At 48.1% G+C, this 141165-nt stretch overlaps 8 protein-coding genes and 1 pseudogene across 13 annotated transcripts; 6 read left to right on the top strand and 3 right to left on the bottom strand.

The window, feature by feature from the left end:
- The window catches only part of LOC117190724, a 2384-nt pseudogene extending 933 nt beyond the window's left edge, over positions 1 to 1451 (bottom strand).
- Positions 1452 to 1874: 423 nt separating this feature from the next.
- LOC108160264 lies at positions 1875 to 3317 on the top strand. 2 transcript variants are annotated; one of them, XR_004473805.1, is made up of 3 exons: positions 1875 to 2277; positions 2343 to 2935; positions 2999 to 3317. XR_004473805.1 is itself a non-coding variant. In XM_033395793.1 (2 exons), exons 1-2 carry the CDS (start codon positions 2059 to 2061, stop codon positions 2616 to 2618), a joined length of 495 nt encoding a protein of 164 aa, XP_033251684.1. In that variant the 5' UTR covers positions 1875 to 2058; the 3' UTR covers positions 2619 to 3317. The 2 variants fall into 2 exon arrangements, 1 of the variants encoding a protein (XP_033251684.1); XM_033395793.1 differs by having other exon boundaries at positions 2343 to 3317.
- A 21238-nt stretch (positions 3318 to 24555) lies between these two features.
- Positions 24556 to 134231, bottom strand: LOC117189874 (heparan sulfate glucosamine 3-O-sulfotransferase 5-like). Of its 3 annotated transcripts, XM_033394951.1 has the most exons (6): positions 133234 to 134231; positions 40043 to 41010; positions 32490 to 32910; positions 26979 to 27376; positions 26390 to 26583; positions 24556 to 26328 (listed from the first exon to the last, which is right to left on the bottom strand). In XM_033394951.1, exons 2-6 carry the CDS (start codon positions 40246 to 40248, stop codon positions 26240 to 26242), a joined length of 1308 nt encoding a protein of 435 aa, XP_033250842.1. In that variant the 5' UTR covers positions 40249 to 41010; positions 133234 to 134231; the 3' UTR covers positions 24556 to 26239. The 3 variants fall into 3 exon arrangements, with proteins under 3 accessions (XP_033250842.1, XP_033250843.1, XP_033250844.1); XM_033394952.1 differs by lacking the exons at positions 32490 to 32910; positions 40043 to 41010; positions 133234 to 134231 and adding an exon at positions 28925 to 29012; XM_033394953.1 differs by lacking the exons at positions 24556 to 26328; positions 26390 to 26583; positions 26979 to 27376 and adding an exon at positions 31911 to 32383.
- Positions 41663 to 42712, top strand: LOC117189876 (elongation of very long chain fatty acids protein F-like). Its single transcript, XM_033394955.1, has 3 exons — positions 41663 to 41764; positions 41842 to 42026; positions 42087 to 42712. Exons 1-3 carry the CDS (start codon positions 41719 to 41721, stop codon positions 42645 to 42647), a joined length of 792 nt encoding a protein of 263 aa, XP_033250846.1. The 5' UTR covers positions 41663 to 41718; the 3' UTR covers positions 42648 to 42712.
- Positions 42861 to 44095, top strand: LOC117189875 (elongation of very long chain fatty acids protein F-like). The gene is made up of 3 exons (XM_033394954.1): positions 42861 to 42956; positions 43038 to 43222; positions 43285 to 44095. Exons 1-3 carry the CDS (start codon positions 42923 to 42925, stop codon positions 43906 to 43908), a joined length of 843 nt encoding a protein of 280 aa, XP_033250845.1. The 5' UTR covers positions 42861 to 42922; the 3' UTR covers positions 43909 to 44095.
- LOC108160222 (probable salivary secreted peptide) lies at positions 52615 to 53317 on the bottom strand. The gene is made up of 2 exons (XM_033394959.1): positions 53128 to 53317; positions 52615 to 53061 (listed from the first exon to the last, which is right to left on the bottom strand). The coding sequence occupies exons 1-2, from the start codon at positions 53314 to 53316 to the stop codon at positions 52888 to 52890; spliced, it is 363 nt and encodes a 120-aa protein (XP_033250850.1). The 5' UTR covers position 53317; the 3' UTR covers positions 52615 to 52887.
- On the top strand, positions 76854 to 77818 carry LOC117189878 (histone-like protein 18C). Its single transcript, XM_033394958.1, has 2 exons — positions 76854 to 77141; positions 77204 to 77818. The coding sequence occupies exons 1-2, from the start codon at positions 77028 to 77030 to the stop codon at positions 77543 to 77545; spliced, it is 456 nt and encodes a 151-aa protein (XP_033250849.1). The 5' UTR covers positions 76854 to 77027; the 3' UTR covers positions 77546 to 77818.
- Positions 99127 to 101009, top strand: LOC117189877 (histone-like protein 18C). The gene is made up of 2 exons (XM_033394956.1): positions 99127 to 99483; positions 99546 to 101009. Exons 1-2 carry the CDS (start codon positions 99187 to 99189, stop codon positions 99864 to 99866), a joined length of 618 nt encoding a protein of 205 aa, XP_033250847.1. The 5' UTR covers positions 99127 to 99186; the 3' UTR covers positions 99867 to 101009.
- On the top strand, positions 101599 to 104054 carry LOC117189873 (sodium-dependent nutrient amino acid transporter 1-like). Of its 3 annotated transcripts, none has more exons than XM_033394947.1 (7): positions 101599 to 102218; positions 102274 to 102648; positions 102715 to 102904; positions 102961 to 103243; positions 103314 to 103502; positions 103609 to 103709; positions 103771 to 104054. In XM_033394947.1, exons 1-7 carry the CDS (start codon positions 101617 to 101619, stop codon positions 103840 to 103842), a joined length of 1812 nt encoding a protein of 603 aa, XP_033250838.1. In that variant the 5' UTR covers positions 101599 to 101616; the 3' UTR covers positions 103843 to 104054. The 3 variants fall into 3 exon arrangements, with proteins under 3 accessions (XP_033250838.1, XP_033250839.1, XP_033250841.1); XM_033394948.1 differs by having other exon boundaries at positions 101615 to 102218; positions 103326 to 103502; positions 103771 to 104053; XM_033394950.1 differs by lacking the exons at positions 103314 to 103502; positions 103609 to 103709; positions 103771 to 104054 and having other exon boundaries at positions 101651 to 102218; positions 103001 to 103183.
- Positions 134232 to 141165: the final 6934 nt, after the last annotated feature.

Below are 141165 nucleotides of genomic sequence, written 5' to 3'. Positions count from 1 at the left end.
TGTCGTCGTAGGTCTTAAGGAACCGGTTGAAGCCCCGCGTCTTGTAGTAGGGCCAGATCGAGGGTTGCACATCGTACTGGAAGCTGTAGTTGAAGAAGTCGCTCATGTGCTTGGCCAGGCGAGTGGCGTTCAGATCCGGCTGATGGCTGAGCAGACCCATGCGTGTGTTTAAGGCCACAAAGCTGATGGACTCAAAGGCCCAATTCTTCAGTTGACCATGGAAGTCAGCCTGGAGCAAGTGGGTTTCCGGATCCCTCTGACTCTCCAGTCTTGAAAGTATATAACCACGTAAGATACTTTATCTTTTTTGGGAGACTCGTCGTACTTATCTATGAACTCCTTCGCTATCTAATCAAGCTGCGGCAGATTCTGTCTGACGTTCTGAACCTTCATGAGCACAGGATTCACCTTGTTGCGGATGTTTGCCCAGTCCTTGCCCTGTCTGGAATTGGGTACTGCGGAGGTAATCTTCCAGTCTACTGGACTTCATTCAGACTCACTCTGATACCAGACCACCAATGCCTCCAAACACATCCGGTCGCTTCACCTTGCGGTAGTAGCTGAAGCTTTCCAGGCCGATGCGTATGGGCCAAACGCCCTCGTTGCGGTAGGTCAACTCAAAGTCCTCTGGATTATATGGGAAGACTACATCTGGTTTGCCCATCAAGCCCGGCAAGCGATAGATATCCCCGTACATCTCTCGTAGGCGACGGTTCATTTGAATGAGGTTTGTGTTGTGCATCGCTCATAGGATAACGGAATAAATGGAATTTTTTCACTTTTACCACCTAAAAGTAGGATAGCATGCGCCAACTATTGGGTCCGGGCAGTTCCCCATAGGACCTCGCCTGCTGCCATCTCTCATCGGTGCGCGGTGGCGACTTATCCAGCAGTTCCAAGTGGGTCTGTTCGTAAGAAAAGTTTCCTTCTGTGTTTGTAAACAATTACCGCTCTCTGAAAGCTCGCCAAATTTTCGCTCTCATTCTGCATCTATCAGCCTATCTCGCTCGCTCACCCACTCACCTGCTGACCAAGCGTCCCACCCAGTGACAGGTCTCTGGCATTAAACAGCTGATGGGCTGCACTTTGGCGCCGCACTGTTTTCATAGTGTTTTTCCACATCACTAGTCAGACACATTAAGCGAATCAAACTAGTTGTTATTATTTATAGTGCAATAATAAAGAGATATGGAAATTGAAATAAAACGAGGAGCAACCGCCGGCCAACAAGCAAAAATTGAAACTGAATCCCAGGCCAAACGACGAGCATGATATTAGACTTAGGTTGAGCTTTCTCTCTGTCGATTTGTTTGCACCAGTGAAAGCTGTTCATACCCAATAATTGTAAAAGCAGGGGGTATATACGTTAAAAGAATGCCAACCGTTGTGTGAGCTTAAAATTAAAATTCTGCTCGTGCCCCTACTTGAGCGTAAAGCGGTGCATACTATGGAATCAACTTTTAAAATGTATAATAGATGTATGTACATTTATGACATGAGAGCTTATACACTGCTTCCTTTGTCAGCTTTGCTGCGAACTAGTGTACGTAGCCGTCTCTGGACACGTCTCCCGTCTATCAGTCGAAGAACTGAGACACAAACTAAATTATATCTGAAAAGTGTTCTTTCAGCATTCTTTTCATATAAGGCTATATCTGTTTTTGCAGTTAGTTAGCTGAATGTCATATAAATACTACTGACATAAATCTCATAGTTGACTGAGATATGAAATTTTATAAAAACTTCCATACAAAATAAAATTGGGAACACGCAAAAATACCCAATCTAGGGAGGCTCTGAGCCTGAACGTGATCCCAAATTTGTTTAGGTCGTTCGCAAAACCCAGAGCTTAGTTCATTCTAGTATTTCTCTCCGTACAATACACACCTATAGCTTAGCGAAATAAAATTGTAAAGTTTTAGTTTTTTTTTTTTTAAATTTTTCGAATCAGTACACAGTTTTTCGAATCAGTACACAGTTTTTTTTTATTTTCAAAATATTTGGCAGTCCTCCGTTTTTTGTGTCGGTTTTTTGTTTCGTAAAATTTGTTTTGTAATAATGTCTGAAACCGAAAATTCATCAATGTCATCGGAAAGCGAGGCACGTGACTCGGCTTTCCCAGCTTCGAATGGGATGCGATCGGCTGCCGCCATTCGAAATAACATGCGTGGATCCAAACAGCGGTTTGGGACCGCACACAAGGGAAAAGCTGTGCTGAACCTGGCAGCGCAGCGGTTGCGCCGGATGTCTCTAGAGCACGGAGCCCGGTCCCGTAAGGTACGTTCTTTGCATCTAAATCAACCCGTCATCTAATGCAACAGCTTCTCTTTTGATCTCTACAGCCAACGTCTATGTTCTTGCCTATGGAAGCGCTTAGTGACTGCCACCTGGAGCCCTCGTATGACGGTGGATGTGGCGTGAAGCCGAAGCGACGTTTAAGCTCTAAGCGCAAGCCCAAAGGCACATGTGGCAAGAACCACAGCAAGCGCTCGAATTCCTCAAGTGGCAAACGCAGGCGCCGGAAGTCTGCGGCTTCTAAGAAGACCAAGCGCGATGCCAAGCATGGCTGCGGCAAGAAGCCCAAGAAAGCCAGGAAACCCAAGAGGCCCGTTTGCTAGACAAAGACTGCAAAAAAAACAAAACAGCAAGAAACGAAACAAAACCATCGCGCGAAAGTTACAACAGAACTTGGAATGCCCCACCCCCAGCCACCTACGAGCAACCCATCCTCAGCGCCTGCGGGTTATGATTCCAGGTGCCCATATATCCATCAAGGGATAACGAGGAGTCGCTAGAGAGCATCGTGCAGCAGGAGCATGCATTTGACTTCCATTCCGATCCGGAGGCCGCGCATGCCGTGCTGCTCAAAACACACTGTCCGATCACCATTATACCTTCGGAGCCCTGTCTTCAAGAGCGTGTCAACATGCACATTGTGAGTAGATGAGACGAAGAAGAGACCCCTCTGGATAGAAGGTGCACAATTAATTTTGTTTAGTTTTCCCGTCGCATTGTCGCCTGAAGGCCGCCGTCCAGCATACGGCCATCACTCTGCTGAACCAATAGCTGCCCATGATCGAAGAGTATTCCTGCAATGCTATTGTGTTGGCAGCTTGTATCTTCCACATTCGGCTGGTGCTGCTACGTGCGCGATCATGTGCGGGAGTGGGAAAAATATCCGGAAAATGTGCGGATCATCGAGCTGGTAGAGGCCGAGTTCCTCAAACGAATTGTCGATTGGGTGGCGGTGTTAAATGGTGGGGATATTTCCGATAAAAAACAAATATTACATCAAATAAATCCATAACGAGGGGGAACGTTGTGAGTTGCTGCGGACACTGCAACTCTACAGTTATACCCGATACTAAGTCAGTATGGCTCTCCTCCGGCAGACGCCGCTAATATTAAACGACATGACAAAGAGTGCGTGCGAGAGAAAATCAGTCTGAGCGTGACGTCGGGCGCTGCGTAGCCACTGCAAATTGATTTCTTGCTTTTGGCTACAAAAATTATCCGATCTGATCCAGATTCAGCAATTTGATAGATATGGTCAATATCTATGATTCTGCGTTTTTAGTTTTCTCGAATCTGCAATATTGTGGATGCAACAGATTTTCGTCTTTTGTGTGGGCGGAAGGGGGTGGGGCGAAATTCTGAGATATACGTTTTATAGTGAAATCTAACAGAAGTGCGAATACCAAATTTGGTTACTCTAGTGTTAATAGTCTCTGAGATTTGTGGATGCCCCAGATTTTCGTCCTTTGCGGGGGCGGAAGGAGGTGTGGCGAAATTTTGACACAAAATGGTGAAGGTCCGATATCACAGGAGTGTGGATACCAGATTTGGTTGCTCTGGCTCTTATAGGTTCTGAGATCCTTGAACTCATATTTTGCAATTGGAAAAACCGACCATGAAACCTGTGTGTTAGAGAGAGACAGAGCGAGAAAGAATGAAATTGTTTTCTTGATTCTTGCTATAATAATTATACGATCTGGTTTAGATTTTGCACTCTAGAAGATATAGTCATTCTCTACGATTCTGCGTTTTTAGTTTTCTCGTATCGTCGAAATTGTGTATGCCACAGATTTTCGCCCTTTGTGGGAGCGGAAGTGGGCGGGGCAAAGTGTTGAAATATTGTTGTAGCAGTGACATATCACAGAAGTCTGGATCCAAAATATCGTTGCTCCAGCTTTTATAGTCTTTGAGCACTAGGCGCTGAAGGGGACGGACGGACGGACGGACAGGTATAAAAATGCATGAATATCGTAGTCTAGATTCTTTGTTTATTAGTGTGCCGTGTTGTGAAATCCTCGATACGAGATTTCAATGTTGAGCAGAAATGCTCTGGGGAATCTTTGCGTTTAATAATGTACTACACGATATAGACAATTCGAGATTTATTCATTTGGACTTCAATCAACTTAAACTTTAATCTTAATCGCGTATAGAGTAAAATGTAATGGGTAATACGGGTTTAAGCGCGGCCGGCTGCAACTGTTAATTGTCGTTGTGATTTCGTCGACACGCAAACCAAGACTCTTCATGGTGATCGGAGACGAGGTTACGCCGCCCTAGCATGAAACGACGCCGTTCTCCGAGTGGGCAATCGCAGTTAGAGCGCTCTCACTCTCTTTGTAGTTTAACCCTTAGAAAACCGTCCATGCCGCCCCCAATACTGGGACCAGTATTAGAAACCAAAGGATGTCACATGTGAATGCTCTGTGAATAAATAAAGTGTTCGTTATGGTACATGTATGGTCGAATGGAGCTAGCAACGGTGGTAGGATTATTCTGAGGTCTGTGGCAACGGTAGCCGACATAGTTTAGAGACCGATCGTTTGCATACGACTGATGCTGTTTTAACAGTTGCGACTCTGACTAAACTGTCAGCTCCAGGGTGAACTTCTATTATCCTTCCCAGTTTCCACTCGTTGGGTGGCAGTCGGTCACCCTTGACAATTACTAGATCGCTGACTTGTAGATTGTCGCCACTTTGGACGGGCTTGAAGATGTGATAGCCAATCCGAACTCCAACGTTTCCAAAATTGCCGGACTATTTTCTGTCCTTCCAGAAATTGGACTGTGAGTGGAACATCCCTTGTCGTTACATCCGGCGGTGCTAATAATGAATCTCCAATAAGAAAATGTGCCGGGGCGAGGACAGCTAGGTCCTCCGGCTCCGCGCTTAGTGGACATAATGGCCTGGAATTTAAACAGGCTTCAATTTGTGTTAGCACGGTAGCAAGTTGTTCGTAGGTCATTTTATATCCTGAAAAGGCTCGATAGAGATGTGTTTTGACAGACTTTACATTTGCCTCCCAAAGGCCTCCAAAATGCCATTGGACGTTTCGGGCCGCTAAAGCAGGTATTACAGTTGTGGGTAGCTCTCGTTTCAAATGTATTTGCCAGGTTTGAAGAGCCCGGTCGGCACCAATGAAGTTCGTGCCGCAGTCGCTATACATGTGTTGACAGTAGCCCCGACGCGCGATGAAACGTTGTAGGGCCATGAGAAAGTGTTCGGTGGTTAAGCCCGTGACCGCTTCAAGATGAATTGCCTTTGTAGCCAAACAGATGAAAACTGCGATATACGCCTTGTAGTTTGTGTGTCCACGGAATCTGGATGCTTGAATTTCGAACGCGCCTGTATAGTCCACTCCGGTGGCGATGAATGCACGAGTTGGCGGATTGACTCTATGTAGGGGAAGATCGGCCATCAATTGTGCTGCTGGTTTCGGTCGGTGACGAAAACATCGGACGCATTGTCGAAGAATGCGTTTGACAGTTTGTTTTCCGTTGACTATCCAGAATTTGTGTCGAATAGTGGCCAGCGTTAATTCGGTGCCGCCGTGGAGTGCGAGACGGTGGGCATTACGCACGACGAGATCGGTAAAATGATGATGATTGGGAATGATCATTGGTTGTCGCTGGCTTATCGGAAGTTGCATTGCATTTCGCAGTAGACCTCTGACTCGTAGAATTTGTTGGTCATCTAGAAATGGGGATAATTGACACAGCTTGTGTGTGCCCGATAGTGCCTTGTTTCCCTTCAACCTCAATATCTCTGTCGCGTAGACCTCCTGTTGAATGCTGCGAACGAGATGAATTAAAGCGTTGTCGAGCTCCTGCACACTCAGTGGTCCAGACAGTTTGTCCCCTTTGGCTTGAATGTTATGTATAAACCGTAGAACATATGCCATGACTGATATTAACCTGTCGTATGAGGACGAGTTTTGGATGAAGGCTTCTGGAGCCTCCGAGACTTGCAGAGCATTTTGGAACAAAACTGATGGTTTATCCTCGATTATAGTCCTGTCGATGTCCTGACTGGGAACTCCGTTTGCCGGCCATTGGCTTTCCGGCTGCTGTAGCCATGATGGTCCAGACCACCATAATGGATGTACTGCTAACTCTTGTGGTGTTAAGCCACGAGTTGCGCAGTCCGCTGGGTTTACCGCAGTAGGTACATGTCTCCACTGAGTTGATGTACTATGCTCCAAAATCTGTCCAACGCGATTTGACACAAAGGTTTGCCATCGGTGGGGATCTCCATTTATCCAAAACAAAACGATAGTAGCATCTGACCAATAGAAGGTTGCCATAGGTGGTCCTGCAGTGCGAAGTTGGTCCCGGATCCATTTTGCCAGTTTAACTGCCAGCAGCGCACCCGAAAGTTCGACTCGTGGAATTGTGATCGGTTTCGTGGGTATGACTCGACTGCGTGCAGCTAGCAAATGAGTTTGAATCATTCCGTTTGGTAGCTCTGCACGAATATATGCACATGCTGCATACGCTAGTGATGATCCATCGCAGAAAACATGTAGCTGTAATGACGCAAGCTCGTGGATGTTGAAGCGCAGCCATCGTGGTACTTGAATTTGCTCGACATATGGCAAGTTCTGTATGAATCCCTGCCATCTATCAAGCAGTTCGGTTGGCAGCGGTTCATCCCAGTCCAGTTGTGCTAGGCTGCCATCGTTGCGTTTGATGCGGGCCATCCATGAGTCCTTGAGTATCGCCTTCGCGGTCATGACACAGGGCGTGATGAAACCTAATGGGTCGTACAGTCGGGCGACTGTGGAAAGTACAGAACGTTTAGTATGTGCATGACTGATTTCAAAATTTATCTTGAACCCAAAATAGTCTTGATGTGGATGCCAATAGAGGCCTAAGGTTTTAACGGGATCTTGGTACTCAAACTCTAATAATGTCTTATGAGATAAATGGTCTGGAGGTATGTCTTGTAGCAGAGAAGCGTCATTCGCAGACCACTTTCGAAGCTCCATTCCTGCTGATCCTAATACGATCAATTTATTTTGAATTTCTAATGCTCCTTCGCGAGTGGAAGCTCCGCTTTGTACGTCATCAACGTATATTTCGTGTCGAAGGACCCTTTCCGCGAGTGGCTATCGGTCGCGTTCATCCTGCGCCAGTTGATGTATGACGCGAATGGCTGTGTAAGGAGCTGAAGCGGTTCCAAGCTACTTGGTTGTGTTCGTCATGCCAAAAGATGCGTTGATATTGCGAATCCTCTGCATTCATGTCAATGCATCTATACATCTTCTGAATGTCGGCAGCAAAAACAAAACGATGGAAACGCCCATTCAGGACCACGCCGGCTAGATCGTTTTGGAGCGCTGGTCCGGTGCATAGGACGTCATTGAGCGATTTTCCGTTTGACGTTTTACAGGAGGCGTCATATACTACTCTTACCTTAGTAGTGACACTTTCCTCTTTGAATACTGCGTGATGAGGCAAGGTGCAACATGTGGACTCGATTCCATTCTCCTTGCTAATGATGCAATGCTGCTGCTCCTTGGTTGTTGCTTTGGTCACCTGGCCTAGTTGAAAGTACTCCTTCATGACTTCCGAATATTTGGCTTGCAGCTCCGGCTGCCTTTGGAATCTTCGTTGAAGCATTTGGAATCGATTAATCGCGATTTGACGTGATTTGCCTAGCACCTGCGAAGGGTCAAACAAACGCTTAAGTGGTAACCGTACCAAATACTTGCCGTTTCGTTGACGGATGTGAGTTCGTTTAAAATGCTCCTCGCACCATCGCTCTTCTGGTGTGAGCTGTTTTGCAGAACCGAGATGCTCCATTTCGAAGAATTTCTGGACGAGATTCTCTAGCCTGTTGTGGTGACATCTAATGGTGACAGCGTGTGAGCGTGTGGAAGTGGCTCGACCAAAGACTATCCAGCCCAGCTGGGTGTGATGTGCAATTGGTTGGTTCTCCTTTCCTCTGCGGATATCTGAAAGCAGGATCTGTGGGATTACGTCCGCTCCCAGCAGAAGATCAATCCGTTGTGATTTGTAGAACCTGGGATCGGCGAGTTCTATTCCGTTCAAATGAGGACATTGCTGCAATTTGATGGATTTTGAAGGTAATTGCGATGTAAGCGTTTTAAGTATAAGCGCAGTATCAACGGTAGTACAAAACTGCGAAGTACAAGAACTTAATGACAATTCTGTAGTGTAGGTACACCTGTTCTTGGAGGTGGTCCCAACTCCAGCTATTTCTGCCGAAATTGGATGCCGCTTGAGGTTGAGAGCCTGCACTGTGTGCTCTGTAATGAGGGTTCCTTCCGAGCCTGAATCCACTAACGCACGTACCACAGCTGATTGGCCAGTGTGGGGGTTGTGGATTGTGACCAGGGCAGTGGCCAGAAGGACAGTGCTGGGTCCGTGATGCGTTGCCGTAGCGGAGACTAGTTGCGCAGAGTGTGTTCTCACAGACGAGTCGGTCGCTGCAGACTGTGGATGACCTCCGGAACTAGTGTTGGGAACAACTGGGAGAGCCTGTGCAGTGCTCTGAGTAGGAAGTTTGGTCCTAGCGTAGAGTTGCGTAGGTGTAGCCCTGCCAGATGAGTCGCTCGTTGTATACTGCCAGGAGTTACCGGAACGAGCGCTATGGGAGGCTGCGTGAGGCTGGGTTGCCACCTGAGCAGGAGTTGGGAAGTGCAGCAGTGTATGGTGTCTTTGACCACACTGCGTGCAGTTCCTTTTACTGGTACATTTTGAAAGTGCATGGGAACGGCTCAGACAGTTGAGGCATGCCTTTGCATGATCGACGATGGCTTTCCTTGCAAAGCAGTCCTTGGACAAAAGGTCCGGGCAATGCCGAAGATTGTGACTGTCGCTACAGTAAGGGCAGCGAGTGTGTTCGGCAACCGCAGTCTTGGCGTGGAAACTGTTGCCCTTGTATGTTACGTTGCCAACTGACTTCTTCGGGTGCCTTTGATTGACAGGCTGCGGCACAGGTGTCCGCGTCGTGGAGTGGCCTCGATTTTCGAACACATCGATGCTGACGAGACGGTCGTTGAGAAATGATCGTAGCTGAGAAAATGTGGCAAGTTCGGCAGAGCTACCGAGATGGAGCTCCCAAGCTTGCAGTGTCGTGCTTGGCAGTCTGGAAGTGAGATGATGAGCCATCCAATGCTGAACATCTAGATTCTTGAAAGCATTGAGACAAACCGTCGCAACATTAAGCATATGTTTTATATCAGCAGACTGCTCCTTTGTCAACTGTGGCAAGTCATACAAACCGTTCATATGGTACATAAACTGCAGCCGTTTGTTGTCGTTTCGCTTGAGGTCGAGACTCCAAGCTGTTGCATAGTTATTTCCCGCAAGCGCCATCTGCTGAATATCCTCGTCGCGATCCGAGGGAAGAGCTTGCTTCAGGAAATGAAACCTTTGGACGTCGGACAGTTTCTGGTTGTTATGGATGAGTTGAACAAATGCATCGTGAAATGCCGGCCAATCCACAAACTTGCCTGTAAATGTCGGTACAGGTAGCTTGGGCAATTGCACTGATGATACAGATGGATTTGCTGGCTCCGGATTCTGCTGTACCGGTGGTGCTCTTGGACATACATTTTCGTAGGCCTCTGATATGATGCTGAATGCCGTTGTATAGTCTTCATCAAAGCGAAAGGCCACTTCGCTGGACACATAACTATGCGTACTTGGACATCGAAGTATTAGTAAACGTTGATGATTTTGCTCAAATTCACCTAAGAACCGTTGCAAAGTTTGTAAGCGCGTTTGAAAATAAGCTTTTGTTTTCCGATCTGCGCCATCCTTTCTGAAATTACGCACCGTTTGATTAACCCTCGCAATGAGATTTGTCTAAATAACACTGAGATTGTCGATCTCCACCTGAGGATCGGCTTCGAGGTCGTGGGACTCGGCTGTTGACATGTTGCTGTTATATGTGTATGTACCTTTCTCACCCTTAGTTGCACTCTCTTTGACCTTGTACAAAATACCCACAACGAAACACTTACTCTGGTACTCGGGAGTGCCTTCTCTTTGCTTAAAGCGTAGCTTAAGAGAACTTGCGAGTCGTTGTTGTTGGTGTTGTCCGAGCGGAGAGCAGAAACTGTGCTACTGTGAGCGTTGAGTTGAGGCCTTGTGTCTAGAGATGATGTGCAGCAACAGAACGCTCGTTGGTCTCTTGGTCTCTGCTTTGCACGAGAGAGAGGCTGCTGTCTAACCGTCGGCTTGTGTTGTTGTTGTGTGCTACTGTCCAGGCGCAGAGCTATCGGCTGGTCTTCTTTGTCCCTGCTTCGTGCGAGAGATAGCGGCTGTTGGATAAACCGTTACAGTTGCAGCCGGTAAAATATGATTTTATTTGTACATTTAACTGAACGCGGAACGAGGTAGAATCATATGCGTATAGTACGAATCAAACGCGGTTCCCCTCATGGGCCACCAAAAATGTTGTGAAATCCTCGATACGAGATTTCAATGTTGAGCAGAAATGCTCTGGGGAATCTTTGCGTTTAATAATGTACTACACGATATAGACAATTCGAGATTTATTCATTTGGACTTCAATCAACTTAAACTTTAATCTTAATCGCGTATAGAGTACAATGTAATGGGTAATACGGGTTTAAGCGCGGGGCCGGCTGCAACTGCTAATTGTCGTTGTGATTTCGTCGAAACGCAAACGAAGACTCTTCATGGTGATCGGAAACGAGGTTACGCCGCCCTAGCATGAAACGACGCCGTTCTCCGAGTGGGCAATCGCAGTTAGAGCGCTCTCACTCTCTTTGTAGTTTAACCCTTAGAAAACCGTCCATGCCGAAATCTATCTCCCGCTCGAAAACTTAGCGGTCGATATCCAAGCGCTCATTATTTCTGTTAAGTGAATAAATGTAATTCGCGTCGATCGATGTGGAGCCAGGGCCGCGGGTTCTCAGGCACCAGATTAGTCTCCGGAATTTCACTTTCATTCTAGAAGGAATTTTGCAGTCGATAAGCTATCGAACTACTGGTTGATTACATTCATTGCATGAAGTGGTTGCGCCTTTGCATATAGAAATTGACTGTGGCTGCCAAAAAAAGGAAATGGAACTCCTTAACTGGATATCCGGTGGAAGTGCGACTATACTCTCCCCGTGAGGGCGTCTGGAAACAGGTCCTAGCACGGTCATGTCTCTGCTAGGATGCTGGCGAATGGTAGTCGGGCGGAGAGAAGAAAACTCTCAGTGAAATTACCCCAATCCAAGGTGACACTGTTATATGCCGAGGGATGCATGGCCGGGGGGGTGCCCGGTCGCTAATATGCGGACTCTGGATACCTGCCGACCTCCAGTTTAAATCAGGCTTCCCGGGGCAAGCGGGCTATGCCTCGGGTGACCATCCCCTTCCCGCCTACTCGTGGGAACTACTATGCCAAATAATAAACATATAAAAACCAACAAAGCCGCAAAGGAGCTCGGTACTCCTCTTAAAGTACCGGAGGGACAAGCCAATCCCTCTGCACCAGCGCCTGAGAAACCGGGTCCAAAGAAGACGGGGAAGGAGACTGAGTCGGTCCACCGTCTTCAGGCAGCAGCCGCAGCGAGGGGGGGCCCGAAAAGCCAATCGGGTCCTTCCAAGTCGGGTGGCTCCAAGGGCGAAGCGGATACCGGGGTGGCTGCCAAGCAGAGCGTAATCGCGGCTGGTAAGCGCACCGGGACCGAAGAACCCATGGGAGCCCCGGCGGGCAGCGTCTCTGCACCACGGGGTGGAAAGCCGTCGTACCAGGACAGGAGACGAGCGGCTTTCATCCTGTCCAACGAAGACCCGAAATTCAAGGCGTCAGCCGAAGGAAAGGAGCAGAGGCTGTGGGCCTGCTCAATCCTTCCACTGTTCCAGCCAGCCAAAGCCGGAAAGGGCGCAGCCAAGGCCGCCAACAAGCGGCAACGCTCAGCGGAGGACCCCGCAAATCAGCCAGGCCAAGCCCAGCAAGCCAAGCGGGTGAAGACCCACCTCACGAACCGGTCGTTCGCTGTGGTGGCGAGGGGCAGGACCCTGATCGGTGTCCTGGACAGGGGCGCCGAGGACGGCCATGTCCCTCGCGATAAGTGGCACCTGGTGGAGAACGAGCTCCAGGACCGGTTCCTACTGGAACTGGAGGAGAACGGCGGACCACCGCCAAAGTGTGAGGACGCAGGGTGGCATCAAGGCAAGGTGAAAGCCATCGCCTGCCAAGACGCTCGCTCTGCGGCCCTCTACATGAAGGCGGTGGCGGCCCTAAAAGAGGTCTATCCAGGGGCGAAACTGGAGGCCGTGAAGTGGGAAGATGTCCCTAGTCGCCCGAGAGCCAGAGCGTGGGTCTCGGCTAAGCCTGCAGAGCCTGAGAAGATCCTCAGGTTACTGCAGGTCTGCAACCCCCACCTTCCTACAGCCGATTGGAAGGTGGCAAGGGTGGAGGATATCCAAGGGCAGAGGCGCCAGATTATCCTCGTCCTAAATGAGGAATCCATTGATCTCCTCGCAAAGTCGGACGGTGTAGTGGATTATGGCTACAAGAAGGTCACCATATCCACTTACAAGTCCGATCGCAAGGGAAGGCAAGCGGAGGTCGAGCCAGACCCGGAGCTGCCGGAGATCCCGAAAGAGGGGGCCTCGTGCGAGGAAGACAACCCGGCGTCGGATGCGGCGTCCATGATGTCGGACGATATCTTGGACGACTACGCGTTCGACGAGAGCGACCTAGCCAGAGGTCTCAGCCACATCGTTGTCGGGGAGGAGCCGGAGTCCCCTGACAGCGATCTAGAAGCAACAATGGTGGAGGCGAGCCTCAGGAATGTCGTTGACGCTCCTGCAGATAAACCTCCACCATTGTAAGGCAGCATGCGCTGCTCTACTGCTCCACCTGGCCAAGGGTGGAGCCGACATAGTCCTCATTCAGGAGCCCTGGATCCTCGGAAACAGGGTCTCCGGTCTGAGGACTTCTGACTACAAGCTATATGTAGCTGAAACCGCAGGTAAAATTCGTACCTGCATTCTTGCAAAAAGAGAGTTGCACCTATTTTTGCTCCCAAATTTCAGCAATGAAGACCACACCGCAGTGAGCCTCGAGCGCTCACTGAGGATCTGCTCCGCATACATGGGGCATGAACAACCAGACCCCCCTCCACACGCGCCTCTCCGGGCTCTAATCGCAGACTGCTCGGCCAAGGACATCGGCCTAATTGTGGGGTGCGATGCCAATGCACATCACCGTCAGTGGGGAAGCACTGACACAAACGAAAGGGGTGAGTACCTTTTCAGTTACTTACTGACCACTCAGATGGTCTTACTAAACCGGGGTAGTGATCCCACCTTTATCATTAAAAACCGCAAGGAGGTCCTGGACCTCACGCTTGCCTCTCATGAGATACAGCGTAACATTGTATCCTGGAGGGTCCTGGAAGAGCACTCCTTCTCGGACCACAGGAACGTGGAAACTGTCTTCTCCTTCTCAGTACCGAAGCCAGTCCGATTCTGAAACATCAGGCGGACAAACTGGACTCGGTACTCTGATTACCTCTGTCGTGTTCTCCCTGAGCCCCCATCTGAGGAGGAGTTCTCCACGGAGGCCACGACTCGTCTTCTTAAGATCTTTACCGACGCCTGCAATAAGGCGCTCGACAAAGCATGCCCCTCTGGCAAGAACAGAGGCCGGAAGAAACCTGAATGGTGGAATCCGAAACTGGGTGAACTCCGGAAAGCCTCCCGGAGCCTCTTCAATAAAGCTAAGGCTGAAAACGTTGAGCAAAACTGGGCCGAATACAAGGCCAGTCTGTCAACCTACAACAAAGAACTTAGAAAAGCCAAACGCGCCTCCTGGCGTAAGTTCTGCAGCGAAATCGAGAGTAACTCAGAAGCCTCACGCTTGCGCAGAGTTCTCTCGAAGACAACACCCACCCTGGGCTACTTGAAGAACACCGACCAGTCGTGGACTACGTCCAGCGAGGAGTCGCTAAATCTTCTCCTAAATACCCACTTCCCTGGCTGCGATGAAAACAGACCCAACTACCTCGCGCCTCCTTCTGTCGCCTCAAATGCCATCTTGGGACTGCTAAGCCAGGAGAACATTTCCTGGGCGATCAGAAGCTTTAAACCCTACAAGTCCGCGGGGCCAGACGGCATTTTCCCTGCCCAACTGATTCACGCGGGACATAAAGCCATTAACTGGCTCAAAATAATTTACGAGGGAATCTTCTCCCACGGGTGCATTCCTGACACCTGGCTTCAGACCAAAGTCGTATTCATACCCAAGGCAGGCAAGCCCTCGCACACTGCCCCAAAAGATTTCAGACCCATAAGTCTATCGTCTTTTCTTCTAAAGGCGATGGAGCGGCTCCTGGGGCTGCATCTAACGGCGTGCATTCCGTCCAGTCTGATCTCAGACTCCCAGCATGCCTATCGGAAGGGAAGATCCACCGAAACGGCCCTACACTCGATCACATCGATCATCGAAGCATCCCTTAATTTTAAGGAGTACACCCTAGTAGCCTTCCTCGACATAGAAGGCGCCTTTAACAACATCCTTCCGACCGCCATCACGGGCGCACTGACGGATCTGGGCGTTGACTCCAGGACGGTGAGCCTGATCGATCAGATGCTACAATGCAGGACGGTTGAGGCATCACTGGGGACGTCAACGTGTACCAGATTTGTCAGCAGAGGCACACCGCAGGGCGGAGTCCTCTCGCCCCTCCTATGGAACGTGGCAGTGAACACACTGCTGCGGGAGATAGAGGGGGGTGGCTGCCGTGTGGTGGCGTAGCATAGGCATAGCATTCTCCGGAAAATTTCCGCAGACATTGTGTGAGTGCATGACAAGTACTCTCACGAAAATGTCGAAATGGGCAGACAAATGCGGGTTAGGCGTCAACCCGTCTAAAACGGAACTGGTGCTTTTCACTAGGAAGTACAAAGTTCCGGTACTGATTCCCCAAGACTATGTGGGGAAACGCTAGTCTTCAGCAACAACGCCAAGTATCTTGGCCTAATCCTCGATAGAAAGCTCGATTGGAAATTGAGCATAGAGGATAGAGTAAAGAAGGCCACAGTGGCCCTCTATACTTGCAGGAAAGCCATCGGACTAAAATGGGGAATGACCCCCTATATAGTTCGGTGGCTCTACACCGCCATCATACGACCAATCATGCTCTATGGAGTGGTGGTATGGTGGCCAGCCTTGGACAGAAGGACATGCCTCAATAAACTCAGCAGAGTTCAACGCATGGCAGAGCTATGCATAACTGGCGGGCTACGCAATACTCCAGGGGAAGCCCTGTGCTGGACCTCCTCCCTGTGGATCTCATGGGAAAGAAGGTGGCAACACTTTCCGCCCTCAGAATGAGAGAAGCCAGACTGTGGAAAGCATCCGCGGTTGGGCACTCGGGAATCCTGATGAGACTCCCGCAATTACCAGAGAGGACAGATTACTGTATCCCCAGTGATCACCTCTCGACGCCCTTCCAGGTATCAATCCCATCTAGGGAGGACTGGGAGATGGGCGAACCAGGACCTGCAAATGCGGTCCACTTCTACACTGATGGCTCAAAGCTAGACGGCCGCGTGGGAGGCGGAGTCTACTCCGCAGCGAGCTGAACATCAGTCATTGCTTCAGGCTCCCGGATCACTGTAGTGTGTTCCAAGCGGAGGTTGAAGCCATCAAGGAGGCCATTTCGATCGTCTCCAAATTACTTCTAGATACGCACTTAGTGTGCGTCTTCTCGGACAGCCAAGCAGCTATCAAAGCTCTAGGCTCAATATCGTCGAACTCAGCGACTGTAAATAACTGCCGCAGGTCTCTGCACGAGATCGCAGAGCAGTTAGATCTCTTCCTTATATGGGTCCCCGGCCACAGGGACATCGAGGGGAATGACGCCGCCGACGAGCTAGCCAGGCAGGGTACTACGATTCCTCTCCTACCGGAGAGGGAGCAAGTAGCGATGCCCTTGGCTACGTGCAGGCTCCTAACGCACGAATTGTTCGAGCAAAATGCCAATAGGAGATGGCAGCAAACCGTTTCCTGTAAAGTCTCAAGATTGATTTGGCCATATCGATCGAAGAAGCGCTCAGCAGAGCTGTATAAACTCAGCAGAGCACAGTGCTCTGCAGTTACTAGAGCCATTACGGGACACTGGCAGATCGGCACTCACGCCTCTAGACTGTCAATCCCTCATAACGACTTCTGCAGGAGTTGTCGCGACGAGGAGGAGGAGGAATCGGTCCCCCACTTCTTCTGCCACTGCCCAGCCCTTGGAAATCGTCGTCTTCGTATTCTCGGGGCCGCTTTCCTCACGGACATTTCGGACCTGTCCGTAATCATACCAGGGACCTTGTCCAAATACATCCAAGCCACCGGATGGGACTGCCCTTAACCTGCAGTAGTATGCTCTCACGGTTCGGGCAACGCGAAGGGGCACATGCCCATGCGGCAACACAACGGACCTTTTATAGGTCCAAGTGAGCTTGGGGGCGGGAGGCTCTTATCCCCCCCCTCCCGGCTACCGCCTTAACCTAACCTAACCCTAACTGGATATCGTGTCCGATAAAATATAGATATAAATATAGATAAAATATTTAAAATATAGAATAACGACATCTACCTTTGCTGTTACATCGTCTTACATGTAATGTAATCTGAGAACTTGTCAAATTGGGCGGCTAAAATGTCAACGGAAGCTGTAACTTGTTCTGATCTTACCATAAGATAAGCCAGACTATCTCTTACGAAATCCTTAAAACTCTTCCGTTTTGTTTGAACTACATTTATTTATTGCATGCGGTAAAATGTTCCATAGCTTAAAATGTGGATTTTTTTTTGGTTTTCTTACAGTTGTTTTGTTGAATTTATTTACGATTTGGGTGTTTCTTTTTTTTTTTTGATTTGTTTTGTTTTGTGAATACTTTTTGTATGTATGTACATTGAAAGTTTGAATAAGTTGCAAAGAGTTGAGTTACAGTTAGAGTTAAAGTTAAAGAAATAGAGTTGATTTTTAAGGTACATTATAGTTTTGTGTTTTGCACGTTCAATTTAAGTAGACAATACATCAATAATATCAATATCAATGGAGGATCTAGAGTTGAGTTAAACGTTTGATACGTATTTGGTATTTGCAATTGGCGTAGTTCAAGTTTAAGTTCGAGGACAAAATGCAACTACAAATCGCTCTTAAGTTATACTCGTATTCACGATATATACTATATATATATATTTAATTTTTATACCCGATACTCAAAATGAGTATTGGGGTATATTAGATTTGTGGTAAAAGTGGATGTGTGTAACGTCCAGAAGGAATCGTTTCCGACCCCATAAAGTATATATATTCTTGATCAGCATCAATAGCCGAGTCGATTGAGCCCTGTCTGTCTGTCCGTCTGTCCGTCCGTCCGTCGGTCCGTCCGTCCGTCCGTCCGTCTGTCCGTCCCCTTCAGCGCCTAGTGCTCAAAGACTATAAGAGCTAGAGCATCAATGTTTTGGATCCAGACTTCTGTGATATGTCACTGCTTCAAAAATATTTCAAAACTTCGCCCCGCCCACTTCCGCCCTCACAAAGGACGAAAATCTGTGGCATCCACATTTTTAAAGATACGATAAAACCTATATATAACCTAGAACTATATGTTCTAGAATGTAAAATCTCAACCAGATCGTATAATTAATATAGCCAGAATCAAGAAAACAATTTCATTCTTTCTCGCTCTGTCTCTCTCTAACACACAGGATTCATGGTCTGTTTTGCCAATTGCAAGATATGAGTTCAAGGATCTCAGAACCTATAAGAGCCAGAGCAACCAAATTTGGTATCCGCACTTCTGTTAGATCTCACTATAAAACGTATATCTCAGAATTTGGCCAACCCCCTTCCGCCCACACAAAGGACGAAAATCTGTTCCATCCACAATATTGCACAATCGAGAAAACTAAAAACGCAGAATCATAGATAATAACCATGTCTATCAGATTGCTGAATCAGGATCAGATCGAATCATTTGTAGCCAAAAGGAACAAATCAATTTGCAGTGGCTAAGCTGCGCCCGACGTCAAGCTCAGATTTTCTGATTTTCTGTCTCTCTCGCACGCACTCTTTGTCGTGACGTTTAATATTAGCGGCGTCTGCCGGAGGAGAGCCATACTGACTTAGTATCGGGTATAACTGTAGAGTTGCGGTGTCCGCAGCAACTCACAACGTTCCCCCTCGTTTTTACTATAACTAATATACTTTGAAAATGGAAATGGTTGTGATTCCCATTCAGTTTCTGGTTAATGATGTCTTCTCTGTATAACAATATAAACAAATTAGAAATGTTCGTTGTCTTTGCTATAATATTGGGGTTTGCTTGGTTTTTCAGAATCGAGTGTAAATAATTCGTAACAAACAAATGAGAGTAAAACATTCTGCGGAGGACCTTCAGTCTTGCTTTGATTTGATATTGCTTGGTTGGTTTCATTCCTTACGTGGTTCCTTTGTCATTGAGAGATCAACATGGGGTACATTTACATATCGTATATAAGAAAATGTCTGTAAAAACAAGGCTTATACATCTCATAGTCTATTTCCTGTTTAGTACTGTTATTAAGCCCTAGTCGAGTTCTGTGCTGAAGATCCCTAAAAACCGGTACACGAACCAAAGGGGGAGGTACCTCTATTCATATGTAGTATATGTATGTGTGTATATCTGGGTTATAAAAGGAAAGTGGATCACCATCGAGAGTGTTATCCTAAGTAGTTCACACTGAGTTTGATATGCACTACGAAATTTTTAGACATTAGCTAAACCGCCGATATGTATGTGTGTAGGAAACGAAGGAAAGAGAGAGACACGAAGCGGTCGTGTTTTCGTCGTGTCGTCGGGATAGAGCAGTAATCGGCAGTGAGAGAGCCGATAGCAAGAGAGAGAGATCAGTCAGTTGTCAGTTCAGCCACGCATCAGACGTACACGCATATAATTAGTTACAAACATACTTGTAAAACTTGGAGCTGTTATAATTTTAAGTCCAACAACTTATCAAATAAATGTTACTCGTTGCCATCAAGCAACTTAAACTACTACAAATTGGGGGCTCGTCCGGGATAAGCCCAAGACAACAACATTTGCAAGTGAGATTTGTGCGTGTATTTGGAAATTTTGGCGAACACGAGACTGGTGACACAAGAGATCGGTCGCGGTGCGACATTGAATTGCAGTCTGGCCTATAAATGCGAGAGAGACACTTGTCGAAGAAGGCGCATTAGTGCGAGCAGACATTCAAGAGAGCTGGAGCGACAAAACGACGGCAGACGGCAGCAAACACAGCAAGAATCAAACCTTCGTTGTTGTTGTTGTGCATTGCGTCTGAGAGGCTAGAGCTACAAGGAAACAAGCGGCACAGAGACGACAATCTGAGCGCGTTCGTTCCAAAGAGAGCAGAAGCGACAAAACTACGGCAGACGGCAGCAAACACAGCAAGAATCAAAACCTTCGTTGTTGTTGTTGTGCATTGCGTCTGAGAGGCTAGAGCTACAAGGAGACAAGCGGCACAGAGACGACAATCTGAGCGCGTTCGTTCCAAAGAGAGCAGAAGCGACAAAACGACGGCAGACGGCAGCAAACACAGCAAGAATCAAAACCTTCGTTGTTGTTGTTGTGCATTGCGTCTGAGAGGCTAGAGCTACAAGGAGACAAGCGGCACAGAGACGACAATCTGAGTGCGTTCGTTCCAAAGGAAGCAGAAGCGACAAAACGACGGCAGCAAACAGCAAGAATCAAAGAACATTGATTGTTGTTGTGTTGCACTGCGTCGGACGGAGACTACAACTACAAGAAGAGACAAGCAGCAAGGAGACGACCATTTTGTAACAGCAGAAGCGAGAGTTAACAAGGGTAAACCCATAGTAAGGTGAGCGTTAACAGAGAAGCGATCGTTAACAGTGACGACTTTAAAGGCGTTTTCGGAGTCGATGTTAATAAGGAGTAATAAGGTTGTTTAAGTTGATTTAATTACATTTTCTTAGATATAAGCTAATATCGATTATTTTGTATTTAAATCGTCACGATGCAAGTTGAAGAGATAATGACACTGAGAGTCGCAGATTTGCGAGAGAAGTTAAGAGAGCTTGCATTGCAGACGACGGGACGAAAGCGCGATTTGCAATATAGACTATTAATACATCACGGCTTTCCAGTTGAGGATGAAGAAGAGTCAGAGAATGAGTCCGTAGTAACAGCAGTGGATGATACCGTAGCAGTTCAACCAGGTACTTGGTTTACGCTAAAAGACGTGGAAGGTAGTGTGTCACAATTTTCTGTTTCTAATAACCCCGACATCAATCAATGGATAGAGGAATTAGTCTAAGACGCAGCTACTGTTCAATGGAGTCAATTACAATTATTCATTTATGCCAAGCAGTTGTTAGTTGGTGCAGCAAAATCTTTCGCTCGTAGTTTACGTGATATTCGTAACTGGAATTCGTTGAAGGCAGCTCTGTTGGATGAGTTTAGTGTTAAACTGTCGTCCGTAGAAGTACATAGAATTTTGCAAAAGCGCCAGCAGAAAAAAGGAGAGTCGTTGCATGAGTTTTTGTATGCGTTAATGGAGATAGCCAAGCCAATTAAACTAGATGATGAGAGTTTAATCGAATATTTTGTGGATGGTATACCAGACGCTAGGGCAAGTAAGGCAATGCTGTACCAAGCTAGAAACTTAAAGGAGCTTAAATTTCAGATCGATGTTTACCAGAAAGCTAGAGGCGGATCCAAGCCGATGAGTAAGAATTGGCCGCTGAGTAATAAAAGTGAGAGTTCGGTGAAAGGGTCGATGGCAGAGAATTTTAGGAAATGTTTTAAGTGTGCTGACAAATCGCATTTGAGGAAAGATTGTCCCAAAAATGATTTTTGTTGTTTCAAATGTGGCCAACCAGGACACCGTGCTGCAAGCTGTAATGTCAAGGTTGATAAGCCGTCAGGTATTTTCACTCCATCAGGTTTGGAATTAAAGGATATTAAGTACGCGAATTTGGTATTCCAAGGTTTGATTGATACTGGAGCAGATTTGTGTTTAATTCGCAGGAGGGTATTTTTGAAATTTGGAAATCTTGAACTGATCGGCCAGGAGAAATGTTTAACAGGTATTGGAGATAGTTGTTACTTTTGGTAGCTTTTCGATACCAGTGAAAATCGATGAGATTGAAATGGAGGTTGAATTTCATGTCATTCCAGACGAGGATATTGGTTTTGAAGCCATTTTAGGAAGGACTATTCTGGATCATGTTGACATGCAAGTTTCTAAGACAGGAACAAGATTTGTTCGTAGAGTTTGTGGCGAGGATAAAGATAAGAAACTTGATCAGGTAGCATCGTCCTCATGCGTGGAATTGTTTAATGAATATAAAGGCATTTGCATGTCAAGTATTGACGAAGTTGAGAAGGAGTTTTCAATTGATGTTGGTCATCTCAATGAAGTACATGCTAGAGAGGTTAGGGGTATGGTAGGAAAGTACCAACCTCAGAGAAATGTAGAAGCGCCGATAAAAATGAAAATTGTATTAGTAGATGAGATACCAGTTTTCCAGCATCCGAGACGATTACCGTTGTGTGAACAGGAAATCGTGGACAAGCAAGTGAAAGAGTGGCTGGCTCAGAAGATTATAAAGCCAAGTACATCGGAGTATGCATCACCAGTAGTGTTGGTACCCAAAAAGAACGGTAGCAAGAGACTATGCAGTGATTACCGAAAGCTGAATGAGAAAATAGTTCGCGATAACTTTCCAATGTCACATATGGATACAGTGTTGGAGAAACTGCAGGGTGCAAAGTATTTCACCACGTTGGATTTAACGAATGGTTTTTTCCATGTGCCTGTAGAAGTCGAGTCTTAAAAATATACGTCTTTTGTGACTCAGAATGGTCAGTTCGAATTTTTATACGTACCATTTGGAATTTCAAATTCTCCAGCGGTGTTTACCAGATTTATAATGGCTGTGTTAAGAGATTTGGTAAAGAATAATGAAGCAGCAGTCTATATGGATGACGTTATTATTTGTAGTCAAGATATAGAAGAGGGTTTGTTAAAGTTGAGAAAAGTACTGAAGATAGCGGAAATGAATGGGCTACGTATAAATTGGAGAAAGTGTCAGCTGTTACGACAAAAGGTTAATTTTCTGGGGTATATAATAGAAAAGAATACGATAAGACCAAGTGATGAGAAGACGAGGGCAGTCGAAAAGTTCCCAGTGCCAGTTGATAAAAAAGTAGTGCAGCGTTTCATAGGATTGACTTCTTATTTCCGAAAGTTTATTGAGGGTTATGCTGTTATTGCAAAACCATTGACAGATCTGCTGCGGAAGGATGTTAAATTTGAATTTAAGGAGATACATCAGGTTGCGTTTGAACAACTAAAGGTAGCATTGATTAGTAGACCTGTTTTAGAAATGAACAGCCCGAAGTTGGAGACAGAAATCCATACTGATGCATCAAAACGGGGGTATGGAGCCGTGTTACTGCAAAAGTGTTTGGAAGACAGCCAATTCCATCCAGTTCAATATATGAGCCGTAGGACTAAGCCATGTGAAGAGAAATATCCTGCTTATGACCTTGAGGTTCTGGCAATTATCGAAGCTTTAGCTAAATGGCGTGTATACGTTTTGGGTATAAAGTTCAAAATTGTCACAGATTGTAATGCATTTACAATGACGATCAAAAAGAAAGACGTTCCTTTGAGAGTAGCACGTTGGGCCATCTACCTACAAGATTTTAATTATGTTATAGAACATCGCTCAGGAACGAAGATGAGGCACGTTGACGCGTTGAGTCGTGTATCTTGTTTTATGGTGACCGAAAGTATAGCTCATCGTTTGAAAGAAGCTCAGCTAACCGACGATTGGGTTAAGGCCGTTAAAAGTATTGTGGAGGATAAGGAATATGAGGATTATTATATTCAGAATCAGATTTTGTTTAAGGATCCGGATAAGGAGCTCATCGTAGTACCAGCTCAGTTGGAAAATGAAATTATATCAATAGCACATAAGCAAGGACATTTTTCAGTTAAAAAGACACAAGATATCATTGAAAAGTCGTATTATATTCCGAAGTTAAAAGACAAAGTATGGCGCGTAATAAATAGTTGTGTCGAGTGTATCATTGTCAATGAAAAGACAGGAAAACGTGAGGGTTATTTGCAACCAATAGATAAGGGTGATAGGCCGTTACAAACGTATCACATTGATCACGTTGGACCAATGGAAATGACTAAAAAACAGTACAATTATATACTGGTTGTCGTTGATGGATTTTCTAACTTTGTTTGGTTATATTTTACACGTAGTACAGGCGTTGAAGAGGTCGTTAAGTGTTTGGAAATTCAGGGGACTAGTTTTGGTAATCCGAACAGAATAGTGACGGAAAGGGGTGCAGCGTTTATGTCCAATTTGTTTTGTGAATATTGTGAGAGAGAGAAAATACAGCATTTAATGATTGCCACAGGCGTTCCACGTGGGAATGGTCAAGTCGAAAGGATGCACAAGATAGTGGTGCCTATGTTGTCGAAATTGTGTCAGGGTAATTCCGGTAGTTGGTATAAGCATCTAGGAAAAGTACAGCAAATGATCAACAGTGTTGAGCCGCGAAGTACCAAGGTAACACCTTTCAAGATATTGACTGGGCTAGACATGCGTATAGGAATGGATCCAAAAATAAAAGAAATATTGGAAGAATCACTTATCGAAGAGTTGAACAAGGACCGCGAAAAAATTAGAAAGGAAGTAGTTGAAAACATTGCACGGTTACAGCAGGAAAACAAGAAGAGTTTTGACTTAAAAAGGAAACTAGATAGACAGTATGAGGTTAATGAGCTAGTAGCTATCAAGCGTACTCAGTATGGTACTGGATTAAAGCTAAAAGGAAAGTATCTAGGGCCGTATAAGGTAAAGGGTAAAGAATCATGGAAGGTACGAAGTCGAGAAGATTGGGGATACTGAGGGTCCCTATAAGACCTCTACAGTTTCAGAATATATGAAACCTTGGCTAGACCCATCCGAGGCGAATGGTCCGTCAGGACAGCCGAATGTAGGAAACGAAGGAAAGAGAGAGACACGAAGCGGTCGTGTTTTCGTCGTGTCGTCGGGATAGAGCAGTAATCAGCTCTGAGAGAGCCGGTAGCAAGAGAGAGAGATAGTCAGTTGTCAGTTCAGCCACGCATCAGACGTACACGCATATAATTAGTCACAAACATACTTGTAAAACTTGGAGCTGTTATAATTTTAAGTCCAACATACTTATCAAATAAATGTTACTCGTTGCCATCAAGCAACTTAAACTACTACATGTGTATATTATAGGATTATCTATAGGCAGAGTTCGCTCGTTAGGAATACAAAATAATCTGGCTAAAAATGCATTAAAAAACTATCTGTAATAAACTTACGCACTATGTGGGTGCAGCTTACTCATCTGTAAAGATATCTCTATACTTTTTTCCTTTGGTTTTTGGTTTAGGCAGTGCATCATTAATCTAGGATAAGGGCATAGGTATGTATTTATTCTGCTAAAAGTTTGTCTAAGATGATTCCAATGACACATCGCACGCTAAGAACTAGGTCAAAATCTAAATAATTTACAATAAAATTGATGCTCAACTTACAGGCTAAGATACAATGTATGTATGTATATAATAATATATCTGTATATATGTATATTTGTTGTGTATATTTGCGCTGACGATTGCAGCTGATATGTTTCGATTTCATGGTTGCTTTAGCTACCGATATGTATCATGACGTAGAAATGGCATTATGTATATGTCTACCTGTCGAGCATACTATATGTATATAGTACTGTACTCTATATACATAGATATATAGATGATATGTTTAGGTTTGTGGTTGTTTCCATATGCACACTTTTAATTCAGCCGACTGTTAGTCTAAATACATTTTTAATTTCCTCAAAGTGGGGCCTTCCTACCTCCACTGTCTGACTGTCTCACCTCATCTCTCTAATTGCCTCACCCTCTCTCTCTCTCTCTCTTTCTCGTTCTCTTTCGGTTGCAATCATTTTCAATTTGTCTATGCTTATATGCTATAAAATCACATTCAGTTGCTTAATTAATTTTTATGCTCTCAGACACTCGTACACACAAACACTCGCATGTGGCAGAGAGAGAGGTGCTGGCACACATCCACACATAAACAGACGTACAAAACGTGTAACCTTCGAACATCATGTATAGTATGTAGATATTGCTTTTATTTCGCTATATAGACGCTGTGTATATGGGCTTCAGATATGTGATTCTGAGGGACTATATACGAGTAGTTGCATCATTCACATTTTCATGGCCTGCTGCACATCGAAATGCGTACAGTACACTATATTTCCAGTGTTTTTTCCCTTCTTGTTCTTTTTCTCATTTCCTTTCTCTAGTGCGAAGGCAAATTTGCATGCGTGGGGCCGATGGGGAGGCAGGGCGGGAAATGGGAATGCAATTTTTCAATACGCGCGCATAATTAAACTGTCAGGGCACTTGGATGGGTGTGTGGCTGGGTGGCTGGGTCGCTTGATGGCTGCATGCTAGGCTCCGCAAGTGCGGACCCGGCCAGGCAGAAATGTTTCGCGAAACTCCGCAAAATATACAACGGGTAAACTTTGCCTTCTTTTTTTTCTGATGCCGCTGCCTCTTCTGCTCCCCGGTAATTAAAATTGCTGCACCAGAGGTCCAAAGGATTGACCGCTGGCTGGCAGATTTATTTGCTGGGATCGGATGGGATGGTGATGATGCACTTCGCACTGCACTCAAAGGTGGAGTCCCTCAGTCCATGTTTCTCAGTTATGAATTCTTCAGCGCCTACTCCTCGGGCCAGCCGAGATCCTCGCCCACCAGCTCGTAGAAGCGTTGGTTGTATTCGGCAAAGAATCTACGCAGCCTGGAGACCAACGCCGGGTCCACATGCGGATGCTTTCGGCCCTTGGTCTCGCGCAGTCAGCGATCTCCATTGTCGTAGCGCAGGCAGTAGAATCCCTTGGTCTCGTTAAAGTAGAAGTGCTCGCTCTTCACACGATGCTCAATGCCTGGGTAAGATAAAAGCATTCAAAAAGAATCCCAGGGAATACATATGTGAGGACTACTCACCCAAGAACACCTCGATGCGCCTCAGCTGGGAGACCGGGTCCTCGATGAGGCGATCCCCGTTGACCACCAGCAGCTGTTCGCGCGGAAAGACCTCCAGCCAGCGGTGCAGATGGACATGGTACATTGATATGCTGAGCGGTCGATAAGCCTCGATAACGGTGCCATTGGGAAATATGGCCAGCTCCTCAAAGGACCTGAAAAGTGGTGGGAAAGGGGGTGTGATTTAAATTTTTCTCTCAGGCAAACCAAAAGAGAAATTGAGCAAATTGAATCGCCAACAGCTGCAAATGAGCAGTCATGCCTCGGTCTACACTCCATTTTCCCCAGTTAAACAGAGTCCTGCCCCACCCCAGCCCCTGCCCCTGCCCCTGTCTCTTTATCTCCGCCAAAAAGTGAGGCCGCAAGAAGCAACTTTCCACTGCAGAGCGACAGGGATGGAGTGAGCCAAGGACAAGAGTCGTCGCATTTTGGGCAACTTTCATTTGCAGTTTGCATTTCATTTGCATGCCAAGCAGCCCCGAGAATGGTGCGAAGATGGGACTGGGTGAGGGACTGCGTCTGAGCCTGAGACTGGGTTCACTTCACTTACTTGGCTGCCAGTTGGGCGGCACTTGCCATCGGCGATGGTGTTGTCGTGGTTGTCGTTCCGCCAGCTCCAACTCCAGCTCCTGCCGGACGCCTGCCGGCAACGCTTAACTTTGCCTTTGTCTCCTTGGCGCCCGCCCCACTGCCACCGACCAGGGCATTGTCATAGCCATGGGCCGCCTGCAGCTTAGCATACAGCAGCGACTGTGATGGCATCTTGGGAGGCTGGGCGGCTGCCGCGGAGGCGCCACTGCCTGAGCTCTCCCGCTCGGCCAGCGGCAGGATGGCAGTGGCCGCATGGCTGCGGAGCTGGGTGTAGTCCGAGATGGCCCTGGTCACTGGCTCGCGGACAATCAGCAGCAGCTTGATGCTCGCGTTCATGGCCCGCACTCGTTCCGGCACCTGCAATGGAAATTTAACATAATGAATTTAGAGGCAATGCTCAATAGAGGGAACTAATTAAAACAGAGCGGCTTTTTTCCTAAGCAGAGCGGTAGGTTCTGCCTCTGGCCCAATCAGGGCATATACTCTGCCTGTCCTTCGGTCTATCTCTTGCCCAACTATTTTCACAATTTAAAAGTCGCAATCTAAATGAAGCTCTTCTCAGGCTTTTTTCAACGTTTGCAGTGTAGTACGAGTACTAGAAGGCCTTTAATATGCTGCATAGTGTAGCAAGCTGCCGTCCTGGGCGCCCCCCTGCTGCTGCACTTTCGCAACCAGTGTACTGTGAACAATTTAATTAAGCCGGAAAATATTGCCGTACAATAAAAGGCGGGCAGGCAAGGCGGCATGGCCCAGCCCCAGGAGCAGGCCGTCACCCTCCCTTGAAGTCCTTGAATCTGCCACGATGAACGTTGAGTATAAATAGCCTCCCAAATGGGCGAAACGAGCCGAGTAAATAAACTTAATCAATTTCAATAAAAACCCACTGCCACCAGCACGGGCCGTGCAACAAGTTCCGAACTTGCTGTCGTTCTTTCAGAATAATTCACGCTGATGAACCATTTACAGATTTCTCTGGTGGGAATTTTGTATTCCCTTTAAACTTTAATGTGGGGAAAATGCATTTGGAGCGACCCACAAACGAAAAGCGCACGGAAAATGTCATATGGCAATGCGTGCCCTGCTGCTCCTGGGGAGGAAGTTCTGGCAGGTTCTGGCTGAGGCTAAAGCACGCCCCGGAGAAATATATTATTTATGGAGTGGGACGACGGAGGATAATTTGATATATTCCGCAGAGTTTTCAAGGGAGTTTTCAAAAGAGCATTAGCTGACGGGCCCCAGATGCAGATGTAAATGCATCCGCTCTCAGTCAATATTAATAACAGCATTAATGAAGATTTATCCAACGCACCGTACTCTTTAGCACTTGCCACGTGCAACCTGTTGCTGCTGCATAAAAAATTGAAATGGTGCATCAACCGACGGACGCGCACGGCAGTAAAAAGGAAAATTGAAACGGAACTCGGGATAAAATATTGCCCTGCCCGGGCCCTGTCCCCCCACTTTCCATTACCACCGTTGGAGTGCTCTCTGCAAGTGACACATGCAACTTCCGGCTCGTAGCGAAATTGCATCAGACAAACCCAATTTTGTGACACTCTGTGACAACAAAAACTATAATAAAAGTTGGCCAAAGAGACGAAGCCGTTTGCCAAATGAATTTCCGCACTGGGGCCCCGACATGGGCACGGAAATTGGCTGGGACATGGTCGAGCGTTTCATTTTAATTTGATAGATGGATGGACGGACAGACACATCCATCGGGGCGGTGAGGGAGCACCAGGAAAAGGTGAGTGTAAAGCGACAGCGCTGGCAGGCAGTTAATTAATAATTACGGTTGGACGACTGTTAGGCCCGGATCCAATGCAACACACACCTAATTGGCAATTAGAGATCAAAGGGACTCCGCTTCGAAAGAGGAACCCCAGAGAATGGGAGGGCACTCACCTCTGGCGAGACAAAGTAGCTGGGACTCTTCTCGATGGTTATCTGTCCTCGGAAAGAGTGCGGCATCTTCTTGCGATACCACTCCAGGCCCTTCAGATAGTTCTCGCCCCGATCGAAGACGTGCACCTCGCCGCCGGCCTTCTGGATGCGCGGATGCAGATACAGCATCTCCAGCAAAGCCCTCGTCCCGCACTTTCGCACGCACTCACACGTAGCTGGTAGCCACAGGTGCCCCATGGCACCCAAAGAGAAGGCAAGTCAAAACGCTGGACATGGTTAGGTTTTACCAAATAAACCTAAACCATTGCGAGGCTGCCACAGATCTGCTCTCTCAGTCGGTGCGTGAAATGAGATCGGACGTTGCAATAATTAGCGAACCATACATTTCCCCTGAGGATGGATTCTGGGTCCAAAGCTCCTCAGGAAAAGCAGCAATATGGGCTTGTGGTAAGCCTCCTCTGCGGCCCTCAGTGTGCGCTGAGTTCCGACATTTCGTCAGGGCAAAACTGGGGAACTTATGGATTTACAGCTGCTATCTCCCCCCAAGCTTGAGCCGTCATAGCTTCGCTGCGGCGATGGACGAATTGGCCGACGACGCCAGGCACCACAAACCAAATGTGATTGCTGGCGACTTCAATGCTTGGGCCCAGGAGTGGGGCAGTGACATCTCCAGAAGCAGCAGCTCGGACGCCATATACAAGGGACACGTACTGCTTGAGGCCTTCGCTGCGTTGGACGTAGCATTGCTGAACCAGGGGACCGCGAATACCTTCAATAGGGGTGGCTCTGGGTCAGTCATCGACCTTACATTCGCCTCTAGCAGCCTTTCCCCTCTGTCCACCTGGCGCCTGGGGAACCACTATACGGCCAGCGACCACGAGGCAGTGGTGTTCTCGATAGGCGGAGAAGGTGGTTGCAGACTGACCAGGGCAACGCAGACAAACCGGAGAGCAGCCTACAATCCCGAATCAATGCGGATTCCAAGGTTCTTGGAGGCGCTGAGGAATATGGAGGTCGGAGGCTCAGCTCAACAGATGGTCAACCAGCTTCTGGAGTCCCTACTGCTCGCATGCGATGCCAGTATGAGTCGCAAGAGGCCATTCAAGGGTAAGCAATCGCCGACCTATTGGTGGAATGACGAGATCCAGGAGGCCAGACGCACTTGCCTGTCAGCTAGAAGGCGATATCAACGGGCTCGCAGAAGGAGTGGCACTAGCTGGCCAAGGCTACAGGCGGAGTACTGCGGAGCTAGAAAAGCCCTAAAGAACGCCATCAAGGAGAGCAAGAGGGAGTGCTTCCTGCAGCTTTGCGACTCAGCCGAGAAGGATCCGTGGGGACGTGCCTACAAGACGGTAATGAAGCGAATTCATGGCAGCAACGCGGGGTCGCCGTCTGACCCAGACCAGTTGCGGACGATTGTTGAGGCATTGTTCCCATCCGGGGCTCACGGTCTTGCCAGCAGTGCCGTCGCACACCAGCCTGCATACTCGGTCGAACCGGTCACGGAGGACGAAATCGTCGCCCTGGCCCAAAGCTTAAAGGCCAAGAAGGCTCCAGGCCCTGATGGAATCCCCAACCGTGCGGTAAAACTGGCGATGGCATACAACCCGCACGAGTTTGCTAAGGCATTCACGCAGTGCCTGCGGGAAGGACTATTTCCGCCGCAGTGGAAGTTGCAACACCTGGTGCTCTTGCCAAAGCCAGGAAAGCCGCCGGACGATCCCTCCTCGTTTCGACCGATTTGTTTAATCGACTCGCTGGGGAAGACTCTGGAACAGATAATCCGTAGAAGACTAGACAACGCCGTCGAGGATGCTGGGGGACTTTCACCAAACCAATACGGCTTCAGGAGTGGGAGGTCAACGGTGGACGCCATAGGCAGGGTAGTTGACATAGCCTCCAAGGCAGTGGAGGGAACTCGATGGAAGGGCGGCAAGAAGGAATACTGCCTGATTGTCACCCTAGACATCAGGAACGCCTTCAATACGGTGAAGTGGGAGTGCATCCTGGACTCACTTAACCGGCGCGGTGTACCCCAATACCTTCAGGCAATCGTAAGGAGCTACTTCGCGGGAAGACTGCTGGAGTATAATACGGAGGCCGGCGCGCAGACTCACGGCATAACGGCAGGAGTTCCCCAAGGATCAGTGATGGGTCCCCTATTATGGAACATTGCCTACGATGGAGTCATGAGATTAGCTCTTCCAGGCGGATGTCAGCTAACCTGCTACGCAGATGATGTCGCCCTGACGGTGGTGGCCAAGCACCTGGACGTCGTCGAAGCAAATTGTGACACCGCAATCCAGCTGATTGCAGACTGGCTCCGCTCTGCGGGACTAGAGATAGCCGCTCATAAAACCGAGGCAGTATTGGTGAGCACCCGTTCGACTGTGGAGACCGCTCACATCAGGGTTGGCGACCAGAGACTATCGTCGAAACGAGCCATTCGGTATCTGGGCGTGATGATCGACACCAGGCTCAGTTTCCGTGAACACCTAAGCTACGTCCAGGAGAAAGCGGCAAACACGAGTCGGGCGCTGTTCCGAATACTGCTGAACACCCGTGGCCCGAAGCAGGAGAGGAGGATTCTGCTGACCAGTGTAGTCCGCTCAGCCATGACCTATGCAGCAGACGTATGGGCGGATGGAATTAAAGTTGCCAGCTACGCTAGGGGCGTAAAAGCCACTCATCGCCTCTGCGCGCTCCGGATCTGCTGCGGCTTTCGGACCATATCCGACGACGCTGCCCTAGTCCTGGCGGGTGTCCTTCCAATTGACCTTCTGGTGCTTGAGGGGAGGGCCGTGGCCGAGGCCATCCGGGCCGGCGCGGCAAGGAGAGACGCGCGCAAGCAGGCCCGTGAAGGAAGCCTCAGAGCATGGCAAAGCCGCTGGGACGGCTCTGATAAAGGACGGTGGACACACCGCCTGATTCCGGATGTCCGATATTGGATCGGCAGGCGACACGGTGTGGTCAATTTCCATTCCACACAGCTTCTGAGCGGACACGGCTGCTTCAGCCATTACCTTTGGAGGTTCGGCCACGAGAACTCGCCGAACTGCTCGTGGTGCGGCGACGCCACTGAAGACGCTGAGCACATCATTTTTCAATGCGGGCGCTTCTCACTTATTAGGGAGGAGTTGTGGCGAGCCGCCGGCGGGCAGCTCACGCCGAACAACCTGATCGAGAAGATTGTGGAAGACCCCATGGTATGGTCGGCCTGGAGCAACTTTGCAGCCGGCGCCATGAAGGAGCTGCGTAGGTGCGAGCGCCGTAGGAACGAGAGTGGCTAGGAGGAACCATGGTCCCTGCGAAGCAATGCTTTGCGGCCGTCCCGCAGAGACCCGGAACTTCCTGCCGGTCTCTCCAACTCAATACAGCTCCCTGTCTAGCTTTAGTTAAGTCCCAGGCTTATAAAATTTAATAAAATTAAGAGCACTTTCGCACGCCAATTATGAGGGCCTGGGTCCATCCGGAAGCGGAAATCGAATGAAATGTACATGAGCATACAAATGCCATTGGCAGAAATTAGTAAGAGACACACAGAGGCAAGAGATTTGGTACTCACCTGCGGCAGACGCCGACTCGTTTTGGGAAAGTGCACCCGACTGGAGGGAAAGACCATGGGATGGCTAAGCTGATTCGCGTTGGGCACTGGCTTCACAAAAGCAGGCAAATGATTGGATGACGATGAGAAGGAGGAGAAGGACGAGGATGAAGAGGAACCACTTGCAGCTGAAGATCCGGACAGGGCTGATGCGGAGGCGGAGGCTGCCAGCGAGAGGCGATGCCTTTCGTGCACTGCCTGAGCGGCTTGGAAGTTGTACACGGCACTGTCGTAGAGCACGTGGAAGGTTAGGAACAGCGAGATCAGCATGACCGTGAGGAACACGACGGCCAGCTTTGGACGGGAGACGCCCACCACCAGGATGCAGTCCGTGTGCGAGGCATCAGGTCCCGCCGGTCGCATCGCCGATTTCGGTAGCCATCTGTAAGCGAAACGAAAGTGATTTTTGATTTAGTTTTCCGAAACCCATCCGTCTCTCTCTACCTGTCCCTTACCCCTCGGGCGTTGCGAAATTAGCAAGACGACACTTTGCCGTGTTCTGGCACTCGTCCTCAGCCCCAGCCCAATTCACGTTCTCGTCCTCGTCCACGTCCGGCAGCGCTTAAGCGAATTCCATTATAAACGTTTCCGCTTAGCCCGCAACAAACACTGGCAGCATTATTATGAGCAGCATACTGCCGACGCATCAGGCGGAAGGAGCCAGCAGAAGGAGTAGGCGAGAGGCCACGCAGCAGGAGCACTAGGTGCAGCCGGTGCAAGAGAGCCAGAATGCAGGGTGCACGGGCATTAGCAGGTGACAGAAGGAGCTGCTGCTATTGCTGCTGGGGCTGCTGGTGCCGTCAGTCTGCAGCTAAGTGCATTTTCATAGACAAGAGGTGTGCAGGGCTGGTGGAGGGAAAGGGCATGGAAAGGAAAGGCTAGGCAGTGTATGGCAACAGGCAGGACCCCACCACACGCCCCTCTATCACCACTTGTTCGAGTTTCGCATGCGACACCTCGTTAAAAGTAACGACACACTGTGCCACAGGCCCGCAAGGAGTCGAGTCGATTCGAGTCACTTCACTCGACGGCACCGTTTGTGGCGCACACTGCAACCTCAGAGCGACCAACTGACTTCTTCCACAGCTCTCCTCTCCACACTCTCTGCCAGCAGTTTTTTCCTCCCGGCGTCTTGTCGACATGCTTTAAGTCCGCCATTTCTTCATGCCCTGTTGTTTTTTCCCAGTAGCAGCAGAAAGTGGGGCGACAGTGGCAGCAGTCATCGGGACTGCGACTGGCCTCGTTTCACGCCCCATAGGGCTTGGGCCGCCTGCCACTTGACTGCGATCTGCATAAACGCAGCTGCCCCCCTCCCCGTCCCTTTCTGCTGCAGCTGATGCCACTGCTGTCACACGCTTTGTGGGGCTGTGGCGGGCTTTAAGCTTAAGCGTTGAGCTTTAAAGGCAACGCCGGCAACGCCAGATGTCCCACTAATCCTGACAAAACTGGCAAAAGACTGCTTTCTTTTTGCCTTTCTCCTATGCGTTAAGCGCTCTTCCGGCGCTCCATTTGTCCCTCTTTTGCTGGGCATTTGGTCTTCTTTTCGTTCCCTCCCTGTTGGGTCAAATATTTATAATATGTATGTAGTAGTTTAAGTTGCTTGATGGCAACGAGTAACATTTATTTGATAAGTATGTTGGACTTAAAATTATAACAGCTCCAAGTTTTACAAGTATGTTTGTGACTAATTATATGCGTGTACGTCTGATGCGTGGCTGAACTGACAACTGACTATCTCTCTCTCTTGCTACCGGCTCTCTCAGAGCTGATTACTGCTCTATCCCGACGACACGACGAAAACACGACCGCTTCGTGTCTCTCTCTTTCCTTCGTTTCCTACATTCGGCTGTCCTGACGGACCATTCGCCTCGGATGGGTCTTGGCAAGGTTTCATATATTCTGAAACTGTAGAGGTCTTATAGGGACCCTCAGTATCCCCAATCTTCTCGACTTCGTACCTTCCATGATTCTTTACCCTTTACCTTATACGGCCCTAGATACTTTCCTTTTAGCTTTAATCCAGTACCATACTGAGTACGCTTGATAGCTACTAGCTCATTAACCTCATACTGTCTATCTAGTTTCCTTTTTAAGTCAAAACTCTTCTTGTTTTCCTGCTGTAACCGTGCAATGTTTTCAACTACTTCCTTTCTAATTTTTTCGCGGTCCTTGTTCAACTCTTCGATAAGTGATTCTTCCAATATTTCTTTTATTTTTGGATCCATTCCTATACGCATGTCTAGCCCAGTCAATATCTTGAAAGGTGTTACCTTGGTACTTCGCGGCTCAACACTGTTGATCATTTGCTGTACTTTTCCTAGATGCTTATACCAACTACCGGAATTACCCTGACACAATTTCGACAACATAGGCACCACTATCTTGTGCATCCTTTCGACTTGACCATTCCCACGTGGAACGCCTGTGGCAATCATTAAATGCTGTATTTTCTCTCTCTCACAATATTCACAAAACAAATTGGACATAAACGCTGCACCCCTTTCCGTCACTATTCTGTTCGGATTACCAAAACTAGTCCCCTGAATTTCCAAACACTTAACGACCTCTTCAACGCCTGTACTACGTGTAAAATATAACCAAACAAAGTTAGAAAATCCATCAACGACAACCAGTATATAATTGTACTGTTTTTTAGTCATTTCCATTGGTCCAACGTGATCAATGTGATACGTTTGTAACGGCCTATCACCCTTATCTATTGGTTGCAAATAACCCTCACGTTTTCCTGTCTTTTCATTGACAATGATACACTCGACACAACTATTTATTACGCGCCATACTTTGTCTTTTAACTTCGGAATATAATACGACTTTTCAATGATATCTTGTGTCTTTTTAACTGAAAAATGTCCTTGCTTATGTGCTATTGATATAATTTCATTTTCCAACTGAGCTGGTACTACGATGAGCTGCTTATCCGGATCCTTAAACAAAATCTGATTCTGAATATAATAATCCTCATATTCCTTATCCTCCACAATACTTTTAACGGCCTTAACCCAATCGTCGGTTAGCTGAGCTTCTTTCAAACGATGAGCTATACTTTCGGTCACCATAAAACAAGATACACGACTCAACGCGTCAACGTGCCTCATCTTCGTTCCTGAGCGATGTTCTATAACATAATTAAAATCTTGTAGGTAGATGGCCCAACGTGCTACTCTCAAAGGAACGTCTTTCTTTTTGATCGTCATTGTAAATGCATTACAATCTGTGACAATTTTGAACTTTATACCCAAAACGTATACACGCCATTTAGCTAAAGCTTCGATAATTGCCAGAACCTCAAGGTCATAAGCAGGATATTTCTCTTCACATGGCTTAGTCCTACGGCTCATATATTGAACTGGATGGAATTGGCTGGCTTCCAAACTCTTTTGCAGTAACACGGCTCTATACCCCCGTTTTGATGCATCAGTATGGATTTCTGTCTCCAACTTCGGGCTGTACATTTCTAAAACAGGTCTACTAATCAATGCTACCTTTAGTTGTTCAAACGCAACCTGATGTTTCTCCTTAAATTCAAATTTAACATCCTTCCGCAGCAGATCTGTCAATGGTTTTGCAATAACAGCATAACCCTCAATAAACTTTCGGAAATAAGAAGTCAATCCTATGAAACGCTGCATTACTTTTTTATCAACTGGCACTGGGAACTTTTCGACTGCCCTCGTCTTCTCATCACTTGGTCTTATCGTATTCTTTTCTATTATATACCCCAGAAAATTAACCTTTGGTCGTATCAGCTGACACTTTCTCCAATTTATACGTAGCCCATTCATTTCCGCTATCTTCAGTACTTTTCTCAACTTTAACAAACCCTCTTCTATATCTTGACTACAAATAATAACGTCATCCATATAGACTGCTGCTTCATTATTCTTTACCAAATCTCTCAACACAGCCATTATAAATCTGGTAAACACCGCTGGAGAATTTGAAATTCCAAATGGTACATATAAAAATTCGAACTGACCATTCTGAGTCACAAAAGACGTATATTTTTGAAACTCGACTTCTACAGGCACATGGAAAAAACCATTCGTTAAATCCAACGTGGTGAAATTCTTTGCACCCTGCAGTTTCTCCAACACTGTATCCATATGTGACATTGGAAAGTTATCGCGAACTATTTTCTCATTCAGCTTTCGGTAATCACAGCATAGTCTCTTGCTACCGTTCTTTTTGGGTACCAACACTACTGGTGATGCATACTCCGATGTACTTGGCTTTATAATCTTCTGAGCCAGCCACTCTTTCACTTGCTTGTCCACGATTTCCTGTTCACACAACGGTAATCGTCTCGGATGCTGGAAAACTGGTATCTCATCCACTAACACAATTTTCATTTTTATCGGCGCATCTACATTTCTCTGAGGTTGGTACTTTCCTACCATACCCCTAACCTCTCTAGCATGTGCTTCACTGAGATGACCAACATCAATTGAAAACTCCTTCTCAACTTCGTCAATACTTGACATGCAAATGCCTTTATATTCATTAAACAATTCCACGCATGAGGACGATGCTACCTGATCAAGTTTCTTATCTTTATCCTCGCCACAAACTCTACGAACAAATCTTGTTCCTGTCTTAGAAACTTGCATGTCCACATGATCCAGAATAGTCCTTCCTAAAATGGCTTCAAAACCAATATCCTCGTCTGGAATGACATGAAATTCTACCTCCATTTCAATCTCATCGATTTTCACTGGTATCGAAAAGCTACCAAAAGTAACAACTTGACTATCTCCAATACCTGTTAAACATTTCTCCTGGCTGATCAGTTCAAGATTTCCAAATTTCAAAAATACCCTCCTGCGAATTAAACACAAATCTGCTCCAGTATCAATCAAACCTTGGAATACCAAATTCGCGTACTTAATATCCTTTAATTCCAAACCTGATGGAGTGAAAATACCTGACGGCTTATCAACGACTTCCTTATCTCGATTAATGTTCGTATTCGATCTCTTTTCTTGTCTGGTTTCGACCTTGACATTACAGTTTGCAGCACGGTGTCCTGGTTGGCCACATTTGAAACAACAAAAATCATTTTTGGGACTATCTTTCCTCAAATGCGATTTGTCAGCACACTTAAAACATTTCCTAAAATTCTCTGCCATCGACCCTTTCACCGAACTCTCACTTTTATTACTCAGCGGCCAATTCTTACTCATCGACTTGGATCCGCCTCTAGCTTTCTGGTAAACATCGATCTGAAATTTAAGCTCCTTTAAGTTTCTAGCTTGGTACAGCATTGCCTTACTTGCCCTAGGGTCTGGTATACCATCCACAAAATATTCGATTAAACTCTCATCATCTAGTTTAATTGGCTTGGCTATCTCCATTAACGCATACAAAAACTCATGCAACGACTCTCCTTTTTTCTGCTGGCGCTTTTGCAACATTCTATGTACTTCTACGGACGACAGTTTAACACTAAACTCATCCAACAGAGTTGCCTTCAACGAATTCCAGTTACGAATATCACGAAAACTACGAACGAAAGATTTTGCTGCACCAACTAACAACTGCTTGGCATAAATGAATAATTGTAATTGACTCCATTGAACAGTAGCTGCGCATTCTTCTAATTCCTCTATCCATTGATTGATGTCGGGGTTATTAGAACCAGAAAATTGTGACACACTACCTTCCACGTCTTTTAGCGTAAACCAAGATTTATACTCTGCCTGTCGCGTACCTGGTTGAACTGCTACGGTATCATCCACTGCTGTTACTACGGACTCATTCTCTGACTCTTCTTCATCCTCAACTGGAAAGCCGTGATGTATTAATAGTCTATCTTGCAAATCGCGCTTTCGTCCCGTCGTCTGCAACGCAAGCTCTCTTAACTTCTCTCGCAAATGTGCGACTCTCAGTGTCATTATCTCTTCAACTTGCATCGTGACGATTTAAATACAAAATTATTGATATTAGCTTATATCTAAGAAAATGTAATTAAATCAACTTAAACAACCTTATTATTGCTGGCCTGTTAACAATTTTCCAGTTAACATCGACTCCGAAAACGCCTTTAAAGTCGTCACTGTTAACGATCGCTTCTCTGCTAACGCTCACCTTACTATGGGTTTACCCTTGTTAACTCTCTCTTCTGCGCAGAACTTTCCAGACTCCAAATTTGACGCACACACACCACCACATCCAGATCTCGCTTGCCTGTCGATGTCGCTGTTGCCGTCCTCTCTTTGTTGCCTTGCCTTGCTCTCGCTGTTCGCCGTTAACTCGTTGTCGCTTCCCGAATCGTCGCTGCTTCTGCTGTTACAAAATGGTCGTCTCCTTGCTGCTTGTCTCTTCTTGTAGTTGTAGTCTCCGTCCGACGCAGTGCAACACAACAACAATCAATGTTCTTTGATTCTTGCTGTTTGCTGCCGTCGTTTTGTCGCTTCTGCTTCCTTTGGAACGAACGCACTCAGATTGTCGTCTCTGTGCCGCTTGTCTCCTTGTAGCTCTAGCCTCTCAGACGCAATGCACAACAACAACAACGAAGGTTTTGATTCTTGCTGTGTTTGCTGCCGTCTGCCGTCGTTTTGTCGCTTCTGCTCTCTTTGGAACGAACGCGCTCAGATTGTCGTCTCTGTGCCGCTTGTCTCCTTGTAGCTCAAGCCTCTCAGACGCAATGCACAACAACAACAACGAAGGTTTTGATTCTTGCTGTGTTTGCTGCCGTCTGCCGTCGTTTTGTCGCTCCAGCTCTCTTGAATGTCTGCTCACACTAATGCGCCTTCTTCGACAAGTGTCTCTCTCGCACTTATAGGCCAGACTGCAATTCAATTTCGCACCGCGACCGATCTCTTATGTCACCAGTCTCGTGTTCGCCAAAATTTCCAAATACACGCACAAATCTCACTTGCAAATGTTGTTGTCTTGGGCTTATTTTCGGACGAGCCCCCAATTTGTAGTAGTTTAAGTTGCTTGATGGCAACGGGTAACATTTATTTGATAAGTATGTTGGACTTAAAATTATAACAGCTCCAAGCTTTACAAGTATGTTTGTGACTAATTATATGCGTGTACGTCTGATGCGTGGCTGAACTGACAACTGACTATCTCTCTCTCTTGCTATCGGCTCTCTCAGAGCCGATTACTGCTCTATCCCGACGACACCACCAAAACACGACCGCTTCGTGTCTCTCTCTTTCCTTCGTTTCCTACATGTATTCTGATTCATTTTTCCTTGGGAAAGCGTCGGAAGCATGAACATCGAATCGAGCAAATGTTGAGCCCCCAATTTTCATTTGGCGCTCTTAAAATGTAAATTTTATTAAACCATCCAGACGTGACACGCTGTACACTCTGCCCCCTTTCCGCCACACCGCAATACCCCAAGGGAGGGGGACAGTTTGACCTTTTTTTGATGTTCTTTGTGTTTTCCACTCCTTATCGGAAAAAACTGAATCGAACCCCAGCCCACGCCTCCGCCCCAAAAGGGAGACCCTAAATGATTTGTTGGCTCTACTCGTACTCACAGGATGTCACAGGTGAGGATTCGTGTTCTGATGAGGATGCTGTGGATGCGAGCTCTGCTGCTGCTGCTGCTGGTGCTGCTGCGGATGCTGTCTCTGGTGGTATTGCTGTGGGTGGTTGCCACCCCCGACGCCGTAGTGCTGATGGTGGTGGGGATGGTGCAGCAACTGCTGGTACTCGTGGTGGCCCTGCCCCTGCTGATGCCCATCTTGCCGTGGCAGATGCTGTGGCTGCTGCTGCTGCTGAAGGGATTGCTGCTCGTTGCTGCTGCTGCCCGCACGTCTTTTGGCCGCAGTCATCAGTGAGGCAGCGGTGTACCGGGAGTACGTTCAATGGAACCCAAATGATAGCCGCTCTTGGCTGTAACTGCAGCAACTAATTGGCCAGTGCCGGCGCTCCACTCAATTGCAGCTGACAAGCAGCATGCAGCAAGGATGCGGGCATGGATTTATGGCCCACCCGCCGCTACGACTCTTTGGCTATCGCCCTACTTGGACTGTTTTCCTCTCGGACTCTCTCGCTAGCTCGTGTTCTGGCTTGTTTTGCTCTTTAATTATATTCCAGATTGCCGGAGAATTTGTAATCGGAGTTTCGCCTGTTATTCGCTCACTCGGTCACCGAAGCGGGCATTGACTGGGCGACACATAAGGCCTCATTTCCGTCAGGACGCACAAAGGGGAGCGGGCCCATCACCACCATCATCAACTTTAACATCCCTTGGACAACATCCATGTTTGACCTTATCGTTGTTCCGTAATTAGATTTGTTGTTGTTGCTGTTGTCCTTGGTTCGATCCGGCGTCGGTTCTGGCAACTTCTTCGCCCACTTTTGTGTTTCTGCTTCTAAGGCAGCTGCAGCCGAAGTTTCTCCCGGCTGTGCTTTTGTATCTTTTGTTGCTTTTGTTGCTGGACGCCATTGTCTGTTCTCCAAAAAAAAAGCGTATTCCACGAGCTTCAAGTCAACTGCAAAGCTAAACAAGAGAGAGATACAGGAGAAATTGATTACAAAAGTCAAGGTAGTACGAGGTAGCGAAATCAATTTGATTTGCATAAAATTCTAATTACGATCGATTTGGTTCAACAAATTAGGGGATTTTTCTTTCAAACGCTGCGGATCATGGATCAGGGGCCTTGGAGAAGCGAAAAACAAATCGTATGGAGAGTGAAAGTGAAACTTCCTTTTGGCAAACAAATTGTCTTATATTTGATCATTGATTGTATAGATTACGTACACTAAAGATATCAAAAGGTACAGTAAAGGTAGATAGAAACAAATGAGAATCCTTGAGGTCATAAAATACTTTGATCTTTTTCCGGCAAGAAGCTCTCTCAAAAGTCGAATTGTCTCTTCGATAATTTAGTTGAATTCCCAAAATGAATCCGACCTGACCTAGGGATAGACTACGGCTGCTACTCCCTTCCATCCAATGGGCGATTACCATTTCCAAATTAGAAAGTCAAATCGGGAGAATGTATGTCTGTTCTGTTCTGTGTCTGTGTCTGAGAGTTGGATTCGGTTCAGGCCTAGTTGACAGGCTTGGGGGGAATATTTAATAAGTTCTCTGTAGTTTAGTGTAGCGGTTCCGGCGCCCCATTCCAGTTTCGGACGTACGGGGTATAAAAAGCAGTGTTCGGTGGATAGAGCTGGATAGTGTTTCGATTTGGTTAACGGCTCTACCATGAACTCCAGCACAATTTTGGATATTTTCCGGACATTGCCAGCGGGTAAAAAACCGAGGATTTTGTCGAGTGTGGCAGTGGCAGCAGCCCTTTCATCTCATACGCCCCCCCATACTCCGCAGATCCGGTGAAGCTGACACTGTTCAGCAGCCCGCTCCCAGTTCTGCTGATCGTCGTGGGATATCTGATCTTTGTGCTCAAGCTGGGCCGTGACTTCATGGCCCAGAGGAAGCCGTTCAATGTACGGCGAGTGATGCTGGTGTACAACCTCTGCCAGATCCTGATGAACGCCGTGATGTTCGGCTGTGTAGGTTAGTCCAGGGCCAGTGCTTAGACACATCTAACCCGTCTCCATGCCCGCCCTCAGGGTTTCTACTTCATCTTAGTGCGGCGAGTGTACGATCTGCGCTGCATGGAAATGCTTCCACTGGACCACCCGGAGAAGCACTTCGAGCGCCTGGTCGTCTACGCGTACTGGCTGAACAAGTTGCTCGACCTGGCGGACACCGTGTTCTTTGTGCTGCGCAAGAGCTACAAGCAGATCACCGTACTCCATGTCTACCACCACGCTCTGATGGTCCTGGGTGGGCCCGTCGTCTTCTACCTCTTCGGGGCCGGGGGCCAGCTCTGCATGATGGGCTTCCTCAATACCCTCGTCCATGTGGTGATGTACGCCTACTACTATGTGGCGGCCCAGTACCCGCAGATCAAGGGCAAGCTGTGGTGGAAGCAGTACATCACCAAGCTGCAGATGCTGCAGCTCGCCATTCTGTTCGTGCAGGCCACGCTGGTGCTGTGCCTCAATCCGGGCTGCAACTTCCCCCTCAGCCTGCAGTACCTCCAGCTGGCGGTCTCCACCTCGATGATGATCATGTTCGGGAACTTCTACTATCAGACCTACATCAGGGCAAAGAGCAAACAGCATTAATTACCAATAAAGTACAGCCTGTTCTGTTGGGTTCGCCCTTCCCCGTTGAGTCTGAAACTTAAAGTCTTGATCCAGCTCTAGTTCTAGCGCTAGTTCTGTTCTAGGTTCTCTCTATGTTTTCTTCTCTCTCCCTGAAATGTAGGACAGAGAGCGCAGTTCATAGATTTGAATAATACATTATTTGATTCGATTAATTCCACAAATGCAGGTCCGAATACATTTCAGTGACTTCGAACAGTCAATAGCTGCCGTTCGGCCGACAATCAACACTAGCGATGACGCTCGGTATTTTCGATATACCTCAAGGAGGTGTGAGACCCTTTATGTGCTAGTCCGATAGTGCTTTTGTGGGCCAGATTCTCTAATCTCCGCTTGAAAACCAATCCACAGACCCAAATCCCATCCTCCTGGCCGGTTCGCCATGGCCGATGATCATCATTCTGGCGGCCTATCTGCTCTTTGTCCTCAAGCTGGGAAGGATATACATGAGAAACCGCAAGCCATACGACCTGAGGCGGGTGCTGATGATCTATAATCTCGGCCAGGTGATCTACAATGGCCTCTACTTCGGAATTGTGAGTACCGACTGATAGGTGCCGCGGATCAGTGGATTGATTGTACTTTCCTTTCGCCTTAGGTCTTCTACTACCTGTTCATCGAGGGAATCTGCAATCTGCGCTGCATGGAGAGCTTCCCGCCCGGCCATAGGTACCGGCAGCTGGAGCGGGTGGTGCACACCGCATACCTCGTGAACAAGGTGGTGGATCTGATGGACACCGTGTTCTTTGTGCTGCGAAAGAGCTACAAGCAGGTCACCTTCCTGCACATCTACCACCACGTGTTCATGGCCTTCGGGGGCTATGTGGTGACCCGAATCTACGGCACCGGGGGACACTTCAACTCCGTCGGTCTGCTCAACACGGTCGTGCACACGGTCATGTACTTCTACTACTTCCTGTCCTCGCAGTATCCCGGCGTGAAGGCCAACATCTGGTGGAAGAAGTACATCACGTTGACGCAGCTTGTCCAGTTTGTGCTGCTTTTCAGTTACTCCTTCTACGTGCGATTCCTATCGCCCAACTGCCCCATTCCGCACAGCCTGATCTACCTGAACATGTTCCAGGGCATCGTCTTCATGTATCTGTTCGGCAAGTTCTACATCCAGGCGTATGTCCGGCCTCCTCCTGTCCAGCCCGAGTCCCAATCCCAGTTCCAGTCCCAGTCCCTGCCCCAGTCCATGCAGAAGCACAAGCTGTCGTAACCAGCTCAATATGGCCGCGATATACCCTGTTCATTACATCAATATATGCGCATATCGATCAGCCAATCCCATGCGCATGCAACTAGCAACGACCCCATATGGATAGATTTCTGGACTTTCGAACATTTTGCGGAATAAATAAAACTATGCTAATGGCAAATGCCATATGCTATTATCCCAACATGTATTCATTATTTTCTTTGGAATAGGCTCACCTACAGGACATCTTATTATCTGATCCAATAGGATCGTGTTCCTATGCCCGTTAAAGCCATCTAGACACTAGATAGTTGTGCTACAATATTTACCATTTAGAAAGAGAATAAAACGCACGTGTTTCACTCTCTTGCGGTTTTCGAATGTCTCGTAGTTGTGCTACAATATTTACCATTTAGAAAGAGAATAAAACGCACGTGTTTCACTCTCTTGCGGTTTTCGAATGTCTCGTAGTTTCTGGCATATAGTACAATGAAGAGATCCAATAAATGTATCGATGTAGACGCAGAAACACCATGGGTCTAGACGTTTTACCGTCCTCATTCTTGGCAAATAATCTAAACTGAATCAGAAAAGGGTTCTACAATTGCATGGAGATGTCCTACATTCCATTCTTTTCTGATACCCATTGAGATCTCCGTATCTACCGGTCTTCCCCAATGGGTTCTTGGTAAGTGAATATTTCTTTATAGAACTGAATATCTTTGCCGAGCATAAGCTCAAAGTATCTGTAGATATTTGTACATATACTCGTACGACACACAAAATATCCCCCATTGCTCATCAACTTTGTGAAAGGCAAAGATGCGAACGGTTATCCGGTGAGTGCGCCGTAAAGCAAAGCCGTTTAAGCATCCACAGAGTGGAAAACTGGATGCCGGAAAAACAACTTGAGGCAATCAGCCATACTCCTGCCTTTGCACGCATCTCCACGGCTCCCTCTCCACCTCCGATGACCCGGTGTATGTGTGTTGTTTTTGCTCGTTTGTTAGCACGTTGAAAAAGCTTCCCTTGATAAGCATAAAAAATGGAGGCAAGGAAAGGAAACTAGCTAGCTGCAACAGTGTGTCTCTGTCTGTATCCGTATCTGTATCTGTGTGTTTTGTGCAACGAGTGAATGCACATAACAAGCTTCTATCGTATCGTATCCCAAGCCATCCTCCTCCCTCCACCGAAAGATGGAGGCGGCATAACTGTAGCTAAACTCCGTGCCATACGTACGTACAGATCTGTTGGGGGTGTATCCCCCCACATAAGACCCTTTGTGTGGCAACCAAGATTCACTTGAAGCGACTGCATTTACTGCCTGGGAAAAACGAAAACAATTGCCGCAAATATGGCAAATGGCAATTGAAAAACAAAAGTCTCTCACTGGATCCACACTTGCAACGATGCCGCATGCCAGAGACAGCAGAAACAGCAGAGAGACCCTAGGACTAAAGGCCACTGAAGACAAGGACATGACAGGAAAAACACTGTAAAAGAAAGCGCAGAAGGTCGGAGAAAATGCAGCAGCATGAAAAAGAAAAGAGGGGGAACGTTGTGAGTTGCTGCGGACACCGCAACTTTACAGTTATACTTGATACTTAGTCAGTATGGCTCTCCTCCGACAGACGCCGCTAATATTAAACGACACGACAAAGAGTGCGTGCGAGAGAGACAGAAAATCAGTCTGAGCGTGACGTCGGGCGCTGCGTAGCCACTGCAAATTGATTTTTTCCTTTTGGGTATAAAAATGATCCGATCTGATCCAGATTCAGCAATCTGATAGATATGGTCATTATCTATGATTCTGCGTTTTTAGTTTTCTCGAATCTGCAATATTGTGGATGCAACAGATTTTCGTCCTTTGCGTGGGCGGAAGGGGGTGTGGCGACATTTGGACACGAAACGGTCAAGGTCCGATATCACAGAAGTGTGGATATCAAATTTGGTTGCTCTGGCTCTTATAGGTTCTGAGATCCTTGAACTCATATCTTGCAATTGGCAAAACCGACCATGAAACCTGTGTGTTTTAGAGAGAGACAGAGCGAGAAAGAATGAAATTGTTTTCTTGATTCTGGCTATAATAGTTATACGATCTGGTTGAGATTTTACACTCTAGAACATATAGTCATCCTCTACGATTCTGCGTTTTTGGTTTTATCGTATCTTTAAAAATGTGGATGCCACAGATTTTCGTCTTTTGTGGGGGCGGAAGTGGGCGGGGCGATGTTTTGAAATATTTTTGTAGCAGTGACATATCACAGAAGTCTGGATCCAAAACAACGTTGCTCTAGCTTTTATAGTCTTTGAGCACCAGGCGCTGAAGAGGACGGACAGACGGACGGACGGACAGACAGACAGGGCTCAATCAACTCGGCTATTGATGCTGATCAAGAATATATATACTTTATGGGGTCGGAAACGATTCCTTCTGGACGTTACACACATCCACTTTTACCACAAATCTAATATACCCCAATACTCATTTTGAGTATCGGGTATAAAAATAACGCTTTGTGCTTTTGTTGAAAGGGAAAAATTAAGGGCGGTGTTGTGAATTCCTCGATACGAGATTTCAATGTTGAGCAGAAATGCTCTGGGGAATCTTTGCGTTTAATAATGTACTACACGATATAGACAATTCGAGATTTATTCATTTGGACTTCAATCAACTTAAACTTTAATCTTAATCGCGTATAGAGTAAAATGTAATGGGTAATACGGGTTTAAGCGCGGCCGGCTGCAACTGTTAATTGTCGTTGTGATTTCGTCGACACGCAAACGAAGACTCTTCATGGTGATCGGAGACGAGGTTACGCCGCCCTAGCATGAAACGACGCCGTTCTCCGAGTGGGCAATCGCAGTTAGAGTGCTCTCACTCTCTTTGTAGTTTAACCCTTAGAAAACCGTCCATGCCGCCCCCAATACTGGGACCAGTATTCGAAACCAAAGGATGTCACATGTGAATGCTCTGTGAATAAATAAAGTGTTCGTTATGGTACATGTATGGTCGAATGGAGCTAGCAACGGTGGTAGGATTATTCTGAGGTCTGTGGCAACGGTAGCCGACATAGTTTAGAGACCGATCGTTTGCATACGACTGATGCTGTTTTAACAGTTGCGACTCTGACTAAACTGTCAGCTCCAGGGTGAACTTCTATTATCCTTCCCAGTTTCCACTCGTTGGGTGGCAGTCGATCATCCTTGACAATTACTAGATCGCTGACTTGTAGATTGTCGGTTTCATGTCGCCACTTTGGACGGGCTTGAAGATGTGATAGCCAATCCGAACTCCAACGCTTCCAAAATTGCCGGATCATTTTCTGTCCTTCCAGAAATTGGACTGTGAGTGGAACATCCCTTGTCGTTACATCCGGCGGAGCTAATAATGAATCTCCAATAAGAAAATGTGCCGGGGTGAGGACAGCTAGGTCCTCCGGCTCCGCGCTTAGTGGACATAATGGCCTGGAATTTAAACAGGCTTCAATTTGTGTTAGCACGGTAGCAAGTTGTTCGTAGGTCATTTTATATCCTGAAAAGGCTCGATAGAGATGTGTTTTGACAGACTTTACATTTGCCTCCCAAAGACCTCCGAAATTAGGACTATGCGGTGGATTAAAATGCCAAAAAGGCCGCTAAAGCAGGTATTACAGTTGTGGGTAGCTCTCGTTTCAAATGTATTTGCCAGGTTTGAAGAGCCCGGTCGGCACCAATGAAGTTCGTGCCGCAGTCGCTATACATGTGTTGACAGTAGCCCCGACGCGCGATGAAACGTTGTAGGGCCATGATAAAGTGTTCGGTGGTTAAGCCCGTGACCGCTTCAAGAAGAATTGCCTTTGTAGCCAAACGGGTGAAAACTGCGATATACGCCTTGTAGTTTGTGTTTCCACGGAATCTGGATGCTTGAATTTCGAACGCGCCTGTATAGTCCACTCCGGTGGCGATTGACTCTATGTAGGGGAAGATCGGCCATCAATTGTGCTGCTGGTTTCGGTCGGTGACGAAAACATCGGACGCATTGTCGAAGAATGCGTTTGACAGTTTGTTTTCCGTTGACTATCCAGAATTTGTGTCGAATAGTGGCCAGCGTTAATTCGGTGCCGCCGTGGAGTGCGAGACGGTGGGCATTACGCACGACGAGATCGGTAAAATGATGATGATTGGGAATGATCATTGGTTGTCGCTGGCTTATCGGAAGTTGCATTGCATTTCGCAGTAGACCTCTGACTCGTAGAATTTGTTGGTCATCTAGAAATGGGGATAATTGACACAGCTTGTGTGTGCCCGATAGTGCCTTGTTTCCCTTCAACCTCAATATCTCTGTCGCGTAGACCTCCTGTTGAATGCTGCGAACGAGATGAATTAAAGCGTTGTCGAGCTCCTGCACACTCAGTGGTCCAGAAAGTTTGTCCCTTTGGCTTGAATGTTATGTATAAACCGTAGAACATATGCCATGACTGATATTAACCTGTCGTATGAGGACGAGTTTTGGATGAAGGCTTCTGGAGCCTCCGAGACTTGCAGAGCATTTTGGAACAAAACTGATGGTTTATCCTCGATTATAGTCCTGTCGATGTCCTGACTGGGAACTCCGTTTGCCGGCCATTGGCTTTCCGGCTGCTGTAGCCATGATGGTCCAGACCACCATAATGGATGTACTGCTAACTCTTGTGGTGTTAAGCCACGAGTTGCGCAGTCCGCTGGGTTTACCGCAGTAGGTACATGTCTCCACTGAGTTGATGTACTATGCTCCAAAATCTGTCCAACGCGATTTGACACAAAGGTTTGCCATCGGTGGGGATCTCCATTTATCCAAAACAAAACGATAGTAGCATCTGACCAATAGAAGGTTGCCATAGGTGGTCCTGCAGTGCGAAGTTGGTCCCGGATCCATTTTGCCAGTTTAACTGCCAGCAGCGCACCCGAAAGTTCGACTCGTGGAATTGTGATCGGTTTCGTGGGTGTGACTCGACTGCGTGCAGCTAGCAAATGAGTTTGAATCATTCCGTTTGGTAGCTCTGCACGAATATATGCACATGCTGCATACGCCAGTGATGATCAATCGCAGAAAACATGTAGCTGTAATGACGCAAGCTCGTGGATGTTGAAGCGCAGCCATCGTGGTACTTGAATTTGCTGGACATATGGCAAGTTCTGTATGAATCCCTGCCATCTAACAAGCAGTTCGGTTGGCAGCGGTTCATCCCAGTCCAGTTGTGCTAGGCTGCCATCGTTGCGTTTGATGCGCGCCATCCATGAGTCCTTGAGTATCGCCTTCGCGGTCATGACACAGGGCGTGATGAAACCTAATGGGTCGTACAGTCGGGCGACTGTGGAAAGTACAGAACGTTTAGTATGTGCGTGACTGATTTCAAAATTTATCTTGAACCCAAAATAGTCTTGATGTGGATGCCAATAGAGGCCTAAGGTTTTAACGGGATCTTGGTACTCAAACTCTAATAATGTCTTATGAGATAAATGGTCTGGAGGTATGTCTTGTAGCAGAGAAGCGTCATTCGCAGACCACTTTCGAAGTTCCATTCCTGCTGATCCTAATACGATCAATTTATTTTGAATTTCTAATGCTCCTTCGCGAGTGGAAGCTCCGCTTTGTACGTCATCAACGTATATTTCGTGTCGAAGGCCCCTTTCCGCGAGTGGCTATCGGTCGCGTTCATCCTGCGCCAGTTGATGTATGACGCGAATGGCTGTGTAAGGAGCTGAAGCGGTTCCAAGCTACTTGGTTGTGTTCGTCATGCCAAAAGATGCGTTGATATTGCGAATCCTCTGCATTCATGTCAATGCATCTATACATCTTCTGAATGTCGGCAGCAAAAACAAAACGATGGAAACGCCCATTCAGGACCACGCCGGCTAGATCGTTTTGGAGCGCTGGTCCGGTGCATAGGACGTCATTGAGCGATTTTCCGTTTGACGTTTTACAGGAGGCGTCATATACTACTCTTACCTTAGTAGTGACACTTTCCTCTTTGAATACTGCGTGATGAGGCAAGGTGCAACATGTGGACTCGATTCCATTCTCCTTGCTAATGATGCAATGCTGCTGCTCCTTGGTTGTTACTTTGGTCACCTGGCCTAGTTGAAAGTACTCCTTCATGACTTCCGAATATTTGGCTTGCAGCTCCGGCTGCCTTTGGAATCTTCGTTGAAGCATTTGGAATCGATTAATCGCGATTTGACGTGATTTGCCTAGCACCTGCGAAGGGTCAAACAAACGCTTAAGTGGTAACCGTACCAAATACTTGCCGTTTCGTTGACGGATGTGAGTTCGTTTAAAATGCTCCTCGCACCATCGCTCTTCTGGTGTGAGCTGTTTTGCAGAACCGAGATGCTCCATTTCGAAGAATTTCTGGACGAGATTCTCTAGCCTGTTGTGGTGACATCTAATGGTGACAGCGTGTGAGCGTGTGGAAGTGGCTCGACCAAAGACTATCCAGCCAAGCTGGGTGTGCTGTGCAATTGGTTGGTTCTCCTTTCCTCTGCGGATATCTGAAAGCAGGATCTGTGGGATTACGTCCGCTCCCAGCAGAAGATCAATCGGTTGTGATTTGTAGAACTTGGGATCGGCGAGTTCTATTCCGTTCAAATGAGGACATTGCTGCAATTTGATGGATTTTGAAGGTAATTGCGATGTAAGCGTTTTAAGTATAAACGCAGTATCAATGGTAGTACAAAACTGCGAAGTACAAGAACTTAATGACAATTCTGTAGTGTAGGTACACCTGTTCTTGGAGGTGGTCCCAACTCCAGCAATTTCTGCCGAAATTGGATGCCGCTTGAGGTTGAGAGCCTGCACTGTGTGCTCTGTAATGAGGGTTCCTTCCGAGCCTGAATCCACTAACGCACGTACCACAGCTGATTGGCCAGTGTGGGGGTTGTGGATTGTGACCAGGGCAGTGGCCAGAAGGACAGTGCTGGGTCCGTGATGCGTTGCCGTAGCGGAGACTAGTTGCGCAGAGTGTGTTCTCACAGATGAGTCGGTCGCTGCAGACTGTGGATGACCACCGGAACTAGTGATGGGAACAACTGGGAGAGGCTGTGCAGTGCTCTGAGTAGGAAGTGGGGTCCTAGCGTAGAGTTGCGTAGGTGTAGCCCTGCCAGATGAGTCGCTCGTTGTATACTGCCAGGAGTTACCGGAACGAGCGCTATGTCTGTATGGTGTCTTTGACCACACTGCGTGCAGTTCCTTTTACTGGTACATTTTGAAAGTGCATGGGAACGGCTCAGACAGTTGAGGCATGCCTTTGCATGCTCGACGATGGCTTTCCTTGCAAAGCAGTCCTTGGACAAAAGGTCCGGGCAATGCCGAAGATTGTGACTGTCGCTACAGTGAGGGCAGCGAGTGTGTTCGGCAACCGCAGTCTTGGCGTGGAAACTGTTTCCCTTGTATGTTACGTTGCCAACTGACTTCTTCGGATGCCTTTGATTGACAGGCTGCAGTGGCTGCACCAGGCTGCACCAGCAACCGTAACATCCTGTAAGTTCCCTCTTTCTCACTCTCTCTCTTGTATGCAAAGCGAACGTCAATCAGAGCTGCCACAACTGCATTCTACATGATGTCGCACGTCGAAGCCAGAAGGGAATGTCAAATCCTGAGCACCTGTTAACCCACATATTTGTTGTTTGATCCGTGCGAACCCGGCAAGCAATTTACATTTTGGATTCCACCTCAAAAGCCTTACCATCCATAAAAGAAACGGGCAAATGGCGCATCTATGGGATGTGTGGCATCTCCGCTTCGTTTCGGTCGGTCGTTTGGGGAATATGGCACAATAAAATTTTAATTCCTAACGATTGATGGTTGCCCCGGAACCTCCCATACGGACAGTACTCTGTGTATTGCAGCACGCATCAATGGATTCCCAGGGATGCTCCAGGTCCTGCGCAGGGATCCATTCAACGCATTAAATTTTATAACCCAGATAATTTGCATATGTAAGAGTGTATACACAGACGGGGATACGATATGTGTATGTGTGTGTTGATTGGATTTATTTGACTTTCACGGAGGACAGCCATAGAGCACAGGACGGGCGTGTGTGAGGGTGCGAGGCGACTCTAAGTGCCTGACATTTGCTAAATGGCAAAAGCACACCGCTTCCCTGCCACCTGCCGCCTGCCACCTGCAACCCCATGGCACTGTGTGTTGTTGGGGCTACTCGTAACATTTTCCCCCCATTTAGGGCAAACCGAAAATTGCAGTCGCCTCGTTAGTACCTGAATGGGAAGTGTAATTACGAGCAATAACCATACCCACAGCCACCCTCACCACCACCACCACACATCAAGCCATAACCTAAGTCTTTCCAATTGAATCGAGCGGCTATAACCTTTAAAGTTCGGCCTATACCGACCGACCTTGGCCACAAACACACATTTTGATGTAGCCTTTATAATGGCTGTAAGTGCATTAATGATTTACGGCTCAACAGTTCTGTATTGTTGTTATTTCTGTGCTGAATCAAGTTTCTGTTAAATATTTACAGCAATCAGAAATTCCCACAACTAGCTTTGTGTGGGGATTTTTTCGGCATTATCCCGGACAGGAGGAACAGTCTATTTCCCCTTTTAAGACCCTATTTTCACCTTGTGCCAGTTTTTTCTCCCAATTTTAAGTTGTAGTTTCATGTTTAACAGTCATTAAATAACCGAAACTCCTTAAACATATATATTACGCTTAAAATGCTTTACTTTTTACACAATTTACCAAATTTATCTCTATCTATATCGCTCTCCAACTGCAAATTACTGCAGTTCATTTGACTCTGGCAAATTGTATATTTAAATGTTGAGTACACATGGTAAATGTACGATTGCCCGACATGAAATGTGGGTCATACTCATACAAAAAGAATGTGCATCCACTGACTAAACAAACCCGTTGGATAAATATTCACAGGCCATAAACAAACAATCAGAACTGTCAGAAAGGGGCTACAGTGCGTGTATAATTAAAAGTATCCGTTGAATGGCGGTTTAAAGTCCGTAGATATCCACGATGAAGCTGAAGCCCTTGTTCCGCTGGCTCTTGAAGTGGATCTTCGCGTAGGTGGACTGGGGGCCGCCTGCCTGCAGATAGGCATAGCCGCCCTGCCCGTCGCGGACCTGGTCGGTGATCACGATTTGGGTTATGGTTCGGGCCAGTTTGGGCTTTTGACAACAAGTTGCAATTAATCTCTGGGCAGATCCCAAGGGGATAGTCGTGGTACAACTCACATTTTGATTGAAGATGTAATCCCTTGTGACAACTCTCAAAAATGAGGACTTCTCGGTGATGATATCGCGCCGCAGATGCATGTCCCGGAAGGAGCGTGATCCCCATGTGACACTATGGCTGGGACCCCGTCCCGCCGCTTGGCAGGGGGCTGTCACGGATATTAGCACCAGAAATATGTAAGCCCTCATATCGGAATGGAGTATGGGGAACAGATCAGCAGATTCGGGTATTTTATAGGTAGTAACGTGGTTCTAAAAATATCCCACTATTGTCTCCGAGCAGCTGTACAGGCGGTGCAAAGAAAAGACCCCGATTCAACCTTTTTCCCATTCAAAAGAATTGTATGAACCTTCCCTGCATTCCACCTCGATGACTTCTCCCTCTAGAAATACTTTCTCAAAGACCTCTCCATTCGAGAGAAGGCTTGAGACATTTGTTTCGCCTCGGGTTTCGGTTTCAGCCGCCATTCCGGCCGGGTCTCTTCTTGCGGTTGGCTGCTTTCAATACCGCTGGGTGCTGCGCCGTGTGGGTGTCTGGTTACGCTCCTCTCGCAGGCAGCGTAAAGCTTTAAGGCAAATACTTATTTAATTTTAACATCCCACGGCCCTGTTTCGGCCCTGTGCACAGATCCAATTTACTCAAGTACAAAGAGCCGACTCGAGCAGACCCTGTCGCGTATATTGTTGAAAATTTTATTGTTCAAACATGAGTACGCCAGTGCGATTGTCTCTCTCTCTCTCTCTATGTGTGTGCGTGTATCTACGATATGTATGTGGGTGTGTGTATGTTTTATGGTTTCCACGTTGGTTTTTCTCATTTGTGTGTCCAAGCAAACGCACAGAGTAACAGCAACAGCACAATCAAAATGGCCAAGCAACCGTTCCGTTGTTAAGTGCCTCTCTCTCTCCCTTTCTCACTCTGTCTAGCTGGCTGTGTGTTGGTGTTTACCACAAAAAAATATACAAATAAAAAGGCGATTCATTGGCAAACAAATCAGCAAAAGGTGAATTCGGGCGAACAATAACCTACAGCTGTAGGCGGCAATAAATATTTTCTGCTTTTTTTGGAGGGGTGGGGGGTATAGGCTTTTTATACCCGATACTCAAAATGAGTATTGGGGTATATTAGATTTGTGGTAAAAGTGGATGTGTGTAACGTCCAGAAGGAATCGTTTCCGACCCCATAAAGTATATATATTCTTGATCAGCATCAATAGCCGAGTCGATTGAGCCCTGACTGTCTGTCTGTCTGTCCGTCTGTCCGTCTGTCCGTCCGTCCGTCTGTCCGTTCCCTTCAGCGCCTAGTGCTCAAAGACTATAAGAGCTAGAGCAACGATGTTTTGGATACAGACTTCTGTGATATGTCACTGCTACAAAAATATTTCAAAACTTCGCCCCGCCCAACGATGTTTTGGATCCAGACTTCTATGATATGTCACTGCTACAAAAATATTTCAAAACTTCGCCCCGCCCACTTCCGCCCCCACAAAGGATGAAAATCTGTGGAATCCGCATTTTTAAAGATACGATAAAACCAAAAACGCAGAATCGTAGAGGATGACTATATGTTCTAGAGTGTAAAATCTCCATCAGATCGTATAATTAATATAGCCAGAATCCAGAAAACAATTTCATTCTTTCTCGCTCTGTCTCTCTCTAACACACAGGTTTCATGGTCGGTTTTGCCAATTGCAAAATATGAGTTCAAGGATCTCAGAACCTATAAGAGCCAGAGCAACCAAATTTGGTATCCACACTCCTGTGATATCGGACCTTGACCGTTTCGTGTCCAAATATCGCCACACCCCCTTCCGCCCCCGCAAAGGACGAAAATCTGGGGCATCCACAAATCTCAGAGACTATTAAGGCTAGAGTAACCAAATTTGGTATCCGCACTTCTGTTAGATCTCACTATAAAAAGTTTATCTCAGAATTTCGCCCCCCCCCCTTCCGCCCCCACAAAGGGCGAAAATCTGTTGCATCCACAATATTGCACATTCGAGAAAACTAAAAACGCAGAATCATAGATATTAATCATATCTATCAGATTGCTGAATCTGGATCAGATCGGATCATTTTTGTAGCCAAAAGCAAGAAATCAATTTGCACTGGCTACGCAGCGCCCGACGTCACGCTCAGACTGATTTTCTGTCTCTCTCGCACGCACTCTTTGTCGTGTCGTTTAATATTCGCGGCGTTTGCCGGAGGAGAGCCATACTGACTAAGTATCGGGTATAAATGTAGAGTTGCGGTCTCCGCAGCAACTCACAACGTTCCCCCTCGTCTTAAATGTGTAAATATTCATTCCACATAAGGGTTTCCTTAGCTTTCTTTGCTGAAAAGACCCTGATAGAACCCCCCTGTATGTACTAGTGGATAAGCTCTACGCTCTAGCCATATTTACTATTCATCATCATATATTTGTATTAAGCTTTTATGTTTTTTTAAGCTATTTCACTTTTCATACGAAAATATCATTAAACTCTTTTGTGTATATTGTTTTTGGTGGAAATTGAATGCCTGGAATGGATGCGCACTAATTTAATTAAAACCGATCCAATACATCATGTAAATGGCGAAAAACATTGTGTTTACTGTCTTTCCCGTCTAACATATTGTTTTTATCATTTTTCAAGATCCCTGAAAGTTGCTGAATTGTCGCGTTGTGGGGCAGCACTTGAAGCTGAAAGCGCTTTAAATAATTTTAATTAAAACAAATGGCACTCGAAATAAAACACGCACATCAAACAGCCAGAGGGGGCGGTTCATGGGAGGTTCCTGGTGGGTGGATTGGTGCCTGAATGGAACAGACATAGCGTGTAATTACGTCCGACGTATAGCAAAGCGAGGCACAGCGAGGGAGGGAGGGTCCTTGTTTGTGTTGGAATCAAGTGGTGGTGGTGGTGCTGCTGCTGCTGTTGACAGTGCACGGCAGCAACATCAGAGGCCACGGCAGCGACATTCGCACTACGCCACTACGCACAGCCCTCATTGTGGTGGCAGCCAACAGGGCGGGGAAGAGCAAAGCAGAGCAGAGCAGAGTGACACATAGATCCCTGGCACCGTGCTCTTCATTCGTGACAAGTTGGAGAGAAAGCAAACATGAAGGGCGACGGACGCAGAAGCGAACAGCAGACAAACTTCCCAACAACTTCATTTTCGGTGTTTTGGAGTGTTCTTACATGCCTTGTTCCTAGAGTTCAAAGGGTATATGGGCGCAGAAACTATTTACAACAAGCAGGACGAAGCATTCGCGAGCGTATCTTTGTGTCTGCATAGGCACCGTGATCTAAGAGGCAATGAATGCTAAAGGATCCACCAATATCCGACGCCATGGAGTCTTTGAGAATTATAGATAATTTTCAAATTATAGGGTATAGGGCCGTCAGCCATCGGGTGCTACAGGGGGACAAACGGATGACGGGTCGGCTCGCACAACTGTGACCTCGGACCTGAGGCGCAGCCGCTCCGGTTAGTAATACCCGGTGCGGTCTGCGTCTCACACCCCCCCTAGGACACAGAGGGTTGCGAGCGAACCGTCACCCGCCGTAACTGTGCACACCGGTGGAAGTGCGACTATACTCTCCCCGTGAGGGCGGCTGGAAACAGGTCCTAGCACGGTCATGTCTCTGCTAGGATGCTGGCGAATGATAGTCGGGCGGAGAGAAGAAAACTCTCAGTGAAATTACCCCAATCCAAGGTGACACTGTTATATGCCGAGGGATGCATGGCCGGGGGGGTGCCCGGTCGCTAATATGCGGACTCTGGATACCTGCCGACCTCCAGTTTAAATCAGGCTTCCCGGGGCAAGCGGGCTATGCCTCGGGTGACCAGCCCCTTCCCGCCTACTCGTGGGAACAAAAATGCCAAACACATCAAAAATACCAAATAAAAACACCGCAAAGGAGCTCGGTACTCCTCTTAAAGTACCGGAGGGACAAGCCAATCCCTCTGCTCCAGCGCCTGGGAAACCGGGTCCAAAGAAGACGGGGAAGGAGAAAGAGTCGGTCCACCGTCTTCAGGCAGCAGCCGCAGCGAGGGGGGGCCCGAAAAGCCAATCGGGTCCTTCCAAGTCGGGTGGCTCCAAGGGCGAAGCGGATACCGGGGCGGCTGCCAAGCAGAGCGTAATCGCGGCTGGTAAGCGCACCGGGACCGAAGAACCCATGGGAGCCCCGGCGGGCAGCGTCTCTGCACCACGGGGTGGAAAGCCGTCGTACCAGGACAGGAGACGAGCGGCTTTCATCCTGTCCAACGAAGACCCGAACTTCAAGGCGTCAGCCGAAGGAAAGGAGCAGAGGCTGTGGGCCTGCTCAATCCTTCCACTGTTCCAGCCAGCCAAAGCCGGAAAGGGCGCAGCCAAGGCCGCCAACAAGCGGCAACGCTCAGCGGAGGACCCCGCAAATCAGCCAGGCCAAGCCCAGCAAGCCAAGCGGGTGAAGACCCACCTCACGAACCGGTCGTTCGCTGAGGTGGCGAGGGGCAGGACCCTGATCGGTGTCCTGGAGAGGGGCGCCGAGGACGGCCATGTCCCTCGCGATAAGTGGCACCTGGTGGAGAACGAGCTCCAGGACCGGTTCCTACTGGAACTGGAGGAGAACGGCGGACCACCGCCAAAGTGTGAGGACGCAGGGTGGCATCAAGGCAAGGTGAAAGCCATCGCCTGCCAAGACGCTCGCTCTGCGGCTCTTTACATGAAGCCGGTGGCGGCCCTAAAAGAGGTCTATCCAGGGGCGAAACTGGAGGCCGTGAAGTGGGAAGATGTCCCTAGTCGCCCGAGAGCCAGAGCGTGGGTCTCGGCTAAGCCTGCAGAGCCTGAGAAGATCCTCAGGTTACTGCAGGTCTGCAACCCCCACCTTCCTACAGCCGATTGGAAGGTGGCAAAGGTGGAGGATATCCAAGGGCAGAGGCGCCAGATTATCCTCGTCCTAAATGAGGAATCCATTGATCTCCTCGCAAAGTCGGACGGTGTAGGGGATTATGGCTACAAGAAGGTCACCATATCCACTTACAAGTCCGATCGCAAGGGCAGGCAAGCGGAGGTCGAGCCAGACCCGGAGCTGCCGGAGATCCAAAAAGAGGGGGCCTCGTGCGAGGAAGACAACCCGGCGTCGGATGCGGCGTCCATGATGTCGGACGATATCTTGGACGACTACGCGTTCGACGAGAGCGACCTAGCCAGAGGTCTCAGCCACATCGTTGTCGGGGAGGAGCCGGAGTCCCCTGACAGCGATCTAGAAGTAACAATGGTGGAGGCGAGCCTCAGGAATGTCGTTGACGCTCCTGCAGATAAACCTCCACCATTGTAAGGCAGCATGCGCTGCTCTACTGCTCCACCTGGCCAAGGGTGGAGCCGACATAGTCCTCATTCAGGAGCCCTGGATCCTCGGAAACAGGGTCTCCGGTCTGAGGACTTCTGACTACAAGCTATATGTAGCTGAAACCGCAGGTAAAATTCGTACCTGCATTCTTGCAAAAAGAGAGTTGCACCTATTTTTGCTCCCAAATTTCAGCAATGAAGACCACACCGCAGTGAGCCTCGAAGGCCAGGAGCGCTCACTGAGGATCTGCTCCGCATACATGGGGCATGAACAACCAGACCCCCCTCCACACGCGCCTCTCCGGGCTCTAATCGCAGACTGCTCGGCCAAGGACATCGGCCTAATTGTGGGGTGCGATGCCAATGCACATCACTGTCAGTGGGGAAGCACTGACACAAACGAAAGGGGTGAGTACCTTTTCAGTTACTTACTGACCACTCAGATGGTCTTACTAAACCGGGGTAGTGATCCCACCTTTATCATTAAAAACCGCAAGGAGGTCCTGGACCTCACGCTTGCCTCTCATGAGATACAGCGTAACATTGTATCCTGGAGGGTCCTGGAAGAGCACTCCTTCTCGGCCCACAGGTACGTGGAAACTGTCTTCTCCTTCTCAGTACCGAAACATCAGGCGGACAAACTGGACTCGGTACTCTGATTACCTCTGTCGTGTTCTCCCTGAGCCCCCATCTGAGGAGGAGTTCTCCACGGAGGCCACGACTCGTCTTCTTAAGATCTTTACCGACGCCTGCAATAAGGCGCTCGACAAAGCATGCCCCTCTGGCAAGAACAGAGGCCGGAAGAAACCTGAATGGTGGAATCCGAAACTGGGTGAACTCCGGAAAGCCTCCCGGAGACTCTTCAATAAAGCTAAGGCTGAAAACGTTGAGCAAAACTGGGCCGAATACAAGGCCAGTCTGTCAACCTACAACAAAGAACTTAGAAAAGCCAAACGCGCCTCCTGGCGTAAGTTCTGCAGCGAAATCGAGAGTAACTCAGAAGCCTCACGCTTGCGCAGAGTTCTCTCGAAGACAACACCCACCCTGGGCTACTTGAAGAACACCGACCAGTCGTGGACTACGTCCAGCGAGGAGTCGCTAAATCTTCTCCTAAATACCCACTTCCCTGGCTGCGATGAAAACAGACCCAACTACCTCGCGCCTCCTTCTGTCGCCTCAAATGCCATCTTGGGACTGCTAAGCCAGGAGAACATTTCCTGGGCGATCAGAAGCTTTAAACCCTACAAGTCCGCGGGGCCAGACGGCATTTTCCCTGCCCAACTGATTCACGCGGGACATAAAGCCATTAACTGGCTCAAAATAATTTACGAGGGAATCTTCTCCCACGGGTGCATTCCTGACACCTGGCTTCAGACCAAAGTCGTATTCATACCCAAGGCAGGCAAGCCCTCGCACACTGCCCCAAAAGATTTCAGACCCATAAGTCTATCGTCTTTTCTTCTAAAGGCGATGGAGCGGCTCCTGGGGCTGCATCTAACGGCGTGCATTCCGTCCAGTCTGATCTCAGACTCCCAGCATGCCTATCGGAAGGGAAGATCCACCGAAACGGCCCTACACTCGATCACATCGATCATCGAAGCATCCCTTAATTTTAAGGAGTACACCCTAGTAGCCTTCCTCGACATAGAAGGCGCCTTTAACAACATCCTTCCGACCGCCATCACGGGCGCACTGACGGATCTGGGCGTTGACTCCAGGACGGTGAGCCTGATCGATCAGATGCTACAATGCAGGACGGTTGAGGCATCACTGGGGACGTCAACGTGTACCAGATTTGTCAGCAGAGGCACACCGCAGGGCGGAGTCCTCTCGCCCCTCCTATGGAACGTGGCAGTGAACACACTGCTGCGGGAGATAGAGGGGGGTGGCTGCCGTGTGGTGGCGTACGCGGACGATGTTGCCATAGCATTCTCCGGAAAATTTCCGCAGACATTGTGTGAGTGCATGACAAGTACTCTCACGAAAATGTCGAAATGGGCAGACAAATGCGGGTTAGGCGTCAACCCGTTTAAAACGGAACTGGTGCTTTTCACTAGGAAGTACAAAGTTCCGGTACTGATTCCCCCAAGACTATGTGGGGAAGCGCTAGTCTTCAGCAACAACGCCAAGTATCTTGGCCTAATCCTCGATAGAAAGCTCGATTGGAAATTGAGCATAGAGGATAGAGTAAAGAAGGCCACAGTGGCCCTCTATACTTGCAGGAAAGCCATCGGACTAAGATGGGGAATGACCCCCTATATAGTTCGGTGGCTCTACACCGCCATCATACGACCAATCATGCTCTATGGAGTGGTGGTATGGTGGCCAGCCTTGGACAGAAGGACATGCCTCAATAAACTCAGCAGAGTTCAACGCATGGCAGAGCTATGCATAACTGGCGGGCTACGCACTACTCCAGGGGAAGCCCTGGATACTGTGCTGGACCTCCTCCCTGTGGATCTCATGGGAAAGAAGGTGGCAACACTTTCCGCCCTCAGAATGAGAGAAGCCAGACTGTGGAAAGCATCCGCGGTTGGGCACTCGGGAATCCTGATGAGACTCCCGCAATTACCAGAGAGGACAGTTTACTGTATCCCCAGTGATCACCTCTCGACGCCCTTCCAGGTATCAATCCCATCTAGGGAGGACTGGGAGATGGGCGAACCAGGACCTGCAAATGCGGTCCACTTCTACACTGATGGCTCAAAGCTAGACGGCCGCGTGGGAGGCGGAGTCTACTGCAGCGAGCTGAACATCAGTCATTGCTTCAGGCTCCCGGATCACTGTAGTGTGTTCCAAGCGGAGGTTGAAGCCATCAAGGAGGCCATTTCGATCGTCTCCAAATTACTTCTAGATACGCACTTAGTGTGCGTCTTCTCGGACAGCCAAGCAGCTATCAAAGCTCTAGGCTCAATATCGTCGAACTCAGCGACTGTAAATGACTGCCGCAGGTCTCTGCACGAGATCACAGAGCAGTTAGATCTCTTCCTTATATGGGTCCCCGGCCACAGGGACATCGAGGGGAATGACGCCGCCGACGAGCTAGCCAGGCAGGGTACTACGATTCCCCTCCTACCGGAGAGGGAGCAAGTAGCGATGCCCTTGGCTACGTGCAGGCTCCTAACGCACGAATTGTTCGAGCAAAATGCCAATAGGAGATGGCAGCAAACCGTTTCCTGTAAAGTCTCAAGATTGATATGGCCATACCGATCGAAGAAGCGCTCAGCAGAGCTGTATAAACTCAGCAGAGCACAGTGCTCTGCAGTTACTAGAGCCATTACGGGACACTGGCAGATCGGCACTCACGCCTCTAGACTGTCAATCCCTCATAACGACTCCTGCAGGAGTTGTCGCGACGAGGAGGAGGAGGAATCGGTCCCCCACTTCTTCTGCCACTGCCCAGCCCTTGGAAATCGTCGTCTTCGAATTCTCGGGGCCGCTTTCCTCACGGACATTTCGGACCTGTCCGTAATCAAACCAGGGACCTTGTCCAAATACATCCAAGCCACCGGATGGGACTGCCCTTAACCTGCAGTAGTATGCTCTCACGGTTCGGGCAACGCGAAGGGGCACATGCCCATGCGGCAACACAACGGACCTTTTATAGGTCCAAGTGAGCTTGGGGGCGGGAGGCTCTTATCCCCCCTCCCGGCTACCGCCTTAACCTAACCTAGGGTATCCCATAGTCGCACTACGCAGCTTTAGGCTTCTTCCAATGGCTGCTGTTGAAAGTGTTGGAGGTTTCTCGCTGGTATTGGTGCTGTTGATATTGTCAGAGTGGGTGTCACTGTTCTCGTGGCACGGTTCATGCTTGAATCATGCCTCCAGCTTACAACACAAAGGACCCAGACCCAGAACCAGACATTAACCATACCGCTTAACCCTTATTCCTTCTACGGCAGAAAGCAGAAACCCCATTGCAATTAGACTATAGAGGCTTCCAGGGGCCAAAAGGGGGGATGGAAGGTTGTGAGGAACCGCGGTTCCCACAGGCCGAATTCGACCAAAGCATAGCCGGATAAAGGCGGTGGGACGGTCGGATAAAAGCTGATGGCTGGCTGGATAAGGCGAAGGTCAGCCCAGATACCCACGGATAGGTAAGTTAAATTGTAGCATCTAGCCCTAAGTCCTAATATAATTACGAATAAAGAGAAATTCGATTAAAGAAAAGGAAGGTCTTATCATTTGTCGTTGGGGGCAACAATAAAAATACGTTGCGACGAATCGGCCGACCGCTGAGCGAGCCCAGCAAACTCAAGCGAACCAAAAAGCTGGTTCGTTACAACTGGCGCCCAACGTGGGGCCTACAACGACAAATAGTAGGACAAAGGGAGGAGAAATATAGACGAGAGAATGGGGAAGGGACAATGGATCCACCGGTTGAGAAAGGAGGAGCTTGTCCAATGTGGCCACGCCTTCGGCGTGCGGCTGGAGGGCCCAGTGGACGAAATGAGAAGAACATTTAAGGAGTGGATGAGGGAACACGAGGATGAGTCGGAGTGGGCCGATCTGATTGAGGTATGGGAGTGTCGGGCGGACAGGTCCTCGCCGACACCCCGGGCGGACGACAAACAATCCGCGTACGAGCACCTGGCACCCCCACCCGGCGCAGCCGAGACGGCGCTGTGGAGGTCCCCAGTCGACATACAGAGAGAATTGATCGCGAGTCTCTCAGTGCCAATACCGGAACGCTCGCACACAGGGGCGCCTAGCAGGCCCCGCCACCAAGGAAGGGATCGAAGCCGAGAGACCGAAAGAGGGAGAACCGAACCAGCCACCATACGGACAGCACACCTGGACTACGCTAGAGTGGCGAAACAGGTGAGAGAGTGGTCGTTCTGGTTCGACGGGACGACGAAGCCTCTCGAGTTCTTGGAGCAGGTCGAGTGGTCCGCCGAGACGTACGGTCTGGATCCGGATCTGATCCCAAGGGCGATGCCGGAGCTGCTAAAAGGGCGGGCGCTGATGTGGTTCGTGGCGAACACCCGACAGTGGAGAACGTGGAAAGAGTTCTCGTCCAGCTTCCAGGCTTACTTTCTGCCGCGGGGATATTTTGAGAAGTTGCTGCAGGAAGTGAGGATGCGGAAACAGAAATGGGGCGAGCCATTCAAAGAGTATATGGTAGAGATGCAGACACTTATGCGACCCCTGAAATGTCCCCAAGAGGAGCAAACGGAGCTGATTCGTGAGAATAGCATGCCCGATCTGAGAGCTTATATGAGGCCGCACTTGTGCAAGGACCTCGACACCATGATGGAACTGGCAGACGAGTTCGAGGCGTTGGAGAGGGACCGCCTACAGTTCCAACGGGAGAATCCAACCGTGAAAGCCCGGGCAGCGAATCCCTTCCACAAGCCAGCCGAGACGACGGCATGTCGGCGATGCAAAGACGGCCCGCTGGACGGAGCAGCACGGGAGGAAAGGGGAGTGCGTGTCCTTATGCCGACACCGACCAACGGCAATATCGAGAACGGATATGTCAAGAATCCGGCCCAGGCGTGCCGAAGGTGTGGGTCGCAAGAAACGGTCCCTCAAGCCTAGTCGGCAGGCTGACCAGCGAGGAGGAACAGTTATCCGCAGTAGTGGAGATCGCGGGCATGGAGCTGCAAGCCACGGTGGATACAAGAGCTACCAGCAGTTTCGTGAGCCGCGAGCTCGCGGACCGACTAAAGGGTGAAGGCCGGGAGGCGGCGGCAAGGAAAAGGGTGAGGTTGGCGGATGGCCATAGCCAGGAGGTCACGTGCCAGATTGAAACGAAGGTATGCTGTGGGAACAAGGAGATCCCAATGGTGCTACTCGTATTGCCGGGTGTGATTGATGAGTTAGTGTTGGGATGGGATTTTCTCCGCGCGGTCGGGGCAGTGGTGACCTGTGCAGGGCACAGGGTGGTGATCCCTGCCCAAGATCGGGAACGAGGAGACCAGGAGGAAAGACTGTCCGTGGCGAAGGCCGAAGCTGGAGACACGGCTCCGGAGTCCGACAACAAAACGGACACGACCCTAAGAGTGGCCGCCAGAGAGGTGTCAGTGGGCATGAGGCAGAATGAGGGACCATGAGTGACCCGCAACCGATTAAGCAAAGATATTACCCGAAGAACCCCAAAATGCAGGCCGAGATTAGAAATGGGATGCATAGAGCCGTCAAAGAGCCCCTACAGTTCGCCAATAGTGATGGTAAAGAAGAAAAATGGCAAATGGAGATTGTGCGTGGACTTTCGTCAAGTTAACGCGAGATCAGTAAAGGACGCGTACCCAATGCCCAGGATCGATTACATACTCGATCAACTGCGGGAAGCGAAATTCATAAGTAGCCTAGATCTGAAGGATGGATATTGGCAGATCCCCCTGGCCGAGAGCAGCCGGCCGATCACGGCGTTCACGGTGCCCGGAAAGGGGTTATACCAATGGAAGGTGATGCCGTTTGGGTTACACTCCGCGTCGGCCACCTTTCAACGGGCGTTAGACCAAGTGATTGGGCCAGAAATGATGCCGCACGCGTTCGCGTACCAGGATGACATAGTGGTCATCGGGCGAACAGAGGAAGAACACCGAAGAAACCTGAAAGAGGTGTTTCGACGGCTGCGCTTGGCTAACCTGCGGCTGAACGCAGACAAGTGCGAGTTCTTTAGGAAAGAGCTGCGTTATCTGGGCCACAAGGTGACCGGCGAGGGGATATGTACAGCCCCCGAGAAAGTCGCAGCCATAGCCGAACTGAAACCGCCGAAAAATGTCAAGGAGCTGAGACAGTACTTGGGAGTGGCCTCATGGTACCGGAGGTTCGTGCCCGACTTCGCCACCCTCGTGCAGCCCCTGACCGGGCTGCTCAAGAAGAAGACGGAATGGGTCTGGACACAAGAACGGCAAGAAGCGTTCGAGGAGGTGAAAAGACGACTAGTGGCGGACCCCGTGCTGGCGTGCCCCGACTTCTCCAAGAAGTTCATTCTGCAGACAGACGCCAGTGATTACGGGCTGGGGGCGATTCTCACGCAGGAGACGGAAAGGGGCGAACGGGTAATATCATATGCTAGCAGGACGCTAAATGGACCCGAAAGAAACTATTCGGCGACCGAGAAAGAATGTCTGGCCATTGTATGGGCCATCCGCCGGTTGAGGCCATACTTGGAAGGATATCGCTTCAAGGTGGTCACGGACCACATGGCTCTGAAATGGCTAAATAGCATAGAAAGTCCGTCGGGAGAGTGGCGAGATGGGCATTAGAGCTACAGCAGTACGACTTTGAAGTCGCGTACAGGAAAGGACAGCTCAACGTGGTAGCCGACGCACTCTCCCCACAACCGGTGGAGGAGCGAGGCCGTCGGATAAGAAATGAGGAGGGAACACAACCAGTAGGCGAGCCGCCCTGCAAGTGGTTAGAGGGCATGGTAGAAAAGCTCAGAAAAGAATCCCCGAAGTACCCCGACTATGTGGAGAAGGGGGGAAACTTGTACCGACACATTCCTCACCGGGCAGGGAGCGAAGAAGTCGCCTCGTGGAAGTTATGTGTGCCGAAATATGCCCGAGAAAGGGTTTTAAAGGAAAGCCACGATATCCCGGAAGCAGGCCACGCCGGCGGAAGGAGAACCGCGGCACGGGAGGCGGCAAGATATTACTGGCCAGGGATGTATAGGGACGTTAGGGCCTACGTGCGGAAGTGTGAACTATGTCTTCGTTTTAAGCCAAGTCAGCTACAAGCAGCAGGGGAAATGTTGACACAGGTGCCGGAAGAACCGTGGGCAACGGTATGCTGACTTTGTGGGTCCTCTGCCGAGGTCGAAGCATGGGAACTCGATGCTCTTGGTGCTAGTGGATCGATTCTGAAAGTGGACCGAGTTGGTGCCGCTGAGGAAGGCCACAGCAGAGGCACTTATAAAGGCCTGTCGAGAGCGCATAATAGCCCGCTTTGGGGCGCCCAAAGTCTTCATTACGGACAATGGGGTGCAGTTTGCAAGCAGGGCATTTACCAGATTCCTGGAGCAGCTAGGAGTTCGCCACCAGTTTACGGCGCCATACACGCCGCAAGAGAATCCGACAGAACGAACGAACAGAACGGTAAAGACCATGATAGCTCAGTTCACCGAGGGTGATCAAAGGTGTTGGGACGAAAAATGGCCGGAGCTAATGCTGGCCATGAATTCGGGAGTGTCGGATACAACGGGATATTCACCGGCGTTCGTGGTGATGCTAATATTAAACGACACGACAAAGAGTGCGTGCGAGAGAGACAGAAAATCAGTTTGAGCGTGACGTCGGGCGCTGTGTAGCCAGTGCAAATTGATTTGTTCCTTTTGGGTATAAAAATGATCCGATCTGATCCAGATTCAGCAGTCTGATAGATATGGTCATTATCTATGATTCTGCGTTTTTAGTTTTCAAGAATCTGCAATATTGTTGATGCAACAGATTTTCGTCCTTTGTGGGGGCGGAAGAGGGTGGGGCGAAATTCTGAGATATACGTTTTATAGTGAGATCTAACAGAAGTGCGGATACCAAATTTGGTTACTCTAGCCTTAATAGTCTCTGAGATTGAGTATACCCCAATACTCATTTTAAGTATCGGGTATAAAAAGGGATAAGGCGAAATCGGACAGAGAGCGGAGAGCGCGACGGCACTCACACAACCAGGGGAAAGATGCCGTTAGAGAGCGCGGCCGGCAGAGAGACGAGGCTGAGGGCCATGAGTACAAACGCAACAACCGTTAGAACCAGGCAAGAGAGACCGAAACACGGAGCACCGGCACCGTTAGAGGGAACGATTGGCAATGCAACGCGTGAATATAGGCGGGTGGAAAACGGAACACCGAACACTTGAAGGTAATTCTCACCAGAGAGAACGCAAGAAAAAGTAGTAAGGAAAAAAAGATGGAGATGAAACGCGGGCTCAACCACGAGGATGGCAGGAAGAAGATGGAGGATCTTAGGGCCTTCCTGGAGGAGCAACAAGCGATCGTAGGAGAAGGGGGCTATCGCGCCGATGCTTCTCGTCAGCGACGGGCGTCTTTGCTCTCGCGTAGCGACGAGGAGGATTGGTGCGATGGCTCCCAGTTCCTTCAGCTGCTGGCCTCGCAGCAGCGGTGTCACCGGCGCCATCGGGGCACGACTCAGTGTCGCCGACGGTGTCATCGGATGAGGGCGCCGAGGAGAGCGACGACGAGGTCCTATGCACCGACGGCCCGCGCGCACCAACCGCTCAAGAGAAGGCCAGGTGGAGACGGCAGCACGAGGAATAGAAGGCCGCTGACCCTGCGCGACAAAATCGAGGCGGTGAGGCGGAGATTTCAGGAAGCGACGCCGGAGGAGAAGCGCCGGATGCACCGAGTGCTGGAGGCGGCGCGGGCGATCAGGCGGCGGAGGGACGAGCGGATGGAGGCGCGGCGGCGACAGGCGGAAAGAGCCGCCAGTACGGAGGAGCACGGCCAAGAGAGCGACGAGGCGCCGCCACCCCCACCATTCCAGGTGGTGCTGCCGCCGATGCAGCCCCGGACCGACGAGGCGGAGACCGAGGGGGCGCAGCCCCAGGCCAAGGGCAAGCGGGCTACGAACCCCGAGGCTGAGTGGCAGCGGCGGCTGCAGCAGGCCGAGGAGGAGGAGGGCGAGCTGTGGCAGCCTACGCCACCGGCCGAGGATGACGAGGGCCCCGAGAGGCGGCAGCCGCAGGCCGAGGAGGAGTAGCACCAGCAGCACCAGCAGCAGCAGCACCAGCAGCCCCAGCAGCAGCAGCACCAGCAGCAGCAGCACCAGCAGCAGTAGCACCAGCAGCCGCATCACCAGCAGCAGGGGCAGGAGCAGTGGCAGCAGCAACTACAGTGGAGGGGACCGGAGGCGGCCGTAATGGGACCGTACGTGTCGCAGGAGGTGCGGACCGCCGTGCGCCAGGGGATGGTGTGGCACCACCAGACCCTGCACATCACGTGGGCCTCGGGGCCCGCCCCGAGCGAAGCCCAGCCAGAGGCCGGCGCCCGGGTGTGGGAGGAGAGTCCACGCGGCAGCCACAACAGGGACCCGCGGAGGAGGGACCCCGGACCCGCCCCCACGACCTCAGCGGCAGCAATGGCGACGGCGGAGGCAGCGACGCGGACTGCAGAGGCGGCGAAGGTGACAGCAGAGACGCAGGCCGCGGAAATGGCTCTGAAGCGGCAGGCCTCCTGCCCGGGGCCCCTTGCAGGACCGAAGCGGCCGGCCCTGCAACGGCAGAGCTCGGCACCGGCAGCCACGGTCCACTGGACGTCGATCCCGCGGGAGGAGTGGCCGGCGGCGGTGGTCCGCGCGCAGACCCAGATTCGCCTCGTGGGTAGGAGGGTGAAAAAGCTGGTGAGCGAGCGGGGTACCTGGTACCGCATTGCGATGTCGGCCACACGCACGGAGGTGTTCCGCGAACAAAAGTAGGAAAAAAAGGAGGGGGAACGTTGTGAGTTGCTGCGGACACCGCAACTCTACAGTTATACCCGATACTAAGTCAGTATGGCTCTCCTCCGGCAGACGCTGCTAATATTAAACAACACGACAAAGAGTGCGTGCGAGAGAGACAGAAAATCAGTCTGAGCGTGACGTCGGGCGCTGCGTAGCCAGTGCAAATTGATTTGTTCCTTTTGGCTATAAAAATTATCTGATCTAGTCCAGATTCAGCAATCTGATAGATATGGTCGTTATCTATGATTCTGCGTTTTTAGTTTTCTCAAATGTGCAATATTGTGGATGCAACAGATTTTCGTCTTTTGTGGGGGCGGAAGGGGGTGGGGCGAAATTCTGAGATATACGTTTTATAGTGAGATCTAACAGAAGTGCGGATACCAGATTTGGTTACTCTAGCCTTAATAGTCGCTGAGATTTGTGGATGCCCCAGATTTTCGTCCTTTGCGGGGGCGAAAGGGGGTGTGGCGAAATTTAGACACGAAACGGTCAAGGTCCGATATCACAGGAGTGTGGATACCAAATTTGGTTGCTCTGGCTCTTATAGGTTCTAAGATCCTTGAACTCATATTTTGCAATTGGCAAAACCGACCATGAATCCTGTGTGTTAGAGAGAGACAGAGCGAGAAAGAATGAAATTGTTTTCTTGATTCTGCCTATAATAATTATACGATCTGGTTGAGATTTTACACTCTAGAACATATAGTCATCCTCTACGATTCTGCGTTTTTGGTTTTATCGTATCTTTAAAATTGTGGATGCCACAGATTTTCGTCTTTTGTGGGGGCGGAAGTGGGCGGGGCGAAGTTTTGAAATATTTTTGTAGCGGTGACATATCACAGAAGTCTGGATACAAAACATCGTTGCTCTAGCTCTTATAGTCTTTGAGCACTAGGCGCTGAAGGGGACGGACAGACGGACTGACGGACAGACGGACAGACAGACATGGCTCAGTCGACTCGGCTATTGATGCTGATCAAGAACATATATATACTTTATGGGGTCGGAAACGATTCCTTCTGGACGTTACACACATCCACTTTTACCACAAATCTAATATACCCTAATACTCATTTTGAGTATCGGGTATAAAAACGAGGGGGAACGTTGTGAGTTGCTGCGGACACCGCAACTCTACGGTTATACCCGATACTAAGTCAGTATAACTCTCCTCCGGCAGACGCCGCTAATATTAACCGACACGACAAAGAGTGCGTGCGACTGAGACAGAAAATCAGTCTGAGCGTCACGTCGGGCGCTGCGTAGCCACTGCAAATTGTTTTGTTCCTATTGGCTATAAAAATGATCTGATCTGATGCAGATTCAGCAATCTGATAGATATGGTCATTATCTATGATTCTGCGTTTTTAGTTTTCTCGAATGTGCAATATTGTGGATGCAACAGATTTTCGTTTTTTGTGTGGGCGGAAGGGGGTGGGGCGAAATTTTGAGATACACGTTTTATAGTAAGATCTAACTGGAGTGCGAATACCAAATTTGGTTCCTCTAGCCTTAATAGTCTCTGAGATTTTTGAATATCCCCAGATTTTCGTCCTTTGCGGGGGCGGAAGGGGGTGTGGCGAAATTTTGAAACAAACTCGTCTCGGTTCGATATATTAGGAGTGTGGATACCAAATTTGGTTGCTCTAGCTTTTGTAGTCTCTGAGATCTAGGCGCTAATGTTTTACTCTAAGCAAAGCCGCCTATGCTACGTGTGTGTTAGAGAGAGACAGGGCGAGAAAAAATGAAATTGTTTTCTTGATGCTGGCTATAATAATAATACGATCCAATTCAGATTCCGCAGTCTTAAAGATATGGTCATTCTCTACAATTCTACGTTTTTGGTTTTCTCATATCTTTAAAATTGTGGATGCCACAGATTTTCGTCTTTTGTGGGGGCGGAAGTGGGCGGGGCGAAGTTTTGAAATATTTTTGTAGCGGTGACATATCACAGAAGTCTGGATACAAAACATCGTTGCTCTAGCTCTTATAGTCTTTGAGCACTAGGCGCTGAAGGGGACGGACAGACGGACAGACGGACGGACGGACAGACAGACAGGGCTCAATCGACTCGGCTATTGATGCTGATCAAGAATATATATACTTTATGGGGTCGGAAACGATTCCTTCTGGACGTTACACACATCCGCTTTTACCACAAATCTAATATACCCCAATACTCATTTTGAGTATCGGGTATAAAAATACGTTGCGACGAATCGGCCGACCGCTGAGCGAGCCCAGCAAACTCAAGCGAACAAAAAAGATGGTTCGTTACAAGGTCCCCAAAATTACATTTAATCATTGTTATTTAAGGCGCTCTGATCCCGTCCACTCGGGCTGAGTGTTTCGCTGGCCTTTTACCCGCCCTGCCTCATCCCCGGCTGACACAAAAGACAAACAACAAATCCACGTTTATATATACACAATATATCCTGGGTGGCATGCTCGTAAGTACATTTGATAAAAAGCCACTTAGTGTGGCATTCTGGACTTAGCCAAAGCCCAACGAAATCTCCACCAAAATATCTTCCACACTCTCATCCATAACCCATTTTGGAGCTGGTTCTGTGGGATGGATTGGTGGTGCTGCTGCTGCTGTTGCTGCTGCCAGAGCGTTTAGCACTTTGGGCTTGCCACACTTTTTGACAATATCAAACTTGAGTGGCACACAGCTGACAGCTGAAGAGGGGGACAGTGGTGGCAGTGACTCGGGCGGCAAATAAATAACGTTTAAAGCGTAAATATGGTAAACGACATTGCCACATGGCCACAAGAGGCCATGGACACCCACCCACACACACACACAAACACACACTCTCTTTCACCCCTCGTTCCCACCACAGTTTGCCAAATTTTGAGAACATTTACATTATGATTTTCCTGCATTACAAAATAATTCTGCCAACATTTTTAAATATATTTCTAGAAGTTTCTAGCTTTTATTTATAATATTAACAGCAGAATAGCACAAAAGATTTCTCAAAGAATGGCTGGTTTACTCCTATTGAAGTCATAAATTCAGTGGAAAATATTTACTCATTATACCCGATACTCAAAATGAGTATTGGGGTATATTAGATTTGTGGTAAAAGTGAATGTGTGTAACGTCCAGAAGGAATCGTTTTCGACCCCGTAAAGTATATATATTCTTGATCAGCATCAATAGCCGAGTCGATTGAGCCATGTCTGTCTGTCCGTCTGTCCGTCCCCTTCAGCGCCTAGTGCTCAAAGACTATAAGAGCTAGAGCAACGATGTTTTGTATCCAGACTTCTGTGATATGTCACTGCTACAAAAATATTTCAAAACTTCGCCCCGCCCACTTCCGCCCCCACAAAGAACGAAAATCTGTGGCATCCACATTTTTAAAGATACGATAAAGACAAAAACGCAGAATCGTAGAGGATGACTATATGTTCTAGAGTGTAAAATCTCAACCAGATCGTATAATTATTATAGGCAGAATCAAGAAAACAATTTCATTCTTTCTCGCTCTGTCTCTCTCTAACACACAGGTATCATGGTCGGCTTTGCGAATTGCAAAATATGAGTTCAAGGATCTCAGAACCTATAAGAGCCAAGATACCAACCAAATTTGGTATCCACACTCCTGTGATATCGGACCTTGACCGTTTCGTGTCCAAATTTCGCCACACCCCCTTTCGCCCCCGCAAAGGACGAAAATCTGGGGCATCCACAAATCTCAGAGACTATTAAGGCTAGAGTAACCAAATTTGGTATCTGCCCTTCTGTTAGATCTCACTATAAAACGTATATCTCAGAATTTCGCCCCACCCCCTTCCGAACCAACAAAGAACGAAAATCTGTTTCATCCACAATATTGAAGATTCGAGAAAACTAAAAACGCAGAATCATAGATAATGTCCATATCTATCAGACTGCTGAATCTGGATCAGATCGGATCATTTTTATACCCAAAAGGAACAAATCAATTTGCACTGGCTACGCAGCGCCCGACGTCACGCTCAGACTGATTTTCTGTCACTCTCGCACGCACTCTTTGTCGTGTCGTTTAATATTAGCGGCGTCTGCCGGAGGAGAGCCATACTGACTAAGTATCGGGTATAACTGCAGAGTTGTGTCCGCAGCAACTCACTGGTTTTACTGCGGTTACTGGTTCTATTCAGGTTTTCCTGGACGTCTGGCAACAAAAAAGGGAAGATATCCAGATCTCCCAATTTGACGACTCCGAACTTCTTTTTGTGGGGTTATTTGAAAAGCAAAGTTAACGCCAGCAATCCATAGAAGAGCTCAAGGAAAACATTGGTGCCATACCTCCCGAGGATCTCCAAAATGTATTGGAAGAATCTGCCAAAAGGGCATGTTTTATTTTGTCCATGAAAGTTGACTACTTGATTGATATTTTGTTTAAAAATCATTTTGAATAAATTCTAAATGACCAAATTATATAAAAATACCTCTTGTTGTAAGTCGGTTGTTCTATATTTTCACAGCGCACTAAAAGATGGCGCATCCTTCATATATTTATTTGTACAGATATCTTATGTGTTTATTGCATCTCCACTTTTAAGTAAGAGACTCACCAGAAGGTATCAAATCGTATTCTAATTTATTGTTATTTATTTCATCTTTTCTCTGCAGTAGGCTTTGTCTGCAATGTTGGGAGTACCGGTGGCAGGCGAGTGTGCTTGATTTTTTGGTTATTGTCCTAGTATCTCATCCTTGACGAGTTTGATTTTCAAGTCTCTGCGGAGAGACCTTGGTGCCTGAGTGATGGTTCAGGCTCAGGATTCTGGACTGTGCTCGCTGGACAGTGTCGTCTGGACAGTCTTTATAGGAAGACTTTATAGTCCCAGCTTAGGGGAAAGTGACGGTTTATTAGCCAGTGGAAGTGACTTGCTTTAACTGTGAGAAGCGTCTTCTTGGCTTCTTTGGGCTGGCGCCAGGTGAACGTCTGTCCAGATGGACGCCCAGGTATATTTAGCACGACGCATGCCTTGTTTAGTACCAAAGGAGGACAGCTGCGTTTGTTAAGAGTAAAAGCAACATGCTTTAATTTATGTTCGTTGTCGCCATCTCTCAGCAGTTAGTAGATGGAGAACTAGTTGTGCCGGTGTCTTCACTGGGCATCTGGTGTCATCAGCAAACGTTTAGGTTGTTATAGGCATATCCGTCATGCACAAGACGTAGAGGATTGGTCAGGGAACACTGCTTGGTGGCACTCCAGCTTCGATTATGTTACATCTGACGCTCAAGAATTGACTCGAGCAGCTTATGGGTGTTTTGTGGCAGCAGCTTTGTGATTCCTAAGTTTTCGAATAGTGCCGTGCAGTAATCCCGCTGTTCAAATGCAGTACGCACCTCTGACGTAATGCGGTTGACCTGCTCAATCGTTAAGTGCTTTTCTCGAAAGCCGCATTGATGCGATGGTACTAGGTTGGTACAATGCGCTTATGTGCATTTTTCAAATAGCTTTGAAAGACATGTGAACAGGTTTATTAGTCTGTACGACGATGGCTGCCTTTTAGCTTTTACTTCTACCAGCTAAAATGTGCATACATTTTCCACAAAAATACCCAATCAATGGAGTCTCTGAGTTTTCACTTGAACCAAATTTGTTGGGTAGAAAGCAAGGCCAGGCGTCAGTTCAGTGTAAGTAAGGTTGTTATTCATACGAGAAACATCTAGCTACAAATCCAAATTGTTAAGTTTTTTGTGAGCTTCCACTTATAACATCTAGATTTTTCCCAAATTTATTGTTAATTCTTTTGAGATACAATGTCAGTGTCCAGTGTAAATTCGAGCAATGAATCCGTTTTACGCAATTAATTCGCTTCCTCAATCGAATCCTCAAAGGGAACCTTTCAATAATAGATTTCTATAACGAGGTTAACAAGAAAATGACCTTGTTAATAAATAAGACAATAATGACTCACGGAAAGGACAGTGAAATCACGAAAGAATCAAATAAGAAAATTAGAGACAATGCCTTACGCATTTTTGTCACTGGCCTAAACGGCGGCATTGCAGAAATCCTATTTTCATTGAATCCCCCAGATTTACCGAATGCCTTGGCAAAGGTACAGGAATTGCAATCAAATAACATTCGGGCCCAATTTGCCTACCAATTCAGTGGCCCCAGAAATTCAGGGAATAATAATTCCAATACATTAAGATTCAACCAACGACAACCAAGGACTAGTAGTTCACCATTCGACCAAAAAAGGGATTTTTAGAGGAATAACATGTCATGGGGACAACCCTATTTCTTGGGTAATAGACAACAAAATCAGGCCCCAGAACCAATGGATGTTGACGAATCATTACAAATCCAGAACCGACAGAACAGCAATCAATTCAGGGGAAATAATAATAATAATAATAATAGATATTATCGGGAGAATACTAATGGTTATTATAGGAGAAATAATAACAATTATAACCAAGCTCAGCATTTTAGGGCAAACGTAGTACCGAATAATCAATCTAACGCAAATCAAGCGCAGAAACGTAAACCAAATGAAACGTCGGAACAACCGGCTAATAAAGCAATGCGGATAAAAAACATTGAGGAGGACCATTTTTTAGATCAGCCCCCGAAGTAGGTCTGCTCTACTTAAAAAGAGTAGATAAAAAAATAAACAGAGAATTAAAAGTTTTGATAGATACGGGAGCATTTTCCTGTTATATAAAAAAGGAAATTTACGAAAATAAAAAAGAATTATCAATTTATAAGAAAGTTGCTACAGTAAATGGGTTTTCAATAATTAAATATTTCCATAATATAACTATTTTCAACACAAAACAAGTGTTTTACGAAATAGATCGAATGGAGGCATATTTACTAATAGGATTTAACCTATTAAAGAAAATCGGAGCTGTTATTGATACAGGAAAGGGGACTTTAAGTTATAAAGACAATGAAGAGAAACTAATATATGACGAGGTCCTTTCTTTAAACAAATTAACCTTTATAGAAGGAAAAACCATCCTTCCATTGAAGGAATATATAATAAAAAAATATTTTGAAGAAGAAAAAGAAATGAAAAGTGATTCAGTAAAGGTAGAAGGGAAGGTAAAGGAAGTTTATATAGCTTGGGATCAAAAAATCCTGAGCACGCCGACGAAGAATTATCCGTCAATAGTTTGGGATTCAAATATCCTGAATCCGCCGTCGTTGAATTATCCGACACTAAAAGTTTGAATAGTTTGGGATTAAAGAATCCCGAACACGCCGTCGTTGAATTATACGACAATGAACAATTTAAAAGTTTGGGATGCAAAAATCCTGAACGCGCCGTCGTAGAAATATCCGACATACAAAGTTATGCAAATTCTGAATTGAAAAAAATGAAATTGTATAACACAATAACCTACAAAGAGGACAATTTAGAAAATCTCAGAGAGAAAATGGTATCTATCATCGAAGAAGACCATGCCAATATAGATTTACAGTTACCGTTCAGAACGGATATAAAAGGAGAGATTAACACTGAACATGATAGACCGGTATATGGCAAACAGTATCCATACGCTTATTCGGTTAACGATTTCGTTAATAACGAAATAAGTAAAATGTTAGATGAAGGTATAATCAGACCTAGTAAAAGCCCATATAATTCACCGGTAATAGTAGTACCAAAGAAGGGAGTAAATGAGGACGGAACTCCTAAACATAGATTAGTAATAGACTTTAAGAAACAATGAAAACACCATACCGGATAGATACCCTATGCAAGATCCTTCAGTAATCCTTGCCAATTTAGGTAAGGCAAAGTATTTCTCGGCCATTGCCTTAGAGTCAGGTTTCTATCAGATTTTAATGAGGGAATCAGATATTGAAAAAACATCTTTTTCCATAAATAACGGCAAATATGAATTTCTAAGAATGCCATGGGATTGACGAACGCTCCCAGAATTTTCCAAAGGGAAATGGACGATATACTTAGAGAACAAGTTGGGAAAACTTGTCACGTCTATATGGACGATATAATAATATTTTCAAAAACTATAGAACAACATTATAAAGATCTAATTCATATAATACAGATATTGCAAAACGCTAACATGAAAATTTCCCTAAGAAGTCGACAATGCAAAGCCCTCATCGGAAACCGAATTGTGGAGCAGCGACGTCGATGTCGCCCTCCCAGATTCGTCCAGAAGGAGCTCCGCTGTCGCGTTTTTAAATTTCATGTGGGAATGTAAGCGCCGGTTTGGATCCAAGCACCTTGGGCAAGGGTTTGCAAATGCCGCGACGCAGCGTTGGAGGACGATGTCCCCAGAGCACCGAGCCCGGTACCGACAGGTGAGTTCCTTGTGCATCTAAGTCCACCAGTGAGTGCAGCAACTACTTTGTGGTCCCAACAGTCCGGATATCGATCTGCCAGCTCCATTAAGCCAAGCAAGAGCAGCCTGCTCTGCTGGGAAGATAATGACTTAGACAGCACGGCAGCTCTTTCAGTGGTTCCTTCGGGTTTCTCCCTGGACGAGGTGGACTGTGACATGAAACGCAAAAGTAAGCGCAGCTGCGGCAAGTCTAAGCGAAAGAAGTCGGCTTGTGGCAAGCGCAGACGCAGGAAGTCCGCTTGCAAGAAACTCAAGAGCCGCAAGTCTAAGAAAAGCTGCTCAAAGCCACGCCGCCGCAAGTCCCGCAAGGGTGCAAGAAGGGGGGTGATCCCCACTAATGTCGTATTGGACCAGAGAGAATAAACCTGTGATGTACCTATTTCAGGCTGAGGTAAGCTCAGTCCCGTCCAGGGGTCAATCCACAAGAAATTTGTAGAAATGTGATGGAACCTTAAGGGCGTCGTCAGGGGGCGGCCTGTCGTAGAGAGGTGGATCGGGGCTAGAATGGGCGTCGCTCGTCGTGTATACGAAACGACCGTGTGGACTCGGGGCGGGGCGACGTCGGTGCCTCGGCTAATTGGGGTGAACTTACGCAATCGGGTGTTTTTACTTTGATAATTTGACACTTTATTGTATTTCTTAGCGGTTTAAATGAACTTATTTTTAATTGGGCGCCGATGTCTTCTGGTGAGTTCCGGGTACCGCGTCTGTACTCCGGGCCGGGTCTCTGCGTAAGTTTTGGTACCACGACCGTGCTGTGAGCCGGATCTCTGCGTAAGTCTTGGTACCACGACCGTACTGTGAGCCGGGTTTCTGCGTAAGTTTTTCTTTGGTTCTCGTCGCCGTCTTTTTATAGGCCCGTATTGCTGGGTCGGCGGGTTTGACAAATGCACTTCCGCGTCGGGGCGCACTTTGCCGTTCTTGGTGATCGTTGCAGATTTTGGCGGCGCCGACTTTCCTCCGTCGATGAACCCGGAAAACCGCACTCGGCCGATGGCCTGGCTTGGAGTGGGGGAAAGCTCGTGTAACCTGATGTCTTTGGTCATCGTTCTAGAATTGGCGCGTATTGATCGTTGGTTCCTTGCGGAGGGGGCGCTGGTTGTGGGGTGCGGTGCAATGCGCTCATTATAGGTCGGTGGACGGATTGTATCGAAACCTTTTAGGTTCGTTACACCCTCTCCTTTCTTCCCGACGAGAGTTACGAAGACTCGCGCGTCGGGCTCTTGTGGTTTCTTCTGTGGTCTGCGTTCGGGTTTCCTCGTTCTCTTCGCTTCGTCAGCGGATTTGTGGGGCGCGCGGTCGTGATCGTGTAGTGGCCAGTGAAGCAAACCCAGATTAAATTCCCTAATAATTTCCCAGATATAAAGCAGATTCAAATCACGCGCCAACTTGATTAGTTCGAACACCAAGGCTTTAAAAACAGCTACTTCGAATATGGAGCTTTAATTGCTCGAATGTTCTTTTTCGTCTCTCGAGACCGAATTCCATGGAAGGGTCCCGTTAAAGCTCGTCTATGCCGCTTAAGCCGACAGCGACGGTGAACACGCGGATCAATTCCATTTTTCTCCCAAAACACTTCGGTTGTGCCTGTGCCAATAGTGCCAAACTCTAGTGGAAGTTCACGTGTCCCTGTATTACATAATACATACCAAATTACATAACTGCAAGTCGGCGGAGAATCGATTAAAAAGCAAGATCAACCTATATTGTGTGGTGAAAGTGCTACGTAGAGAAAAAAGAAGGTGATTATAGAGGAAAGCAGGTCTGGTACATTCACTGAATTCCGAATCTATTACAGAATCTCTTGGTCACTGGAGGTCTGCCGTGCTTTGGCGCTCTCACGCCTAACCCCCCACGCAACCTCCAGTGTCTTATTTTTGGCCGCTTCGAATTACCAGCGTTTCCGTTGTACGGACGATCTGTATCGACTTTTGAATGCCCTCTAAGCGTATCTTGCGAGATGCAACTCAACATCCTTGATGCGGAATCGACAACGCCTAGGAATTAAAGTGGAAATTTATGTCAGCTAAAATTGTGCAGAAGATGTGAATATAAGATCAGGAATCGGAATCTAGGGTGACCTGTGTCGTGGACAACATGTGATCATCGATTCGTGAGTACGAACATACCCGCGAAATAGCAGGGTATAGCAGCGGTGCAGCGTAATGAAAGGGAGAGCGTGATAACTCACACGCCAAGAGCGAGCTTTCGTTCGAAGAGAATTCGGACATATGCGTGCGTATGCACACACATATAAACGTGCATTAATTTGGTCATCGACATTCTCTTTGCTTTGTCCTGTTCTTTTCTTTTGCTTGCATTCTTGTGTTTGCACTTCAATTAAGTTTGACTTTAAATGTAAAATCATATAAACATACACAGTTATATTAAGGAATATCTTTCCTATAGAATTAATTTCTTTATCATATGTCTTAAGTCCTTTCCTAATCCACTCAATGTTAAGCCTTGATACACTCTGGCAATGTCGGCCAAAATGTCATTCTTTAATTCTTTACTATTTTTATATAATTAATATTGTTCCACAGCTACCGAAGCAGTTCATTGGGCCCAACGAGCTCGTCAAGGAAAGTGTTTGATTTGGTAATGATCATTAATTTCGTATTGAATGGAAATGTTGACCTTCGTGAGTAAAAAGGCTCAGTTTTGCTATGAATTGTATTTTAATGAACCTTTTGTTATATATGAATCTTTTGAATCTTGATTAATAGAACTATTCTGAATTAACATGAATTTGGAATAAATAACAACCATTCTGTCTAAGTACATAATGCCAATGATGCATCGAGTGTAATAATGCAGCGGTAGTTACGTTAGGGGCCATGCCAACATTGTTCCACGCATTGCCGAAGGTAGGGAGGGTATAGAGGAACTAGTGATCTCCTACACCTAGGATCACTAAATTAAATACGCGACTACCTGATTCCTTCTTGCCATCTATGCCGACCGGGGATTGATTACATTTGTTTTTTTTGTTTTGATCAAAGTAGATTCTGTGTCAGTGCACTTAAATTTTTATAATATGGCGAGAACAAGGAAGTATAGGGATAGGAAAGACCCCGACCCCATCCGGCGAGCTGAGCCCAGAGCGCAGTATAGTGCACTAACCCCGATTCCCTTTCCTGCTGAGGCTGCATTGCCAACAAGATTTAACCAGCCCGTAGCCGTAATATTATAAAATGGCGCCCAACGTGGGGCCCGAAGACGAAACGACGTGTTATAATCGTAAAAGTGTAGAAAAGATACGATTATTTCCAGATGAGGATAATTCCGAACGGTTGGAGTAACCTTCGTGCTTCACGGTTAAGCTCTGTTAATACATCCATTAGCCTGTTAATTAGAAAATTCGATATATATCGTGTAGACGTGTAGTCAGCTTTTGGAATGGAGATTTCAATTCGACTGAGTAGGGATTGGTCTACCAAGAAATGACGGCGTGAACTGTATAGATGTTTGAAGAAAATATTTTAGTATAATAAAGATGTTAGTGCCGTGTATCTGAGCTGTGGCATTTGCGATTGCAATTCAGGATTTTGTATTGATCGACCCAACCAGACGCACGACCACTTTCAACTTTATAGGAACCTGACTTGTTCGGTACTTGGAATGGCGGGTCTTAGAGAAACTTTGAGTTCCCGACGAGTATCAGACATAGTCTAATAGGAACCTTTAATATCCCTTTAATTCAATAATCATAGAGGCAGAAGAGAGGAGTTACACATCGATGTAGAATTGGCATTTGTGGAAAAGACAGAAAATATTTTGCTGATTGGAAAAAAAAAAATTAAGAGGAAATATGGCCAGTAAAGATAATAGCTTTGAAACTGCATTAAATCAGCATGGCTATTGTCGCATTTGCCACGATAAACTTGAGAAAGATCAATTGTTTGCCACGACACCGTGTCAACATCAATTTCACCATTCCTGTTTGACCGATTGGCTTAAGAGTTCACCGAGTTGTCCAACCTGTCGCGGACTATGCACTACAGAATTGTTTGTTCGGGGAAATGTTGATTTGGCGACGGAATTAAATAACGTGGACCTTGCAGAGGTAGGAGATTCGAACACTGAAGAAATTCCCCTCGATGCGCCAGGGCCAAGTGGAAGTAGATTTCGAGGTAGAGGCAGAGGCGCTATTCCCAAGTCAAATATAGTAACGAGATCTAAGCAAAGGGAGGGAAATCCTACCCCTACAGACCCAACTAGCCAATCGCTGAATTCATCTAACGCCATGGATAAAAGTGAAATTGTTAATTTGGTAAGGTCAATGATGGGCACCCAACAAAAGACGTTGTTGGAGAAGCTAACCGCCCATATAGAGACAGCATTAAGCCATCAGCTGAGTTCGTTTCAATTGAGATCGGGACTTGCGGAGCAGGCTTCGAATTATCAGCATGTACCAGCAGACGTTGATTGTTAAGCTGTTGATTGACAATTCGAAAAGTACACTTCATCACGAGTTAATACATTTGAATATCACTTCGATAAAGAAATTACTTTTAGAGGTTAAAAAGCACGAACAATTTTATTCGGAACTTCGAAACCCTTCTTACAACACGCCTTTTGTAAACCGGCGCAACATCACCGATATCTCTCCGGAGAGGGAACACCTTGAGGAGCCTGAACCAATAATATCAGCGATCATGCGTAATAAGATGTCCTGCTGGAATTGTGATAAGATAGGGCATAGATGGGATGATTGTGTGGAACCTAGAAGCATATTCTGTTACGGTTGTGGAACCAAGAATGTTTACAAGCCACGTTGCTCTAAGTGCCATCCTTCGGAAAACCGGCTGCGGGATGTGTCAACGAACCCCCTGTAGGCACATCCGTACCAAAACATAGCGAAAGCATCAGTCAGCCTATAGATGAGGGTTTAGCTAAAACCGCTATGGACTCAGGATTTTTATCGGATAAACGACCAACTAGATATTTACCCTTACATGTAAGACTGTCAAATTACAAGAAAGCTAGAAATAGGATATTTGGCGATCTTTGTACCATATCAACTACGACAAAATCTAAAAGATCTACCCTTCGATTACGAAAATTTTGGACAACAGTTGTTAGCACTCGACAATGCTTAATTGCTTCCATATTCAGTACGGGAGATAACCGTCTGTACACCCCCATCACGATTGAAGACAAGGTTTACAACGCCTTGTTAGATTCTGGAGCGTCGGTTAGTTGCGTTGGCAACAATGCCGCCCGTGCTCTCCTTAACCATCCGAAATCACGTAAGTGTTCGGGAAGGGTTAAAACAGCCAGCGGAACCAAAGGCTCGGTTGAGGGCATTTTCACAGCGACTATTACATATCGTAGTCTCACGGAAAGTATAGATTTTTTTATCATACCAAACTTAACCCAAGAGGTTTACTTAGGAATTGACTTTTTTAGGAAATTTAAACTTGCTGATCGACTCATGAGCGAAAGTGTCTCTGAGTTAGATATAGGTCCCACGGAGGATGAGGAAAGCTCACCCAAGTTACACAAACTTTCTAGTAAAGAGCAGGAGAGACTGCAAGGTGTCGTCGAAATTTTTCCTTCGTACGAACGAGACGGATTGGGCAGAACCAGCATTATTTCGCACTCGATCGACGTAGGTGATGCTAAGGCGATTAAACAAAGACACTGGCCAATCTCCCCTGCGCGCGAAAAACTTATGTTTGCTGAGGTAGATAACATGTTAGCTCTCGATATCATAGAACCTTCTTGCAGTCCTTGGAGTAGTAATTGTGTTCTTGTTCAAAAAGGTGATAAGGTTCGGTTGTGTTTAGACTCTCGCGAGATCAATAAATACACGAGGAAGGATGCTTACCCCTTACCACATATTGACGGGATCTTAAGCCGCTTACCTCCAGCGCGGTATATAACTGGTCTTGATATGAAACATGCTTTCTGGCAAATACCATTGGACGAGCCATCACGACCGTATACTGCGTTTACCGTTCCGAATCGTCCACTGTACCAATATAAGGTCATGCCATTTGGTCTGACAAATGCACCTCAGACCTTATGCCGCTAAATGGACCATGTCATACCCCCCCAGTTACGGAATCGAGTTTTTGTATATCTCGATGACTTGCTTGTTCTATCGGATGACTTTGATTCGCACTTGATTCTTTTGCAAGAAATCGCACTATGCTTAAGAAAAGCGAATATCACTATCAACGTTCGAAAATCTAAGTTCTGCATGAGAGAGATTAAATATCTCGGTTTCATAATCTCGGATGGTCAGATCAAGACTGATTCATTTAAGATTCAGGCAATCAACGACTTCCCAATTCCAACAACGGTGTTCGGAGCAGAACCCAGCCGATTAGCTGCTTGCCAAATAGCACCTAATTCTTGGCCCTCAGCCGCTTATTTTGTTTGTTACTTATGTCTATGTCACTCATTTGTTTGTTAAAGCTTTGCGCTTGCTTGCCCTGCTAAACGCTCTCTGCCAGCTCGCTCTTCGCTATCTCCGCTTTGCGTCTGCCTACCGACGCCGGCCGAGCGAAGCTGCGCTTAGCGATCGGAGCGGCAATGTAAAGGGCAGGCAAGCCACACTTGCAATTTGGATGTCACGCATTAAAGAACATATCGTAATTTTATTTCTGCGCCGAGTTTTATTTAATTCGAAATAATTAGTCGGCCGACTGGGGATAAAAAACATTATCTCCACATAAAATTTGGTGACCCCGACGTGATCTCTGAGTTGCAGTGTCAATTAATAATCATTCGCGATCGACAATCGTTAGCCCTAGCAAATTTTCGGCGGTTAAGCACAATTCGGTGCTAAAACACACTTACATACACCTACATACACGCATTGCTGGCTATTAATTTCTCTGTCGCGACAATTCGGTCAGTGCAGTGCGGTAGGCAGTGCAGCGAACTCACTAATACACACAAGCGGAATACAAAGCGGAATCGGACAGCTCGCACAGCCGCACAGCTAAAGGCATTAGCTGTAATCCCTTTGCTTTCGGTTCCCACGTTTATACGTATACAGGGTGTCTTTTTCGGTCGTGCTGAGTGACTCTTTTAAAACCTCAACATGGCAGCACCTGAGCCTACCAATGTCGCGAACGCAGCAATGCCGAGTGATGTAGATTTCTACAAGCACAAGGCCGAGTCCATCGCGCGCCAACTAAAGGCCATGGATCGCTTTCTCACCAAGGAAGAGCTTGCCGAGTTAGATGAGGCAGAACTTCAAGCTCGCTTAGAGCAAATCGAGCGAATGAATGCGGATTTCGATGCCGCTCAAACGAGCCTTGAAAGGCTGGATTTCCTGCAGTTAGCCCATGATGCCCGGCTGGACTTTTCGAATGTTTATGTCAAGGTTAGGTCCAGGCTGTCGCGGGAGTTGATGGCTGCTCGCACGGTAAATGTTGCCAATTCAACGGCTCGGCATACTCTCGAGGGGAATTCGTCGTTGTTCGCCTATAATAGTATAGGCCGTTCTCGAATGCCCGAGTTGCAGCTTCCGCGATTCGGGGGAACTACATGGATTGGCCAGAATTCCACTCAATGTTCTCGACAATGGTGCACAAAGACCATCGTATACCAATCATTGAAAAATTCCAATATCTTCGTGGATGTCTAGATGGTGCTGCGCTGGATACGATTCGTTCCTTGGAACTTTCTGAGGAGAATTACGACAAGGCGTTGAATTTGCTAATGTTGCGATTCGATAATAAACTGTTACATTTTCAGGCACACGTCAAGGCTATTTTCGGGCTGCAAGGGGTGGAGAAGGGCTCAGCTATCGGCTTGCGCGCGCTCAGCGACAAAATCAATTCGCACTTGCGTGCACTTCAGACCTTGGCGACCCCGCAGGAGATTTCGGATGGGTTGCTGATATTCATCATAGGCACGTAACTGGACCACAAAACAAAGGAGAAATGGGAAGAGAACTTGCCGACGTCAGGATTGCCTCGGTGGTCAAGCATGGCCTCATTTTCGGAAGCGAGATGTCGGATGCTGGAGAATTTGGGATCAGCCATGGCAACAAGTCCTAGTCAACAGGTGGGAGAAGACAAACCTGTCACCCTTATCACCTCCAGTAACGACCATCCTAACCCCATATGTAACCATTGCAATTCCTCCGAGCATTACATATCTAGATGTCAGGAATTCCTGAATCTCTCTACGTTTGAACGATACAAAGAAGCAAAGAAGAGCCGCTTGTGTTTGAACTGCCTCAACAAAGGCCATGAATTGCAGAGGTGCAGGTCAGGACTTTGCAGGCATTGCCAGGCCAAACATCACACGCTACTCCACATTCCATCGGGAACTGGTGCTTCATCTTCCTCTTCACCGGCCGAGGAATCGATCCAGCAAGAGGCCGCGACTGTGCTTCTAGCAAGCGGGTGTTCTAGCCCTCCCCCTCGATCCAGAAATCTCAGCCTAGCCAGAACGTGTTGCTACCTACTGCTCTCGTCCATGTAACAGATCGTTATGGAGCACTTATCCCATGTCGTGCCATTTTGGATTCTGCATCACAGGCAAACTTTGTAACATCTAGCCTTGCTGATCAGTTGCAGTTGGATCATTGCTCGTCTTATGTTCACATCTCTGGAATCGGAGATTCCATTCTACCTTCGAGCAAGTCTGTACATATAGTTGTACAATCCCAGGACGCAAGCTATCGAGCTTCCTTCTCTGCAATTGTCACCAACTCAATTACGGAAATGCAGCCTAACTTCGGCGTAGACGCAAAGGATTGGCCAATGCCGAATAATCTCAAACTAGCTGATCCTAATTTCTCCAAGCCCCAATGTATCGATCTGTTGATAGGTTCTGGTTTGTTCTTCGATTTAATGTGCGTCGGACAGATTCGACTATCAGCCCAATTGCCAACATTGCAGGAGACAAAACTTGGTTGGATAGTATCAGGAAGCATTGATAGCTCGGAGAATAAGCGTGCAGCTTTAGCCGCTTTTGAAAATTCCTCGTGCATCTCTATTGACGATTTTCGACCCACAACGCTGGAGTACCAAAACTTAGAGCAGCAATGCAGGAAGCAGCTGCTCGAGTGCCAGGTGCAAGTGGAAAAACTGCGATCGGAGAATCAGGAACTGCAGCGCGAACTTTTCCATATATTAAAAACCTACATATCCACGCTAAATGAAATTCAACTTTCAACAATTTCTACATTGCCAAATTTCCTGCCATTCTATACAATTACAGAGGTTCCCGATGATCAAGACGTAATCACGACAAGCCGCCTTCGTAAAGAAGCGCCGATTGCTGCGTTCGACGATCATCCCAGCGTAGCCGCCAGCTGCGCCCAAGCAAGCATCTTCAAGAGGGCCGTTGGAAAAATAGCGGTTCTGCCCCTTCAGGATGGATCTGTTGAAAGCCTTTGCCTTCCAACGGGGGGTGAATGTTCGGAGCAGAACCCAGCCGATTAGCTGCTTGCCAAATAGCACCTAATTCTTGGCCCTCAGCCGCTTATTTTGTTTGTTACTTATGTCTATGTCACTCATTTGTTTGTTAAAGCTTTGCGCTTGCTTGCCCTGCTAAACGCTCTCTGCCAGCTCGCTCTTCGCTATCTCCGCTTTGCGTCTGCCTACCGACGTCGGCCGAGCGAAGCTGCGCTTAGCAATCGGAGCGGCAATGTAAAGGGCAGGCAAGCCACACTTGCAATTTGGATGTCACGCATTAAAGAACATATCGTAATTTTATTTCTGCGCCGAGTTTTATTTAATTCGAAATAATTAGTCGGCCGACTGGGGATAAAAAACATTATCTCCACAAACGGTAAAGCAGTTACGACGGTTTCTCGGTTTATCCGGATGGTATCGACGTTTCGTCGAGAATTATGCCTCCGTGAGCTATCCATTGACCAAGATGCTTAAGAAACAGAATACTTCCTTAATATGGAATGAAACCGCAACCAATGCTTTTGAAGAATTGAAACGAAGATTAACATCAGCTCCAATCCTCAGAACTCCTGATTTTTCTAAGAAATTCATTTTATTGTGTGCTGCTGTTTCTTTTGGCCTCGGGTGCGTCCTAGCTCAAGAGAATGAAGAAGGCTTCGAAATGCCACTTGGATACATGTCGGTTAAGTTATCCAAAGCTCAACGGAATTATTCCGTTACAGAACTAGAATGTCTAGCAGTTATTAAGGGAATTAAGAAATTTCGAGCTTACATAGAAGGCCAGGAATTCTTAGTAATAACCGACCATGCAGCACTGCAGTGGTTGATGCGACAAAAGGATTTGTCTGGAAGGCTCGCGCGACGGGCTATACAGTTACAGGGTTTTGATTTTCGCATTGAACACCGGAAGAGTTCACAAAATGTTATTGCTGACACTCTGTCAAGGCAAAATGAATCGTCAGTAGATGAGTTTATAGATCTAGGGCCGATCATCGATTTAGAGTCCGAGCATTTCACTTCGTTGGAATATTTTGATTTAATTGAACGCATTCAGCAGAACCAAGAGAAACTTCCAGATTTAAAAATAACAGATGGCTATGTATACAAACGCACCGAAGCTTCGATTGGAGATTCTGAATCTGACCACCAGTCGTGGAAATTATGGGTACCCTCTGGCCTAGTCAGTAGTGTTATCAAACAAGCCCATGATTCTCCTAGCGCATCACATGGCGGGATGGGTAAAACCGTTGAAAAACTTAAGAGATACCTGTTCTGGCCCAAGATGTTGGTTCAAATCCGAGAGTATGTGAATAATTGTGTCATTTGTAAACAGACCAAAAGTCCCAATATAGTATTACGACCACCATTGGGAAAGCCAATGCAATCAGAGAGACCGTTTCAACGACTCTACATGGATCTGTTAGGTCCATACCCTCGTTCAAAGGCAGGGAATATCGGATTATTAATAATCGTGGATCATTGTACAAAATTCCATTTCCTCTGTCCATTGAAACGATTCACTTCCGGAAAGATTTGCGAGTACTTAGAAAATTCCATTTTCTTTACGTTTGGAGTGCCGGAATCCATCTTAACGGACAATGGTTCTCAATTTCGATCAGGATTCTTTGAGGCTTTTCTAACTCGATTTTCAATTAAACATATTTGTACCGCTTTTTATTCGCCTCAAGCGAATGCAAGCGAGCGCTTAAACCGATCGGTTTTGGCGGCGATCCGTGCGTACGTGGGGAAAGATCACACTACCTGGGATCAACGACTGAATGAGATTAACGGTGCTATTCGATCCAGTCTACATACAACCACCGGATATTCTCCTTACTTCCTTACGTTTGGGCAAAACATGATTTTGAATGGCAAGGATTACGAATTGCTCAGGAAACTTAACTTGCTATCAGATGATTCTAGAGTTAATTACCCCGATGCTCTGCAGTTGGCAAGGTATGCAGCAAAGGTTCACAATGCAAAGGCTCATGCAACCAACGCGAGGGTATACAATTTGAGGAGTAGAAACATTCGATTCAACGTCGGAGATCAGGTTTACGTTCGCAATTTCTCCCAAAGCAACGCGTCTAAACAATTCAGCCATAAATAAGCGCAGGTGTTTGTGACAGCAACAGTAACGAAAAAGCTAAGTCCTGTTTATTACGAATTATCGAACGAGAAAGGAAAGAAAATGGGAGTATACCACGTAAAGGATATTCAAACCCGCTAATTCACTGTCCTTCTTTTCTTTTCGATTACGATCCCTGTCGATCACTCCGGGACATAATCTGGTGGTGGAGAGTGTAGTGCCCAGTGAAGCAAACCCAGATTAAATTCCCTAATAATTTCCCAGATATAAAGCAGATTCAAATCACGCGCCAACTTGATTAGTTCGAACACCAAGGCTTTAAAAACAGCTACTTCGAATATGGAGCTTTAATTGCTCGAATGTTCTTTTTCGTCTCTCGAGACCGAATTCCATGGAAGGGTCCCGTTAAAGCTCGTCTATGCCGCTTAAGCCGACAGCGACGGTGAACACGCGGATCAATTCCATTTTTCTCCCAAAACACTTCGGTTGTGCCTGTGCCAATAGTGCCAAACTCTAGTGGAAGTTCACGTGTTCTTGTATTACATAATACATACCAAATTACATAACTGCAAGACGGCGGAGAATCGATTAAAAAGCAAGATCAAGCTGTATTGTGTGGTGAAAGTGCAAAGTGCTACGTAGAGAAAAAAGAAGGTGATTATAGAAGAAAGCAGGTCTGCTACATTCACTGAATTCCGAATCTATTACAGAATCTCTTGGTCACTGGAGGTCTGCCGTGCTTTGGCGCTCTCACGCCTAACCACGCAACCTCCAGTGTTATTTTTGGCCGCTTCGAATTACCAGCGTTTCCGTTGTACGGACGATCTGTATCGACTTTTGAATGCCCTCTAAGCGTATCTTGCGAGATGCAACTCAACATCCTTGATGCGGAATCGACAACGCCTAGGAATTAAAGTGGAAATTTATGTCAGCTAAAATTGTGCAGAAGATGTGAATATAAGATCAGGGATCAGAATCTATGGTGACCTGTGTAGTGGGCAACATGTGATCATCGATTCGTGAGTACGAACATACCCGCGAAATAGCAGGGTATAGCAGCGGTGCAGCGTAATGAAAGGGAGAGCGTGATAACTCACACGCCAAGAGCGAGCTTTCGTTCGAAGAGAATTCGGACATATGCGTGCGTATGCACACACATATAAACGTGCATTAATTTGATCATCGACATTCTCTTTGCTTTGTCTTGTTCTTTTCTTTTGCTTGCATTCTTGTGTTTGCACTTCAATTAAATTTGACTTTAAATGTAAAATCATATAAAGATATACAGTTATATTAAGGAATATCTTTCCTATTGAATTAATTTCTTTATCATATGTCTTAAGTCCTTTCCTAATCCACTCAATGTTAAGCCTTGATTCACTCTGGCAATGTCGGCCAAAATGTCATTCTTTAATTCTTTACTATTTTTATATAATTAATATTGTTCCACAGCTACCGAAGCAGTTCATTGGGCCCAACGAGCTCGTCAAGGAAAGTGTTTGAATTTGGTAATGATGATTAATTTCGTATTGAATGGAAATGTTGACCTTCGTGAGTAAAAAGGCTCAGTTTTGCTATGAATTGTATTTTAATGAACCTTTTGTTATATATGAATCTTTTGAATCTTGATTAATAGAACTATTTTGAATTAACATGAATTTGGAATAAATAACAACCATTCTGTCTAAGTACATAATGCCAATGATGCATCGAGTGTAATAATGCAGCGTGAGTTACGTTAGGGGCCATGCCAACATCGTTCCACGCATTGCCGAAGGTAGGGAGGGTATAGAGGAACTAGTGATCTCCTACACCTAGGATCACTAAATTAAATACGCGACTACCGGATTCCTTCTTGCCATCTATGCCGATTGATTGCCGGGGATTGATTACATTTGTTTTTTTTGTTTTGATCAAAGTAGATTCTGTGTCAGTGCACTTAAATTTTTATAATATGGCGAGAACAAGGAAGTATAGGGATAGGAAAGACCCCGACCCCATCCGGCGAGCTGAGCCCAGAGCGCAGTATAGTGCACTAACCCCGATTCCCTTTCCTGCTGAGGCTGCATTGCCAACAAGATTTAACCAGCCCGTAGCCGTAACATTATAAGCGTTACGTTACTTCTCTCGCTGGCGTCAGCGCTGTTCGATTAATTGGTGGTTCGCTGCGCTTGCATTCTCGGCGGTATTATGCCATCGGGCTCGTTTTTTTTTTTTTTTGCCGGTACTGTCTTTGGCCGGCTGTCCCGGGTTTTGCTGACTCCGTGGTGCCGTGGTTGGGGCGCCGGGTTGAGGTCTCGTTGCTTTCTTCGTCGATGTCAGCATTCTCGAGTAGGTCGGTGGGTTCTTCGGACTCGTGGTCGTGGAACTCTCTCAGGTCGTTGATATTTGCGGTTTTGTGTTTCCGGCTTTCGCAGTGTTGTAATTTGGCAATGTTTAGTGATGGAAAACTCTTGACCCGGTAGGGGCCGTCGAACTTCGGGGCTAGCTTTGCCGCAAAGCCCTCGGCGGCGTTCGAGAGGTGGTGTTAGCGTAGTAATACCAGTGATCCGACGGCGGGACGCCATAGTCGCCGGCGGAGGTTGTAATGTCTCCCTTGTTCTTGACTGGCTCTCGGGATGTTGTTCCGGACGATGGCGAATACTTCTTTCAGCCTCGTCGCTTTGCTGGTGGCCGTCTCTGGCGTACTTCCTGTCCCGGGCGTGACTTCGTCGTAGAGGGCGCCGGGGAGTCGGGGCTCTCTTCCTTGCAGGAGGAAGGCGGGGCTGAATCCGGTCGTCTCGGAGACGCTGGAGTTGATCGCCAATGTCATCTCGGGTAGGAGCTCGTCCCATGTGTTCTGGTGGTCGTCGACGAACTGGGCGATCATCGTTTTCACAGTCCGATTGGCTCTCTCCGTCGGGTTTTCCTGGGGGCAATATGGGGCTGTGTGTTGCAGCTCCACGCCTGCGCTTCGCATGAATGATCTAAACGATCGGCTGGTGAACTGGGTTCCGTTGTCGCAGACGAATAGTTTCGGTACGCCGAAGCTGCTCAGTATTCGTTCTCTGAAGGCTCGTTCGAGGTGCGCTGTTGTCGCTTTCTTGAGGGGTACCAGTTCGACCCACTTGGAGAAAGCGTCGAAGAATACCAGTAATATGGTGTTCCCGTGCTTGGACCGTGGTAATGGTCCGACGAAGTCGGCACACAGGGTGGCGAAGGGTTCTTCGGCTTTACGTGTGAGCATCCTGCCCACGGCCTTGCGCTGCGTGGCTTTGAACTTCTGACAGCTTACGCAGCCCTGCACGTACCGTCGCACGTCCCTGTGTAGTCCTGGCCAGTAGTATCGTTGTGTTGCCCTCAGGATGGTTTTCCGGACGCCAAGGTGTCCTGCCGTTGGTTCGTCATGGCATTCGCGGAGTACTCTCGTCCGGCCGTTTTTGGGCACGCATAGTTTCCACGGTACGTGGTCGTCGTCGTCGGCTCCGTGTCCTAGATAGCGGTATAGCTGCCCGTTTTCGTACGTGTAGTCTGGGTACTTCTGGGGTTCGTCTTGGACTTGTTGGATCCTTTGTTTAAGCTAGGCGCATGCTGTGTCGTCTTCCTCGACGCGGGAGAGGGTCTCCAATGGTTGTCTTGAGAGTGCGTCTGCGACTACGTTCTGGTTGCCGGCCCGATAGTGCACGTCGTATTGGTATTGCTGTAGTTCGAGCGCCCATCTTGCTCCTCTACCGTAAGGGCTCTCGAGGGTATTCAGCCACTTTAGTGCGAGATGATCGGTTATGACGTCGAATCGGTAGCCTTCGAGATAGCATCGCAGTTTTCGGATCGCCCAGATGACGGCGAGGCATTCCTTGTCGGTGGCCGAGTAGTTTCCTTCTGCCTTGTTGAGGCGTCGACTGACGTATGCGATGACCCGCTCTTTCCCTTCGATCTCTTGGGTGGGGACCGCGCCTACTCCAAGGTTGCTTGCGTCCGTCTGCAGGGAAAATTTGACATTAAAGTCTGGGCAGGCGAGTACCGGTGCGGTGGTGAGCAGTGTTTTCAGCTCGTCGAAGGCGTCTTGTTGTTCTTGGCCCCATGTCCATGCTTTCCCTTTCTTCAGCAGCTGTGACATTGGTTGGACTACGGTGGCAAAGTTTGGGACAAATCTGCGGCACCACCCGGCCATGCCTACGCATTGTCGTAGCTCCTTCAGGTTGGTCGGCGGCCTCAGATCTTTTACGACTGCGATTTTGTCGGGGTCCGTGTGGATACCTTCTTCGCTGATCACGTGGCCCAGGTATTTTATCCGGCGCTGGACGAAGGCACACTTGTCCGTGTTGACCCGTAGGTTTGCCTTTCGCAGTCGTGCGAAAACTTCTTTTACGTTGTTCAGGTGTTCCTGGAAGCTTTTCCCGACGATGACGATGTCGTCGAGATATGCGAACGCGAATGGTTCCATGTCTGCGCCGATAACGGCGTCGAGGGTCCGTTGAAACGTGGCTCCCGCGGAGTGTAAACCGAAAGGCATTACTTTCCATTGGTATAATCCTGCCAATATCCGTTTTTCAGGTCGAGGGTCGTGATGAAGTGGGCATTTCGGAGTCGCTCTAGTATGTAGCTGATCCTGGGTAGCGGGTACGCGTCCGGGATGGAACGCTCGTTTAGCTGCCGATAATCTACACACATGCGCCATCTCCCGTCCTTTTTGCGGACCAGGACGATTGGCGCGCTGTGGGGGCTCCGGGATGGTTCGATTAGGTCCTCAGCTATCAGTTGGTCGACCTGTTCATCGATGATCCGCCGCATGACTGGATTTTTCGGGTAGTACCGTTGTTTTATGGGTCGGTTGTCCCTAATGACGATAGTGTGTTCCGTTAGGCCCGTCGTCCCTCGGATGCCTGCGAGTGTTGCCAGTTCCTCGTCTAGGAATTTCCGTATTTTCGGCGCGATGTCGGGAGGCCATGGGTCGGAGATTCGTTCCGACTCGTCCTCGGGTGGGTCGTCGATTCCTGGGTCGCAAGTGTGGTCGGGGTTCTCGGGGAGGATTGTTGTGTCGAATGCGCTTGGTGGTTCGACTTCGCGAGTGTATTCGCTTATGCTGGCGACGATGGTGGGTGCTTGCGCGACGTTGTACTCTGCGTGACGTACGAACGTGCGGGTCCCGATGGCGGTCGTAGCGTTTGACCGACGGCTAGTTTGGGCGGTGAGGTTCACCGACATGGCTGCAGGCGTGGTGCTCGGCCGCATGCCGGCGCCGTACGAGGTGTTGCCCGGGAGGCGTTCCATAATGTCGGGGACGATCGATGGTGCGTCGGCTCCAGGTGCGTCGTGGTTCCGATGGGTTCCTCGCGTGGCAGTGATCGCCTTTCCCGGTTCCTGCCTGAGAGGACGCGGGAGTAGCGGGTCGGTCGGTGTCGTAGGGGTCGTTTTCGCGTCGAGGGCGGTGTCGACGCGTTCGTGGGCCAGGGTGGCGGTTGGAGGTGGTACCTCGAGCGCCTGGCTGCTGCGTGGCGGCTGCCGTTGCTGGGGCCGGGTTGTCTTCTGGAGGGGCGTCCTGGGTTCTTTTCCCTTCGTTGGTGGAACCGCGTCGGTGCCCTCGGGAGACCGGCTCGCTTTCTTCGTGGCTTTGATTAGTTTTGGTTTTCTCGGAGTGGGCCTGGGGCTAGTGTGCTTCGTCGTGGCCGTGGGTTCTGTGTTCCTTGTTCCTTGTGCTCTTGTCTCGTGTCGTGGCGGGGAATTCATTGGCGGCGGAGGTCTCGAGTTTGTGGGTCCGGGGGCGTGTACTTGGCTAGCGGTGATCGTCGGCGTGTTTGGGGTGGGGCGTCGGGAGCCTTGGAGATGGAGGCGTGTGGCGCCACATTGTATTGTGGTTTCAATGGCGCACAGGAAATCCATCCCTATGATGGCTTGCTCTACCATGTTGGGTAGTACCAAGAGTGGCATCTGTACCTCTTGTTCGTCTAGTTTGACGCGCGCTAGCAAGATCTGAGTTATCTCGCGAGCCGAGCCGTCTGCTAGGCGTATCGGGACGCATGCGGCTCGCAGGTCGTTGTCTCGGCCGAGTTTGCGGGCGAGGTCGGCGTTGATGAAGCTTCGGGACGCCCCGGTGTCGACCGTGGCTTCCGCGCGCCGTCCTCCGATGGTCACTCTCGCCATTATCCGGCCGTCGTGTACTTGTAGCGGGTTTCTTAGTTGGTTGTCTGAGGAAGCGTCGTGCCCGGCAGTTCCCGTGTCAGCTGGGGACGCGAGTCGTTTCCCGACGGGTCCCGGCGGCAACAGCCCACGGTGCGCGTTCCGCGCCTGCCGCATTCCCAACAGAAGAGGATCGATGGGTTGGTGCAGTCGCGAGAAACATGTCCAGCTTCTCCGCAGCGTCGACAGGCTGCGCGTGGGTTGGCGACGGGTGTGGTTATCATTCGATGTGCCGTTTCCTGTGCTGGAGCGCCGGCCTGGTGCGGCTTCCTTGCGGGTTCCGAGCTGTTCCGCTTTCGTTTTGTTGTGCCGTTGGCCGCGTGTACCTGGGTGGTTGTCGAGGGGGGATGAGGGTCGCTGGTACGTTTCGTTCCTGGATACTCTCGAACTCTGTGGCCAACATTGTTAATTGCGTCAGACTTCTCAGTTCGTGCCTTCGCACGTACAGCTGGTACGCCGGGAGGGTGTTGTCATAGATCCGGCTAAGTTCCTTGGCTTCGTCGTACCCGGCGTGGTGCATGAGCAACCGGAGCTCGATGACGAAGTCCTTGAACGGTTCGCCCACCGCTTGTTTGCGGTCCCTGATCTGGTCTTCCAATTGATCGAAGTACCGGGGAGGCAGGAAAAAGGCTAGGAATTCCTGGCGGAAATCGGCCCAAGAGGCGCTCTGGAGTCGGCTGGTGAGGAACCAACGGTTGGCTCGGTCGGTGAGGAGCTCTGCCATGGCTCGCGGCCCGTACGAGAGGGCACGCTCTTCCAGTAGTTCGACGAACGATAGTGGGTCGTCCTGCCCGTCGAACTGGATTCCCCACTTTCGGATCCGTTCCGCCATCTGTGCGGCGTGACTGTAGTAATGACCGTCCGTGGGGCCACTTCCTCCAGCTGTCGGCAAGATCCTTCTCATGGGCGAAGGCCATGGCTCCGGGGGCGGGGGCTTCGGTAGATCTTCTACGGTTATCGATGTCGGTGAGGTGCTGGCTTTGCCCTCCATGACTCCTGGAACTTGTGGGCTGAGTTTGGGGTCCGTCTTTTGCTTCTCTGTTAGTGCTGAGATGTCGGGCTGGGGCGATCTGGCTCGTCCTGGCGATCTGGCGTACTGCCGCTCGAGCTCTGCCAACCTGACCCAGGCATCGTGTTCGAGAGGCCCGGCGACTAGTTCGGCGAAACTTCTCCGCAAATCTTCCACGTTACCCTCGCGGCTGAATCCGAATTCCTCCGCGAAGGACTCCAGCTCCTCTCGGCGGCGTTTGTGTATCCAGCCGGTACTCACCCCTGGGTTAGCGACGAATTCTCCAGGGTAATACCCACTGGGCTGTTCCTCTGTATGGGATTCCATCGCTTCGATCGTTACTCGAGTTGGCCGTTTCGCTGGGCCTGTGCTTTTCCTTCACTAGGGCACTATGTCGGGCTTCGCGGTCGACTCTTCGAATTTCTTCTCGGGGTGACGGCACTGTTCCCGTTTCTCTGTCGCTGTGTTGCGCTTTCGTCTGCTCGTTGCGCAACTCTTGCCGTTGGTATTGTGCGAGGTCGGGGTTTTCTTTGAGTCGTTTTCTTTTGATCTTCTCTAGTGGCCGTGGGGTTTTATTCCACGAACCCTCGCTGACGTTCCCTTGGGTCCCTGCTCGGGCGCCACATGTGATGTACCTATTTCAGGCTGAGGTAAGCTCAGTCCCGTCCAGGGGTCAATCCACAAGAAATTTGTAGAAATGTGATGGAACCTTAAAGGCGGCGTCAGGGGGCGGCCTGTCGTAGAGAGGTGGATCGGGGCTAGAATGGGCGTCGCTCGTCGTGTATACGAAACGACCGTGTAGACTCGGGGCGGGGCGACGTCGGTGCCTCGGCTACTTGGGGTGAACTTACGCAATCGGGTGTTTTTACTTTGATAATTTGACACTTAATTGTATTTCTTAGCGGTTTAAATGAACTTATTTTTAATTGGGCGCCGATGTCTTCTGGTGAGTTCCGGGTACCGCGTCTGTACTCCGGGCCGGGTCTCTGCGTAATTTTTGGTACCACGACCGTACTGTGAGCCGGATCTCTGCGTAAGTCTTGGTACCACGACCGTACTGTGAGCCGGGTTTCTGCGTAAGTTGCTCTTTGGTTCTCGTCGCCGTCTTTTTATAGGCCCGTATTGCTGGGTCGGCGGGTTTGACAATTGCACTTCCGCGTCGGGGCGCACTTTGCCGTTCTTGGTGATCGTTGCAGATTTTGGCGGCGCCGACTTTCCTCCGTCGATGAACCCGGAAAACCGCACTCGGCCGATGGCCTGGCTTGGAGTGGGGGAAAGCTCGTGTAACCTGATGTCTTTGGTCATCGTTCTAGAGTCGGCGCGTGTTGATCGTTGGTTGCTTGCGGAGGGGGCGCTGGTTGTGGGGTGCGGTGCGATGCGCTCATTATAGGTCGGTGGACGGATTGTATCGAAACCTTTTAGGTTCGTTACAAACCAAACAAAATTACTGTAAACTCGAACAACGGGCGGGGAAACCTCCAACCTGTCTCAATTTGGAACTGAAGAAGCGGTACCTGGGACAAAGTCGCGAGCGATGATCCGCGATTCTGAACCTCTGCCGCTGCCCAGCCAAGAAAAGGAGCTTCAAAGCATGGGAGGCCCCCAACCACCTATAAGGGACACATCGACGTCTTACCACCCACCAATAAATGTGTGTTTTCTTAACCTGCTCTAATTTCTGTTTCAATTTAGTCCGATACGGGAATTTGTCCAAGAAGGATCGCAGGGGCCCTAGAGGATGAACTGTCTCGGAGAACTAGGCTTCAAACAAGAGGCATGAACGGACTGTTGATGCTGATCAATACTATATATACTTTATGGGGTCGGAAACCCTTCATTCTGGCTGTAACATGCACGTCCACAAATCCAATATATATCCCTAAACTCTTCGAGTACCGGCTACAAAAAGAAAACATTGTCCAAACGGATTTTAAATATTAATTTATTAGAGGAACGTATTCCATCGGCCAAATCACTTTTTGAAGCATGCAGAATCTGCAAGCGGAATGGAATGGGAAATGCATGAAACCCGAATGCAGATTGCAATCTGGTAATCAATGGGAATTTAGAAAACTGAAATCGATTTAGCTTGCAGCCGACTAAAGCCCCTCCGTCAAAGCGTATCGGGAATGCAGAAAAAAGAGGAATCCATAGCCTGCCGCATCTAAACCCACGAATAGGCCGCCACAGTGCTGGCAATCAGCACTATCAAAGGCATTTAATTGCCATAAATCTGGAAAAGTTGTTAAAAACCCATTTAAAATTGTCACCAAAATGTAACGCTCAACTGCTGGCTCACTGGCATTTATCCAACTATCTGCCAGCCGCCATCCGCTTCTCTCCGCTTCTCTCCACTGTACATCACTCATCCTCTGGCGGATTCCACTCCTCCATCCAATCTACGTCTTGGTTGAGCTAAGGAGCTTGGCCTGTAACTGGCAGCATGTTTCCTACTTCCTGCTCCTTGCTTCTGTTCTCCTGTTGTGCTTTAGTTTCAGGCAGCACTCGCAATTGCAGTGGCTTTCGTGCTGGCATGTTAATTAGAAAACTCTTGAAAATTATTAAAAACTTTCCGAGCTGTCAGACAGACAGGAACAAAGACAGAGAGGTGGATACAGTGAGAGAGTAATAGCCCAAAGAGCTGCCAACTTAGTGGGAAATTTCGTGAGAGAGCTTTGCTAGTAGATGTTTGTTGATGACTTTATGAAATATATTGGTGGCGTGTACGTGGTGGCGGAGAAACTCTATAAGAGCTTTGGGGTTAAAATTCATTTATTAACTTTGCTTAAATGCTGAAATTCGAAGAAAATCTAGAGGAAGATAGTCGAACCAGAGGGGACGATTGTGGACGATTAATTGCGACGACAGGTTTATGCATCTGTGGTTTCGTTAAACTATCTGTGGCTTATTTTAATCTTAAGTCGCAACGTAAGAGGCTTCCGCATTTCACAACTCGCTAATCCCTCCAGCCCTTGCAATGAGAAATGTCCCATTCAACGCGACCAATGAACATGATATCTCTAATAGATCCCATCTCAAGTGTCTCAGTCTCATTCTCGGTCTGGCTGAAAGACATGTGAGCAGGTTTATTAGTCTGTACGACGATGGCTGCCTTTTAGCTTTTACTTCTACCAGCTAAAATGTGCATACATTTTCCACAAAAATACCCAATCAATGGAGTCTCTGAGCTTTCACTTGAACCAAATTTGTTGGGTCGAAAGCAAGGCCAGGCCTCAGTTCAGTGTAAGGTTGTTATTCATACGAGAAACATCTAGCTACAAATCCAAATTGTTAAGTTTTTTGTGAGCTTCCACTTCTAGATTTTTCCCAAATTTATTGTTAATTCTTTTGAGATACAATGTCAGTGTCCAGTGTAAATTCGAGCAATGAATCCGTTTTACGCAATCAATTCGCTTCCTCAATCGAATTGGAAGTCGACAATGCAAAGCCCTCATCGGAAACCGAATTGGGGAGCAGCGACGTCGATGTCGCCCTCCCAGATTCGTCCAGAAGGAGCTCCGCTGTCGCGTTTTTAAATTACATGCGGGAATGTAAGCGCCGGTTTGGATCCAAGCACCTTGGGCAAGGGTTTGCAAATGCCGCGACGCAGCGTTGGAGGACGATGTCCCCAGAGCACCGAGCCCGGTACCGACGGGTGAGTTCCTTGTGCATCTAAGTCCACCAGTGAGTGCAGCAACTACTTTGTGGTCCCAACAGTCCGGATATCAATCTGCCAGCTCCATTAAGCCAAGCAAGAGCAGCCTGCTCTGCTGGGAAGATAATGACTTAGACAGCACGGCAGCTCTTTCAGTGGTTCCTTCGGGTTTCTCCCTGGACGAGGTGGACAGTGACATGAAACGCAAAAGTAAGCGCAGCTGCGGCAAGTCTAAGCGAAAGAAGTCGGCTTGTGGCAAGCGCAGACGCAGGAAGTCCGCTTGCAAGAAACGCAAGAGCCGCAAGTCTAAGAAAAGCTGCTCGAAGCCACGCCGCCGCAAGTCCCGCAAGGCGAAGTGCAAGAAGGGTGGGGATCCCCACTAAGGTGGTATTGGACCAGAGAGAAATTACTGTACATTCGCACAACGGGCGGGGAAACCTCCAACCTGTCTCGATTTGGACCTGAAGAAGCGGCACCTGGGACAAAGTCGCGAGCGATGATCCGCGATTCTAAACCTCTGCCGCTGCCCAGCTAAGAAAAGGAGCTTCAAAGCATGGGAGGCCCCCAACCACCTATAAGGGACACATCGACGTCTTACCACCCACCAATAAATGTGTGTTTTCTTAACCTGCTCTAATTTCTGTTTCAATTTAGTCCGATACGGGAATTTGTCCAAGAAGGATCGCAGGGGCCCTAGAGGATGAACTGTCTCGGAGAACTAGGCTTCAAACAAGAGGCATGAACGGACTGTTGATGCTGATCAATACTATATATACTTTATGGGGTCGGAAACCCTTCATTCTGGCTGTAACATGCACGTCCACAAATCCAATATATATCCCTAAACTCTTCGAGTACCGGCTACAAAAGGAAAACATTGTCCAAACGGATTTTAAATATTAATTTATTAGAGGAACGTATTCCTTCGGCCAAATCACTTTTTGAAGCATGCGGAATCTGCAAGCGGAATGGAATGGGAAATGCATGAAATCCGAATGCAGATTGCAATCTGGTAATCAATGGGAATTTAGAAAACTGAAATCGATTTAGCTTGCAGCCGACTAAAGCCCCTCCGTCAAAGCGTATCGGGAATGCAGAAAAAAGAGGAATCAATTTGCATTCGACTTAATTACTAGTGAGTGCTGGTGCGGTAGCCTGCCGCATCTAAACCCACGAATAGGCCGCCGCAGTGCATGCAATCAGCACTATCAAAGGCATTTAATTGCCATAAATCTGGAAAAGTTGTTAAAACCCATTTAAAATTGTCACCAAAATGTAACGTTCAACTGCTGGCTCACTGGCATTTATCCAACTATCTGCCAGCCGCCATCCGCTTCTCTCCGCTTCTCTCCACTGTACATCACTCATCCTCTGGCGGATTCCACTCCTCCATCCAATCTACGTCTTGGTTGAGCTAAGGAGCTTGGCCTGTAACTGGCAGCATGTTTCCTGCTTCCTGCTCCTTGCTTCTGTTCTCCTGTTGAGCTTCAGTTTTAGGCTGCACTCTCAATTGCAGTGGCTTTCGTGCTGGGATGTTAATTAGAAAACTCTTGAAAATTATTAAAAACTTTCCGAGCTGTCAGACAGACAGGAACAAAGACAGGGAGGTGGATACAGTGAGAGAGTAATAGCCCAAAGAGCTGCCAACTTAGTGGGAAATTTCGTGAGAGAGCTTTGCTAGTAGATGTTTGTTGATGACTTTATGAAATATATTTTGCTTTGAGAAGAAATTGGTGGCGTGTACGTGGTGGCGGAGAAACTCTATAAGAACTCTGGGGTTAAAATTCATTTATTAACTTTGCTTAAATGCTGAAATTCGAAGAAAATCTAGAGGAAGATAGTCAAACCAGAGGGGACGATTGTGGACGATTAATTGCGACAACAGGTTTATGCATCTGTGGTTTCGTTATGCTATCTGTGGCTTATTTTAATCTTAAGTCGCAACGTAAGAGGCTTCCGCATTTCACAACTCGCTAATCCCTCCAGCCCTTGCTATGAGAAATGTCCCATTCAACGCGACCAATGAACATGATATCTCTAATAGATCCCATCTCAAGTGTCTCAGTCTCAGTCTCGGTCTGGCTGGCATCTGTGCCTCGCTCACTTAGCGCCTTTTATTAGTGCCAATTAAGAATGATTCCGAGCTGTTTTCGAGATGAGATTACAGCCCCGGTCCGCCACGAACCAGATAAGCGATCAGCGACTGTGATTAGTAGGTCGCGCCAACTCAAGGCGCACAGTTCTCGCAAAACGAATCTGAAGATGGAGGTCACGAAGGCAACGAAACCAACGGAGCAGTGGGACAATGGCCTGGAGTTCCTCTTCTCGTGCATCTCCCTGTCCGTGGGCTTGGGCAACATCTGGCGGTTCCCGTACATTGCCTTCCAGAACGGCGGCGGCACCTTCGTCATTCCGTATCTGATTGCCCTGCTGGTGATTGGCCGTCCCGTGTATTATCTGGAGATAGCCTTGGGCCAGTTCACTGACCGCGGAGTGGTCAAGGCCTTCGATATGGCACCCCTGCTCAAGGGCGTGGCGGTGGGACAGGTGCTGGCCACGGGGGCCTCGATTACCTACTACTCGAGCATCATGGCCCTGACCCTGAGGTTTCTGGTGGCCTCCTTGGGCTCGGAGCTGCCCTGGAGTCGGTGCAGGGAGAAGTGGGGCAGTGATTGCCATGATGGAAGCATCGTCAATGCCACGGGAAAGATGTCCCCCGCCCAGCTGTACTTTGAGTGAGTCTTAGGAGGATTCTTCTACTATGGGAGGAAACCCTTTCTTCTTCTTCAGACGTGAGATACTCCACGAGGTCCCTAACATTGACAATGGCCTGGGCATGCCGAACTTGGATCTGGTCGGATGTCTGGCCATGTCCTGGCTCATCATTGAAGCAGTGCTGATACGCGGCATCAAGAGCAGTGGCAAGTCCGCCTACTTCCTGGGCGTCTTTCCCTATGTGGTGCTCCTTGTCCTTCTGTTCAGAGCTGTAACCCTCCCCGGGGCCATGGATGGCATCATTTACTTCTTCAAGCCGCAGTGGCGGCAGCTGCTCGATCTACTGGTGTGGTATGCGGCCGTCACACAGGTCTTCTTCTCGCTGGCCATCTGCTTCGGGACCGTGATCACCTACGCCAGCTACAACAACTTTAACAGAAATGTCTACAAGTGAGTTGTCTCATAGAACAGTCCCCGATTCATGGCCTAACCCAGGCTCTATCATCACTCCCCCAGGGACATCGTGATCATCACCACCATGGACTCTTGCTCCTCGATCATCGCCGGCTGCATTACCTTTGGTATTTTGGGGAATCTGGCCAAGGAGACGGGAATCACAGATATTGGCAGCGTTGTGAAGGGCGGAGCCGGTCTGGCTTTCATCTCGTATCCGGAGGCTATTGCCCGGTTCGAGTATGTGCCACAGGTAAGGTATCGCGAGATGCCTGCCCTTTGGGCGCCCTAAAGCACAACTACCTAAAGATGTTCGCGGTCCTCTTCTTCCTCATGCTCTTTGTCCTAGGCATTGGCAGCACCGTGGGCATGGGCACCTGCATCCTGCGCGTCGTCCGGGATCACTTTGGGCCACGTACGACGCCCACATGGGCTCTGGCCAGCTGTCTGACTGTCGTGGGTTTCGGCGTGAGCATCGTTTACATGACGCCGGGCGGGCAATTCATTCTCAATCTGGTGGACTTCTATGTCGTGTCCTTTACAGCCCTGATCCTGGCCATTGGCGAACTGGTGGCCGTTGCCTGGGTCTATGGTGAGTCCCCTTCCTCCGCCTCTCTTCTCAAGCGAGTCCTTTGAGTGGCTGCTGGTATCTTTCTAAGCAGGTATCCTCTTAGGCGTCCATCGCTTCTGTGCGGACATCAAGTTCATGATGGGCATCGAGACGGGCTGGTACTGGCGCCTCTGCTGGCTGTTCATCACGCCGGGCCTGATGGCCGCTGTCCTCGTCTACATGCTGCTCGACATGTCGCCCCTCACATATAAGGGCGTGGCCTATCCCGCTTTAGCTCATGGTAAGGAAGGAGACCCAGCTCCTTCTCCTCCTCTCTCTCTCTCTCTCTCTCTCTCTCTCTCTCTCTCTCTCTCTCTCTGACTCACTGCTCCCTTTTTCCCCCTCAGTTTTCGGCTGGTTCTTGGCCGCATTAGGCCTGGTCCAGTTACCAGGCTGTGCATGCTATGCCCTCTACAGGCAACGCCACCGCCCCGGCAGCTTCTTGCAGGTAGGTTGCGGTCTCGTCCGCTCGTGCAGCCCACCTCATAACCCAAATATTTGCTCTGTAGAAGCTACGTGCCGCCTGTGAGCCAACGGACACTTGGGGACCAGCCAAAGCACAGATGGATGTCAGCTGCTAGAAAATGGGGTTTCTCCATTGCCTCACGCTGCGTATTTGTAGTGCCATAAAGTATGGTATAAATAAAAAAAATTTTAAACAAAAAACAATGAGAGCTTAGGAGTTTTAGGAATCCAGGCAGGATGCAGCTGCTAATCCTGCTGCTGGTGCTGCAAGCACTTTTAATTACCTCAGGGCATGGCTCCAGTGGGGCTGCAAATGGGGCGTGGCTGTTGCAATACGTACTACAAATATGTAGTTGTGTGTGTGCTTAATATTTGTGTTTGTCTGTTTTGGAATGCCAGACATGTCAGCAATGCAGAACTGCGCAAATACTAAACGGAAACAACAGAAATAAAGTTGAAAGATGCGGGTCGAAGCTCTCAATACCCTGGCAAATGAAAACATGCAAAAATAGAGATCGTTTTCGGGTGCAATTGTCGCTCAGACAATGAATACGCAAAAACTGGAATAAGGGAATCGGATCTATTGGATCCTCGATACCCAAAGTCAATAGCCGCCTGGACGGAAGGCGGAAAAGATGAAATGGTGATGGAGTAAGCTGAAGAGCGTGCTTAAATAAAACATTCTGTCAACTGTTGTTCCACATTTTCATTCGGCGTGGTCCACACATGAGAGTCGGGAGGTGGGGAGTTGGGGAGGTCGGGCTGCATAGAGTGGTAAGGGGAGCAGCTCGGTGGAGTGGCAAAGGGGTCGCAAATCGAAATGGCTGGCATGTGACAAAGTTTAAAAGTAATTATGCAGCGGAATGGAAAAAAAACACGGAGAGTGCTACACTGTTTCCACTTCCTTCCTATAGTTTCCTCTCTACTCTGCTCTCCTCTGGTCTTTCGTTTTCATTTTATTACTCTTGTTCGGAGCAGAACCCAGCCGATTAGCTGCTTGCCAAATAGCACCTAATTCTTGGCCCTCAGCCGCTTATTTTGTTTGTTACTTATGTCTATGTCACTCATTTGTTTGTTAAAGCTTTGCGCTTGCTTGCCCTGCTAAACGCTCTCTGCCAGCTCGCTCTTCGCTATCTCCGCTTTGCGTCTGCCTACCGACGTCGGCCGAGCGAAGCCGAGTGTGGCAGGCAAGCCACACTTGCAATTTGGATGTCACGCATTAAAGAACATATCGTAATTTTATTTCTGCGCCGAGTTTTATTTAATTCAAAATAATTAGTCGGCCGATTGGGGATAAAAAACATTATCTCCACATACAATTTGGTGACCCCGACGTGATCTCTGAGTTGCAGTGTCAATTAATAATCATTCGCGATCGTCATTCGTTAGCCCTAGCAAATTTTCGGCGGCTAAGCACAATTCGGTGGTAAAACACACTTACATACACCTACATACACGCATTGCTGGCTATTAATTTCTCTGTCGCGACAATTCGGTCAGTGCAGTGCGGTAGGCAGTGCAGCGAACTCACTAATACACACAAGCGGAGTACAAAGCGGAATCGGACAGCTCGCACAGCCGCACAGCTAAATGCATTAGCTGTAATCCCTTTGCTTTCGGTTCCCACGTTTATACGTATACAGGGTGTCTTTTTCGGTCGTGCTGAGTGACTCTTTTAAAACCTCAACATGGCAGCACCTGAGCCTACCAATGTCGCGAACGCAGCAATGCCGAGTGATGTAGATTTCTACAAGCACAAGGCCGAGTCCATCGCGCGCCAACTAAAGTCCATGGATCGCTTTCTCACCAAGGAAGAGCTTGCCGAGTTAGATGAGGCAGAACTTCAAGCTCGCTTAGAGCAGATCGAGCGAATGAATGCGGATTTCGATGCCGCTCAAACGAGCCTTGAAAGGCTGGATTTCCTGCAGTTAGCCCATGATGCCCGGCTGGACTTTTCGAATGTTTATGTCAAGGTTAGGTCCAGGCTGTCGCGGGGGTTGATGGCTGCTCGCACGGTAAATGTTGCCAATTCAACGGCACGGCATACTCTCGAGGGTAATTCGTCCTTTTCGCCTATAATAGTATAGGCCGTTCTCGAATGCCCGAGTTGCAGCTTCCGCGATTCGGGGGGAACTACATGGATTGGCCAGAATTCGACTCGATGTTCTCGACAATGGTGCACAAAGACCATCGTATACCAATCATCGAAAAATTCCAATATCTTTGTGGATGTCTAGATGGTGCTGCGCTGGATACGATTCGTTCCTTGGAACTTTCTGAGGAGAATTACGACAAGGCGTTGAATTTACTAATGTTGCGATTCGATAATAAACTGTTACATTTTCAGGCACACGTCAAGGCTATTTTCGGGCTGCAAGGGTGGAGAAGGGCTCGGCTATCGGCTTGCGCGCGCTCAGCGATAAAATCAATTCGCACTTGCGTGCACTTCAGACCTTGGCGACCCCGCAGGAGATTTCCGATGGGTTGCTGATCTTCATCATAGGCACGAAATTGGACCACAAGACCAAGGAGAAATGGGAAGAGAACTTGCCGACGTCAGGATTGGTGGTCAAGCATGGCCTCATTCTTGGAAGCAAGATGTCGGATGCTGGAAAATTTGGGATCGGCTATGGTAACAATTCCTAGCCAGCAGGTGGGAGAAAGTAAACCTAGCACCCTAATCACCTCCATTAACGATCATAATAGCTCAACATGCAAGTATTGCAAATCCTCCGATCACTACATATCCCGATGCCAGGCATTTATAGATCTCCCTGTTTTTTCTCGATACAAGGAGGTGAAGAAGCGCCATTTATGTCTAAACTGCCTCAACAAAGGCCATTCATTGCAACGCTGCAAGTCAGGGGCATGTAGAAATTGCCAAGCCAAGCATCACACACTGCTCCACATGCAGTCGGCCGCTGACGCTGAGGTGCCGTCGCCGAGCACGGAATCGACCCAGCATGATCCTGCAAGTGCCCTAGTAGCAAGCAAATATATTAGCCCTCCCCCCTCGAGTCAAAAATCTCTGCCTAGCCAAAACGTGCTGCTAGCTACTGCAATCGTATATGTCAGGGGCCGTTTTGGATCGCTTATTCCATGTCGTGCCATTTTAGATTCCGCTTCTCAGATTAACTTTATAACATTGAGACTCGCCAATCAGCTGCAGTTAGATCCTCACCCGTCTCACGTTCAAATCGCCGGTATTGGAGAGTCAATTCTACCATCCAGCAAGGCTGTGGACATCGTCCTGCAATCTCAAGACGAAAGCTATCGCGGTTTCCTCTCTGCAATTATCACTGCCTCAATCACAGGAATGCAGCCTAACTTCGGCCTAGACGCAAAGGATTGGCCAATGCCAAATAATCTAAAACTGGCTGATCCTAATTTCGCCAAGCCCCAGCGTGTCGATCTGTTGATAGGTGCTGGTTTGTTCTTCGAATTAATGTGCGTTGGACAGATTCGACTGTCAGACCAATTGCCAACATTGCAGAAGACGAAACTTGGCTGGATAGTGTCAGGAAGTATTAAAAACTCTGAGAAAGCCCATGCGGCGCTAGCAGCCGTCGAAGATCCCCCTGTCATCTCCGCTTGCGAGACTAATTTGTGCGATATTGTAAGGCGGTTTTGGGAAGTCGATGGAGATTATTCGCCCTCATCAATTTCTGAGGAAGATGTTCATTGCGAACAGCATTTCGTCACAAACTGCATTCGCCTAGAGTCCGGAGCTTACTCCGTGCGTTTTCCAACCAAATTCAGTCTAGAGGAATTAGGAGAATCGTATCAGCAGGCGCTACGTAGATTTCTCAATTTGGAGAGGAAGCTAGCAAAAAATGCACAGCTTAAAGAAAAAATATATGGAGTTTCTCCAGGAGTATCGTGATTTAGGACACATGTCGCCAGCTTCGCGGCAGTCAGACCTCCCGCAGTACTTCTTGCCTCACCATTGCGTCCACAAGCAGGATAGTACAACCACCAAATTACGCGTAGTGTTCGATGGATCTGCCAAAACAGCGTCTGGAGTATCACTGAATGATGCGCTAATGGCTGGACCCACCATCCAACCTAAAATTCTGATAACTCTGCTTCGTTTCCGCTTTTTTAAAGTCGCCTTGTGTGGCGATATCTGCAAAATGTACCGCTGTGTACGCGTTTCCCATCCCGATACGCACGTGCAGTGCATCCTATGGCGCAATGACCCGAAGGAGGAGATTCAGGTGTTCAAGTTGGAGACTGTTACTTACGGAACCAAACCTGCCGCTTTCTTAGTAATTCGTGCTATGCATCAATTGGCAAATGATGAAGAGTTGCGTTTTCCGCTTGGCGCTGATGTTGTTCGAAGAGATTTCTATGTCGATGATCTCATATCTGGAGGGGACAGCATTGATTCTGTCATCAAGATTCGTCAGCAGGTAAAGGAGCTACTTTCGAAAGGATGTTTTCCCATACGTAAATGGTGTTCCAATGAACCCGCTGCTTTGGAAGGCGTATCGGAGGCGGATCGCGAAAAGTTCCTTACCTTTCATGACGGGACTGAAGTAACCAAGGCGCTTGGTCTAGTTTGGGATCCCACGGACAATCTTCTGTTTAGCTTCGCTCACGTCGGAACCGCTGCAGGCCCAATATCGAAGCGTTCGGTCCTGTCTACACTAGCTAGGTTCTACGATCCTCTAGGGCTCATCTCTCCCATCATCACAAAAGCTAAAATATTTATGCAGTCGCTATGGAACGAAAGCCTAAAATTGAATTGGGACGAAAGCCTGCCCCAGGATCTACATACGACTTGGATTGAGCTGACTTCGCAGTTGTCGATGGTTAAAAACTTTAAGTTTCCACGTTACGTGCTTCGGCAGCAAGCCAGATTAGAAATGCACGCGTTTTGTGATGCGAGCCAAGCAGCATATGGCGCCTGTGTATACATGCGTTCGGAAGCTCTTGGCATTGTGCAAAGTCATCTCTTATGCTCTAAATCCAGAGTAGCGCCCTTGAAAAGTATGACTATCCCCAAGCTTGAGCTGTCCGCTGCCCTCGTATTAGCCGAACTAGTGTCCACCATAGTTAAGGGATTATCAGCTCCATGCCAAATACATTGCTGGTCGGATTCGTCCATAGCCCTTGCCTGGATTCGAGAATCACCATTGAATTTTAATATATTTGTTTCTAATCGAGTTCAGCAGATTCAGGAGCTCACCGCTGGAATGACTTGGCATCACGTGCCCACAAAGTTGAATCCTGCCGACATCATATCACGTGGATCCACGCCCGCTGAACTAATGGATAGCAGCCTTTGGATCTCTGGACCACCATTCTTGCGTCTTGAGAGCTCAGAGTGGCCTGCAGGCTTGCAATTGCCGACCGATGTACCAGAACGTCGTCATGCAGCATTGGTTGTTTCAAACGAAAGGGATGTATCGTACGATTGCAAATTTCAAAACTCATTCGGATCCATGCAGCGCGTCTTTGCTTACATATATCGATTCTACATTCTCAAGGACAAAGGCATAGCGCGGTCGAAGGGTCAACTTACCGTAATCGACATCAAAAATGGTACGCATTTGCTCATAAGGGCAATACAGCAGCAACAATTTTCGGAAGAGATAAGGGCCCTCGCCAGCAAACAGGCCCTACCCCCAAAAAGCACGATGGCCTCACTGAATCCATTTCTGGATAGCTTTGGATTGCTGCGTGTTGGAGGCCGCCTCCAAAATGCCGAATTGGACTACGACGCGAAGCACCCGATCCTGCTTCCTAAGGGACATCCTGTCACTGTCTCTATTATTATCTTCTTTCACGAAAGGTTTCTCCACGCAGGAGCTCAAGGATTGCTCGGACTGCTTCGGCAAAAATTCTGGCCTATTGGTGGACGCAAATATGTTGCGGGAATCATTCGCAAATGTGTTAGATGCTTCCGTTTGAAGCCAGTGCTGAGGGAACATATCATGGGAAACTTGCCTGCGGATCGCGTAAGGACTAATCCAGCATTCCACACAACGGGCGTTGATTTTTGCGGACCCTTTTATCACAAGTCGGAAGTCAGAAGCAGGCCTCCTATCAAATGTTACATCGCTGTCTTCGTATGCTTTAGCACCAAAGCAACTCATTTGGAAGTCGTTCGGGATCTATCTACAGAATCCTTTCTGGCAGCATTAAGGCGTTTTATAAGTCTACGTCCCAAACCTCGAATCATCTGGTCAGACAACGCTACAAATTTTGTAGGAGCAAAAAATGAGCTTTTGGAGCTTCGGCAAATGTTCCTCAGTGATCCTCATACGTCGGCTGTGTCACATCTCTGCGTTTCTAGTGGAATCGATTGGAAATTCATCCCCCTCGCTCACCTCATTTTGGGGGTTTGTGGGAGGCGGCTGTTAAAGCAGCTAAATATCATTTTCATCGCATCGTCGGGACCTACATTTTTACTCTTGATGAAATTCAGACCTTGGCTTGTGAAATCTCTGCTTTGTTAAATTCCCGTCCGCTTTATGCAATTACAGAAAGTCCCGATGATCTAGATGTGCTCACGCCAAACCACTTTCTCAATGGAGCCCCGAAAGCTGCATTCGACGAGCCAGATGTGGCGCATCTCCGGGTCAACCTACTTAGTCGATGGCAGCGGCTGTGTCAAATGAAGCAGGCGTTTTGGAGAAAATGGAGCACGGGGTATCTTTCGATTCTTCAGGAGCGGAGCAAGTGGCGGTCATCGTCTCCAAACATCAAGCTAGGAGCGCTCGTCATGATCAAGGAGGAAACGCTGCCACCATTAAGGTGGCCGCTTGGCCGCATTGAGAGCGTCATCCCAGGAAAAGATGGAACCATCAGAGTAGCCGTCATCCGCACTCAAAAGGGCCTTTTCAAGAGGGCCGTTGGAAAAATAGCGGTTCTGCCCCTTCAGGATGGATCTGTTGAAAGCCTTTGCCTTCCAACGGGGGGTGAATGTTCGGAGCAGAACCCAGCCGATTAGCTGCTTGCCAAATAGCACCTAATTCTTTGGCCCTCAGCCGCTTATTTTGTTTGTTACTTATGTCTATGTCACTCATTTGTTTGTTAAAGCTCTGCGCTTGCTTGCCCTGCTAAACGCTCTCTGCCAGCTCGCTCTTCGCTATCTCCGCTTTGCGTCTGCCTACCGACGTCGGCCGAGCGAAGCTGCGCTTAGCGATCGGAGCGGCAATGTAAAGGGCAGGCAAGCCACACTTGCAATTTGGATGTCACGCATTAAAGAACATATCGTAATTTTATTTCTGCGCCGAGTTTTATTTAATTCGAAATAATTAGTCGGCCGATTGGGGATAAAAAGCATTATCTCCACATAAAATTGGGTGCCCCCGACGTGATCTCTGAGTTGCAGTGTCAATTAATAATCATTCGCGATCGACATTCGTTAGCCCTAGCAAATTTTCGGCGGTTAAGCACAATTCGGTGCTAAAACACACTTACATACACCTACATACACGCATTGCTGGCTATTAATTTCTCTGTCGCGACAATTCGGTCAGTGCAGTGCGGTAGGCAGTGCAGCGAACTCACTAATACACACAAGCGGAGTACAAAGCGGAATCGGACAGCTCGCACAGCCGCACAGCTAAAGGCATTAGCTGTAATCCCTTTGCTTTCGGTTCCCACGTTTATACGTATACAGGGTGTCTTTTTCGGTCGTGCTGAGTGACTCTTTTAAAACCTCAACATGGCAGCACCTGAGCCTACCAATGTCGCGAACGCAGCAATGCCGAGTGATGTAGATTTCTACAAGCACAAGGCCGAGTCCATCGCGCGCCAACTAAAGTCCATGGATCGCTTTCTCACCAAGGAAGAGCTTGCCGAGTTAGATGAGGCAGAACTTCAAGCTCGCTTAGAGCAGATCGAGCGAATGAATGCGGATTTCGATGCCGCTCAAACGAGCCTTGAAAGGCTGGATTTCCTGCAGTTAGCCCATGATGCCCGGCTGGACTTTTCGAATGTTTATGTCAAGGTTAGGTCTAGGCTGTCGCGGGAGTTGATGGCTGCTCGCACGGTAAATGTTGCCAATTCAACGGCTCGGCATACTCTCGAGGGGAATTCGTCTCGAATGCCCGAGTTGCAGCTTCCGCGATTCGGTGGGAGCTACATGGATTGGCCAGAATTCCACGCGATGTTTTCGACAATGGTGCACAAAGACCATCGTATACCAATCATCGAAAAATTCCAATATCTTCGTGGATGTCTAGATGGTGCTGCGCTGGATACGATTCGTTCCTTGGAACTTTCTGAGGAGAATTACGACAAGGCGTTGAATTTACTAATGTTGCGATTCGATAATAAACTGTTACATTTTCAGGCACACGTCAAGGCTATTTTCGGGCTGCAAGGGGTGGAGAAGGGCTCGGCTATCGGCTTGCGCGCGCTCAGCGATAAAATCAATTCGCACTTGCGTGCACTTCAGACCTTGGCGACCCCGCAGGAGATTTCGGATGGGTTGCTGATCTTCATCATAGGCACGAAACTGGACCACAAAACAAAGGAGAAATGGGAAGAGAACTTGCCGACGTCAGGATTGCCTCGGTGGTCAGGCATGGCCTCATTTTTGGAAGCGAGATGTCGGATGCTGGGAATTTGTGATCAGCCATGGCAACAAGTCCTAGTCAACAGGTGGGAGAAGACAATCCTGTCACCCTTATCACCTCCAGTAACGACCATCCTAACCCCATATGTAACCATTGCAATTCCTCCGAGCATTACATATCTAGATGTCAGGCATTCCTGAATCTCTCTGCGTTTGAACGATACAAAGAAGCAAAGAAGAGCCGCTTGTGTTTGAACTGCCTCAACAAAGGCCATGAATTGCAGAGGTGCAGGTCAGGACTTTGCAGGCATTGCCAGGCCAAACATCACACGCTACTCCACATTCCATCGGGAACTGGTGCTTCATCTTCCTCTTCACCGGCCGAGGAATCGATCCAGCAAGAGGCCGCGACTGTGCTTCTAGCAAGCGGGTGTTCTAGCCCTCCCTCCTCGATCCAGAAATCTCAGCCTAGCCAGAACGTGTTGCTACCTACTGCCCTCGTCCATGTAACAGATCGTTATGGAGCACTTATCCCATGTCGTGCCATTTTGGATTCTGCATCACAGGCAAACTTTGTAACATCTAGACTTGCTGATCAGTTGCAGTTGGATCATCGCTCGTCTTATGTTCACATCTCTGGAATCGAAGATTCCATTCTACCTTCGAGCAAGTCTGTACATATAGTTGTACAATCCCAGGACGCAAGCTATCGAGCTTCCTTCGCTGCAATTGTCACCAACTCAATTACGGAAATGCAGCCTAACTTCGGCGTAGACGCAAAGGATTGGCCAATGCCGAATAATCTAAAACTAGCTGATCCTAATTTCTCCAAGCCCCAACGTATCGATCTGTTGATAGGTTCTGGTTTGTTCTTCGATTTAATGTGCGTCGGACAGATTCGACTATCAGCCCAATTGCCAACATTGCAACAGACTAAACTTGGTTGGATAGTATCAGGAAGCATTGATAGCTCAGAGAATAAGCGTGCAGCTTTAGCCGCTTTTGAAAATTCCTCGTGCATCTCTATTGACGATTTTCGACCCACAACGCTGGAGTACCAAAACTTAGAGCAGCAATGCAGGAAGCAGCTGCTCGAGTGCCAGGTGCAAGTGGAAAAACTGCGATCGGAGAATCAGGAACTGCAGCGCGAACTTTTCCATATATTAAAAACCTACATATCCACGCTAAATGAAATTCAACTTTCAACAATTTCTACATTGCCAAATTTCCTGCCATTCTATGCAATTACAGAGGTTCCCGATGATCAAGACGTAATCACGACAAGCCGCCTTCGTAAAGAAGCGCCGATTGCTGCGTTCGACGATCATCCCAGCGTAGCCGCCAGCTGCGCCCAAGCAAGCATCTTCAAGCGGTTCTGCCCCTTCAGGATGGATCTGTTGAAAGCCTTTGCCTTCCAACGGGGGGTGAATGTTCGGAGCAGAACCCAGCCGATTAGCTGCTTGCTCTTGCTTGCCCTGCTAAACGCTCTCTGCCAGCTCGCTCTTCGCTATCTCCGCTTTGCGTCTGCCTACCGACGTCGGCCGAGCGAAGCTGCGCTTAGCGATCGGAGCGGCAATGTAAAGGGCAGGCAAGCCACACTTGCAATTTGGATGTCACGCATTAAAGAACATATCGTAATTTTATTTCTGCGCCGAGTTTTATTGAATTCGAAATAATTAGTCGGCCGATTGGGGATAAAAAACATTATCTCCACAACTCTATTTTACACTCTCTGCTCCTCGCAGGGCAGCCTTCCTCTCGTCTCTTAGGTTGTCTGTTGCACTGCTTTTTTCCCCATCCTATGACAGCGCATTTATTTACATGTACACGAATTTATGTGTTTTTTTTTTTTTTTTTTGTATTCTATTACTTTTATTATGCTTTAATACTAGTTCTTATATAAGGTTAAGGCATCCCACGCCTTGGGATTCGCTACCATGAGCGGCACGATCCCTCCGACGCTAATGCTGGTGGCTAGCTCATCCTCTAGCTGGCGCCTCTCGTACTCGAAACGGTGGCATTCAAAGAAGACGTGGTGAACGTCCTCCACGATACCTCGACCACATGATGGGCACCAGTCCTCCGTTTCGTGTCCAAACCGCTTCAGGTACGATCTGGAGCATCCGTGGCCGCTCAGCATCTGAGTGAGGTGGAAGTCCACCTGTCCGTGCTTCCTCTCCAACCACAGCTTGATATCCGGAATCAGCTGGTGGGTCCAGCGCCCTTTAGTCGAGGAATCCCACTTCATCTGCCACCTCCTGACGGTCTCGTGCCTGGGTGATTCTCTCTCGACTCCGGTGGGAGGATTGTGGGTGTCCCTGCGAGATAGCTCGTACACCTCGGCCCTTTCCCTCGCTTGCTCTGCTATTGGGACTAGTCCCGCGATGACCAGTGCTGCGTCGTCAGATATGGTTATAAATGCGCAGGCGATCCTGATGGCACATAAGCGGTGCGTTGCTTCGACTCCTCGCATATAGCTTTCGAATTTATGTGTGTGTGTGTCTGTGTGCGTGTGAGTTGTCAAAAAAAAGTGACAGTGTTAAATTTCGGTTCATCCCCTAACCAAATAGGCCCTCCCCTGCCCCACCGAACAGAAATTGAAGTGTATGTTGACTTTGACTGAAGCGCTGAAGAGCTTTTTTTTTGTATTTAAGGGCGCGGGACAACACTGCGTGTGTGTGGCATACAGACATACAGACATGTCACAGAGACAAACAACTTTCTTTCACGTCCTTTCGTTGTTCGTTCTTTTAACGATGCGCGTAAATCTTGACATACTTTCGCCGCTAGATGAGCAGCAGCTGCGAAGGTGGAAAGGGGGTGGTAGGGCGTATGGTGAGTGATGGGCCAAGGTCCTATCCCACACTGTGGTACCCACGAACAGCCGTCAGTCACGATTGTGAACACTGCAAAGTAGACTACACTGTTGGTGCAGCTGCAACCACACACACACACACACACGCACGCACACAGAGGACCGTTTGAGCGTTTTCCAAGTGCGGTTGTGTTTATCACGAGCTCCAAGTTTTCCGGCAAAAAAAAATCCGCGCCACGCCTGGCAACTGAAAGGAACGCTGTTAAGAGCAGGTCACTGAAGCACCGGTACGTACTGCGTATGAAATCCGCCCTCGCCGACAACCCGTTCTGTTGCAGGGCATATCCAGTGCACTCCGTGCAGGAGGGGGAGAGGGGTGAACTCTTGTTTGGCGCCTTCCGCTATACACATTGTTGGTGGAGTTGTAGCAAAACAATTTTCTCACTCAAATTTTTCTTTCTTTTTCTGTTTACGGTTCTCGCCGGGAGCCTCCCACTCAGCAGCTGATCACTGAGCTGCCAGTCAGGTGATCGCGCAGGGTGGCAGCTCGGACGGTGCTGCCGGACAGCCTCGTACGGAACAGGGCTGCCGGAGTGCCGGAGCAGAGTTACGCGCCAAACGAAATTTGAAATTTTAAATTAAAATCGACCCCAGAATTAACTGAAACATCGAACAAGAGGAATGGAGGAGGACGAAAACCTGGCTTTCATGAAGAGCAGCAAGATCGCCCGATCGCCGGCAGCTGCGTCAGCTCCAGGAGCAGAGTTACAGAGCATGGACCCGGACGCCCGGGAGACCCCTAAGAGGGTACGGGACCCAGGCAGCCCAGAGAGTTTGCAAAGAAAAACGCCGCCTAAGAAAAGTAAGGCCTGTCAGGAGGCAACCTGCCTCGATGGATAAGAATATGGCGCCACATCAACATGGCGACGAGAAACATGTTCGTGCGAATGAAGGAGCTTCACACGAGCATCAATGAAGCAAGCCAAGCATCAGCAGCGGGCAGAAGCGTCAGGCAGGAAGGCCTCGACCCCGCAGTCCTGTGCTCAAAATGCTCACAGAGCAAGGCAGCCAAAAGGCGCCAACGCAACCAGGAGGCCGCAGAAGAAAGCCCCGTTGCCGCCACAAGAAGACGTGGCGACGCCCAGCGTTATGAGCCAGACTACGAGCCCCGAGATTCCGGTCAGCGGATGGAGGGTGGTGGCCAAGAAGACGAGAGCAGCTAAGAAGCCGGCTTGAAAACCTCACCGCCCGGACGCCGTGGTCGTCGAGGCGAAAGGAAAAACCTACAGCGAGGTGCTGGCGCTGGTCACCCGGAGAGAAGACGGTCAGCTTCAGGACCTGAGTACGAGCGTCAACAAGGTCCGCCGTACCGCAAATGGTAACCTGCTCCTTGAGCTGAACAGAGGCGATAAAGAAAGCGCAACAAAGATAAAGGCGAGCCTCGAATCGGTAATGAATGGAGTAGCGGAGGTACGATCCCAAATTTCCATAGTGCAGTGGACCGAACTGGGTGCTGCATTCGCTGCGGCGTCAATGGTCACAAGATAGCAGACTGTCCAAACAAGGCAACCTGCTTCGTCTGCGCCGGGAGAGGCCGAGAGGACAGAGGCCATCAATCGGAAAGCCGGCAATGTCCCTTCTCGAAGCTAGGAGAGGTAGCCGGAACAAGAGGATGGAAGTAATCCAGCTCAATCTGAATCACTGTAGGGCTGCACAGGACGGCTTCTGCAGACGGTGAGAGATCTCAAAACGGACCTGGCCATACTCAGCGAGCCGTACAAATCAGGTGACAACGAATCCTGGGCGGCCGACAGAACAGGGAAGGTATCCCTGTGGGCATATGGAGGCGATCCCTGCAAACTCAGCAATGTGCTGGCAGGAGACGGATTTGTGCGCGCGAGAGCTGGCAACCTATGGGTATACAGCTGCTACCTAGCGCCCAGTCTCCCCCTCGAGTCCTTCGCCCGAATCATCGAGGATCTAGTTGAAGACGCAAGAAACCGCGGGGCAGTCCTAATCGCCGGGGACTTCAACGCGTGGGCACACGAGTGGGGCTGCCAAGTCACCAACGCAAGAGGCCGACTCCTGCTAGAAACTTTAGCATCGCTAGACCTAGCGCTGCTGAACGAGGGCTCCCAGCAAACCTTCTGCTGGGGTGGCGCTGGGTCAATCATTGACCTAACGTTCGCGAGCCTTTCGCAGCTGCGCAATGCAAGGTGGCGAATAGGAGACGTGTACACCGGAAGCGACCACGAAGCCATAGTATGCACCATTGACGAACGCCCCAGACCCAGCAGGTAAAGCGCGAGGAGCAAAGCCTACATCGTGGACACGCTCAACACCAGCGCTCTGGCCAGAAGCCTCGAGACGTGGGAGGCCCTCGGCGACACAAGCGCCAACGAATCGGCCAACCAGCTCGCCTTGCGAATGGAGGAGGCCTGTGACAGGAGCATGAGACAGCGGAAGCCATTCATGCGGCACCACGAGCCAATCGTGTGGTGGAACGCCGACATCGACAGGCTCGGGACAACGTGTCTAAGGGCCAGACGAGCTATGCAGAGAGCGCGACGCACGACTCGGTTCGACACATCGCATGAGGAGTATAGGACCGCCAGGAAGGCACTGAAGCATGCAATTCGGAGCAGCAAGCGGGAATGCTTTCTCCAGCTCTGCGACACAGCGGAACAAGACCCCTGGGGCAGGGCTTACAAAATCGTTATGAAGAGGCTAAGTGCCGGGAGCAAGGCGCCAACGGACCCCAGCACCCTCGAGGACATAGTGCACACCCTGTTCCCAAGCGAGCAACAGAGGCGTCCAGGCTCCTTAGAAAGCGACGCAACGATCACGGGCATCGAAACGATCACGGAAGCGGAGATCCTGGAAGCCGGTACGAGCCTGCCCATCAAAAAAGCCCCAGGCCCGGATGCAATCCCAAAAAGGGCTTTAAGACTGGCGTTGTCACTACAGCCATCCGCCTTCGCCGAGGTTTTCAATAAGTGTCTGCTAGAAGGTACCTTCCCCGATAGGTGGAAGATTCAAAAGCTACTGCTGCTCAACAAGCCAGGGAAACCACCAGGTGAGCCTTCCTCGTACAGACCAATTTGTCTCCTAGACAACGGGTGGAAGGTATGCGAAAAGCTCATTGCACGTAGGCTCAGCCGTGCCATTGAAGATGCCGGCGGCTTGTCGCCCAACCAGTATGGCTTCCGGAAAGGCAGATCAACCCTGGATGCCATTGGCATAGTCACCAACATAGCGGAGAATGCCATAAGTGGGACTCGCTGGAGAGCGGGCCAAAAGCAGTACTGACTGTACTCATTTTGAGTATCAGGTATAAAAACGGGTTCAACTCCGCGGACTGGGGTAAAACGATGGAAGCCCTACGGAGGCTACGGATCCCGGAATACCTCCTGAGAATAGTGGACAGCTACCTCAGCGAGAGGGTGCTGCTGTACGAGACGAGCGAAGGGCTAAGATCATATAGAGTAACTGCTGGAGTCCCGCAGGGGTCGGTGCTGGGGCCGCTCCTGTGGAATACGATGTACGATGGAGTTCTGCGACTGAACCTTCCCGAGGGCACGACGGTCGTGGGGTTTGCCGATGACGTCGCCATCGTAGTGGTAGCCAAGGAGCTTGCATCAGTTGAAGCAGCTGCAAACGGGGATCCGTGCCGTGGAGACGTGGCTCGCCATAGCGGGATTACAGCTGGCGGCTCACAAGACCGAGCCTGTTGGTTACCCTAGATATAAACGAGGGGGAACGTTGGGAGTTGCAGCGGACACCGCAAGTCTACAGTTATACCCGATACTAACTCAGTATGGCTCTCCTCCGGCAGACGCCGCTAATATTGAACGACACGACAAAGAGTGCGTGCGAGAGAGACAGAAAATCAGTCTGAGCGTGACGTCGGGGGCTGCGTAGCCAGTGCAAATTGATTTGTTCCTTTTGGCTATAAAAATAATCTGATCTGATCCAAATTCAGCAATCTGATAGATATGATCATTATCTATGATTCTGCGTTTTTATTTTTCTCGTATCCTCAATATTGTGGATGCAACAGATTTTCGTCTTTTGTGGGGGCGGAAGGGGGTGGAGCGAAATTTTGAAGCAAACTCGTCTCTGTCCGATATATAAGGAGTGTGGATACCAAATTTGGTTGCTCTAGCTTTTATAGTCTCTGAGATCTAGGCGCTAATGTTTTACTCTAAGCAAAGCCGGCTATGCTACGTGTGTGTTAGAGAGAGACAGGGCGAGAAAAAATGAAATTGTTTTCTTGATGCTGGCTATAATAATAATACGATCCAATTCAGATTCTGCAGTCTAAAAGATATGGTCATTCTCTACGACTCTGCGTTTTTGGTTTTCTCATATCTTTAAAATTGTGGATGCCACAGATTTTCGTCTTTTGTGGGGGCGGAAGTGGGCGGGGCGAAGTTTTGAAATATTTTTGTAGCAGTGACATATCACAGAAGTCTGGATCCAAAACATCGTTGCTCTAGCTTTTATAGTCTTTGAGCACTAGGCGCTAATAGGGACGGACAGACGGACGGACGGACAGACGGACAGACAGACATGGCTCAATCGACTCGGCTATTGATGCGTCCTTCTGGACGTTACACACATCCACTTTTACCACAAATCTAATATACCCCAATACTCATTTTGAGTATCGGGTATAAAAACGCGTTCAACTCCGCGGACTGGGGTAAAACGATGGAAGCCCTACGGAGGCTACGGATCCCGGAATACCTCCTGAGAATAGTGGACAGATACCTCAGTGAGAGGGTGCTGCTGTACGAGACGAGCGAAGGGATAAGATCATATAGAGTAACTGCTGGAGTCCCGCAGGGGTCGGTGCTGGGGCCGCTCCTGTGGAATACGATGTACGATGGAGTTCTGCGACTGAACCTTCCCGAGGGCACGACGGTCGTGGGGTTTGCCGATGACGTCGCCATCGTAGTGGTAGCCAAGGAGCTTGCAGCAGTTGAAGCAGCTGCAAACGGGGCAATCCGTGCCGTGGAGACGTGGCTCGCCATAGCGGGATTACAGCTGGCGGCTCACAAGACCGAGGCTGTTCTGATTAGCCGCAGGAAGAAGGTGGAGACGGTCCGAGTGTCGGTCGGCGGACACGACATTACATCGCAAAGGGCGCTTAAATACCTAGGAGTTATGCTGGACACTAGGCTTTCATTTAGAGAGCACTTGGAGTACGCCAACACAAAGGCCGCACAGACTTGCCGAGCACTCTCGCGAATCCTGCTCAACACCAGTGGGCCAAAGCAAGCAAGGAGGAAGCTGATCACCAGCGTCGTCTCCTCTCAGCTCCTGTATGCTGCCGCAGAGTGGTCCAAAGCGACGAAGGTGCCGAGCTATATGCGAGGAGTCGAAGCAACGCGCCGCTTATGTGCCATCAGGATCGCCTGCGCGCTTAGAACCATATCCGACGACGCAGCACTGGTCATCGCGGGATTAATCCCAATAGCAGAGCAAGCGGGGGAAAGGGCCGAGGTGTACGAGCTATCTCGCAGGGACACCCACAATCCTCCCACCGGAGTCGAGAGAGAATCACCCAGGCACGAGACCGTCAGGAGGTGGCAGATGAAGTGGGAGTCCTCGACTAAAGGACGCTGGACCCACCGACTTATTCCGGATATCAAACTGTGGTTGGAAAGGAGGCACGAACAGGTGGACTTCCACCTCACTCAGATGCTGAGCGGTCACGGATGCTTCAGATCGTACCTGAAGCGGTTTGGACACGAAACGGAGGACTGGTGCCCATCATGTGGTCGAGGTATCGTGGAGGACGCTCACCACGTCTTCTTTGAATGCCACCGTTTCGAGTACGAGAGGCGCCAGCTAGAGGATGAGCTAGCGTCGGAGGGATCGTGCCGCTCATGGTAGCGAATCCCAAGGCGTGGGATGCCACCACTAGGTTCGCCGCCACTATAATGCGAGAACTACGGAGAGCAGAGAGGGAAAGGAAAGTGTCGGAGGAGTAAGGAGGAACGGCTGTGCGAAGCAATGCTTTGCGGCCGTACCGCATAGCTACGCCCCATTACCCCACCAACAAACCACACTCCCAGACCCTCACAACTAGTTGCTAACCTTATATAAGTACTAGTATTAAAGCAGAATAAAAGTAATTGAATACAAAAAAAAACGAGGGGGAACGTTGTGAGTTGCTGCGGAGACCGCAACTCTACAGTTATACCCGATACTAAGTCAGTATGGCTCTCCTCCGGCAGACGCCGCTAATATTAAACGACACGACAAGGAGTGCGTGCGAGAGAGACAGAAAATCAGTCTGAGCGTGACGTCGGGCGCTGCGGAGCCACTGCAAATTGATTTGTTCCTATTGGCTATAAAAATGATCTGATCTGATCCAGATTCAGCAATCTGATATATATGATAATTATCTATGATTCTGAGTTTTTAGTTTTCTCGTATCCTCAATATTGTGAATGCAACCGATTTTCGTCCTTTGTGGGGGCGGAAGGGGGTGTGGCGAAATTTTGAGATATACGTTTTATAGTGATTTCTAACAGGAGTGCGGATACCAAATTTGGTTACTCTAGCCCTAATAGTCTCTGAGATTTGTGAATATCCCCAGATTTTCATCCTTTGCGGGGGCGGAAGGGGGTGTGGCGAAATTTTGAAACAAACTCGTCTCGGTCCGATATATTAGGAGTGTGGATACCAAATTTGGTTGCTCTAGCTTTTATACTCTCTGAGATCTAGGCGCTAATGTTTTACTCTAAGCAAAGCCGGCTATGCTACGTGTGTGTTAGAGAGAGACAGGGCGAGAAAAAATGAAATTGTTTCTTTGATTCTGGCTATAATAATTATACGATCTGGTTCAGATTTTGCACTCTAGAAGATATAGTCATCTTCTACGATTCTGCGTTTTTAGTTTTCTCGTATCGTTGAAATTGTGGATGCCACAGATTTTCGCCCTTTGTGGGGGCGGAAGTGGGCGGGGCAAAGTTTTGAAATATTCTTGTAGCAGTGACATATCACAGAAGTCTGGATCCAAAACATCGTTGCTCTCGCTCTTCTAGTCTTTGAGCACTAGGCGCTGAAGGGGACGGACAGACGGACAGACGGACGGACGGACAGACGGACAGACGGACAGACAGACATGGCTCAGTCGACTCGGCTGTTGATGCTGATCAAGAATATATATACTTTATAGGGTCGGAAACGATTCCTTTTGGACGTTACACACATCCACTTTTACCACAAATCTAATATACCCCAACACTCATTTTGAGTATCGGGTATAAAAACGAGGGGGAACGTTGTGAGTTGCTGCGGACACCGCAACTCTACAGTTATACCCGATACTAAGTCAGTATGGCTCTCCTCCGGCAGACGCCGCTAATATTAAACGACACGACAAAGAGTGCGTGCGAGAGAGACAGAAAATCAGTCTGAGCGTGACGTCGGGCGCTGCGTAGCCACTGCAAATTGATATGTTCCTATTGGCTATAAAAATAATCTGATCTGATCCAGATTCAGCAATCTGATAGATATGATCATTATCTATGATTCTGCGTTTTTATTTTTCTCGTATCCTCAATATTGTGGATGCAACAGATTTTCGTCTTTTGTGGGGGCGGAAGGGGGTGGAGCGAAATTTTGAAGCAAACTCGTCTCTGTCCGATATATAAGGAGTGTGGATACCAAATTTGGTTGCTCTAGCTTTTATAGTCTCTGAGATCTAGGCGCTAATGTTTTACTCTAAGCAAAGCCGGCTATGCTACGTGTGTGTTAGAGAGAGACAGGGCGAGAAAAAATGAAATTGTTTTCTTGATGCTGGCTATAATAATAATACGATCCAATTCAGATTCTGCAGTCTAAAAGATATGGTCATTCTCTACGACTCTGCGTTTTTGGTTTTCTCATATCTTTAAAATTGTGGATGCCACAGATTTTCGTCTTTTGTGGGGGCGGAAGTGGGCGGGGCGAAGTTTTGAAATATTTTTGTAGCAGTGACATATCACAGAAGTCTGGATCCAAAACATCGTTGCTCTAGCTTTTATAGTCTTTGAGCACTAGGCGCTAATAGGGACGGACAGACGGACGGACGGACAGACGGACAGACAGACATGGCTCAATCGACTCGGCTATTGATGCGTCCTTCTGGACGTTACACACATCCACTTTTACCACAAATCTAATATACCCCAATACTCATTTTGAGTATCGGGTATAAAAACGCGTTCAACTCCGCGGACTGGGGTAAAACGATGGAAGCCCTACGGAGGCTACGGATCCCGGAATACCTCCTGAGAATAGTGGACAGATACCTCAGTGAGAGGGTGCTGCTGTACGAGACGAGCGAAGGGATAAGATCATATAGAGTAACTGCTGGAGTCCCGCAGGGGTCGGTGCTGGGGCCGCTCCTGTGGAATACGATGTACGATGGAGTTCTGCGACTGAACCTTCCCGAGGGCACGACGGTCGTGGGGTTTGCCGATGACGTCGCCATCGTAGTGGTAGCCAAGGAGCTTGCAGCAGTTGAAGCAGCTGCAAACGGGGCAATCCGTGCCGTGGAGACGTGGCTCGCCATAGCGGGATTACAGCTGGCGGCTCACAAGACCGAGGCTGTTCTGATTAGCCGCAGGAAGAAGGTGGAGACGGTCCGAGTGTCGGTCGGCGGACACGACATTACATCGCAAAGGGCGCTTAAATACCTAGGAGTTATGCTGGACACTAGGCTTTCATTTAGAGAGCACTTGGAGTACGCCAACACAAAGGCCGCACAGACTTGCCGAGCACTCTCGCGAATCCTGCTCAACACCAGTGGGCCAAAGCAAGCAAGGAGGAAGCTGATCACCAGCGTCGTCTCCTCTCAGCTCCTGTATGCTGCCGCAGAGTGGTCCAAAGCGACGAAGGTGCCGAGCTATATGCGAGGAGTCGAAGCAACGCGCCGCTTATGTGCCATCAGGATCGCCTGCGCGCTTAGAACCATATCCGACGACGCAGCACTGGTCATCGCGGGATTAATCCCAATAGCAGAGCAAGCGGGGGAAAGGGCCGAGGTGTACGAGCTATCTCGCAGGGACACCCACAATCCTCCCACCGGAGTCGAGAGAGAATCACCCAGGCACGAGACCGTCAGGAGGTGGCAGATGAAGTGGGAGTCCTCGACTAAAGGACGCTGGACCCACCGACTTATTCCGGATATCAAACTGTGGTTGGAAAGGAGGCACGAACAGGTGGACTTCCACCTCACTCAGATGCTGAGCGGTCACGGATGCTTCAGATCGTACCTGAAGCGGTTTGGACACGAAACGGAGGACTGGTGCCCATCATGTGGTCGAGGTATCGTGGAGGACGCTCACCACGTCTTCTTTGAATGCCACCGTTTCGAGTACGAGAGGCGCCAGCTAGAGGATGAGCTAGCGTCGGAGGGATCGTGCCGCTCATGGTAGCGAATCCCAAGGCGTGGGATGCCACCACTAGGTTCGCCGCCACTATAATGCGAGAACTACGGAGAGCAGAGAGGGAAAGGAAAGTGTCGGAGGAGTAAGGAGGAACGGCTGTGCGAAGCAATGCTTTGCGGCCGTACCGCATAGCTACGCCCCATTACCCCACCAACAAACCACAGTCCCAGACCCTCACAACTAGTTGCTAACCTTATATAAGTACTAGTATTAAAGCAGAATAAAAGTAATTGAATACAAAAAAAAACGAGGGGGAACGTTGTGAGTTGCTGCGGAGACCGCAACTCTACAGTTATACCCGATACTAAGTCAGTATGGATTTTCGTCCTTTGTGGGGGCGGAAGGGGGTGTGGCGAAATTTTGAGATATACGTTTTATAGTGATTTCTAACAGGAGTGCGGATACCAAATTTGGTTACTCTAGCCCTAATAGTCTCTGAGATTTGTGAATATCCCCAGATTTTCATCCTTTGCGGGGGCGGAAGGGGGTGTGGCGAAATTTTGAAACAAACTCGTCTCGGTCCGATATATTAGGAGTGTGGATACCAAATTTGGTTGCTCTAGCTTTTATAGTCTCTGAGATCTAGGCGCTAATGTTTTACTCTAAGCAAAGCCGGCTATGCTACGTGTGTGTTAGAGAGAGACAGGGCGAGAAAAAATGAAATTGTTTCTTTGATTCTGGCTATAATAATTATACGATCTGGTTCAGATTTTGCACTCTAGAAGATATAGTCATCTTCTACGATTCTGCGTTTTTAGTTTTCTCGTATCGTTGAAATTGTGGATGCCACAGATTTTCGCCCTTTGTGGGGGCGGAAGTGGGCGGGGCAAAGTTTTGAAATATTCTTGTAGCAGTGACATATCACAGAAGTCTGGATCCAAAACATCGTTGCTCTCGCTCTTATAGTCTTTGAGCACTAGGCGCTGAAGGGGACGGACAGACGGACAGACAGACATGGCTCAATCGACTCGGCTGTTGATGCTGATCAAGAATATATATACTTTATAGGGTCGGAAACGATTCCTTTTGGACGTTACACACATCCACTTTTACCACAAATCTAATATACCCCAACACTCATTTTGAGTATCGGGTATAAAAACGAGGGGAAACGTTGTGAGTTGCTGCGGACACCGCAACTCTACAGTTATACTTGATACTAAGTCAGTATGGCTCTCCTCAGGCAGACGCCGCTAATATTAAACGACACGACAAAGAGTGCGTGCGAGAGAGACAGAAAATCAGTCTGAGCGTGACGTCGGGCGCTGCGTAGCCACTGCAAATTGATTTGTTCCTATTGGCTATAAAAATGATTTGATCTGATCCAGATTCAGCAATCTGATAGATATGGTCATTATCTATGATTCTGCGCTTTTAGTTTTCTCGAATGTGCAATATTGTGGATGCAACAGATTTTCGTCCTTTGTGGGGGCGGAAGGGGGTGGGGTGAAATTTTGAGATACACGTTTTATAGTTAGATCTAACAGGAGTGCGGATACCAAATTTGGTTACTCTAGCCTTAATAGTCTCTGAGATTTTTGAATATCCCCAGATTTTCGTCCTTTGCGGGGGCGGAAGGGAGTGTGGCGAAATTTTGAAACAAACTCGTCTCGGTCCGATATATTAGGAGTGTGGATACCAAATTTGGTTGCTCTAGCTTTTATAGTCTCTGAGATCTAGGCTCTAATGTTTTACTCTAAGCAAAGCCGCCTATGCTACGTGTGTGTTAGAGAAAGACAGGACGAGAAAAAATGAAATTGTTTTCTTGATGCTGGCTATAATAATAATACGATCCAATTCAGATTCCGCAGTCTTAAAGATATGGTCATTCTCTACAATTCTACGTTTTTGGTTTTCTCATATCTTTAAAATTGTGGATGCCACAGATTTTCGTCTTTTGTGGGGGCGGAAGTGGGCGGGGCGAAGTTTTGAAATATTTTTGTAGCAGTGACATATCACAGAAGTCTGGGCCCAAAACATTGTTGCTCTAGCTCTTATAGTCTTTGAGCACTAGGCGCTGAAGGGGACGGACAGACGGACGGACGGACAGACGGACAGACGGTCAGACGGACAGACAGACAGACAGACATGGCTCAATCGACTCGGCTATTGATGCTGATCAAGAATATATATACTTTATGGGGTCGGAAACGATTCCTTCTGGACGTTACACACATCCACTTTTACCACAAATCTAATATACCCCAATACTCATTTTGAGTATCGGGTATAACGAGGGGGAACGTTGTGAGTTGCTGCGGAGACCGCAACTCTACAGTTATACCCGATACTAAGTCAGTATGGCTCTCCTCCGGCAGACGCCGCTAATATTAAACGACACGACAAAGAGTGCGTGCGAGAGAGACAGAAAATCAGTCTGAGCGTGACGTCGGGCGCTGCGTAGCCAGTGCAAATTGATTTGTTCCTTTTGGCTATAAAAATGATCTGATCTGATCCAGATTTAGCAATCTGATAGATATGGTCATTATCTATGATTCTGCGTTTTTAGTTTTCTCGAATCTGCAATATTGTGGATGCAACAGATTTTCGTCTTTTGTGGGGGCGGAAGGGGGTGGGGCGAAATCTTGAGATATACGTTTTATAGTGACATCTTAAAGGAGTGTGTGTACCAAATTTGGTTAATAGTCTTTGAGATTTGTGAATATCCCCAGAGTTTCGTCCTTTGCGGGGGCGGAAGGGGGTGTGGCGAAATTTTGAAACAAACTCGTCTCGGTCCGATATATTAGGAGAGTGGATACCAAATTTGGTTGCTCTAGCTTTTGTAGTCTCTGAGATCTAGGCGCTAATGTTTTACTCTAAGCAAAGCCGCCTATGTTACGTGTGTGTTAGAGAGAGACAGGGCGAGAAAAAATGAAATTGTTTTCTTGATGCTGGCTATAATAATAATACGATCCAATTCAGATTCTGCAGTCTTAAAGATATGGTCATTCTCTACAATTCTACGTTTTTGGTTTTCTCATATCTTTAAAATTGTGGATGCCACAGATTTTCGTCTTTTGTGGGGGCGGAAGTGGGCGGGGCGAAGTTTTGAAATATTTTTGTAGCAGTGACATATCACAGAAGTCTGGGTCCAAAGCACCGTTGCTCTAGCTCTTATAGTCTTTGAGCACTAGGCGCTGAAGGGGACGGACAGACGGACGGACGGACAGACGGACAGACAGACAGGTTGAAAACCCCGAGAGGCTAATAAAAATATATAAATTTATCAGATATAAAACAAGCCTCTCGGGGTTTTCAACCAATTTCACTTGCCAAGCATTTTATAACCTTTTTCCTCTTGCCTCTAAAAAAAGGCAGAGTTTTTTGTGGAATTTCTCACCGTGTCTCGCCAGCAAAGACATCAAGAAAATAAGTATTAGCCAGCATAAAGGGGAAGGGGGTGTGGCGAAATTTTGAAACAAACTCGTCTCGGTCCGATATATTAGGAGTGTGGATACCAAATTTGGTTGCTCTAGCTTTTGTAGTCTCTGAGATCTAGGCGCTAATGTTTTACTCTAAGCAAAGCCGCCTATGCTACGTGTGTGTTAGAGAGAGACAGGACGAGAAAAAATGAAATTGTTTTCTTGATGCTGGCTATAATAATAATACGATCCAATTCAGATTCCGCAGTCTTAAAGATATGGTCATTCTCTACAATTCTACGTTTTTGGTTTTCTCATATCTTTAAAATTGTGGATGCCACAGATTTTCGTCTTTTGTGGGGGCGGAAGTGGGCGGGGCGAAGTTTTGAAATACTTTTGAATGAGAATGACCATATCTTTAATACTGCGGAATCTGAATTGGATCGTATTATTATTATAGCCAGCATCAAGAAAACAATTTCATTTTTTCTCGTCCTGTCTCTCTCTAACACACACGTAGCATAGGCGGCTTTGCTTAGAGTAAAACATTAGCGCCTAGATCTCAGAGACTACAAAGGTAGAGCAACCAAATTTGGTATCCACACTCCTAATATATCGGACCGAGACGAGTTTGTTTCAAAATTTCGCCACACCCCCTTCCGCCCCCGCAAAGGACGAAAATCTGGGGATATTCAAAAATCTCAGAGACTATTAAGGCTAGAGTAACCAAATTTGGTATCCGCACTCCTGTTAGATCTTACTATAAAACGTGTATCTCAAAATTTCACCCCACCCCCTTCCGCCCACACAAAAAACGAAAATCTGTTGCATCCACAATATTGCACATTCGAGAAAACTAAAAACGCAGAATCATAGATAATGACGATATCTATCAGATTGCTGAATCTGGATCAGATCAGATCATTTTTATAGCCAATAGGAACAAATCAATTTGCAGTGGCTACGCAGCGCCCGACGTCACGCTCAGACTGATTTTCTGTCTCTCTCGCACGCACTCTTTGTCGTGTCGTTTAATATTAGCGGCGTCTGCCGGAGGAGAGCCATACTGACTTAGTATCGGGTATAACTGTAGAGTTGCCGTGTCCGCAGCAACTCACAACGTTCCCCCTCGTTAATTATAAGCTAGCGAAAATTTAATAAAGGCTGCTCCCCCGAGCACCGCCTTAGAGACAGAGACAAAGAGGGAGAGCGCAGCGAATGGGCCAGTGGGCCTGTGGGCTGGGGCAAGGACAACAGCAGAGACGCCGCCCACTGTCTGCCGCACCTCCACGGCAGCAAAAAAAAAAAGCAGAAGAAAAAGACTGACTATGACAATGTCAAAGAGTTTGCTGCACGCAACGGAGGCGTGGCAGGTGGCCTGCGACAACAACAGCAGCAACAACAATTGTTTTGGAAAAGTTCTGGCCTGGCAAACGGCAAAACTTTTCCCAGCGCTGCCCGCCCCCTGGTCTCTGCCTTTCCCTTTTACAGAGACAGAGACAGAAGCGACAGCAACCAGAATTGACAGCAAAACAAGCGATTGTCATTGTCAAGTGTTTGCGTCAACCTTTGAACCCGTCCCATTTCTGTGCCGAAGAAACACCACTTCCTAGGCAGGCACCCGCCCCACGCGCCCCCTGGAAAATAGATGTCAAGCAGTTTTCCCTCCTGTCAACCGTCAACCCTCCCTCGGTCCTCACTTTAGTCAGTCGGTTTAAATTGAATTGTTAATTCGGCACAAGAACCTTTTCCCTTTTCGCCTTTGTCTCTCTCTCTCTCTCTCTCTGTCTCTGTCCCTTCGATTCTCTTGCCACCTCTTCGATTCTTACTGTGTGCGTCGCTGGCTCGCTTTGTCCCTTTCTTTGATTCCCATCAATGCGATTTGCGTCGGGCCCCTCGACTTTTTAAGGGGGTAAAAATATATATTTATGTTGAACACTTTTTTGTGGCAGCCGTTGTTTTTTTTTTTGCTTTTGTTGCGTTATGCAAACATTCGACTGCCTATGACAACGCCACAGGAAGCATCCACCATCCCTGCCGCCCTCCCTTCTCCTGTAGACCCCATTGTCAATGGCAGATACACCATACACCTGCACTGGATGGCGGCTAAAGTGCCTGTCCATGGTTGTGGTACTCGATGCCATTATCTTTTTGTTCTTCCGATATTTGCATATTCCGCACTGCCAAAGCCCTGCTCCCGTTCCCGTTCTGTAGTCGAATCCTGCAACAGTTTCGCCTCCAACAATCCGCATTGTTTGCCTTCCGCTGCTCGGTTCACAGGACTCTCACCGGCCATACCCTTCTCCACGTACCATTCCACCTTTCATTGTCTCAATTTTTGCCAGAGCATAAATCAAGCGCAAAGCACAAATATTTTTCAAGTGACAACAAATATATAATTACGGAGCACCTAAATGGATGATGGTCGCTGGAACTGTGGCTCTTTGTTGACTCTGGCCACCGCAGTCCTCCCCTTCCTGGTAGCGCTGCCACAACAGCTGCAGTTGGTATACTCTAACTGGTATCGGGCCTATCTATCTAATTAGATCTAATGAATAATTGGAAGTTCGGGGAGGACTTCCTAATAGAATCATGCCTAATTAATCAATTTCAACCATATGCTAAGTAGAAAGAGATCCGTTTGCGAATGAACCAGACATTCAGGTTTTATGCTTGTCGAAAGCGAACCACTCCTTCAGGTTATACGCCATGCACTGCTTTAGGACACCAAATCGAACCAAAGCTTCAGGTTTAGGCAATAAACTGCTTGCAGGTAAAACGAACCAAAGCTTCAGGTTTCATCAGAGCACTGCTTGATCGGTTGCTTTTCAACGGCAAAGAATGGACCAAATGTTCAGGTTTGAGTTTAATGTACTGCTTGACGGATCATTTGCTTCTGCTGCTCGATGCTGGTTTGTTTTTGGCATCTTTGGTGTATTTATCGTATATTTTCGATACTTTTCAGCAGAGCATCTGATCTTCGGTTGCCCCGCTCGATTTCCGGCCAGTGTAGTGCTCCACTTTCCGGCATTGCGACGCTGTGGCTTGCGCTTTGCTTACACTTGCGGGTCCTTCCATTCTGCTCCTTTCGTTTCCTTTCCGTTTTGTGATTTGTTTTGTGGCCAAGTTTATATTGCGGCATTTGTGCAGTTTCCGCGACTCTGTTGATTTGCATTTATAGCTGCGGTAATCACGGGTCAAGTCCCAAATTAGATTTACCCAAACTCCAACCTCCGCCATCTTGCCAGAGGCATGTCCCAAGGCCTGACCTTAGCTCAAAGCTCAAAATGAGAATTGCGTGCGGACCAGCCCCGGACCGCATTAAATATTGATGGATTCTTCTGTTTGTAGAGTAATTTCAGTAGCTTAATGCAATATGAATGACACCCAAATATCCCCTACAAAAATCCATCAAATTATATGCGAGGGCGGATGATGATTCCTGGGAGGGGCAAGAGGCGGCCTCTAGGATCATTAGCCAGAGCAAACAGGGAAAACTTTCTTTCCAATTTAGTTTCGGTTTCGTTAATGCATTTTTCCGCAACTCTTTCGTTGGTTTTCGTTGCATTCAGAAGCAAGACGTTTTTCAGCCAATGCCATGTCAAGAGTGCCCAAAAAGGACAGTCACTATGCATCTACGTTGTAGATGTTTTCACAACCAAACTGCAATTTTTTCCAAACAAATCAAAACTTGTTCCATCAACTGAACCTTTAAAAGTACAGTCACTGAAAGAGAATTATCTTAAAGAACGGGTTATATAGATGTTTACCCCTCCAATTGATTGAAGTACAGTCAGAACAAAACAGCTTCGAGCTGCTGATGCTTCCAGTTGCACAACCTTACCGCCCGAATGGAGTAGGCGGAAGAGAACGAAGAAAGGAGAGCGAAAGGATTGCATAAGCCGGGCAGGGACATAGGACACCTTTAGGTATATATTATAGAATATATTTATATCGAATCACGTAATGAAGAAAGGAAACAGAGTTTCGGCTGACGACAGCTTTTCGTCACTGTGGAAAATGTCAACGCCACGCATGCAACATTCCCGACGCTAAACTGACGCTCAAGGATAAGCAATCGCACACCAACACACACAGACAGACTGCTTGCGTAACGTAAAAATAGCCTTGAACTGCAGCCGTGCGCTTTCAATGGATTTGCATGCCACCCACACCCACACCAACACTCACATCCACATCCATTCCATTCGATCGGCTGCTCCCAAACGGCGCTCAAGGTCACGCGATGCCTACAACCACAAATGGGACGACAGCTGCGATGTTGCCTCTCCCCGCATTGCAATTACATAAAGCTGCCGCCGTGGTAAATGTCATCCCAGATCCTTCTAATTGCCACTTGAGCTGCAGCAACTGTGAGAATGCCACTGCTCCGAAACTATGCACCACAATTGCATTAGCGGCCAGAAAATCTCATGGAAAGTTGGGTCCTCTTCATGCAACATGCGAACAATGAAAGAGAGAGAGAGCAAGAGAGAGGGCAAAAGAAAAACAAAATGAAACGCGAACAGCGGATTTCGAGTTGAAATCGAGGCGAAAATGGTCAGCGCTAGCTGGCTAGTGGGTCGCTCTGACGGTTAGGGCGGCGGGAGCAGCTAGAGGGTCGGTCCACGGGTGCGGGGGAAATCTGGTAATAGCTGTTAATATCATTAATTCTCATTTTCCACGATTTGGAAGTTGGGGAAATCTGAATGAGAGACCCTAATGAATATTTATATTTATTTATTTGCCTTCGGGCTTCGGCTAGGGCTGTGGCAGCCCTCGCTAGTCGTGAAAACGTGCAACCGGCTCTGGCGCTGGCCATTTAATGTCCCTTCCGCTGACTCCCGCTTTCGTCCCACTCGTTTGGCTAGCTCTCATTTTCTGGCTTATTCCTGGCATATCCTTGCCATTTGGTTATGCTGGCAGCTCTTTCATTTTGCTTTTGGCTCTGCCATCGTCTGCGTCTCCGCCTTCTCCGACATCGTCATCGTGTGCAAGTTGGCCATAAAAATGGAGTAACATTTATGACCCACATCAGACGGCACACACACAAACACAGAGAGAAAGAGGCGGTTGAGGGAGAGAGGGGGACCCTCTGTGTGGATATGGATGAGCATTAGGAAGCCCAGGGGCAGGGCCAAGGGTTGTTGGGGCTTTTGGGGATGGCGCCTGAAAGCGCAACATTCACGGGGATATTTTATTTTACTGCTATTCCATTTGGCATTTCTCGCACTCCCCCTCATCTCTCTTCCCACTAACCCTTCATTTCAACGAAACCGTTTTTCAAGGTTAAGTATGCGTATCAGATTTTTTGCCATTGCCTTTGCAAGGATTTCCGATACACTTACCCTTTTGTCTGCCTTTGAGCCTTCGAGTGTGGTGTGCCGCGTACTGCTGTTTGTCCATCGACACATGTCGATGCCTCCTCAAGATGCTGCTGGTGTTGCACCGCCTCCTCCTCCTCCTCCTCCTCGCACACTGACCCACTTTGATTTGTTTTGCGTGTTTATCTTTGTTCAGGCTGGCACTGCCACTGCTGCTCCTGCTGCTGCTGCTGGAGCTACATCGTCGGCGGCTGCTTTTGCCGCCTGTTTACGTTGCATGCCTTTGCCCTGCTTTCTTTAGTTCCGCCCCCCTTCGCTGTTTGTGTTTTTTTTAGTATGACCGACTTTTGGAAACAGCTAAAGAAGCACGCACACACAGTCACAGAGTGAGTACTCACTAGCACAGAGGACTCGGCCATCAGCAGCAGCAGAGGAATTCAGTCTAAGAATGTGGTTCCCTCAGCTGGAAAGTAGGCAATGCAAAATGTAAGAGGATTTATTTCAGCTCCTTTGCTCCTTTCCTATGCACTTTGGTTGCGTTCCCTCCCTCGCCTTTTCGGTGGCTAATTCCGTTACATTCACTTTGTTAGGCTTTCGCCGATTGTCCGTGTGCGTGTGTGTCTCGTAATGTTTGTGCTGGAGACACACGTGTGCGATTCGTGTGCGTGTGTATCTGCGCGTCGTCAGTTTACGTTTAACAGCATTGATTTTTCCTCCAGAAAGAAAGAAAACTCCACTTTAATTTCGACAAAATTTGATTCGATTTGAAATCTTTTTTTCCCAATTGCTTTTGCACCGTTTCACGTGGATTTTGAAGCCCTTTTCGATTCGTTTTGCTTTAGTTCGAGTTTTGCGCGCGCGTGCTCCAACATTTTGCCCGCTCGATTTGTGTACAGGTGTGTATGTGCGCGTATATGTTTGTGTGCTTAGCAGTGCAATATACTATATAAGAAAATAGCCTGTCAGCAAAGAAAACCCGGCAGACGGAGCGTACTTCCGCTCGCCTCGACACTTCGCACACTTCTGAAGGCAGCAAAGAGCCGTAAACGGTTATTTATGGGAGTAACTCTCGGGCGCCGCTCTCTGCTGTAAGCTCTTTCTTCCACTCACGGCTCTCTCTTTCTCTTTTCAAACAACAAGCGGCGCCAGAATGTCTACGCATAAATAATACGCACTCCAAAGCTATGCTACGAGGAAGGGGGGAGGCAAGGAAGAGCAAGTAAAACTCTCATCTCCATGCAAAGTAAGCTTCAGCAGGCAGGTGTTGGGAGAAAACGATGGGCCACAACAACCATGGCAAGCGCACCTTCCAATACATGAGATCTTTAAGCCATGCATATGAGTTAAACTCATATAGAAGCGCGTATATAAACAACTATTGTTTATGTTACACATTCCTCTTGAACAGCATCATGATCTGCCAAACTGCTGATCAAGCATTTCCCCAAAACACAGACAGAGCCCAAACGCACTCATACTGAGGCTAAGGGTCTCTTCCACTCGCACTAATAAGATGCATGGGAGAACTCTCGGCTAAGATTCAAAAAGATTCCAATAAACACTCTTAAATGAGAACTCGGATTAAATAGTCCAACTCTCAGCGTTACAAACCATTTGTGATTTTTAGGGCATCAAGTAGAGCAGAGAAGGAGACCCCAGAGACTTAAATCGAATGTTTAATTTGTCAATTAAAATATTATTTAATTTCCACAATTATAATACTTTCATCTCGTTTAACTTTTAATCTTTCTCTCATTCTGTTACTTCCAGTCGGATATGCCCGGCATCTCATCCACATGCATACGTCATCATAACGGTAAACAAAACTCGCATGAAAGATATTTTTGCCTTTTATTTGCTGTCCACTCACGCAGCCTCACTTGACGGCCACTTGCCAGTAATCTCTGACAAGCAAAGCAGCTCCATGCCAACATGGTACCATGGTATGGTGTTGTAGGGTCTGGTCTTCGGGAGAAATGCTCCGAAACTCTGATGCGAGATACAGCACAGAAACTTTCTCCGCACCGCCTGTCTGCCCGCCAGCCAGGAATGGAAGTGGCAAAACTTGTCCATGTTCATTCAACTTGACACGACCACCAGCGGTTAGACCCTCTTCCACCCGGCCCACACAAAAAAGAGAAAGTAACTGAAACACGAAAAGAAGGAAAGAAAGTGGAAGCCAAAGCTTTGGATACTCTTGCAGAACGACTGATACTATGGCAGAAAATATGCAGAAAAGTAGTCCAGATCGGAAGCCTACCTATAGCGCCTATAGCGTTTCCAGAGAAAGGACAATAGCAAAAAAGGTGGACAAATTAAACAATGTATACCCTTAGATAGGGCACAACAATCTGTCTGCAATGGTCTGTGGGGCCTCTTACAAGTGGCCGAAGGACGCACATGCCCAACTCCTGGCCAGGGGCATGGAATGTCTAATGTGATTTGCCACACGCATACATACATACATACCTACCTATCAGACGAACAGCAGCCGCGGCAGAGTTTTTCTTATGACGGGCAGAACCAGGAGGCTTCAAAAGCTCAAGTAAAAATATAATAAACCCCATGAGGTTCAACGTTTCTACTTTATTCACGAGAGACACAGCTGTACACGATTATTAGTCCTGATTGGGATCCAATATGCATAGCCTTGTCACGGGATACATTACAGAAACTGCAAGTTTGTTCCTTAATTATATAGGCCTATACTTTTCAGTACCGGGTATGAAACAGTCCATCAATATGTTTACCCATGCAGGCTTTCCACGTGCAAAATATTTTCTTATTATCTTCGAATAATGTAGAGTAATAGGTCAGGAAAATGGGAATTTCGATTTAGAAAACACACTGCAAATAATTATTGAATCAAGAATTCAGTGAGCAAAAGGCTCAAAGTTGCAAAACCAATGGTCCCCAATTATTATTATGCGTGAAATGCGTGGGAAGAGTTACACATTTTGAGTGAAAGAGTTACACTCTTTGTCGTGTCGTTTAATATTAGCGGCGTCTGCCGGAGGAGAGCCATACTGACTTAGTATCGGGTATAACTGTAGAGTTGCGGTGTCCGCAGCAACTCACAACGTTCCCCCTCGTTAATTATAAGCTAGCGAAAATTTAATAAAGGCTGCTCCCCCGAGCACCGCCTTAGAGACAGAGACAAAGAGGGAGAGCGCAGCGAATGGGCCAGTGGGCCTGTGGGCTGGGGCAAGGACAACAGCAGAGACGCCGCCCACTGTCTGCCGCACCTCCACGGCAGCAAAAAAAAAAAGCAGAAGAAAAAGACTGACTATGACAATGTCAAAGAGTTTGCTGCACGCAACGGAGGCGTGGCAGGTGGCCTGCGACAACAACAGCAGCAACAACAATTGTTTTGGAAAAGTTCTGGCCTGGCAAACGGCAAAACTTTTCCCAGCGCTGCCCGCCCCCTGGTCTCTGCCTTTCCCTTTTACAGAGACAGAGACAGAGACAGAAGCGACAGCAACCAGAATTGACAGCAAAACAAGCGATTGTCATTGTCAAGTGTTTGCGTCAACCTTTGAACCCGTCCCATTTCTGTGCCGAAGAAACACCACTTCCTAGGCAGGCACCCGCCCCACGCGCCCCCTGGAAAATAGATGTCAAGCAGTTTTCCCTCCTGTCAACCGTCAACCCTCCCTCGGTCCTCACTTTAGTCAGTCGGTTTAAATTGAATTGTTAATTCGGCACAAGAACCTTTTCCCTTTTCGCCTTTGTCTCTCTCTCTCTCTCTCTCTGTCTCTGTCCCTTCGATTCTCTTGCCACCTCTTCGATTCTTACTGTGTGCGTCGCTGGCTCGCTTTGTCCCTTTCTTTGATTCCCATCAATGCGATTTGCGTCGGGCCCCTCGACTTTCTAAGGGGGTAAAAATATATATTTATGTTGAACACTTTTTTGTGGCAGCCGTTGTTTTTTTTTTGCTTTTGTTGCGTTATGCAAACATTCGACTGCCTATGACAACGCCACAGGAAGCATCCACCATCCCTGCCGCCCTCCCTCCTCCTGTAGACCCCATTGTCAATGGCAGATACACCATACACCTGCACTGGATGGCGGCTAAAGTGCCTGTCCATGGTTGTGGTACTCGATGCCATTATCTTTTTGTTCTTCCGATATTTGCATATTCCGCACTGCCAAAGCCCTGCTCCCGTTCCCGTTCTGTAGTCGAATCCTGCAACAGTTTCGCCTCCAACAATCCGCATTGTTTGCCTTCCGCTGCTCGGTTCACAGGACTCTCACCGGCCATACCCTTCTCCACGTACCATTCCACCTTTCATTGTCTCAATTTTTGCCAGAGCATAAATCAAGCGCAAAGCACAAATATTTTTCAAGTGACAACAAATATATAATTACGGAGCACCTAAATGGATGATGGTCGCTGGAACTGTGGCTCTTTGTTGACTCTGGCCACCGCAGTCCTCCCCTTCCTGGTAGCGCTGCCACCACAGCTGCAGTTGGTATACTCTAACTGGTATCGGGCCTATCTATCTAATTAGATCTAATGAATAATTGGAAGTTCGGGGAGGACTTCCTAATAGAATCATGCCTAATTAATCAATTTCAACCATATGCTAAGTAGAAAGAGATCAGTTTGCGAATGAACCAGACATTCAGGTTTTATGCTTGTCGAAAGCGAACCACTCCTTCAGGTTATACGCCATGCACTGCTTTAGGACACCAAATCGAACCAAAGCTTCAGGTTTAGGCAATAAACTGCTTGCAGGTAAAACGAACCAAAGCTTCAGGTTTCATCAGAGCACTGCTTGATCGGTTGCTTTTCAACGGCAAAGAATGGACCAAATGTTCAGGTTTGAGTTTAATGTACTGCTTGACGGATCATTTGCTTCTGCTGCTCGATGCTGGTTTGTTTTTGGCATCTTTGGTGTATTTATCGTATATTTTCGATACTTTTCAGCAGAGCATCTGATCTTCGGTTGCCCCGCTCGATTTCCGGCCAGTGTAGTGCTCCACTTTCCGGCATTGCGACGCTGTGGCTTGCGCTTTGCTTACACTTGCGGGTCCTTCCATTCTGCTCCTTTCGTTTCCTTTCCGTTTTGTGATTTGTTTTGTGGCCAAGTTTATATTGCGGCATTTGTGCAGTTTCCGCGACTCTGTTGATTTGCATTTATAGCTGCGGTAATCACGGGTCAAGTCCCAAATTAGATTTACCCAAACTCCAACCTCCGCCATCTTGCCAGAGGCATGTCCCAAGGCCTGACCTTAGCTCAAAGCTCAAAATGAGAATTGCGTGCGGACCAGCCCCGGACCGCATTAAATATTGATGGATTCTTCTGTTTGTAGAGTAATTTCAGTAGCTTAATGCAATATGAATGACACCCAAATATCCCCTACAAAAATCCATCAAATTATATGCGAGGGCGGATGATGATTCCTGGGAGGGGCAAGAGGCGGCCTCTAGGATCATTAGCCAGAGCAAACAGGGAAAACTTTCTTTCCAATTTAGTTTCGGTTTCGTTAATGCATTTTTCCGCAACTCTTTCGTTGGTTTTCGTTGCATTCAGAAGCAAGACGTTTTTCAGCCAATGCCATGTCAAGAGTGCCCAAAAAGGACAGTCACTATGCATCTACGTTGTAGATGTTTTCACAACCAAACTGCAATTTTTTCCAAACAAATCAAAACTTGTTCCATCAACTGAACCTTTAAAAGTACAGTCACTGAAAGAGAATTATCTTAAAGAACGGGTTATATAGATGTTTACCCCTCCAATTGATTGAAGTACAGTCAGAACAAAACAGCTTCGAGCTGCTGATGCTTCCAGTTGCACAACCTTACCGCCCGAATGGAGTAGGCGGAAGAGAACGAAGAAAGGAGAGCGAAAGGATTGCATAAGCCGGGCAGGGACATAGGACACCTTTAGGTATATATTATAGAATATATTTATATCGAATCACGTAATGAAGAAAGGAAACAGAGTTTCGGCTGACGACAGCTTTTCGTCACTGTGGAAAATGTCAACGCCACGCATGCAACATTCCCGACGCTAAACTGACGCTCAAGGATAAGCAATCGCACACCAACACACACAGACAGACTGCTTGCGTAACGTAAAAATAGCCTTGAACTGCAGCCGTGCGCTTTCAATGGATTTGCATGCCACCCACACCCACACCAACACTCACATCCACATCCATTCCATTCGATCGGCTGCTCCCAAACGGCGCTCAAGGTCACGCGATGCCTACAACCACAAATGGGACGACAGCTGCGATGTTGCCTCTCCCCGCATTGCAATTACATAAAGCTGCCGCCGTGGTAAATGTCATCCCAGATCCTTCTAATTGCCACTTGAGCTGCAGCAACTGTGAGAATGCCACTGCTCCGAAACTATGCACCACAATTGCATTAGCGGCCAGAAAATCTCATGGAAAGTTGGGTCCTCTTCATGCAACATGCGAACAATGAAAGAGAGAGAGAGCAAGAGAGAGGGCAAAAGAAAAACAAAATGAAACGCGAACAGCGGATTTCGAGTTGAAATCGAGGCGAAAATGGTCAGCGCTAGCTGGCTAGTGGGTCGCTCTGACGGTTAGGGCGGCGGGAGCAGCTAGAGGGTCGGTCCACGGGTGCGGGGGAAATCTGGTAATAGCTGTTAATATCATTAATTCTCATTTTCCACGATTTGGAAGTTGGGGAAATCTGAATGAGAGACCCTAATGAATATTTATATTTATTTATTTGCCTTCGGGCTTCGGCTAGGGCTGTGGCAGCCCTCGCTAGTCGTGAAAACGTGCAACCGGCTCTGGCGCTGGCCATTTAATGTCCCTTCCGCTGACTCCCGCTTTCGTCCCACTCGTTTGGCTAGCTCTCATTTTCTGGCTTATTCCTGGCATATCCTTGCCATTTGGTTATGCTGGCAGCTCTTTCATTTTGCTTTTGGCTCTGCCATCGTCTGCGTCTCCGCCTTCTCCGACATCGTCATCGTGTGCAAGTTGGCCATAAAAATGGAGTAACATTTATGACCCACATCAGACGGCACACACACAAACACAGAGAGAAAGAGGCGGTTGAGGGAGAGAGGGGGGACCCTCTGTGTGGATATGGATGAGCATTAGGAAGCCCAGGGGCAGGGCCAAGGGTTGTTGGGGCTTTTGGGGATGGCGCCTGAAAGCGCAACATTCACGGGGATATTTTATTTTACTGCTATTCCATTTGGCATTTCTCGCACTCCCCCTCATCTCTCTTCCCACTAACCCTTCATTTCAACGAAACCGTTTTTCAAGGTTAAGTATGCGTATCAGATTTTTTGCCATTGCCTTTGCAAGGATTTCCGATACACTTACCCTTTTGTCTGCCTTTGAGCCTTCGAGTGTGGTGTGCCGCGTACTGCTGTTTGTCCATCGACACATGTCGATGCCTCCTCAAGATGCTGCTGGTGTTGCACCGCCTCCTCCTCCTCCTCCTCCTCGCACACTGACCCACTTTGATTTGTTTTGCGTGTTTATCTTTGTTCAGGCTGGCACTGCCACTGCTGCTCCTGCTGCTGCTGCTGGAGCTACATCGTCGGCGGCTGCTTTTGCCGCCTGTTTACGTTGCATGCCTTTGCCCTGCTTTCTTTAGTTCCGCCCCCCTTCGCTGTTTGTGTTTTTTTTAGTATGACCGACTTTTGGAAACAGCTAAAGAAGCACGCACACACAGTCACAGAGTGAGTACTCACTAGCACAGAGGACTCGGCCATCAGCAGCAGCAGAGGAATTCAGTCTAAGAATGTGGTTCCCTCAGCTGGAAAGTAGGCAATGCAAAATGTAAGAGGATTTATTTCAGCTCCTTTGCTCCTTTCCTATGCACTTTGGTTGCGTTCCCTCCCTCGCCTTTTCGGTGGCTAATTCCGTTACATTCACTTTGTTAGGCTTTCGCCGATTGTCCGTGTGCGTGTGTGTCTCGTAATGTTTGTGCTGGAGACACACGTGTGCGATTCGTGTGCG

Source organism: Drosophila miranda (assembly GCF_003369915.1).
Source record: "Drosophila miranda strain MSH22 chromosome Y unlocalized genomic scaffold, D.miranda_PacBio2.1 Contig_Y1_pilon, whole genome shotgun sequence".
Taxonomy (NCBI): Eukaryota; Metazoa; Arthropoda; class Insecta; order Diptera; family Drosophilidae; genus Drosophila; species Drosophila miranda.
The sequence above is the reverse complement of the archived record's forward strand: the minus strand, read 5'-3'. Positions and strand labels throughout refer to the sequence as shown.

Excerpts from the sequence above, each read along its gene's own strand:
- LOC117189877 (XM_033394956.1), top strand. The coding sequence starts at position 99,187 with ATGTCAGTGTCCAGTGTAAATTCGAGCAATGAATCCGTTTTACGCAAT. Across the intron at positions 99,484-99,545 it reads ACCGAGCCCGGTACCGACGG|TCCGGATATCAATCTGCCAG; the intron begins GTGAGTTCCTTG and ends TGGTCCCAACAG.
- LOC117189876 (XM_033394955.1), top strand. The coding sequence starts at position 41,719 with ATGAACTCCAGCACAATTTTGGATATTTTCCGGACATTGCCAGCGG. Across the intron at positions 41,765-41,841 it reads TTTCCGGACATTGCCAGCGG|ATCCGGTGAAGCTGACACTG; the intron begins GTAAAAAACCGA and ends CATACTCCGCAG. Across the intron at positions 42,027-42,086 it reads ACGCCGTGATGTTCGGCTGT|GGTTTCTACTTCATCTTAGT; the intron begins GTAGGTTAGTCC and ends GCCCGCCCTCAG.
- LOC117189878 (XM_033394958.1), top strand. The coding sequence starts at position 77,028 with ATGTGGGAATGTAAGCGCCGGTTTGGATCCAAGCACCTTGGGCAAGGG. Across the intron at positions 77,142-77,203 it reads ACCGAGCCCGGTACCGACAG|TCCGGATATCGATCTGCCAG; the intron begins GTGAGTTCCTTG and ends TGGTCCCAACAG.
- LOC117189874 (XM_033394951.1), bottom strand. The coding sequence starts at position 40,248 with ATGGGCATCAGCAGGGGCAGGGCCACCACGAGTACCAGCAGTTGCTGC. Across the intron at positions 32,911-40,042 it reads ATCCTCACCTGTGACATCCT|ATGGCTACCGAAATCGGCGA; the intron begins GTGAGTACGAGT and ends TTTCGCTTACAG. Across the intron at positions 26,329-26,389 it reads GCGCATCGAGGTGTTCTTGG|GCATTGAGCATCGTGTGAAG; the intron begins GTGAGTAGTCCT and ends TATCTTACCCAG.
- LOC108160222 (XM_033394959.1), bottom strand. The coding sequence starts at position 53,316 with ATGAGGGCTTACATATTTCTGGTGCTAATATCCGTGACAGCCCCCTGC. Across the intron at positions 53,062-53,127 it reads ATTACATCTTCAATCAAAAT|CCCAAACTGGCCCGAACCAT; the intron begins GTGAGTTGTACC and ends TGTTGTCAAAAG.
- LOC108160264 (XM_033395793.1), top strand. The coding sequence starts at position 2,059 with ATGTCTGAAACCGAAAATTCATCAATGTCATCGGAAAGCGAGGCACGT. Across the intron at positions 2,278-2,342 it reads ACGGAGCCCGGTCCCGTAAG|CCAACGTCTATGTTCTTGCC; the intron begins GTACGTTCTTTG and ends TGATCTCTACAG.
- LOC117189875 (XM_033394954.1), top strand. The coding sequence starts at position 42,923 with ATGACGCTCGGTATTTTCGATATACCTCAAGGAG. Across the intron at positions 42,957-43,037 it reads TTTCGATATACCTCAAGGAG|ACCCAAATCCCATCCTCCTG; the intron begins GTGTGAGACCCT and ends ACCAATCCACAG. Across the intron at positions 43,223-43,284 it reads ATGGCCTCTACTTCGGAATT|GTCTTCTACTACCTGTTCAT; the intron begins GTGAGTACCGAC and ends CTTTCGCCTTAG.
- LOC117189873 (XM_033394947.1), top strand. The coding sequence starts at position 101,617 with ATGATTCCGAGCTGTTTTCGAGATGAGATTACAGCCCCGGTCCGCCAC. Across the intron at positions 102,649-102,714 it reads TTTAACAGAAATGTCTACAA|GGACATCGTGATCATCACCA; the intron begins GTGAGTTGTCTC and ends TCACTCCCCCAG. Across the intron at positions 103,244-103,313 it reads GGCCGTTGCCTGGGTCTATG|GTATCCTCTTAGGCGTCCAT; the intron begins GTGAGTCCCCTT and ends CTTTCTAAGCAG.